At 44.3% G+C, this 116,717-nt stretch overlaps 5 protein-coding genes across 10 annotated transcripts; 3 read left to right on the top strand and 2 right to left on the bottom strand.

Annotated features, from left to right (window-relative positions):
• Positions 1-25,575: 25,575 nt before the first annotated feature.
• Positions 25,576-33,349, top strand: SMU1 (SMU1 DNA replication regulator and spliceosomal factor). Its single transcript, XM_062513398.1, has 12 exons — positions 25,576-25,647; positions 25,905-26,115; positions 26,223-26,375; positions 26,994-27,104; positions 27,455-27,583; positions 28,558-28,677; positions 29,070-29,186; positions 29,383-29,510; positions 30,303-30,429; positions 30,819-30,986; positions 31,293-31,445; positions 32,079-33,349. Exons 1-12 carry the CDS (start codon positions 25,622-25,624, stop codon positions 32,175-32,177), a joined length of 1,542 nt encoding a protein of 513 aa, XP_062369382.1. The 5' UTR covers positions 25,576-25,621; the 3' UTR covers positions 32,178-33,349.
• Positions 33,350-39,204: 5,855 nt separating this feature from the next.
• Positions 39,205-47,346, bottom strand: DNAJA1 (DnaJ heat shock protein family (Hsp40) member A1). 5 transcript variants are annotated; one of them, XM_062513170.1, is made up of 8 exons: positions 47,071-47,346; positions 46,787-46,964; positions 45,610-45,714; positions 45,284-45,511; positions 44,081-44,195; positions 42,066-42,181; positions 41,398-41,498; positions 39,205-40,629 (listed from the first exon to the last, which is right to left on the bottom strand). In XM_062513170.1, the coding sequence occupies exons 1-8, from the start codon at positions 47,200-47,202 to the stop codon at positions 40,411-40,413; spliced, it is 1,194 nt and encodes a 397-aa protein (XP_062369154.1). In that variant the 5' UTR covers positions 47,203-47,346; the 3' UTR covers positions 39,205-40,410. The 5 variants fall into 5 exon arrangements, 4 of the variants coding, with proteins under 4 accessions (XP_062369154.1, XP_062369155.1, XP_062369157.1 ...); XR_009934149.1 differs by lacking the exon at positions 39,205-40,629 and adding an exon at positions 41,742-41,861; XM_062513172.1 differs by lacking the exon at positions 41,398-41,498 and having other exon boundaries at positions 40,459-40,629.
• A 1,223-nt stretch (positions 47,347-48,569) lies between these two features.
• APTX (aprataxin) lies at positions 48,570-57,267 on the top strand. Its single transcript, XM_062513372.1, has 7 exons — positions 48,570-48,699; positions 49,420-49,466; positions 51,090-51,401; positions 52,779-52,838; positions 55,500-55,726; positions 56,554-56,657; positions 56,958-57,267. The coding sequence occupies exons 1-7, from the start codon at positions 48,570-48,572 to the stop codon at positions 57,110-57,112; spliced, it is 1,035 nt and encodes a 344-aa protein (XP_062369356.1). The 3' UTR covers positions 57,113-57,267.
• A 5,085-nt stretch (positions 57,268-62,352) lies between these two features.
• On the bottom strand, positions 62,353-91,420 carry ELP1 (elongator acetyltransferase complex subunit 1). Its single transcript, XM_062512694.1, has 35 exons — positions 91,306-91,420; positions 89,624-89,705; positions 87,655-87,735; positions 87,228-87,313; positions 86,562-86,661; positions 85,646-85,736; positions 85,041-85,164; positions 84,331-84,421; positions 83,054-83,284; positions 82,628-82,798; positions 82,035-82,134; positions 81,229-81,411; positions 80,254-80,360; positions 79,668-79,771; positions 78,795-78,848; positions 78,592-78,697; positions 77,820-77,935; positions 77,023-77,096; positions 76,341-76,419; positions 75,992-76,071; positions 74,989-75,129; positions 73,807-73,892; positions 72,579-72,727; positions 71,617-71,740; positions 71,097-71,194; positions 69,766-69,967; positions 68,786-68,847; positions 68,187-68,249; positions 68,013-68,073; positions 67,326-67,436; positions 66,560-66,671; positions 65,299-65,426; positions 64,752-64,903; positions 63,670-63,748; positions 62,353-62,676 (listed from the first exon to the last, which is right to left on the bottom strand). The coding sequence occupies exons 2-35, from the start codon at positions 89,664-89,666 to the stop codon at positions 62,609-62,611; spliced, it is 3,657 nt and encodes a 1,218-aa protein (XP_062368678.1). The 5' UTR covers positions 89,667-89,705; positions 91,306-91,420; the 3' UTR covers positions 62,353-62,608.
• A 4,214-nt stretch (positions 91,421-95,634) lies between these two features.
• TBC1D2 (TBC1 domain family member 2) lies at positions 95,635-114,027 on the top strand. 2 transcript variants are annotated; one of them, XM_062512793.1, is made up of 14 exons: positions 95,635-95,738; positions 97,442-97,932; positions 98,570-98,702; positions 99,619-99,760; positions 101,407-101,543; positions 102,111-102,295; positions 103,349-103,735; positions 104,553-104,663; positions 107,327-107,514; positions 108,487-108,957; positions 110,086-110,206; positions 112,204-112,389; positions 113,033-113,154; positions 113,813-114,027. In XM_062512793.1, exons 2-14 carry the CDS (start codon positions 97,522-97,524, stop codon positions 114,012-114,014), a joined length of 2,796 nt encoding a protein of 931 aa, XP_062368777.1. In that variant the 5' UTR covers positions 95,635-95,738; positions 97,442-97,521; the 3' UTR covers positions 114,015-114,027. The 2 variants fall into 2 exon arrangements, with proteins under 2 accessions (XP_062368777.1, XP_062368776.1); XM_062512792.1 differs by lacking the exon at positions 95,635-95,738 and having other exon boundaries at positions 97,299-97,932.
• The last annotated feature ends 2,690 nt before the right edge of the window (positions 114,028-116,717 follow it).

Genomic DNA, 116,717 nt, shown 5'->3' with positions numbered 1-116,717 from the left:
GATTTCACCCTTCTCCCCACTAGTTACCAAGGCTTCCCTGGACCAGGTCAGCATATGGCTGGTGAAGGATCCCTTGAGTCTTGCTGTGAGACCATATTTGCTCTAGCAAAGCTTTCTCTACCTCATGCTCCACCTGTCTGCCATGAGCCAGCATGAGGGAGCAGAGGTTTCTCGCATTTATCCCACACGTTTACTCTGCTACACTTTGCTGTTCTCCAGCCTACAGGGGGGAAAAAAGAGGCCAAAACACACAACAAAACAAAAGCTGTTGTTAAAGGAAAAGTTCTAAGGTGGAGTTTGCTAAACCTTTTCTCCAAAATCTTTGGAGTTTTTAAACCTTTAAACCCTCTTGGAAGGAGTTTGAAGTAGGCTTGCTTGTCCTTTGTTCTTGCTTTGTCTCGTAGCATGGCACTGCTGATTGCTGGATCTGTTCTTATTTGATTACATCCAATGTGCAAGATGTCTATATACTCGGGGACAATGCATTCATATGACACCTCTGTTTTCTGTGAACCCAAGGCAGCAACCCCACTCCTGAAGCCTGATTTCCCTATCCATCCACTGCTCTAAATATAACTACCAGCAATGCAGATGAGTTCACAAAGATCTCTGTAGAGTCAGAGATGTCTTGACTTGAGTCTGCACTAGGTCTTCTAGTGATGAGCAGAGTGGGGAAAAATAAGGGGTTTGGGTTAAATCCAAAGTCTAGACCAGTGGACTTTTTCCTGATTACCTTCCTGCCTTTCATATACATGAAAATTATTTCCAAGAATTCTTGCTCCATGATTTTTCTAAGGGTAGAGGTATTGCTCATAATAGTTTTGTAATTGCTACACAAGGATGGAAGTAGTACTGCTGTTTCACATCTCTTTCTCCTTGCCCTCCCTCAAGGTGGGCATCATATTAGGTTTTTCATTCAGCCTTTTCCCATTTGCCATGATAGTCCACCATGGCTGACAGCAGCTTCATTGACATGGACTGATAACTCATCTAGGTTAGTGTCATCTATTATATTCTCTAAGCAGTCCTTAAGCCTCACAGTTAATCTTCCCACCTACTTCCAGAGGTCTGGGAGCAGACTTTGCCTCTGAAGATGCTACAAAAAATCCATTGATCATTGTGGGTTTTTTCCATATTGTCCAGTATCACAGTGTTTCCTCTATCTGTCAGTAGATGTGCATTTCCTCCAACTTCCAGAATGCCTGTAGGGTCCTTTTATACTACTTCTAATGATCCTTTCCAGTCTGAGATGTAGGTGGAACTTGGCAATGCACAATACCACCTCTAAGTACCCAAGCAAGCAATGTTTACTACATTCTTTTGCTGTCTTATCGTATTTCCCATTTTTCATGCTTTGTTGTTGTTGTTGTGTTTTTGTTGGGTTTTGGACTTTCTTTATTATTTATTACTTTGCTACAAGAAGTGCCCTTTTTAGTCAAGCAGGACTTCTAGTGAAATTCCCTATCTTCCTGAAGAAGGGAAGGCTTGGGATCTTCAGGATGAACACCGTGAAAAATCCCTTCCCAAGGAGGGTGATGCAGTCCTGGGATTCATACCAAGGTGCTGGGGTGCTGACACCTTGGGAGGTTTCAAAGGTTGATCAGTGGCTTCTGGGCTGTGTGACTGACACAGCAATAAGCCAGTCCCTAAGGGGCTCCACGCCAGAGCCAGTGAGCAGCAGGAGTGCAATTCCTGTGTGAAGGGACACTGGTGCACTAAGGTGTACCAACAAGCCTGGAGAAGCCTGCTGGGCACTTCCAAGGAAAGACCTGGGAGTCACAAGATTGCCTGTGCTTTCCAAACCTGCTTTACACTATATCTTCCTGATCAGAATTTGGCAATGTTTACACTGTGTGACCATCTGCTGTGCTGCAGGAAAGGGAGGAGCTGTGAAGCTTTCCAAGGTTGTGTCCAACTCATCCAGAGCTGGCAAACCTGCTAAGCCCATGTCTGGGAGCATGTGGAGGTGCTGCTGACTGTTGGCACATAGGAAATCACATTAAGAGCTCACTGACTGCATTGGTTTGTTTGGTTTGTGGTTTTTTTTTTCATCCTCCAACTTTCAAGAGGGAGAGAAACAACTTAGTCAATAAAATGCAAAGCACTGGTAGATTCCTATGTGAAAAAGACTTTGAAAAGTCATCCCTTCAGCAGCACACCACCTAGCAAATGCCTGTTTTCCTTCCAAAAATACAATCTGCAACAGAAACAAAATAAAAAAATAAATAAATCATAGCCACTGTATCTCTTTCCCATGGGATTTATTGACCTCTCTAAGGAGAATGTGCTGACAAGTCTTCACAGGGAAGAGCAGCACTGATGAAGGGGGTCTGGGATCTGAGGTGACAGCACTCCAGAGCAGCATGTGTTCCAGCAATGTGAGAGAAGATGTCTCTGCAGCATAACTATTCTCCCCACTTGCAGAAATACTGTCAGAGATACAGGGGCCCAAGGAAGAGTAAGATGTGCCTGAGGAAAGACCAGGATTGGAAAAAAAACTTCTATTGAAAGGAAAAGAGATTATTCTTCTGTTCATGGTCCAGATTTGTCCTTCTGACTGTCGTAGGACCAGAGCTGATGCATTCTTAGAGAGGAGGCGGTGGTATGGTCACCCTGGCACTGGGGTCTTCATGAATTTAATACATCCACTCATCAGTCATTAATGCTTGGGGATGTGTTTGACACAAGGAAGTGCAAAGGATGTGTAAGGACACCAGTGGTACAGCTGAGGTGGGGTGTGTTAGTGAAATAAATCCACAGAGGCAGCCTTAGAATGTCACAGATGCATAGAATGGCTGGAGTTGAAAGGGACCTTTAAAGACCATCTAGTTCTGACTTCCCTGCCATGGGCAGGGATACCTTCCCCTAGACCAGATTGCTCAAAGCCTCATCCAGCCTGTCTCCAAACACTTCCAGGACTGGGGCATCCATGTATCTCCAGTTTTTAGAGGTGTCATTTGAGACAGTGTCAAGCTCTTTGCACAAGTTCAGGTAGATAACATCTGATGCTCTGCAGAATGGGCAAGTTTTGCTCATTTCAGGTAGAAAACACTTCCTGCCTGTGTCTCTAAAACTTGCTTTCTCACCCGGCTGCTAGAATTTTACCTCACATATTTACCAGGCCTAGGTGGTTTTCCAAACTTAGGTCTAAGCAGGAGTCCTACAAGGGAGCACAAAGCTAAGGGGACAGGTTGGATGTCTCTGAAGCAATAGGAGAAGGAAGACTACAGATTCCATTTCAACTGACCAATACCTGAGTGATGATAAAGTGTGAATTTACACTAGCTTGGAGTAAAAGGATTGAGCAAGAGCCCTGGAGAGATCTTTCCCTGCCATAATCATTCTAAACCACCATCATGGCCTTCAAGACCACAATTACAGAGGCAGCAATTTACTGTGTTTTGATTACCTCTAACTTACATGAGCATGGTGGTACTTCTCAGCAAGAATCCTGGAGAAACAAAGTCTCACAACTCTTGTTGATGTAACAAGGATTGCCCCGACAACACAGGGAACAGGAATGGAAACTCGAATTTCTCAGAGAGATCTGCTTAGCAGCTCTCAAAGTTGTGATCTCACTGCAATGAGAGTTTCTGGTAGAAAGATGTCATCTGATTGCTGAGATGGTGAGGGCCTTTAACATATAAAGGGCTGATGAATATCAGTCAGTGTTAGCTACTGCAGGCAGCAGGGCTGTGACTGGCTGATGTGGCTCTCTGCAAAATTAGCTGCTTTGAAAACCAGCACGTCCAAAACACTGCCACTGGCCCACCTTCAAAGCATTTTGCTAGGGAGTGCTCTGTCCCACATGTGCTAATTATAATACTGCCCAAAATAATGATTAGACACAATGACACATACACATTAAACCCATTGAGAACTGGAGCATTAGATGGGTACAAAAAGCTCCACTCAGACACACTCATGGCACCATGTACCCAGTATTGCCAGCTCAGAAAGGTTTTGCAACCAGGCATATTATGAGAATATCCATCCTCAGAGATGTTCAAATGCCATCTGGACATGTCCTGGATGATTAGCTTTGTGTGGCCTTGCTTGAGCAGGGGGCTTGGACCAGGTAATTTTCAAAGTTCTCTTCTAATCTCAGCTGCATTTAGTCCCAATGAGAGCAGAGCTGTGTGGAGCAAAGTTGCCCGCAGCCCTACAGCTGTGGCACAGAACTCCCCAGAATCACACCACATTTGGCATCCTGGTACTTCAAGGTATCTGAGCTTCTAGACAGCTCTTAGCTCTTGCCCTCCACCCCCTTTCTTGCGCAGCACTGGCAGGTGTTGCTTTCCCACACCACAGCAGGTGCCTGACCCTGTTGCTCAGATGTGTTTCTCATTGCTCAGCTGCTGCTGCTTTTCTTTGGAACAGTTAACACAGGCTTTGCCCAGCTTTTGAGGCTGCACACCTAACCCACTGCCAGTGAGTTATTTATAGTCCTGTAGCCTCTGCTTCTGGCCTGTTCCAAAACTCTCAAGGCCCCTGCTGCTATTGTGCTCACTTCACACATTAATAACAAGAGACACCTGGCACCACAGGCCAGTTCACACACCAGGCACTCATGAGGAGCTGGCAACATGTATAATAGACCACAACAAGGTCTTGGTATGCTGAGCATCCACTGCTTTAGTGTAAAAGCTGGGACTGTTACCAGCAGCAGCAGTGTCCTTCCTTGTGGAGCCCCAGGTGATGGCAACAGATAGCAAAAAAGCAAATCAGAAATCTCAAAGCAAAAGCTCATCTTGCAACAACATGGCAAAGCTCACTGTGGGACCCTATGGGAACAGGGAGTACTTATTTTGAAGCTAAGCCAGTCCCTCTTATGCATAAGGATATTCAAGCTGAGAGCATCTGAGTAGTCTGTCCAGGACAAAAGCATCAAAATGCAAGCAGTCTGTCCAAGGACACTGAATGCTGATTGTCTTGGTTTCAAACACAGGCATCTGCTAAGGAAGGCAGGAGCCTCCCTTGGAATGGAGAATGCAAACCCCCTCTCTCTGAATTATTATAGTTTTGAAATTAAGGGGCTCTTAGGAAAAGACATGGGAATAGGAATAACAGCTCTTTACTAGTATGTGTAAATATAAAAAATACCCTAAACAAAAAAAAAAAAAAAAAACACAAAAAAAAAAAACAACGAAAAAAAACCAAACAAAAAAAACCAACAACCTGCAACTTAACAGGAAAACTAAAATAAAATGTGGTACTACAAAAAAACCACTGACAGAGTCAGAATACAACCTGACACACCATCAGTTAGGGTGTTGGCAGCAGTCCAGTTAAATGGTGGCTGTATTCTTGGAGTGACAGATGTGGTTCTGTTGAAGCAGTGGTCTTGGAGCAGGGTGGAATTTTTCCTGAAGGTCCAGTGATGATGTAGAAGGGACTGGGTTTCCTCGGAGAATCTCACAGGAAAAGGCTACCGATGATGTTTCAGACCTCAGATTTTTATCTAGGTAGGAAATGCTTGGCTCCTCCCCCTGGGTGGAGCATCTCACAATGGGATGATGTAATTTTATCAGCCATGCAGTGGGACTCAATGGCCCATTAACAGAAGATGCCTCCCTGGAAGAAGGATGGGTCCTGGAAAAGATAAAGAACAATGCTCCACCTGGTTTGAACAGATGGTGATAGATTACATACTTTTGGTTACATCCTCCCTTGCAACCTAAGGCAGTGATGCAGTTAAACAGACACTGGCTACTGAAGCCTTATGATGGTTCCTGTCTTATTATCTTGGGAAATGTGTGCTGCTTTTGAGTCTTGACTGTTGGTACCTGTTAGGAGCTGATGGCGATTGTAATTGTGATTTCTTGTCTCTCCATTCTCCTCATCTCTGCTCCTCTTCTGCGAACCATTAAGAAATACTCACTGCACTTTGTCTCTTTCTCGGGATGCTTTATGTCTCATCTTCTAAACACTATTTTTAATGGCTTCAGTATATCCTGCTTTAGGCTGTCACATATTTGAGACCATCACAGGGATTGGAGTGTCCTGGAAAGCAGTTGGAACGTGTAGTGAGCTAATGCAGATGCCATCCATGACTGCCCACCCTGTAGCCCTCCAGCCACTTGTTCCTGCAGATGCTCCTTCATCCACATACTCTTTATCTAGTCAATGTTTTCCTTGCATAATAACGCAACCAGCATAGGATTTCCATGAAGATAAAAGAAGTAAGGGTAAGGGAGCAGTTGGCGCCTTATACAAATGTTGGTTTAACATTCAGGATCAACAAAGAGGCTGAAATTGCTATCACAGTCACCCAGGCACAGTACTGTATAATAAAGTAGTTTTCTTATATTTTTCTTCAAACAAACAAAACCAAGCAAAAAAAAAAAAAAGCCCACAAAAGAATAAAAAGCAAGCAGTACAGGATTACTGCTTTCATCCAATAAAGGGAATGGTTATTCTCTTATATAATCGGATTTCCTCAAAGCATTTTTTCACTTAATATCACATGATGCTTTGGTAAGACCCATGCCTTACACAAAAGAAGCAAGAATTTAAAAAAGGCCTAGTGACCTTTCAAAAAGTAGCTGTTACAAAACCTTTAAGAAATTTGCAGATGGCAACAACATGGTGGCATGGCAAATAATGTCTCTCTGTTCCAGAAGGCTCTGGATCTAACCAAATTTACAGTTTGGTGAAATAAACTAACAAATTACAGAAACATAACTATGGCAAATAATGTGAGATGTAAGATCTGCCTTGGAAAGCAGTGTTGGAGAGAGATTGAAGTATATCTGTGGGTAATGCCATGAGCTCTTTGTGCTGCAGTTAATAAGGATAATGCAACCCCCAGCTGTAAGAAAGTGGGTAACAGCATTACAAACATGCTTTTGCTTCTGTGCACAGCCCTGGTAGGCTAAGAACTCAGTTCCAGTCTGTATTGCCGAAGGAGCAAGGACACATGCATATTCAAAGAACTGCAGAAATGAGCAAGGAGTGCTACAAAAATTAACTTTGTACTGCATATTCAAGAGAGAGAGTGTCTCTGAGCCCTGTTCAGAGGTACAGCACAGCAAAAGGGAAAAGGCTGTAATATTCCCCTCTAGCCTTAGGTCAATATAGTTTCTGCTATGCTCCTCCCTCACACTGGGCATGTGTCTTCAGAGGAGACACTGACAACTCTGTGGGAAACTTCTGTGTCTCTATGCTGCAACAAGACTGTAAGCCAGGGCTCAGGGAACAGAGCTGGACACTGGCAGGAGTCAGGAAGAATGAATCCATGACAACTGCATTTTATATTTTAGATCCTCACAAGTGTTTTGTAAGAGATGAAAGTGCTGAACAAGTTTGGAAATGCAGTGAGTTAGAAAGACCAGTGTAAGCAGTATGCTCAAATGACACAGGGTGGATAAGTAAAACTGACCATACCTCCAAGATAACATGCAACTACAGATCTGAAGCCATTCCTTTGGGTGGATAATTTCACCTTAAATGGCTGAAATTATTAATTCCTAGTGTTATCTCAATACTCAGGGCATTTCCTTAGTTTCTGTGTGCACAGTATGATCCCCATCACTTGAGTGTGTTGGGGACAGCCAGGTGAATGCCTTGCATCCACCTGCCCAAGCATTGTCTGTTCACCTTTCCCTCTGTAGCTTGTCCAGCAGTGAACCTATTTTTTCATATCACTTATTTTCCAAGCTACAGATGTGCACAGTCCTGGAATATCAATCTCAGCTCTGACAAATCCCTTGCCACCTGTCAGTGAGAGAACAGCCCCTCTGCAAGTGTAAGGTGCAAAAACCCCAGTGTGGGGTAAGCAAAAGTGAATGCAGGCATATGGTTTTAGCAAAAAAATTCTTCATGAACTCCAAGCCAAGAGCAATGCAGCTCTTTCTTTGTTCCTAAGAGGAGGGGACAAACCTGGACCCCAGGCGTTTTCCAGCAGAACACTTATACAAAGCCTTCAGCAGTCTGCCAGAAGAGTACCACATGTCCAGATAGATGTTAAACAGAGCTGGACCCTGAGGGGATTGGTGGTGAGACAGGATATTTTTGCAGCTGAGAGCAACAAAGCCCAGGACTGGGAGAAAAGCAGAGAAGCCCCCAAAATCCCTGCGACAGTGCAGTACAGCTACTTGGCTTTCCACAGAAATGCTTGAAACCTGCACGTGTTCTTAATGAAAGAATCTTGTGACCAAAAACCAGAGGAAGCCCAGTGTATGGCTGCAAAGGAGAGGAGCTTGGTTGGCTCATTTGCAGAGCAGAGTGGGAACAGAAGCCCCTCTACTACCCTGACTCCTCTAGTTGTATTTATATTCCCTTGCAATTGCCTCAGAGCTGCCTCCCCAGACCCACCAGCAGAGCTGATGTTAAGGCACCATGGTGTCACCTGGGGCAAAGGTGGGCTAAAGTTTCATCCTAAACAAGCTGGGAGACAGAGGAACTTCCACAGTTGTCAAATCAACCAACTTCTCCTTATCTGTGTTGTGATGATTTCCTCCCCCTGCTGCATTCTTTGAATAGCAATACTTGTTTTGGAAATTCCTCTCCCCATCAGTTTCAGGCTGGAAATCTTTGAGAATGCAGGAGCAGTCTCAAAGTGCTGCAGGTGTCAGAAGTTGCACTTACCCTGGATGTGTGTGACAGGCTGTCTTGCCCATGTGGACCCATGGGTGTGCCCAGGGGAAGCAATGCCCCAGTCTGGAAGCTGATGAGGATGTTTTTGTTTTTGTTGCCCCACGACTTACAGGCCCTCTGTGGTTCACCACCTTGCTGTACAGCAGTAGTGGTATAGTGAAGCAGTTCAATGTTTCCAAACCTGCTGCTCCAACTCCCAGCCTCTGCCTTGGCTTCAGGACTGTGCAAACCAAAGGAGAAACTACCTCCTACGGCCAAAGTACTGCAGCTCAGCAAAGGCTTGCCCTTTGGCATGTTTTGCTCTCTCTGGTGGCCACAATACACACCATATAGTATTTAATGTTTTGCCCACTAAAATATTCATATCTGTACTAGTTGAGAGGAGACATGCAATCACAGTTGCACAGGTGTCAGCATGGTGTTTCAGAGAAGAGTCAGTGATTAGTTGGGGGCTCTCGCCTGTGTTTGAGTATGCTGGCAGGAACGGTAATCTTTGGGCTGAAAAACCACATTCTGGGAAGTCAGAAATCAAGGGAGAGAAAGAGGCTGTGGCACAGCTGTATGCTTTTCAACCCTCAAGAGCTGGTTGGTGTCCTGGTCCCCTCAAGAGACAGCTGCAAACCAAGTACACAGGCTATGTTCCCAGATGTGCTCTTAACCTAAGCCTGATGTCAGCAATAGCTCGCATGACTAGAAGGCAGATCAAGGATCAGGGGCTTGTCTGTCATGTTTCTGGGGAGCCTTCTGGAGAAGGCACAGAATGTGCTGATGCACCAGACAGCGCTACTCTGCAGCACATAGAGCACTCATTCTCACCTATGAGACCCTGGATAGGCTGAAGGAGGGACACCCAGGTCTGTCAGTATGCATGAGTGTACACCTCAAGCAAAGACCTTGCAGATATCTACAGGCCAGACCGCCTAGGCGCACTGCTGTCAGGACCCCCAAAATCTGCCTGCTACAAAGCTGTACTGCTTCCAGCAGGCTGTGGACTTCTGCTTCAGCCAGAAAGAAGCACTTCATCCACATGAAAGATCGTTAGAGAGCAAGTCCTTTGATCTGCAGACTGACCCAAATGAGTGACCAAAAAGAGATGGGAAACAGCCTGCAGGTCACCCAATAAGCCAGGTAGCACGGAGCTGGATCAGAGGCTGAAAATCTTTGGCCATACCCACATTCTCTCTCTCCTGCCCAAACACTGCATTGTGCAGTGTGTCCACACTGCAACCGTACTGAGCAACACCTCTGTGTATCTTACCCTGGGCCTCCTGTACCTGGCAAAATATCATCCTGAGGATTGTGTATGTCTCTGTTCATACATATGGTTCTGCAAGGTCCTTGTATATAAAAAGATAGTGGAGATATCTTTCATTGGAGCACAGGACAAAGAATAAGGCTGCTGGGCTACAGAAGTGCCACAGCTCCAGGCAAATCTGGTAGTTTTGGAGATCAAAACTCCATATATAGCCAGTCCTGTGAGTCAATGCATAGAAGAGAAACAACACGGTCCTGCACACTAAAATCCTATGGCAGAGAAAGCCTGAGTTGCAACATTTGTTTTGATAACCTCTATGAAAAAAATTAGCTTTACTAATGCCAATTCACTTCAAGACACACATAGAGATTTACAAACACATTGTGAGACAGCTGACAAGTCCTGGGAGCTGTGGCTGTATTGAGGAAAGGAGCTTGGGCTGTTTTGGGCCCAAGGGCAGGCTCTGTTACTGCTTCCGACAAATACTGTCGGTGGCGGAGGTGGAAAGGAGACTGCTCGCAGGTTACAGGAGTTCAAAGTCTGGACGCGCCTTTGGACAGGAAGAGGAGTAAAAGCAGGCAAGGGTCTGTTAAAAGGAGGTGCCAACTTCTTTGCAGTGGAGAGCGACAGGGAACACAAGACAGGGAGCCAAGAAGGGCAGAAGGGGGTTGGGGATGGACATGAGCCCTGAGGGATGGACCTGGGACAGGTTTTTCCACAATGTGCTTCGTTTGAGCTCGTTCCTGCTAGCAATCCTACGATGCACACAGAGGAAGCAAATGACCTTTCTCAGAGGAGTTTCATGTTTCAAGCACAGCTTGCTCTCAGCACACCAGTGTTTACACAGCGCTTACTGGTCTCAAAATAGTGCACTTAAAGACACGCTGGGGGGTTTTCCCACATCCTTACAGTACCATTTGTCGCTGGTAGTGTTGTATGGGGGGACACAGTGAGCTGGTAATTTGAATATGTTCACACATTCATCAGAAGAAAAAAATCTTTTGCTACACACATTTTGCTACATATCATAAGACTGAACTTTATCTTGAATGCCAGAAAAGTTGGCAGTGCTCAAATGACTCGTTATGTCTTTTCCCACTCCAGGGAGGGGGGGTTGTCTCTCCATTTCTATCTGGCTTGCTTTTGGCCATCCTGAGCAGAGACACCAAATCTTTTCTTACACCCAAACTCTGCACAGTGAGTGCTGAGGATATTCACTGGATGAATATCCAGTGAATATCCTCAGCACTCACTGTGCAGAGTTTAGATATTCATCCAGTGAATATCCCCCTGGCGAGGGGCCCAGCATGGGTGGGTGCATGACAGATAAAGCCTTGGCTTTCCAGACAGACTTTCTCCTGACTGTTCTCATTAAAAGCAGATGATCAGAGGCCAGGGTTCATGGTGAAGAACTGTCTGAGAATTTTATGCCCTCTGGATGCAGAAGGCAGAGTCTGCACTGCCAGTGCTAATGATAATTTGCAGGTCCCTACTCCGTACATGGCATCAGTTGCAGTGGGACACGAAGAGCTCAGAGTGCTTCTTACTAGTCCTTCACACTGGTGACTCCTGCTCTCAAATTGCAGCTGTAAAGACAAATACAGTTATCTCTGTGCCTAAGGGATAAGAGAGAACCATGAGAACCATGCTTCAGCTCTCCTGTCATCCAACAAGTTTGAGCCAGTGCATATCTGGACACAGCACTTTGCACACTTGCACAGCCCCAGCCAGCACATGGCAAGAGCAGAAGCAGATATGCTAGGAAGAAGCAGAAAGGAGGTTCACGTGAAAGAGCACTCATCCTTGAGGTGGGCATGGGCAACCCCCACTCTTCAAAAGGGATTCTCACATTTAGCTGTGAGAAAAACTGATTTGATCCTCTCTTTGATATAATTCCTGCCCTCAGGGTAGGTCAGACCTTATGCACACTACCCTTGCCTGCCCCAGTGTTGTGTTTTCTTGTGCCATGCCTGGAACAAATCTCCCAGCCAGAGCAGCAGGGAGATGCTGACTCAGGCCTTTAGGCTGCTGTGGAAACAATAGTCATCGTGCCTGAAATGCCAACATACTCCCTTCTGCAAACCAACCCCTTAAAACCCATCATTAAAGTCAGCTGTGGACCAACCCCCTGCCTGGAAGGCACAGCTCCAGCCCACCAACAGCAGCTGAAACTGCTGAGACTCACTGTGGCTGCCTGTGGGAGGCAGTGGGAAAGCCCTGTCCTTGCCACCATCTCTCCTATCAGCCCTGTGTGGGCAGACACACAGGCAAATGAGGAGGTTGGTCTCAAGTTCAGGAAGTGCTTTTTCTGTTTTAGCTCCAGCCCCACTACAGATGGTGTACTGGGTTTCCTTGCTACTTCCCCATGCAGTCTGAGTCACAGATGCCTCCCCACTCCAAGACTCTTTCCCACAGGGCACTGTGTGCCCAAGGAAGAGGATGCATGTGGGACAGCCATGTATTTATCATCATTTGGGCGAAGACTTGGCACAGAGAAACTGCTGTTTGGATGCATGAAAAAGCTGCTTCCCTGCAGAAGGGATGTGGACAAGTACCAGAGGGCTGGTAGGGTCTCAAAACAACTGGACCTGACATTTGGGTTAGCCTGGTTTGAGCAGGGGATGTGTTAAAGAGCACTCCAGACCTCCCTTCTGGTTTGTTCTTCTGATTGCCTACCAGTATGACCTGGCTGGTTGTCTAAGTTTCTGGAGGACATTTCGTGGAAGATCCCCATTCCCTAAATTCAGGGCTATAACTTGCACAAAACCCAGCATCCTTCTTCCCACTGTCATGACTGAAGCCAAGGAAAAAGACTTAGAGGTGCTGGTTGACCAGGGGCTCAACAGGACCCAGCCATGGGCACTCCCAGCCCAGAAAGCCAAACGTGTCCTGGGCTGCATCCAAAGCAGTGTGGGCAGCAGGGGAGGGAGGGGATTCTGCCCCTCTGCTCTGCTCTGGTGAGACCCCTGGAACCCTGCACCCAGCTCTGGGGTCCCAGCACAGGAAGGACATGGACCTGTTGAACTGACTGAGCAGGCCACCAACTCCAGAGCAGGACATCAAGATGATCAGAGGGATGGAACACCTCTGCTATGAGGACAGTCCAAGTGAGTTGGGATGTTCTGCCTGAAGAGGAAAAAGCTCTGAGCTGACCTTGTAGTAGCCTCCCAGTACCTAAGGGGGCTACAAAAGAGCTGGAGGAGGACTTTTTACAAGAATGATAAGAGATTTACAAGAGATTACATAGTGATAGGACAAGGGGAAATGACTTTAAACTGAAAGAAGGAAGGTTCAAACTAGGTACTAGGAAGAATTTATTTACTGTGAGGGTGGTGAGGCATTGGAACAAGTTGCTCAGAAAGGTTGTGGGTGCTCCAGCACTGGAAACGTTCAGTGTCAGGTTGCATGGAGCTCTGAGCTACAAGATCTAGGGGAAGATGTTCCTGCCTTGGGGGGGGGGGGGGGGGGGGAGAGGCTGTGGGATAGGGGGCGGGACACCAGAACTGATCTTTCAGTTTGCTTCCAACCCAGACCATTCTATGATTCTGTGATGTCCCAGCATAAATCGCTTCAACACTACTAAGATGTAGGGTTAACAGCCCTACAGAATGACTGTTCTGGTGGCTGCTGAAGGTACCAGCCGCAGCAGACCTACCAGGAGAGAGAGTCTCACGATTTAGCCTGGTGCCTTCCCCAGAGAGACAAACGAGGGACAACAGCTGATGTCAGATGACATAACCTTTCACCGTTTGGGGACATGATCAAGAAAAATAGTTCACAGTGGCTGCGAAAGTCCAGCCTGCAGGTGGATCATTAACACCTGATCGATTTAGTCTTGCCCCGACTTCTGGCAAAGGGCCAGTGAATCAACTGCAAATGTGAGAGTGCAGAGAGAGAGAAAAGGACACATAAACATCACTTTAAGGGTTGAGGCTGTGAGAAAGTAACCTGGGCACTTCTAAATACAATTAAGCTCTTGCGCAGCCTTTAGGGAAGACTGAACGGATCCCGCCCCTGCCCCCACTCTCGCTTCCCGTTGGCTTCTGGAGGGGCTGCGTCCTGCCTGAGCACACAGGAGATGCGCAGAGGCGACTCTGGGCGAAGCCCCACACTGTTTTCCTGCTCCATTTCCTGGAAAACGGTAGGAGGAGAGCGGTCTGGCCCCAGCAGGGTCTGGCCCTTCACTCTGGGGCGTCTCCCGTTGGTGTGACCCAATCTGAGCCATCCCCGGGCAGCACTCTTTACTCCTGCTCTGCAACAGAGGTCCAGCTCATGCATCAGACCCACATGGGGACAGAGACCCAGCCCAGCCCCTCCTCCTGTCCTCCAGACCTGATCAGCTACCGCGTAGTGTCTCTCTGCACCAGCATTTCTTCCTGCTACATCTCCTGAGTTCCATCCATGCCCCTGGACAAACCGCTTATCCCAGCTCACCAAAGCTTAATTCCCCTCGGGAAGCTGACCTTTCCCCGGTTTACTTCCTCTTAGGTCTCTCAGTCCTAGGAATCCTGATCCAGGGATACCCAAGCCGTTGGATGTGTTGAGTGTAATTAATTACTCATGCTAATTATGCATTCCCGGTTGACTAATACCCCCAAGCCAAACACCCTTCTGTCCTCACACTTAAACATATGTTTTTCAGACCTGGTGTTAATAAAAGTTACCGATTTACATTTGGGAGAACAAGAGAAAGACTGAAGGAAAAGGAGAGTTAGTTTTTGTATAAGCAAATCTTTCTGTCATGCCTGGTTAGCTCCTGAGTCCTCTTCTATCTGTGTGCAGAGAAGAGACAGATGTTGCTGATGCTCTGCTGTATTAGCTGTTGGTCCAAAATTTGTGGCTGGACTTGATTAAACTGAAATCTTATAGCTTCTCCAAAGTACTCCATCTATGGCAATGTGAACACACTAGACAAAAGAGTCCAAAGAAAAAAAAATCTTCACGATTCTGGCATTTTTGGGCTAAGAATAATTACCCACAGAAAAAACTTCAGACCAAGGCTCTTATTACAATACCAAAGAACCCTGTCTTCCATCCTCTCACTGGGCTTCCTTGTAAGTGAGAATAAACACAAAAACTGGGACAAAGGGATAAATTTAATTACAATGTTTGGGAAGTTTTTGTTGGAAAAGTAAGCAGTAAGGAATTCCTTTGTTAGCAAAGAAACTGCTGCTTCTTTTGTGAGTAGCTTCCATGTGGCTGTTGGTTGCACATGAGTAAGTGATTATCCTGTTTCAGTAACGTCCAGGAAACTCTGAAAAAAAACAAGACATAATGCCATTGCAATGTCTTAACAAATCAAATTTCTAACCCCTGCCGTCACAGTCACAGTATTTCTGGGACTACAACAGAAAATAAGGGCAGAGTTATAAAGATCCCCCTTCAGGAGAAATAAGCAACCTCTGCTAGTGTTTAATGCCACAGCAGCTGCTGTGGCACCAACAGCTTACGGCAGAGACTGTTCCAGCTGTTTCAGCAAACCCTGCTTCATGCAACATGAGATGCTACGATAGTAAGAAACCCACCCAGTAGGAACCACAGTGGTATTGGAAAGAGCAACACTGGAAGCGTGTTGTGGCCAAGGCCCCAGGCCTTCAGAGAAAACACCACCTAGCAGCAGCAAAACATAAGAACAAGATGAGGGACAGTAGACAGTGCCAAAAACTACCATTTTGACTGAGAAAAGAAGAGGCTTTGTTGTAAGAGTCACCCTAATTTTTACCTCACCAGCATACTGGAAGTGATGGCCATGGGAGGAAGCAAAAAGGACAAAGGATGGTGTGGCTGGTACCCTGCACGCTGGCACAGCTCGCATGGCTGCCCCATCCATGCAATGAGTTGTTTAGGCCATGCCAGCAGCCTGTGTATTGTTCCTTCCAATGCCTAACGTACAGCAAGACATCTTGCCTGCTGATTTCTGCTAGCATGCCTGCACACTTCAGTCTCCCTGCTTAAACACCTAGGTTTCCACTGGTCTGACCACATTTAACCTCAGCACTTTTGCAGAGGGCTGTGGAAGAATCTTGAACTAGGCCAGCATCTTTATCCATTTCTCCTCACTGTAATGTATCATCTTGAAAAGCTTTTTGGAGTTGCACCTATACAAGAGTCTCTAACACCCCTGCAGTGGGCTGGTTGTGGTCCTCCTTGTACAGCTTAGTAAGCAGTTTGCATCATACACAATGAGAATTACTTTTGGCCAAAGTTTAAGCTCATTTCACAATTACCTCTAAGTCTTATCCACCAGTCACTTATCAGTCTAAACCAATGCTCAGAGTCATTTCTCCCTCATCCCTGTGTACCAGATGCTGCTGACACTTCTGCTTGCTGAGCTGTGTAAAAGTCCTGGTGGTCCAGTCCTCCCATCCCTCTGGACTGAGGCTCTGCCTTTCACCATGTCAGCCTGTCCCTCATAATGATTATTTCTAGCACTGTAAAAAACATAAAAAGAACACATAGGTATATATCTGCATATATATGTGCGTGTGGTGAGAGAGAGAGACACACACACATATAACATTTCTGCTTTCTGCAGACATATGCTGTTGCACTTCTGAGTTTTATGTTCCCTGGCAAAGAAATACTTCCACTAAAAACAATAAATACAAAAATACTCAATGAACAAAACAAGTACAAAACAGGAGCCAAAGTCTTCTTGAGGTTCATACCTGTAGATGCCAGTAATCATCTGGGACCTTTACTGGATCCTCTGCCAACTCCATGGCCTCCGTGTGTTCGAGTGGTGCTGTGACTTGGCTAACAAGCACAAAAAGCCCCAGGTGATTAAAGGACTGATACTGAGTGGCAACCATCCCTTTTGGTAAAGTTCTTTTGGAGCATCAATTAAAGAAAAAGGCTCTGTACAACCTTTCCACCCCAACAGTAGTCCAGCTGTGGCAAATTTGTTCTCAGTAAGTTCATGTTTAGATGAAAATAAATAAAACTTAAGTACACCTGCCATTACAGCAGAATCCCGTGAAAATTTGGTTTGGACGGGAACCTCTGGAGGTGCCCAGTTCCAAAGCTGTGCTCACAGCAAGGACAGCTTCAAGGGGCTTGCACAGCCAAGCTGGGAAGTCTCAAAGGTCTCCAGTAGGTCTCCTTTCGTTGTAGTGTAAACATCAGACTCACAGCCAACACTCATTGCATGGCGTGCCCCCTCAGACACCCTCAGCAGAGGCAGGCATTGTGGTGTGCTTATTGCTGTAGTTGCAACACCAAAGCTGCCACAACTTGGATAGGCAAAGATACAGTGCACCAGGGAGAGAGAAGGTCTCCTCCACCCCTGGGGAGTGGTTCCTGGACATGGGTGCACAAAGCCAGAGCTGTCCTGACGTCTTTCTGGGAAGAGACAGGAGACTTTCAGAAGGTCCTGCTGTTTTATTTGCTGCTGCATCTCATGCGACCTTCCATGGCTCAACTGCAGCCCCTGGCCATTCTGGGCAGGTGAGAGCAGGAGTTGTGTGCAAATAGAGGTGCACCAGGGTCTGGCCACGGTATTCACCTCCACTACCCCAGGGACATTTCCAGCCCTTGTCAACTCTGAGCTGAGCTGTATCAGGTTACTCATCCCTGGTTTGAACGGAGGGGTGTGAACTGGAGAACCCCAGAGGCTCCACCACCACTAGCACTGCTGGGGGTCTGAAACCAGTCAGGTGAGACAAATTGGTCACAAAAGCAGTGGTGAATGTGCTTTAGGAAGTTACTCAATGAAGTGTAAAACACGGTCTGTGGTGCACAATTGAGATTAAATCACTAGGTATTGTTTACCTTCTCACCTTGCAGAGATAAAAGAAAATCCTACCTAGGTGCAAATGCCTGCAAAGTTTGTCTTTGTTCTGAGATGAGTGCAAAGTGACCTACCCTGGCAGTTGCGTGTTCTCACCTTGGCTTAGAAGAGATTTCGCAGGCAAGTTTTTTTTTGTTTTGTTTTGTTTTTTGTTTTTTTTGTTTTTTTTCTGCAGTCAAATAGATGGCTTTCCTGCCTTTTCCAGGAGGAGCTGGGCTTCCACAATTAGGCTTGGGGTTCTGACTATTAAAACAGTAAGAGGAAGGTGCCAGCAGGTATTTCCAAGACTCTCAAAGTTTTGAATTCAGTCTCTTGTGAGGTATGTGTGTATGTGCTTCCCAGGGACAGGACAAAATACTCAGGGATCTCATCTAACCATTCTGCTGCATGATGATATTACAGGTATTGATTAAAAACCAAACAAAACACTTGCAGTTGAAGGGTTATGCTAGTCAACCAATTGTGCCTTGTCCACTCTGCAGGTTTTTATGGCCAGGCTACACACAAAGCAAGAAGGACACCAGCTTCCGTGCTGCCTCCACAGCCAAGCAGCAGTATAGGCTGCTGGAGTGTCTCTGTTCTGGGGCCAGTCCCTCTCTTGCCATCTGGGAAAAAATGCCTGGTGAGTTTCCTCCCTGGCAAGGCTTCTACACAAATGGGTGAGAGGAGCAGTGTTCTTTTAATCTGGGAGGAAGCACTTTTCTTCAGCTGGACACTGCCCATCCTAAGAGACAGCAGCTGCTCTCCTGCACTGAACCCTGCAACAACCAGAGGTGGAGACATGGCCAAATGAAGGGCAAGCTGCTTGGACATTTTCAGACCGCTTTTGTTTGCAGTACCAGGGAGGAACAGCCTGAAGGCAGAGCTCTTGCAAGAACAAGAAATTCAAGCTACCTGGATGCTTTCTTGCCATGGTGCACAGAGCAGCATGGTGGTCAGTGTGTGCTATCAAACCACAGCCCTCCAAGTCTGCAGACAGTGCAGATTCAGCCTCACCATGCTGTCAGACAGTTTGGTTTTCTCCAAAGCCAGCCCTCATCGCAGGAAAAAGCATTTCATACTGGTGACAGAGCAATGAGACGACTACTCCTGGAGTGCAGACTGAGTGACTTGCTGGTGCTGATGATATCAAGGCAAGGACTGGGAGTGGGCTAACCCTGAAAAATGGCTGCTGCCTGCTAAGCCACAAACACCATTTCCTGTCCCTTCCTTGCTTCTACTGCTCATTTCATTGCCTCATGCCTCATTTGTAAAAGCATCCAAGGGCCTTGCCCAAGATTACAGCTTGGAAGTGTAACACAGCCTGCAAGTTAAATATACTCAGTCCTATCAAACATCACCAGGGAGTGTTGTTACTCATGACTAGTCTACAGTTACATAGAAATTAGTCTTTTCACAGTTCTTCCTTGTCTACAGTCCTTAAAAATGAAAGAGGAATGTCTTGAATCAGTTTTTACCTGTGAATAAAAGCGTTTCAGCCTAATTTTTAATTTCACTTCTAAACTTGAAGCAGTTTGACATGACTCACACATTAAAATCACTCAAATGGGTTGGAAAATCCAGCTTCTAACATAAGTGTGTAGCGTAGTCTCCCCCTCCAAGACAACACAGCTGAAGTACACCATGCCACATTTTGCTTTCTTGAGGCCTCCTGTGCTCTGTATCCACCCAAATCAGTGCCTGTCTGTCCTTGCATCACAAACTGGTTTAGGACTTCAAAAACATGCGGATTAGAAACATTGCAGCCACACCTATGAAAACTGCAGGGGTGCCTGTGGCTCTACTGGTTTAATGTACCCAGTGCCCCTGCACCAGTGCATAGCTGTGTGAATGGCTTCTGCAGACATTTTCTGCTAACTGCATGTGGAAACACTACCTGGAAGTTGTCCTCTCTGGGAACTCCAGGGACTGCCTATCAACTGCAAGCTGTGCTGGATCTCCCCATGCCCCTTCACTGCAAACTGCAGAAAACCAACCCACACGAATCAGAGCTTAACCAGTCTCAGGTCAGCTAGCTGCTCCCTGAAGCCTGGGGAAGCTGCCAGCGCCTCCAAGATGCTCAAGCCAAGAGTCAGCTGGGCAAATGAACTCAAATGAAGCCAGTGGGAATGTGAGAAAGGGCCCTTTACATGCTGCTGCAGACCCCCATGCAGGCACATGTGAACAGCATGAGGCAAGCTGGAGACTTCCTATCACCAGCTGTTTACCCATACCAGAGCTCAGCCCCTGCTGCGGCTGGACTTGGTCCTCTTCCCTGCAGCTGTGGGGGACGCTTGGTATGAAACAGGATATGAAAACTCCTAGCATAAGGACTACAGGTGAGTACTAAATGTGAGTGTAGGAAATCTCTGATCACACTTGGGCCATCCTTTCACCTCTCAAAAGGAGAAGTAAGAATGACTCCAGCTCTAAATACACTTTTGCAGCAAGGCCACTTTCCAGGGATGTAGTAGTTCCTACTGCTCTCTCTGGATCCCTGACCAAGAAAGATGGAAACTCAGGGCAGTTCTCAGGACCTTTGCCAATGCACTGCAGAGGCATCTGGTGGAAAGGAGATTTCAACCCATCACAAGGGGAGATAAGAAAAAGCCCATAACTAATATCAACTGTTGGTTGCTGTGTTTAAGGAGGAAGGCCTGTCACCTGATGGGATCTCAGCTGGTGGAAGAATGGGCCAGAAGCAAACTCGTCAATTTCTGCACTGGAGAGGTGTTTCTTGCTCACCACTTTGTGCTGTTGCTGACACATCTCACTACTGCATCCTGCAGTTTGGGCCTACAAGGAAAACACTGACAAACTGGAAAGAATCCAGCAATGACCACCAAAGTGGTGATGAGGCTGCAGCACAGTGTGCATTAAGAGACACTGAGGGAACTCCATGGCTTCTCCAGCCTGGAGAATAGACTACTGGGGAGTTCTTACAGGGATCATCCACTTCCTGAATGGTGGTCATGGAAAACACAGAGAGACACTCTTCCAGAGGCAGGCAAGGACAGGACATGGGGAAACAGGTAACATGCTGCAGGATGGGACATTCCAACTGGGCAGGAAAAAATTCCTCCACTGAGGATGGTACAACTCAGAGATTACGTCTCTATCCTCGGAGGTATGCAGAATTCAACATGGCTGAACACAACCTGATCGAGCTTTGGACTGGAGAGTTGAACTGCAGACCTCTAGAGATGCCTTCCTACTAAGACCTCTGGGAAATTTGGTATTAGAGGGAATACAGCTGCCTTCCCTTGGAGCTTTGGGCTCCCCCCTGCTCTGAAACATCCCAAGTGGAGTGCCTAGGACATATCTGAGACACTATGTGCCTTTCCTTCCCTATCCCTGGGCTGCTTTCCTCCTCTTGCAAAGCTAATATGGAAGTGAGTATTTTCTGTATGCTTTCTTCACAGCCTGGGAAAGGCTGAAAGTTTTGTCCCAGCAGGCTGGCCTGGAAGAAAGGTCTCAAAGCCTCCCAAGGCTGAGCTGGAGCAGGCACTGTTGTACTGCATAGTGCTGTGCACTTCCAGTTGGCCCAGGAAATAAAACAATACTGCAACTCAGAGCCCTCTAACATGCCTTTGCAGATCTTCTCTGCTACCTCTTTGAGAAGTATTTTTGTCTGTGCATCTGCAGTTTTACTGATGCAGAACAGTGACGGAGCAGCCAGGGGAATTGAGACAAGGGTGGAAAATGACTGCAGGCATGCATTAACATACTCAGCTTGTCCAGCTGAAAGAGATTTTTGCCAAGCGATTTTATAAGGAATGAGGCATTTTACAGGAAAAGCAGGGCCTCTCCTCTCATTTCCTTTCCCCTCTCCTCTATGAACTTCAAAGGAAAGAGGGGTCAAAACAGAGGCCAGGCAACTGGAATTGAATTCCTGAGCCCTAAGGCCTAATTAGTCCAAGATATATTTCACTGGGTATCTTTCAGAGACTGGCTAAATTACCAATCTTCCCTGCTGTGCTGCTGAGGGTCGGATGAAGCCAGAGTGTGGTCCACAGTTTGCAAGGCCCCAGTATTATCAGAGCTCCTAGTGGGAGGGGGAATTGTCTCAGTTCAAGCCCCACTGACACAAGGCTCTGCCAGCCTCCTCCAGGCTTTCTGTGGCCACAACTGAAGTCCCCTCTTCAGTACAGAGAATGTCTCCACGACTAAACTCCCCTCTCTTCAATGTCCCTACTCCCTGGTGCTTGCCCCAGAGCTGCTGGTGACTGCAGCTAACAGTCCAGAGCTAGGTGGCTGCTGCTCCTCCTGTGTCAGCTGAGGCTATCAAAGAGCCTTCAGCCATTTGAAATTAGCCCTATTTGAAATAGGCTGATGTTAAAGCTCCCTCCCTCCTCACCTCATCCAGGCAAGCCCAGCCCAGCTCCTGCAAGTAGACCATGTGCTCCATGCCCTTCCCTGCCTTGTAGCTGCTTGCTGGTCACCCTCCAGCTTCTCCACATCTTTCCCTACTGGATACCCATAAGAAAGAATATCCCTTCTTTCACAGAAGAAGGAATAACAATGTGTTTTTATATGTGTCTCCTCAAGTGGCCCAGCATGTGGTCAATGAAATGCAATCATCAATGACAAATAAAAATTGGTTTTGCACACAGGTTTAACAGCTCTCTGGAATGACACATCAATCTCAATTCACAGGTCTCTCTCTTCCAGAGACACTGGTGTTGGGCTGGGGTTTTTCTTTTGGGATCCGCAAAAAGTATTCTCAAGAACTGAGAAACAGAAACCAGGTAGGCTGTTTCCCCTGCACAGCCTCTCTCTCAAGAGGCTGGCCTCAGAGGGGTGCATCTTATTTTGGACTACAGTACACGCAAATACTTTGAGAGAAGGACTAATTTCCAGCCTTGTGGCCTGAAAGCCTGATGGGAAAGGACAGTATTGTCACTGTAAGCTTATGTGGCCTCTTGATGCATAGCACAGCTCTGGAGCATAGGAAACAAGCCTTGCAGCTTGTGAGGCAGCAGACAGCTGCACATGAAGTCAGATGTCTGACTGGTGGGGAATGTGAAGTCCTCATGGATGTGGGGTGGATTGTGATTCTGCACTGCATCCACTTCACAGATCCTGCTCCACAGCCAGTGCAGACTGGTGGCCTGGCTGGCATATGGCACACCGCACTCCTGGATGGGTGCTCAAGCTGCTCTCCTAGAGAAGCAAGAAAGCAACATGCATGAAGTAGGGGAAAGCAGGAAACTGACTACTTTTGAATCAGAAGAAATTTAAAAATAAAAAATCCTGACAGAAAGAAAGGTAAGCATCTTGCCTTAAAAACTTTTATTCCAAGGTGCTTGCTCACCTTCAATTTAAAGAATTGAGGACCAGTGAGGACTGGGGTCAGCTCCAGTATACTACAAATAACTATGCTGCCTAACTGCATCAAGACTGTTTTTTCCCCTTTGCATCCACTTCCCCATGGAGCCAAAATATAAAACTGAAACCTCTCTTTCCCTTATGTAATGCTTTGCCAGAGCCGGCATCCTGTGAGTATTGGCTGGAAGGATCTCTGGAGGTCTCCAGACATTGCACTTCTGCCAGCACTAGATCAGATTGGCCATACCTGTGCCTAGCCACAAAGTATAAGTCTGATTCTTGTGTGCTTGCATAGCACTTGGAGCATTGGGACCCTTTTCTCAGATGGAGTTCATGGAAGAACATGGAAAGAAGATTTATCTGGGGTGTCCACCTCCCTCTGCATCACTCAGGGAAGAAGGGCCAGAAGGGCTAGGTAAACCACCATACGTCCAGTCTGTTAGAAGGTTCCTGTGCTGAATTCACCTCTCAGAAAAATGCCATCCTGAGGACTGGGACAGTTCAGGACCAGGTAGCCTGCCTGTTGGGTTTTTCCTGCTAGAGGCCATTAACACTGGACAGAGAACAGCAAAAGAGTACCAGCTGAATTTGAGCCAGATTCCTATGTGCTGCCAGCACAAAAATAGCTGCCATCTGTAGATTTTATGGCTTTTCTTTGTTAGAGTCTGGATCAGACTTGTTTTCAAAACAACCTTCAAACAACATAAATATACCTGTCATTGAAACAAACAGGCCTGGAACACTTAAACAATACTTCCCTGAAGTAATCCCTGCGCCTGTGTAAAAGCAGTTAAATTACTCAGGATCACAGGGATGGAACAACAGAATGCAAAATGCTAGCCTTGTACCTCACTCACTGTTTTTTCAACTTCATGCTATTGGATTACTTCCTTAAGTACTCTGGGAACAGAGACAGCAAAGAACAGCTTTCCTTGGCAAAGGGAGGAAGTTTCTCACACACGGCTGTATTTTCCATGGCTCATCTAGTAAAATGCACATGTCTGAAAAAACAGCAAGAACTCCATCCAAGAGGGGACAATACCGTGGATTCCACATGCCCATGTACTGGCAGTCTACCACTGGTATCAGCTGGGTGGTATCACTGGATCACTGGGTGCAGGTGGGAAGTGCTGCATGCCAGAAAACTATGAGCAGCATGATCTTCATGCTGCCCAGGGAACAAGGAGCCTCTCTTCCTGACAAAGAAGCTTATGCACAGCTAGGAGGGTCAGAGTGAGTTTTACTCATAACACTAACCAGGGCTACAAGACTTTTGGCCTCAGTCAGAGTCCAAGCAAGATGGATGGACTGCCAAAGCCACCCTAAGTGCGTTTCAAGGAGAGTTGTCTTCTCATGCTCATGCAGGCACCACTGAAGGGCTCTGCCCAGTAGAGCATAATTTTTCCAATTTTTAATCCATCATTAGAGCAACCAAGATATGCTAATAATTTCCCTACTCATATTGCTTTGTGCACTGTAATTCTTTCATACATGACCACACTTTTGAGATGCAGACCCCACAATAGCTTTTTAAAGTTTGCAAACTGCAAGCAACACCCTGGAATTCCACCTGCAAACCTGCACATGCAGACAAGTAAGTGGACAACGAACTGTTGTGTGTCTTTGCAAGAACGCCTGACCTGTAGCCCACCACGCCTGTGTCACCACAGGAAATCTGAGATCCCTATGAATGAACAACAGTGGGTGGAATAACAGAATCAGTTAGGCTGGAAAAAAACTCTTAGATCATTAAGTCCAACCTATGACTGAACACCAGTTCGTCAACCAGACCACAGAACTAAGAGCTATGCCTAGTCTTTCCGTGAACACCTCCAGGGACAGTGACTTCACCACCTCCTTGGGCAGTCCATTCCAATGCCTTATTACCCTTCCTGCAAGTAAATTCTTCCTGATGTCTGACCTGAACATCCCCTGGTGTAGCTTGAGGCACTGCGTCCTCTTGTCCCGTCTGCAGCTCCCTGGGAGAAGAGGCCAATTCCTGCCTGGCTACAACCTCCTCTCAGGGGGTTGTAGACCACGGTAAGATCACCCCTGAGCCTCCTTTTCTCCAGCCAGACAACCCCAGCCCTCCTCACAGGGCTTCTGTTCCACACCCTTCAGCAGGTCTACTGCTCTCTGGCATCCCAATGTTCTTCCTGCACTGGGAGGCCCAGAACTGGCCACAGCACTCGAGCCGTGGCCTCAACAGTGCTGAGTACAGCGGGACAGTCAGCCCTGGTCCTGCCGGTGACACTACTGCTGATAAAGACCAGGATACCATTGGGTGCCTTGGCCCCCTGCGTACACGGCCGGCTCCCGCAGGCCGGCTGGAGCAGTGTCGCGGCCCCGCGGGAAGCCAGCTGCGGGACCACCGGCGCTCCGCGTTCCGCCGGCGCCGCGGCCGGGCCGCACCCGGGGGACCCTGCGCTGCCGCCGCTTCGCCGCTGGGGGGCGGGCGAACCCCGCCACCACTGGGCGGGGCTGTCCCTGCCAGGTGACGTCACCCGCGCCAGGCACGGGGCGGGGTCGGACTCGCGCCATATATTTCCGGGGAGGGCTGGGGAAGAAGGGAAGCGGAAGTTGCGGGAGAAGTCGCGGCGGAAGGCCTGGCGGCGCGGCGACGCCAACACCAGCACCACTAGCGGCGGATCCAGCACCAGCGGCGGCTCAAGATGTCTATCGAAATCGAATCCTCCGAGTAAGTGTAGCGGTGGCGCGGGGTGGCGGTGAAGGATCAGGTGGCCCCGGCGGCCGGGGGAGCGGGAGGGGGAGCGGTGTTGGCGGCCACGGCCCTGACCTGACCCGCGCCCCAGCAGCGCAGGGGAAGGAAGGCAAGACCCGGCGGCCCCGGGGCTTCGAGGGGACCGAGGGTTGCGGATGGTGCTAGCCGCGGCCGGGGAGGGCGGCCCGTGTGTCTGGGTCCCCGGGTGACCGTGCTCTGTGTCTCCCCCGCAGCGTGATCCGGCTCATCATGCAGTACCTGAAGGAAAACAGCCTCCACCGGGCGCTCGCCACCCTTCAGGAGGAGACCACCGTGTCCCTCAACACCGTGGACAGCATTGAGAGCTTCGTGGCAGACATCAACAGTGGCCACTGGGACACGGTGCTGCAGGCCATACAGTCTCTGAAGCTGCCTGACAAGACCCTCATTGATCTCTATGAGCAGGTGAGCAAGTGCAGGGTTCTTATGGACTCTTCTGGTCTATGTGGAAGCCTCTGTGTGGTGTTTTCCACTGCCTCTTTACTGATGCAGACATTTGTTTTTGGGTGCAGGTTGTGCTGGAGTTGATTGAGCTCCGAGAACTGGGTGCTGCCAGGTCTCTGCTGAGACAAACGGATCCTATGATTATGCTGAAACAAACTCAGCCAGAGCGCTACATCCACCTCGAAAACCTTCTGGCCCGATCTTACTTTGATCCTCGTGAGGTATGTTATGCCTTTCTTTAGAGATCTCTCCTGCATGTCCCTCAGCATCATTGCAAGCTGCCGATGGCTCATGGAGCTGGTTTTTTTTTTTTTTTTTTTTTCCATGTCTTGGGGAGTGGGAATATGCGGTTTCACAGTTTGGTGGTTTTACTTCTATGAAGTGTTTGGGAAGTAGTGCGTGACACCTTATCGTGAGGCAGAAGAGCAGTGGCTTTGAAGTGTGCTGCTGTTGGGAGTTTGGAGATTTGGCCCTGTGCCCTGCCACGGGATGACATCTACAGCTTGCTTTTTCAGTAGGCAGCAGAAGAAAACACAAGTTGAGAGAACAGAAATAGTGCTGTGTAATAACAGTAAAAACAAGGCATTATTTCTGACTGGTTACATCAGTCTGAAAGTTTTTATGAGAGCATGATAAGTTAATAGTTAACTTAGTTAAAGGACTGAGATATATTTTTCAATCCTGATGATTCTTTGCTTTTAAGTCTGTATTAAAGAGAAGAGCTCTTTTCAAGGCCTTACAGAAAATTGTTATAGGAGAGGTTTCAGTATCAGAAAAACAGTCCTTTTTGGAAAAAAGTTATTTAGAGCAATAACCTCATAAAAATAATTTTTCTCTAGGCATACCCAGATGGGAGTAGTAAAGAGAAGCGGAGAGCTGCTATTGCACAAGCTTTGGCTGGAGAGGTCAGCGTGGTGCCTCCATCTCGTCTTATGGCATTGTTGGGGCAGGTAAGTCTTGAAAAATATTTTAGTAGTTGTGTTATTAGGTGCTCCTGAATAAAAATAGTTAAGACTTAGTTGAGGAAAAGTAAGGTTTAAATGTGGTATAGTTTGGAAAAATTCCCATATCGCAAGTATTTAACAGTTTTAGAAAAAGTAATCACTCTAGCAGTAGATTTCTTCCAGTAGAATAAATGTACAGCACAGCGTGCACTTCTAGAATAACATTCTGTAACACGTGTTTTGTGGTGTGTTTTTAGCCTTTTCTGATTCTCAGAACTTCTGTGCAGACACTGTTTCACCTGTCATAGATCTGTGTTAACTGGTAGCTAATGGTGTGGCTTTCATCTCCTCTAAAGGCATTGAAGTGGCAGCAGCACCAGGGCTTGCTTCCTCCTGGTATGACAATTGACTTGTTCAGAGGCAAAGCAGCTGTGAAAGATGTAGAAGAAGAAAAGTTCCCCACTCAGCTGAGCCGGCATATCAAGGTAATTGTTTGTTGTGTGTTTCTGCTGCTTTTCCTTTGTTTTATATTGGAAGGTAAGATAGTCTTCTGAATACTTCTTTTCCTCTTGTTGTAAATTGTTTCGCTCCCTGCCCCCCACCCGTGTTTTTTCTCACATTTCCATGCTTTATCTTATCAGAGGACTTTTCTTAATGGGAGTCTGAGATTAGGTCTTTTAACAAGATTGGGTTCTTATGGTGTTTATGATTAAGACAACTGCATAGCTTCTTTGACTTCACAGTACAGAATCAGTATACAGGAATTTGCATAGTTCCCTTTTTTATTTGTGCAAGGAAGTACTTGTGTCCTAAACTGTATTTTCAGAAGCCATGAGCTGTGATTTATGAAATTAATCTGTAGTTTTCAGTAACAATTGATAAAAATGCTTTATTAGAACTTTTTTTGTCATTGCTGATCTTGTATTTTTGTTTGGGCTAGTGAAGTTTTGTTTCTGTATTTAGTTGTCATGGCCACTTTTATTTAAAAATCTAGAAATCAAAAAATTGAACAATAAAAAATCCCAAATGTTCTCTATAAAAATTACACTGGAGAAACATAAATCCAAATGAAGCAACTTCAGAAATTCATGCAGTTCAGAAGTCTGGCTGATATATGCTATGTATTAGAAAGGTGTTGTTGAGCAGAGAATTCACTGCAAAAACAAAAATACAGAGACAAGCAATTCAGCTCCTGTTGTCACCATGGAGTGTCTGTTGTAAGTTTTATGGACATTACCAGACCAAAAGAAGGGTTTCTTTTACCTTCTTAAAAAATGCTACTCGGTGTGTATTGACATGTTTTTTTTTGTGCCTCAGCACTAAATTTGTGAATATATACCCCTAGTAGATACTAGGGGATACTGTATTTTTACCATCAGAATGACACTACAGTTTTGCTTTAATGATATGAGTCTTTTAAATTGTTTATTAAGCTTTGGTTACTTTCTTTTAAAAACAGTTTGGGCAGAAATCACACGTGGAGTGTGCTCGTTTTTCTCCAGATGGACAGTATCTGGTTACTGGCTCAGTTGATGGCTTCATTGAAGTATGGAACTTCACTACTGGAAAGATTAGGAAGGTAAGTTACTCCTTATTTCACACAAAGTGCCTTTGACTTGCCAGAGCCCTTGGATTTATTATTCGAGGTGGTTTGTTTTAATTTCCTAGGGACTGTGAACCTGAGAAGACTGTCTGTTTAGGTGATTCAAGTATCAGTCTGGAATATTTATGTGGGTGTAGTTCGGTTTGTCATAATTTCTCTCTGTGGTGACTTCTTTACCTTCCTGCACTGTTGTTACCTTTAAAGTGGTGACAGTGATAGTACCCTGTATTACAAGGCTATGAAGTCTGATTTGCAATAAGTTATAAGATATTGATGGTTGTAACTTCAGTTATACTTTTGTACTTTGCCTTAAAAGAGATTTCGCTGATTTCACTGCCTTGACCAATGAATCCTTTGCTTTTGTTTAGGATCTGAAGTATCAGGCACAAGATAATTTCATGATGATGGATGATGCAGTGCTCTGCATGTGCTTCAGTAGAGATACAGAAATGCTAGCAACTGGAGCACAAGATGGAAAGATCAAGGTACAGATCTTTTTGTATGGTATATTGGGAGAGGTGGTGACCAAAAAAATTAGTTTGCAACACCAATAATATTCCCATTGTGTATAAACTCAAGGAGAGTTTAACATGGCTCAGAAGTAGGTATGTTTTGGCTCTGATGTTTGAACTCATGTGGTCTCATACCAAATTAATCACTTGTTTGCTGCTTCCTTTTCAGGTGTGGAAAATCCAGAGTGGTCAGTGTCTGAGAAGATTTGAACGAGCTCACAGTAAAGGTGTTACGTGCCTCAGTTTCTCTAAAGACAGCAGCCAAATTCTTAGTGCTTCTTTTGATCAGACAATCAGGTAAATAAACTGAGACTGTGACCTACAGGTGTGGGAGAAAACAGATTTTTCTCATTAAGATGATCAACTGTAAAATAGTGTAATCTGGAAGGTACCTGTAGAGGTCTCTAATCCACTGCGCTTCTCAGAGCACAGGCAACCTTTCAGTTAGGACAGCCTGTTCACAGCCTTGTCCAGATGAGTATTCAAAGTCTCCATGGTTCAAGATGCCACTGCTTCTCTTGAAGGAAAATCCCGTTTCAAAGATTATTTGGGTTGCTTTGATTGTTTGGGTATTTTGTTGTTTTTATTTTTTTTTAGGTGGGCGGTAGTGTCTGTTTTTTGTTTGGTTGGAGTGTTTTGGTGTCTTTTTGGTGGGGTGGGATTTTTTTTTTGTATCCCTTGCCTTCTGTACTCAAGCTGTGCATCTTTTGAGGAATCTAACTCCATTTATTCTGTAGAGACATGTTGGTCAGTGATGCTAACCCAGTAGTTAAAATTTTAGGTGTTAAGGTGTTAAAATTAATTAGGTGAATATACTGGCCTTTCTCCTTTCCTATTTTCCTTTTTTTTTTTTTTCTCTTCTCATTTTATTCTAAGCATCACTGCAGGGTAGGCTAGAAGTAAGAATAAATATACTCAGAAAAGTACTCAAACACTGTTCTGATCTTAACAGGCAAGAGGATTCTCATCAAACCCCTTTTCCTGCAGCACTTAGCATCTGGAATGTGATTGTTTTTTGTGTAATGCAATATAATTCTGATCCTGTACCTGCTTTGTTACTGAGTGGAATTTGTTTACTCGTTTCTGCAGGATTCATGGTTTAAAATCTGGGAAAACCCTAAAGGAATTCCGTGGTCATTCTTCCTTTGTCAATGAAGCTACTTTTACCCAGGATGGCCACTATATTATCAGTGCCTCCTCTGATGGCACAGTGAAGGTAAGATGGCATTTATCCTTGGTAAAGAACACCTTTAGACTTTTGCTATCTTATCGCTTCTTTGTTACAGTTGTTGCAAACTCGTTGGGGGAGGACTCCGGGTTATCTGCCGTAATGACTCTACTTTGCTGTAGGTTTGTGTGAGATTAAATTTGTTGCTGTGCTTACAGCTTGTGTTTAGTCTCTTGCAGAACCTGTCTCTGCTGCATTTATGAAATGGGGACATGAGTGCAGTGCTTATGGCCTGTTCTGCTTTATTCTAGACACAAAATGGACTGTGACACCTCTTGTCCTGCCATGAGGGGAGTCCCTCATCTGAGATAATTGTATATCAGGTCTTTCTTTTTAATTTTTATAGCTAACTGGTTTTATTTCATTTTTTATACTAGGTTTGGAATGTGAAGACAACAGAGTGCTCCAACACCTTCAAGTCTCTTGGCAGCACTGCTGGGACAGACATTACTGTGAACAGTGTCATTCTGCTACCTAAAAACCCAGAACACTTTGTTGTTTGCAACAGATCGAATACAGTTGTCATCATGAATATGCAAGGACAAGTATGTGATCTTACTGGTATCCTTTCAGGTCTCTACATCCTTTCAGGAATGCAGAAAACCCAGTTAATATCCTTGCCATAACCTAACAGGGTTAAACCTGATTTCTCTGGTTTGCTTGCATGACAAAACTGCTACAAACTCAAGTTTATAGAACACAGAAAGCTCTGTTTATAGAACACAGTGAGGCTATGGAGAGAGCTGTGTTATGAACAGGCCTGGTGATTCTTAAATATATTTGCTCTAAACGTGGTGTTGATATGCTGCTGTTCAATCCTGACAAATGTTCTTGGGCTTGTGTCTTTACAGATTGTAAGAAGTTTTAGCTCTGGTAAAAGAGAAGGTGGTGACTTCGTCTGCTGTGCACTTTCACCTCGTGGTGAATGGATCTACTGTGTTGGTGAAGATTTTGTGCTGTACTGCTTCAGCACAGTGACAGGCAAGCTGGAGAGAACTCTAACTGTAAGTTTTCATCTCAGAGCTTTTTCAGAGTTTTAAACATAGATCATGTAAATGTTTGTTATGAAGTCTGTGAGGAGGATTCTCATACCAAGGCATCTTTCATCTCTAGCAGACATTATTGGTACCAAATGAATTTCAGGACATTTGGCCCTAGAATGTGTTTGGGTTTTTTAGAACTATTTAGTTGTAGAAATTAGAGAAGTATTTACCCATCAAGCAAAGACTGAAGTGGTTCAGACTTCCCTGAATGAGAGCATGTCTTGACCTCTTCCAGCTAGTGGAGAATCTGAAAAAAACTATCAGATTTGAATCTATCTGGTTTAAATTTGCATTAGAGTATACATTCAAGCTGGTTTTCTTCTTTAATTTCAAATTCAATATGGAACACTTAGATGTTGTGTATTTCAGTGGCTGTAAGCCTTTACTGAACCTTCCCTTGCCCAGTAAAAAGTAACTGCCATGTCATAGAAATTGTGACTGGAATTGAATGTTGGGGAGTATGTACCCCTGCTTTTGCTCTATGCACAAAGCTATTTAACCCTCAGTCAGCTTTCCTCCATTTTTTTGAAGGGAATATTTGTTTTGAATCTGCTAAAGGAAAACTCTCCTAATGCATCTTTCTGCTTACTCTAGGTCCACGAAAAGGATGTCATTGGCATTGCTCATCACCCCCACCAGAACCTGATTGCCACTTACAGTGAAGATGGCCTGCTCAAGCTCTGGAAGCCATAAATTCATTTTGCAGCGAGCTCAGAAGCATGCCTGGTAGCTGCAGTGTTTGTGCTTTAACAAGGTCTAAATATGCAGTGTTATACTTGCTCAATTTTCAGTTCAAGTTTCCAGAGAGCTACATTTTTACCTACCTAGAGAGGACTGATGCATAAATACAGCATCAGTTAATTTCGTATACTTTTATTTTTACTAGAGAGTAGTTGAAGCAACTTCGGTGAGAATGCATTTTCTCCCTCTTGAAGTCTGTACTCTTCCTACAGAGTTTGTAAAAGTTCAATGAGCCAGCAACTGTTTATGCTTATGAGTGGTTGCTGACTTCATAAAATACAGTAAAAATTATTTTTTTTTTTTCCCTGAGTGAAGTGTGGAATGGAAAGCTGTCTCTTCCCACTGCTGAAATAGTTTCCTGGAATGCAGATGAGGATACAGCTTGAAGATGGGGTCACTTCTAGGCTATTGGCCTAGAATACTATTTTCATTATCATTTTTCCAATTATATTGGAAAGTAGTGTCACACAACTGCCTCAGAATGAAACTATCCTTCCCCATCTGTCAGCACTTCCTACTACAGACTGTAAGCCTGCCCAGTGTGGCAGTGAGATACAGTTGATTTTGGGGATTTTGTTTGTTTTGTTTTACTTCCAGACAAAAAGGAGCTATTACTTGGGCCCTCTTCCTGTAAGTGCAAAATGTTTTCCAGCTATAGATCAGCTATAACTGAAACAGGCTCCAGGGGATCAATATTTCAAAACATGCAAAAATTGGTTTACATAGGATGAATTCTTAGTGTTGTCATAATGCTTTAAATAATTGTTTTTAGTATTTTTCTAATTTCAGAATCCTCTGTACCTAGGCAAGGGTATACTTAGATCCCATAAGATGATTACAACTTACTTTCAGACTCTTCACTTTGAAGCACATGATTTTTTGAGAGATTCTGACTAGTGTACAGTGTTCTGAATGTACACCAGAATTATCTGAAGTCTGACCGTTTCTTTTCTAGGATGCAGAAAAATTAGGTTTTTTTTCCTGTAGTGATGAATCAAATGCATGTTGATTTGAATCTGCTACACTGTGTTCTGTCCTCATGTCTTGTAGAATGCTTTTGTACTGCAGTTATCTTCCAGAGAGTAATAATAACATCTTCAATTCAATAAATTAGTTCTACTTTAAATATTTTGTCTGTGTCTTTAGTGGTGTGGGGAAAGAAAAAGTTCAGCTGGAGTTCTCACATAGCACCTCTGCTACAAGTGCAGTGTTCAGTTCTCTGTTGACCTATGATTCTGAATTCCCCGGTTGTTTTTTACTTCCTTAGATATGCTGACAGAGGGGGTTTTTAGATAGGAAAAATAATCACTTTTTACTGCCTGAAAAAACAGAAGTATCTGACAGTGGTGCATGAGACAAGCTTCATGGGCAGTTAGTAATTCTGTTAAGGGGGAATATCTTGACACAGTATTTTTAGTACTATTTTCCTTATAGAGGAGGTGCTCCCATTCCTTCTCCATTACAACTCTGTCTCTTTTGTGTGTGAAGACCCAAGAAACAGACATAGTCTTCCATCTGTGTCCTTGCACTCGCTGAGTAAGGGGGAAGGATTGCCTCCCTCTGCTGCTGGTAACCAGGACACCATTTGCCTTCTTGCCAAAAAGCTGGCTTATGTTGAGCTTGGTGTCCACCAGGAGCCCCAGGTTTCTTCTTAACTATTTTCCAGCCCAGTGCCCCCTGGCATGTGCTGTTGTGTTGTGGCATTCCCCTAAGTGCAGGACTTTGCACTTGTATTTCATAAAGTTCTTGTCAGCTCATTTCTCCAGCCTCTGCAGGTCCCTCTGGCTGGCAACAAATCCATCTGTCTTATCAGCTACTTTTCCCTTTTCAGTCCTATCTGCAAACTTTCTGAGGCAATACTGACCCCGGGGCTCTGCCCTCCAACGGCACTTTGTTGCACTCCTCACTGCCCTCTGGGCCTGGCATTCAGCCAGTTTTCAATACACTTTTCAACTGTCACATACTTCAAAACCTTCTCTGCATGCATCTTAGGGAAGACAGTGCCTGACAGAAGTTAGGGACACAATACATACTTGTATCATGTCCTGTACCAGGTCAGTCACTGTGTTGTAAAATTTATCAGGTTGGTTAAGCATGAGTTCCCTTTAGTGAATCCCTCTGATAATTTCTGATGGTTATTTTGGGCTTGATGTGCCTGAAAATGGCTTCTATTTTTAGCTGCACCATTACTTTCCAAGAGATTGAGGTAAGGTTGATGGGCTATTTCTTTGGATCCCCCAATCTTGCCCTTATCACAGATGTTACATTTAATTTCCATCAGTTTTTGGGTGCTTTTCCCAGTCACCATGATCAATCAAAAATTGTCAAGAGGGACCTTGCAGATCTGTCAGCTCCCAGAGCACTCAATGGGGTGCATCCTACTTGGGGGCTGTGTTTCTGTTTATGTTCAGTTTGCCTAAGTCTTCCCTCACCTTATCATCCTTATACCAAGGGTACATCCTTCTTGCTCCAGACTTTCCCCTTGATCTCTGGAATTCTGAGAGTTTGTTGTCACTAAATAGGACTGAGGAAAGAAGGTACCCACCACCTCAACCTTTTTCTATCACACCTTCTTGTGTGTAACCAGATGCCCCATCTAGTTCTGTAATGGCCCCACATTTTCCCTGCCCTTTCGCACTTCTATACTTACAGAGTTGTACTTACACTTGTTATCCAGTTAAGCTTTTGTTTCCATAACTTTATCCCTGGATACCTACGTACCACATATGTGTCCCTCCCAACATATCCAGCCTTGGTTACACTCTTCAGATGATTACTTTTTGTGTTCTAATGTAGCCAGGAGCTCTTTGTGCATGGCCACAGACTCCTGGCCATTCTTGGCTGACTTGCTGTTCACTGGGATGGACTGCTTTTGAGTCTGGAGGAGGTAAGCCTTGAATATTAACTACCTTTCTCAGGCTCTTCAACCCAGAGCCTTATCACTTGGAGTGCCTCTAAGCAGATATTTAAAGAGACTAGTCTACTTTTCTGAAGTATAGAGTTGAAAACTGTTTTTTCATCCTAGTCTTTCCTCTCAGTGTCCTGAACTTCACCATCTCATGGTCACTGCAGCCAAGGCTGCCTTTGACCTTGACAGTCCCAACAAGCTCTTTGGTTTTGAGTACAAGATCCAGCAGAGCATCTCTCCTTGGTTTCCCTATCAATTGGGTCAGGAAGTTCTCATTGAGGCACTCCATGATTGGATTGGATTGGATTGGATTGGATTGGATTGGATCCTTCTGGATTGATTGTTGCAGAATTGTTAGAGTTGGAAGGAGTCACTGGAGATAATCTAATCCACCCCCTGCCAAGGCAGGGTCACTTAGAGCTGGTGGTTTTGAATACCTCCAGAGAGGGGGAGTCCATTCCACTTCCAATGCTCTTCCACCCACAAAATAAATTCTTCATGTTGAGGTGACCTCAGCCACTCCTCATACAGCTTCCCCTCAAGGCCCTTCACCATCTTTGTCGCCTACATTTGGACGCTCTGTATTGTCTTAATGTCTTTCTTACACTGTGGCACCCAAAACTGCACACAGCACTTGAGGTGAGGCTGCCCCAGAGCAGAGCAGGACAATCCCCTCCCTTGCCTGGCTGTGATGCTGTGCCTGATGACTCTCACCCATAAACTCTCAGCTTGTTCATTTGTCCCTCGGTAGAGTGTGATACATTCCAGTTCCTCTCTCATGTAAAGTGAAACTCCACCACCTTGCTCCTCTGATATTTCTCTGTCCTTTCTAGAAAGGACATACCCATCCATGACAATATTCGAGTCATGTAAGCTATCTCACCATGTCTCAGCATTGAAGTGAGATCATGGCCCTGAGAATGCACATATATTTCTAGTTTATGTTTATTCCCCATTCTGCATCTATTTGTATACAGACACTTCAGGGATAATCTAAGAATGGGGTTTCCTAGAAAGGATGTGAGAGGATTCACCATAGCTGTAAGCACCCATGATGTGTTTTGTGGTTTGATCCTCTACTCCAAGGGCAGCCAAGGAACATCTGTCTCTGCACTGGTTGCTATGACCTGCTCTCCAGGAGGAAGCAATGGCTCAGTTGTTGCCCTTTGGACCCCACTCCTTGAGTCCTTCAGTTTAAAGCCCATTGCACCAAACTTGCCAATCTGCTGCCAAAGACTCTCTGCCCTTTTTAGCCAGGGGGATCCCACTCCCCTTTAACAGGCTAAAAGTCATAAAACCACAACCCACTGTTATAAAAGTCAAAACCTTCTCGATAGCACCAGGCACAAACTCAGACATTGATTTGCATGATGTGTCTGCCTCTGGCTGTCCCAGTCCCTCTAACAGGGAGGAGAGGTGAGGAGGTGACTTGGGCATGGGAAAGACTTGGGATGGTTTTCACCTGCCTCACCAGGGCTTTACTGTCTTCCTTGATCCCATCTATATTTTGGCTTGTGGCATTATTTGTACCCATATGAAAAAGTCATGGGGGTAGTGGTCTATGCTAACACCATGGATCCCAGTTCCTGGAGGGAAGGATACCCCTTATGACTGTCTATTAGGCTGGCAAATGGACTACTCAGTGCCCACTTACAACCACTTGATATTTCTTTTTACAGAAATCATGATGCACTGCTGGTGAGGTTTTCTTTGTTGGCCTTGTTCATGGACATCTAAAGCCTTTAAACCATCAGATCTGCATTTTTGGCCTGCAAGTTGAAGGGTGGAGATTGAATTGGAGCCCTGCTTTTGTGGGTCACCAGGGTGTAGGTGCCTCAGGCTCAGTGGTATCTATTGCAGGGAGGTGATTCTGAACCCACTTACCTATCTCTGCTTCAGCCCCTCTAATACCACACAGCCAGCTGACCGTCTCTTGTCATTCAGACCCCTGTCACAGCTGGCCATCCACCTGTGCACTTCGTGCAGGTACCAGCCTTTTCTTCAGAACTATCGGGGCATCCGTAAAAACTTACCACCACAAAACTTACTGGCAGCCCCTTGCTCACCAGTTTTGTCTGCCTGCAAGCATCAGGATTCTCAGGGGCTGTCCCAGTAGACACACTGGCTTTGGCTCTGGAATGCCCACCATCATGGCAGAGACATAAAGCACTTAGCACTTATCTGTGAATCTACGTGTATAATTTATTATTACTTATATGTAGATCTAATTGTATAATTTATTATTATTGTTGATATTATTATTATTACTACTACTACGTTTTCCTGACAGCAGTTAACAAGGTAGTTGAAGTCCCATTCTTTGGGCACTGTAACAGTGCTCATTTTACTCCCAAAGAAAACAGTAAGCCTGGCATTTTTTTGTGTGTGGTTTTTGGAAAGTGTGGCTTAAATCAAGCCTCACTTTTCTTCTAATTCTCTGAGCAGAAATCAGTCACCAGAATGTCTCCCCAGGTGAAGCTGCTAATACAAGGCAAGTTGCTTGCTTGCTTGACCTCACATCACACTGCAAATTCAGAGATTTGGATGATTGAGTTTACAACCCTGGGCTAAGCCAAACTCTTCCACTGCTGCTGGTTAGCAGGTATTCAAAACTAGGGGAAAGAGAGGACCTGTAGTCTAAAGACTCTGAAAGCAGAAGCAAAAATGAGCATAGGCTCTTAAACGAGCCTGCAGTGGGTGATCTGTTTCACAACCAACCTGTGCAATAGTGGAGCTGCTAGTTTTAAGGGGAAAAAAAAGAGTTCTAAATGCCTGGTGCACAGTGAAAATAATAATTGTAGTAGACTAAAATATAAGCTTGATCATATGGATTTGGTGTTGTTAAAACACTGGAAATAATTGCAAATTCAGCTTTCAGTAGGTCAGATTACTATACTGGTAGTTACAGAAACAGCTATTTTGTGTTACTCTATCCCAAATTTCTACAGCTGTCCATTTTGTTAATTTCCCCAAATTAGAAACTGTATCTCACATAAAACAAGAAGTCAGAAAGTTCTTACTTAATTTTTCAGTGGCACCGAACATGTCTAGCTGCTGGCTCTAACTGTATGATACCCAAAATATCACGGGAGAACAAAGTCCTACTAGCTCTTGCCATCCAGTGCTTACTCTACTGCTGCCAGTATTTTGTTTGGGGCACAGATTTTGTGTCAGTAAGCAGCTCATTTTGAAACAGAATACTAACCTTGTGGTAAGTCTATCCTGCCCTGGAATCCTCTGCTAAGTCTTCCAGAGGCAGCTCCTGGTCAGCCAGCCTCCTCCTGGAACCTGGACCTGGCCCATCTGCTGTGGGTTCATCAAATATGAAGCAGAACTGTCCATGGCCTCCAGAATAAGTCAAGAATAGGACCTTAACTACACCAGTGCAGCTATGGGGGAGGTGAAAGGAAAACTAGTGCTCCCGAGAAAATGTCTATGGAATGCTTTTTTCTTTAATAAAATACACAGTCATCTGAAGCAAAATCACGTCCCACTGTCATGCTTAAAGCTGTGAATGGAATGTTGTTTGTTCCTTGCTGTTTTGATCTACTGGTTCAGGAAAAAAATAAGGGTGCTTACTGAGCTGAAAAAAAATAGCTTCTTTTACTGATGCTTAAGTGTCAAGCCAGCTGTCAGCCAGGAGTCAGCCCTAGCCCGAGGAAGATTACTTTGTTTCTCGCCTCAACTCTGAGAAACCTTGCTACTGATAGAGCACAGGCGTCTATAAGTCACTTTTTTCCGCTATCTGATTAGCTCACTGAAGTAGAATTTGGAAAAACATTTGGCCTACAGAATTTTATTTCTGTTGAGAAAGAAAACAAAAAAGCAGGTAGGTGAAACATGCAGGTGAAACATGCAGTTCTGTAGGTACCTTAAAGGGACTACATTTGAGGTACAAAATCCATGGCATAGCAGCTGTCTTTACACAATAAAACTTGCAATGCTTAGATGATCTAGAGATGTTTTTTCCAAGAGCTTCCAGATATTCAAGTTACAACATACGTACTGCCATGAGTTCTCCTCATGATGCTTTTGCTTTAAAGCAGCATGAAAAGCATAAGCTCTGTCCCAAGCCAGATGGTTGAGCAAGACTACACTACCACAGTAGAGGTTAAATCTGGACCTGTCTTCTCAGCATATTTTCTGAAAAAAGGTTTTTACAATTTTTCTGTGAATAGCTGTCTAAAAAGAAGGGGGTGGTGTTTTTAAACCAACATCTGGTCTAAGAAAAGTGGCAATGAACAATTTTGTAATTATATCGGAAACACTTCATCTACAATAATTAGAACATTCATACAGAAATTTAGGAGTCAGCTTGAAATAATGCACACAATATAATTTCAGAATATCATAGATGCACTGGTTGGTTGTATTCAGTAGCCTTTTATCCTATACAGGATCACTTACACCCACAGAAGAGGACTGGGACTGCCTTCCATGACACCCCAAGGGGTATCTGATTTCAGGAATCAAGGTGGAAATAGTTTCACCTAGCAGCAGTCTGATGTTCCAAGCCACCTATGTACTGACAAAGCCCAGAGGATTTTACTAGAGCTCAGTGGCCAAGGCAGCTCCAAGCACCCACTGGCTCCACAGGCAGTGGTGCTGGAAAGCAGCCAAACAGGAGTGACCAATGAAACAAAGCAAGTTCCACATCTAGCTCTGGGGTCAGGACCAGTGCTGGCTCAGGAAAGCACCATCTGACCACATGTGGAACAGCATGGAGAGCTTGGGGATCTCATTACTTTAATCGGCCTGTGAAGATCGACCACACCCTTTGTCAGCCTCATCTACCATGTGGGCGGCCTTAGAGCCAGTCCCTATTTAACAAACACCAGTACAAGCCCAAATATTATCCTAATTTGTACAAAGCTTAACTACATTTTACCATGGATTATAAGTACTTGTGCATACTTTATTCACAGAGTATAAGATCTAGAATTCCTAAAAACCACATCACAGAATCTTAGTTTAAGCCTGAGCAATTGCACACATACAGGAATTACAAGATTTGGAATAGAAGACAAGCAGGTAAGGGAGGTTTCTGGACCAAGAGGCAGAGGTGAAGTGCAGTCAACTTCATTTCAGCTTGCATCCTGGAGCTTTATACAAATTGCAAAGTCAGTTTATTTACTTAGTTTATTTCTTTATGCATTTTGAAATGACTATGGCTGGATAGAACAACAAATAGCAGGAGGTGAGGGCAAACTGCTTGTAGTCCTTCACTCATCCACTACTGCATACAAAACAAGCATCACAAGTTATTCACTGGCCCATTTATGATGTCTGGCACTGAACACCACCCCTAGGCTGATGCTCATCATCTTCATACACTTCTCCATTATAGTGGTGTTTTCGCTTCTGAGAGGGATCAAAGTCCACTAATTCCACCTGTTCCATTTCCTCAGTTTCTTCTATCTCCTGCCTTGTGGGTAGCAGTTTTTCGAGTGAGGACAGCTTATCCGAGGAGAGGAAGCCACTCTCTGGGAAGATAACCTGAAATCATCAAAATCTAATGTTACTCAAGTCTGTCTGAACTGGTTATTTTATTAGGTCAAACAGATCTACAGGTTAAAGATCTCTCCAAGTCAGCTTTGTCTTTGTCATAGATAAATGGAATTCAGAGCTTGAAAAAATGATCAACATCACTAAGCTGTGTTTTAATGCCTGCAGGAAGTTAGTTACTAACTCTGGCAACTCAATCAACACTTTTCTTCTGCCTCAGGCTGCCCTCTGGAATCAACCACAAAAGCAAAGCATAGATATAATATAATAACACATACAACTACATATTTAAATATGGATCAAAACAAAATGTCAGCATTAGAGATAAGCTTAAATGTAGTCTAAGCTGTAGCAGATGGGGCCTGCTGCTATAGCTCCCAGCATTAGCTTCTCCCCAGAGGAAAAACATCAGCATTTTCCAACCTACTCTTCTGCTCCAGCACAGAAGCTGAAGTTACTCATGTGTCCTTCCTATGGACAATAGAAACAAAAGAATATGCCAAGCAAATAGAAATTCACTAGGCTGCTCAAGAAACTCCTCTGGTATCTAACATACTTGGCTCACATAGTGCTCTGGAAGTTTTCTTTGTTCTGAATTGTAATTCTGACACGCTGCATATTCCCACCATTGTGAAGAACAAATACAAAAACAGCTATCTGATTGTTTGTGTAACTTCTTGACTGAGGTAGTGTTTATTGGTTAAATTTTGGATGGATGTTCAGTCCTGAAATGCCACGGAATTGAGCTGATTCACCTACCCTGAATTCTATGATGAGACGTCCTTTTTCATATGGTCTGCGATAAATTGGCATACCTTCATTCAACACACACTTAATAGCCCCATGCTCAACAACCTGGCCTAAGAAAGCAAACAGGAAAAATTACCAAAACAGGAAGGGATTCATGCAGGCAACAGAGGCAGCTTTAGCTGTAATTCCCTTCAATATTTATGTAGTTTTCTACATTGTGGTTAGGCAGCAACACCAACAGGTAGTAGTCTAACAGGAACTTACTGCCTTGTAACATCTGAGTAGGAAAGCAGATTGATAGCTACATTACATTCCTGTAACCTTGTTATGCTTCCCAAAGGAAGCATACTTACAAATTTATTAAGTGCTCCATCGCTTCCAAGGCTGAAAAAGTGGTTTTCAGAGACCCACGGCCTTCAATTCTCATGAGATATCCTCAGTATGCAAGTATGTCCATGAGGTAAGGTCTGTTACTATGTCACGCAAAGAGAAAGTTACTGCTGACTGCTATGCAAAAATCCTTTTTTATTTTAAGATTTGTTGCAAAGACTAGGGCAAAGAATTTCACACCAGTACGCACCCCTTTTACATTAATATGGGGTGCTTCTGTTCCCTTAGATTTCCAGCTTACATTCAATGTATAGTAGAAGTTCAACAGAAAGCAAACCAGCTCTTACCAGGATGGGAGGTAATAATAATAGTTCTGTTATCCAGGGTTGTGATAGGCTTTTGAAAGCCACAAAGCGCTTCAACCAGTTGAATATCCATGGACAGAAGCAGATCTTCATCTCGTCTAAGGCAGAATCAATCAACAACAGTCAGAGTGAGAAACAGTGAAAGGATCATACCCAACTTCAGTATTTAACTTCAAAATTACAGTAAGCTGTAATTATAATAGAAGTCCAATTAAACAAATTAATGTAGCTCCTCAATTACTAGAATGATACCCACTCTGAGAGCCATTACAATCATACCAAGCTATTTAAAGTGTTAGAAGTGTTTATTGGAAAGAAATAAATACAGCAAGGCCCACTTGCATCCAGTTTCACTTCACTGCTCCTATCCAATTAAAAAAAAATTCTCCCACATAAATACTGAAACTGGGACAATTAATTTCTTTATTTGTGTAGATAAATACCTTCTTAATTGCACTAGCTTGCACTGTGGCAATATGTTACATTCTGAAGATTTATTACTAGGGAAGTTTGAACAGGTGATGGCCACTGGATAATGATGCAAGTACCTTTTACAACGTACCAAGAAGTATCTAGAATAGATAGTGTTAATTCCTTTAATTGTGCTCTGACTTCAGCATGGCAATGCCAGTGATTGTCTACATGTTCAAATGCTACAAAATCCATCCTCTTATTCAAACAATGTAGAACACTCATCCTGTTTCTGAAAGGTCTCCGGCAGGAGACTTGAACAAAAAGCTAATTTTAGACTCTGACAGGAGAGGAGGAACATCCCACTTGTGTGAGAGCATGACCTCAGAATAACCCCACAGGACCAGTAATATCAAGGGTTATCAAAGGACACTAGGAACTGACAGCACTGGGCAAAAGCTTAGACAAAAATGATCAAGCTGAACTGGGACTTCAAGTCCCAGGAAACCTTAAGAACAGTGGCATATCTGAATCAGTGTCTGGTTTCACTGGAAGTCCAGAAAAATCAGCTGAGTAAGCTCATCCAAAGCAAACAGAAGTGATTCTTAACCTGTGAGCTCAGTGTTCCTTGGCAAAGAATTCTGGCACCAGCTTCAAGAGCTCAGCACCATCCATGATAGTCAGGCAGACCAGCTGCAGGTTTCCCAAGAACCTCTGGCTCACTGTTGCTATTTACAAGCACAAGGTTGGTGTTGAAACAAGTGCTTTCTCTAAACCCATGGATTCCCTTGTAACTGCTCTGAACAACAGCAGTGACGTAACAACTGCAACACATTTCTGTGAGATCATAAATGGTGCTTTTAACTGGACCGAAATATACTGGACAGACTAATTCCACAAACAGTAGCATGGAATGAGGGAGGCACATAACACCAAGCACTATTCCCTGTGAACACGAAATAGTTGAGATGTGGCCAGTGCTACTCGAGCCACTTTTGCTTTCACAATAAAAACCAGACAGGACCAATTATCCTGCTCAGAGCAGTCAGGAAGGAAATGAAGTGTGGGAAGCCATGTTTGATTACAAGGGTGCATGCTATAGTAAGTTTGTCCTAAGTAAGATCTACAAAACGTGTGCACACATTCCAAGTTTTCTGTGCCTCGAGGCCAAGACAACAACAGTTGAGTATACTAAATGGCAATTTTCTGAGTTAAGTGACTGCCAGCAAGGAAACAGCCACAAATATTCAAAACTACTAAAAATATCAGTACTTCAATGAGCTCCTAAAATTAAAGGTTTGTAAACTCTTAACTGTAACTGCTTTTTTTTTTTGCCTTCTATCCTCTTCTGCTGCCAAAGCTCACAGCAGATTATCTCATGCAATTAGAACACAAGTGGCTAGACTAGTTGCACCGGAATTCCCCCATCTCAGCGCTCCTGTGACCACCCAGGCAAACTCAAGGCTGAGTGACAGCCATGTGATCCTATCTCCTGATGCTCCAATACATACAAGATGAGTGGTAACCAAGGAAGCATGTGGAAAAACATCACAGGAGATAACACAAGAGAATTCAAATGTTTTTACCTTGTAAATACAGAGTGGTCTTTCTGATCCAAGACAATAATAATATCCCCTGGCTCCAGACCTGGCTCTTGGTCCCCTTCACCATGGAATGTTATTTTCTGACCATCCTTCATTCCTATTGCAGAAAATAAATAAACACTTTTCTTATTTTTAAGGTAAAAGTACCATCAACAAACACTTCTATAGGCATGAGCTGATATCAAGATATCTCTGGATCCTTAAGCAAGAACACCAGGATCTTCCCTTGAAGCATTTGGTTTTGATTTTTTTTTTAATCCACTCACTTGTTCAACAGACCTCAGTGACGCTTACCTGAATTCAGTGTTATGTCTCAAGACCATCAAGTTTAACTGTACTGCCAGAAGAGCCACCAATGTAAAGTCCCGAAGATCATCAAAAGTTTTCATTATATACACAAATACAAAAAAGAAACCAGAAATACTGTGTACAAGCTGCATTTCAAGAGCATTTGACCAGTCAAATTCAGGCATTGCATAAGCCCTGCTTACACATGTTAACAGTTTCAGGTCGTAATCATGACCTTTACCTGACTGTAAAAGTAATGTACTTGTCAGCTTGCTGTCTTACAAGCTGCACTACTACAGAGACTTCTCCCACCAGCTGTTGGGCAGCCCCCTCAACAGAGAGGCATTTGTCACTCAGTACCATTATGTTCACCCACCATGTTGAGGGTTTGTGTGCTGAATTGCGTTTTGCCAGGCAAGGATGTAGTACCTGGGCTGAGCAGCACTGTCAGGGCTGTGTAGCCAGCAGAGGTCTAAGCATGAGAGGCTCAGCACTGTCACTGCACCCTATCACTACAGCAGACCTGGCTCCCCTTCACACTGAAACAAAGCAGAAGTGATCAGCCTGCATGGTTTTGCTGTGGGCAGTGAAAACTGACTAGCCTACCTGATCACAATCTGGGCTTAGAGTGACCTGAAAAATAATTCACTGCTTACAATAATGCAGGTTTTAGAATTAATTCATAGTTATGTACCAGGCATTAGAAGTGAACATAGATAGTTGACCTTCCCTAGAAACAAGTCTGCTTTTCCTAAGGCAATAAGCAGTTGTACTGTGTGTATTCAGCACTCTTACTCCCCAAATCAACACCACGTATTTGCTAAAGCTTCTGCTTCAGTGCTGTGAAATCAGCCAGCACATCCAAGTGCAATACTTCACCTCAGTAAGACACCTCACCTTTGTCAATGTGAACTTCTAGGATCTTCTTCTCTCTAACAATTTTCCTGCCATTGCAGCTCTTACACCGGTCCTTGGGGCTGATACGCTCCCCATGCCCCTGACACTCCATACACACAGACTGGATCTGCTGCACCATTCCTGGCCCGATCTGGTGAATTCTGATCTGCATGCCTGTTCCCCTGCAATTAGGGCAGCATTCTACTGCACCTTTCTTACCACCACGACCTGAGAACAAAAATTGGAGATGGGTGGTTACATACTACCAGAAAAAGTCCCCAAAAGCTTTAGAAACATCTTCTCTTTAGTTTCAATTCCAACATTACCTTCACATTTGTCACAGATAACATTTTTCTGCAGTGCGAGTTTCCTCATTGCACCATTATACATGTCTTCTAAACTTACTGACAACTGGTGGACCACGTTTTTACCTGTAAAACAACACAGATTTACTTAAGTTTAGAAGCTTGGTCTGCACATCTCCCAGCCAAACCATGATAAACCAAGACTTTGAGCTTTAACATCTTGTTTCAATAGAGCTTTGTCTTGTTTTGCTCCTATTGATCAAAAGCCCCTTCCCAGCTGCTGTCATATTAGGTAACAGTTGTTATGACTTTGATTCTTTTTAAAGTCAGAGAAGACCTTCTGGCGAAGTACAAACAGTAATAACAACAGAACATACAGAACCTGAGACTTAAAGTTTTGTAATGCAGGACTCTGGTTTTAACAAAGCCACCAACCAATGAGATCTACAAACAAGTGAAAGACTATTTGGAAACTCCACTTCAGCACTTTCTTCCTATCACGTGGTGACCTTCTGGAACCAGAAACAAGCAAATACATTTTTACCCTCAGGTACTCCTTAGCACTTCTGCTGCTGTAGTCTTAGTTTTGTAAAAGATGCTGAACTCTGGGTCATAACAAGTACATTGACACTCCTGAGGTTTTGTTACAAAACGTTTTTTCTTCCCTTTTTCACCAGATCTGCACTTAAGAGGTGATAAGGTCAGCACTGATCTTAACGAGTTTAAAGTTCTTCCAGCGTGATTAAACTGGAATTTAACTTCTGGGTAGCATTTTACTGCAGCTTCAACTTAATTCCACTGCACAGTGCAGGAACACAGGAAGGTTTCATAGACTGAAATGGACCTTGATCTCTTGTTGCTTAAACAGTAATTTTTAAACGCTACACTTATAGCAGCTTAGTTAACAAACCATTTTAAGCTACTTTACCCTTCCATTTCCTATTCTATCAGGAGCTAGGTTTACATTCAGCTAAAGGCTCTCCAAACACGTCTGGTTAGCGATTAACAGGGGACGATGCACAGGAGATCAAACTACCACCGTACCAACCAAACGCCCTTCCTTGTGGTTTCGGGCATTAAAGGGGAACAGTTTCCTCAAATATTCAGATTAAGCCTGTAACTTCAGTTTAACTCTGTTTGAATTCCTATACCTACGGTATTCTCCTCAGAGAATATGATACCCTAGCCGACACATTACCTCGCCTCTCCCTCTGCATCCTCCCTCCGCCGCCGAAAAACATATCGAATATGTCCATGGGTGACCCGAAGCCGCCGCCGGAGCCGCCCTCCTTGATAGCTTGCTCGCCTCCTTTGTCATACAGCTCCCTCTTCTTCGGGTCCGACAGCACTTCATAAGCTTGAGAGATTTGCTTGAACTGCGGGAAGGACAGTCACCGGCACTCAGGCATCTGCAGCACCGCCGGCTGGACCCCAGCCCGGCCCCCTCCCGCCCGACCCACCGCCCCGGCCCGTCCCGCCGACCTTCTCGCCCTCATTGGGGTTCTTGTCCGGGTGGTACTTCAGCGCGAGCTTGCGGTAGGCCTTCTTCAGCTCCTCGGCGGACGCGTTAGGCTTCACGCCCAGCACGTCGTAGTAGGTGGTCTCCTTCACCATGGCGATGGAGCTGGTGGTGGTAGTGGCGACGGCAGTGGTGGCGACAAGAGACCCCCGAGGCGGCGGGCACAAATCCCGCTCTCCACCGCTCCGATCCCGACTCTTCTGGAAACTTCGGGTCGCTCCTGCAGCCCCGCCGCTTAACAGGCGGCCCCACCCCGGAAGTCCTGCCCCGCCACGCGCCGGGCCCGGGAGAGCGGCCCACCAATGTTTGCTCGGGAGGGCAAGGCACTTGGCCAATCAGCGCCCGCTTCCGCCGCCCGCATTGAGCGACGGCCCCGCCCCGCAGCGCGCGGGCGGTGGCTCCCGCCCTGCCTCGCGTCTGCCTCACGCCTGCGCGCCGCCCGATTCCCGCCCTCGGAGCGAGCTGCACCGGGCACGGGACGGCAGCCTGGCCGCCGCCTTCCCGGTACTGCTCCGGGCCTTTCTCCCCCTCACTCTACGCGGGTCTGCCGCTGCACAAGCCGGCCGGCGATCCAGCCCGCTCCACGCTATTGCGCCTGTGCTAGGATGGAGCGCCGCCCTCCGTGTGCGCGGGCCCACTGCACCTCCTCTGGGCCACGCGCCGCGGCGGGAGCCTCTGTCTGGTCACGTGAGAGACGCGCTGCAGCAGCTGATTGGCTGCGGCGGGGGCGGTGCGAACGTCGCGCGCGCTGTAAGGGGGTGGGGTCCATCGCCATGGCGTTGCCATGGGAACGGAGCCCACAGGGATGGGTGTGCCATAGGGATTTTGGTGCCGTAGGGATGGGTAGGCCATAGGGATGGGTGTGTGAGCACCCGTGCTACAGTGGGGACGGAAGCTTGCTTACAGCCGAGATGAGCTCACCACCACAGAACTGGGAGGAACAGCGCTGAGCACCGAGCATAGTTGAGGGTGAAGGATCATTACTGTCTAGGGTCAAATTAGTGTAAACTTGAAGGTTTCATAGCATGGTCCGTGGTTGACTGTTGCTGGATGAAGCTATCGTGACTCTCTTGTCAGCTCTTGTCTTCCGCTGCTCTCTCTTGTTCTGGTGTTTAATTTCCCAGGTCAACTCTGATTCAGTGGGAAACGAGCGTTTTTGTGACTAGGCTCTTCTGTCAGATGGAATTATCAGTCTAATTGATTTTTCCAATATACAGTTCATGAATGTGAGGATGTTGGTGGTGTAGGAAGGAACACAGGATTACCCTTTCAAGAGGAACCTGCTCTTAGATTATGGAAGTTCTTTGCCTTGAATTTCATAAACTTTAACCAAGTTAGCAGAATTGGTTCAGCTAATGGATGGGCTGGCAGTGGAATTAATGGACCCTGTTCTGCAGGAAGGTGGCCTGTTGGGAAGTGGCATGTTGGTAACACACTGTCTGTTTTGCTCTATAGCACAGTGATGCGTGTGTGCTGGCTTGTGGGGAAAGAGAAATGCAATCAGCGAGTGAAACTGCCCCACTTGGAAGCCGTGGTAATTGGGCGTGGCCCAGAGACTGGGATAATAGATAAGAAGTGTTCACGGCAGCAAGGTAAGGTGACTTTTTAGCTCAAATCTGCTTTCTATGTGCAGCAGCAGCTGAATTTGTCTGGTTCCTCTGTGTGGTCTGTAGTGTTGCCTGGTTCTTGAAGTCATCAAGCTGTTTTAATAAGCACTTAAGAAGATCTCTGAGGCCTAAAAAATCAGACACCCAATGACAGGACGTCCACCTCCATAAAGCAATACATTGAAGCTTAATGTCAGTTCCCAGGCCCAAAGTTGCATTTCACTGCCTGCATCCCTGCTTTGTGAGCAGCACTTCTTCTCCCTGGGATTCCACCAACTGATTTTTAGCATTACTTGTTATTTTATACATAAAATAATGTGATCTTGGGGAGCATATGGAAGTACCTGTCACCTATACAATACTGCACATCTTCACTGCCTTATCTTCTGTGCTTCTGGACATAGTCTTGCTCTATGCCTTATTGTCACAGAGGACTGGTAAGAACATCAAAAATATGTATAAGACATCAACAGAATCCACATTCTGGAGTAATTCCACCCTTGGCTCATTGTATGGGTTGGCTCTTGTTTTACCTGTGGTCCTGGAAAGAAGAGACAAGGCAGAAATATTCTTGGCATACATTTGTGAAGATCAGCTCCAGAAAGAAGCAGATCTTCAAAAAGAGGAATGTTTTCTGCACTGGGTGATTCAGCAGAGTTCTTTTTATTTACATTGTTTTGTGACATGTTGTTCTTTCTTTTCCAGTTCAATTAAAAGCAGACTGTAACAAGGGGTATGTCACAGTTAAACAGGTATGTTTTTATGTGTGGATTTACAGTATTTCTGATACTTACTGGGACAGTTGTACTTAATTCCACAAATACTTCAGCTGATGATTCTGATCACTGGGTCTGAGGGTCCTGAAGCTTACTTATTACCAAGGGAGGTTACAGCAAGTGGCCCTCAGAAGTGAGCTTCTTTGTTTGTGCACCTCAACGAAAGACTGCACTATTCCTTCTAGATAATGCTCCAGTCTAAGACAGGCAGACTTGCAGCATCAGGGAATGCTGCTGTGAGTCTTCAACCAGTTCTGTCAGGTGCTGCATTTGAGAGACTTGGAACTTCTACTAAACTTGCTTATCTTCCTCCTGAGCCTTAAACTTCATCAGCAGCCCTTTGTTTAAGGTTGAAATTCTTATGTTAATGGGACTACACAGGAGATTTTTGTTGGTGGGCTCATAGAGCCAGAGTTGTGGTTACTTATGGGAAGAGATGGAGTGTGAGACAGCACTGCAGGAATGCTCATGTTACCAGATGGATGGAGGCAGGCCTATTCCCTCACACTTATGACACCCAGTATCTTTGAGATAACATGAAGGGAAAGGTCTCTGGTGCTGGTGTTTGTGTGTGTGTGCACACAGCATCAGCCCGTGCAGACACCATGACGTGTTCTACCTACTGAGCGGTAACATCTTCTCTCAAAATGCCTCCGGAGCCCAGGCACAGGCACCCCAGTGGTATCTGATGAATTTGGCAGAGATACCTTGTACACTTTTTCACAGAAATCAGTCCTAGTCATGACTGGAATACTGTATTAGTAGAATCTCAAAACTGGGGGTACCTTCTGGTAGTGGGTGCTAGTGTGTTTTCTCTGTGTGTTGAAGAGTTGCTCCCCAGGTGAGAGGTGTGTGGCACAAGCTTCCAGTGAGCAGTTGTTTGATACTTCATTTGCTGATGGGAAGGATCCTTGAGCTGAGTGAAACTGCAGAGCTGTAGAATAAAGAGATCCTAGCTGAAATCAGGCATGTGCTTCATTGCAGTGAATACCAAGTGAGAGGTATAATACCATCTTGTGAAGCATACCAGTATGGCAGTGACAGAGCTAATGAAACACTCTCTGACTGAATTCATCAGTCACAGGAGAGAGATGATTCCCTAAAGCCTCTTCCATGCATAAACATTAACCAAAAACATTTTGCTGAAGACTCCTAACTTTTGTAGGGTCACCCACAGGATGAGGCAAAATTCATCTATCAAGCAAGCACTGTAGCTTTCCTGTCCCATTGTGTGACTGCACTAAAATAATTCACTAAAACTACTGTTACGCCTCAGAAATAGTTGCTGCTGTTACTAGTTGTTTAAGAGGCTGCTAGTTTGTGAGGGAAGTATGTCACAAGTGATGCTGCAGACCCAGGCTCCCTGTGACATCAGGCCCGGAGGTTGTGTGCTGACAGCTGTGACTGCAAGACTGGGACAGAAACAGATGTCCATGATGCTGCACTGCCTGGTCTGCTAAAGCAGGTTGGTGTGAGCAGTGAGTGCAAAATACATTTGCTTTCCAGGATAGTGGTATTCCAGGAGAACTGAGCAGAAGTTGGCAATTACACTTACAACGTAATTTTCTACTATTTTTTTCCCTTTTCTGTCTACCATAGATAGGGATCAACCCAACTAGTGTTGATCTTGTGAATATTGGCAAGGATGAAGTGGTGAAAATGAAGCCAGGCCAAATTCTGCATATTGTGAATAACCTTTATCCCTACACGGTGCAATTTGCCGAAGAGTCTGGGAAAACTGTTCCTAAAGCAGACAGAATGCTACGTGAGGACTCCTGTGAGAATGATGATACAGAGCCTGTGCCCAGAAAAACAATGAAGTTGGAGGTTGTGGATACACAAGCCAGTTCTACAAATCCCAAACTAAGCAATACCAGTGTATCTACACTTGAAGGAACTTCAAGCAAAAAGGCAAGTGTGTTGGTATTAATACTTCTGCTGTTTCTCCTGGGGTTGTCTCCTCCATGAGGAGGAGGTCTTTTGTGGATTCTGCTGATGGCAGGCATCTCAGGTGAGCAGAGATCTTCAAAGTATACAGGACATGAGAGGTGTTTTGTGCTCCTGACATCACCCAGACACTGGGAGAGTTACTTGGGATCCATTCTAACCTGATCTGAGGGTTAGGTGTGTGTGAGGGGGTTCCCTCTAGCAAATGAGGATTTAATCTCTGGTTTCTGCTGCAGTTTTTGCTAGAAGGACAGTCCACGTGAGCTCCGTTTAGCTGGAGTCACCCAAGGACACTGTCCTGGCTCTTGAATGGTTATCTAAAAGCAAGCACACAGAGAACAGAACAACCTGAGCCTTTTTATATTTTTAGTTATTTTGTTTGTAATTGCACTGAATTTTTTTCTCCTTCTGCTTTGTTCATTCCATATGGCAGAACCTTGTTTACATTAGTGAGTGTTATTAGCCAGAATCTTTGATGAAAGGGTGTTTCCAAAAGCCCTGTGACATGGACAAAATAAAAGACCTTTGAAACTAGTGCAGTGCTGGAGGAGAAGGCACAGAAATGAAACCCCTTAAGGACAAAATTTTAGTCTCAGGTTGGTGTGAGTTAACCACTTACTTAATCTGTGGACTTGGACTAGTTATATTAGGGCTAGATTTCTGGTGGCATGATCAGGGAGATGACAACTCATACTGTTTCCTGCCAGCTCTATAATAACATTTGAATGCCTTCCTTTATAAGAATATAATTACTGATTAGTGAAAAAACGTCTGTTTTGAAAAAGGTGCACTCAAGTCATACCTTCTACTAGGTGTTCAATAGTCAAGTTTAGAAATGGCTTGTGTTGGATTGATCTTCCTGTGCCTTTCTGGTTTTCTTTACAAGCCACTGCACAATGTAAAACAATCATTACATATAAGGCCACTCACTGCAACTACTTAGTTCTCTGCAGAGCAGTATAACTGGGATAGGGTAGTTAATGGAGATCTTTGTTCTTTTCTTTGGTTCTTGTGATCCCTGAAGCAGAGGGCCTTGTGCCATGACATGTGCAGGCAAATTATTAAATTTAAACACATTTAAACACACCATTGTTAAATTTCCAACATTTGGAAGATTGAACTTTCCATCTTCACATTATCTTGTTAAAAGTTTTGAAAAGTAGCTTTTGGGGGGCAGCTGGGGCAGGTGTGTTGGCATTTTATAGAAGGGAAATAATTGAGCTGTCCTTCAGCTGTTATTGCACTGCTGTATACTAATGAATGTTCTTAACTGAATCTTTTAAAATACATAATTGGACTCTTAATTGTCTTATGATTTATTTTGCCCATTCTTTGCTATAGGAACATTTAGGACACTGGAGTCAGGGTCTAAAGAGCTCCATGCAAGATCCAAAAATGCAGGTGAGAGCTGTATACTTGTACTCTACAGTAGAGCCTGTTTAGCAAAACTAAATGAGCTTTCCTTCTTCCTTCTACACTTTGCTTTAACAATCTGGTTAATCAGTGGAGCATAAGGGCTGAACTGTACTTGTATCTCTCTCTGTGTAACATTAACTTGGGAGTCTACTGTACTGATTTTGCAGAGTGTCATTGTCTTAATTATCTTTGAGCTGTATGTACTGTGAGATTTGGCCAATAGATTTAAAAAAAAAAGTTGATGGGAGAGTAAGTGAGCTGTTGCAATTGCTTTTTTTCCTCAGGGAAACCAACTAAAATGGGGCTGTCATTTGAAGCTGAGCAAGCCACATATCTTCCCATTCTCCAGCAGTCAGCACTGTCTTGTTTCTTAGTGCAATTTCCTGGTTTCCAGCAAATTCTTAACTTTCACACCTTTATGTCAGATGACAGGATCTGACCCCTGGCCTCACTGGGCCCCTTCAGGTGATGATCACTGTAAGGCTGAAAATAATTTAGAGTCATAGTGTGTGTTGAATTGGAAGGGACCCTTCAAGATCCTTGAATCCAACTCTTAGCTCTGCACAGAGCATCCTCTGACAGAACAGAAATCACACCATGTACCTGAGAGCACTTCTTGAGCTCTTGACAGACCTGGTGCCATGACAACTTCCCTGGGGAGCCTATTTCAGTGCCTAGCCACCCTCTGCATGAAGAACCTTGTCCTGATACCCAGCCTAAGCCTCCACTTACTCAGTTTCAGGCCATTTCCTCAAGTCCTGTCACTGATCATAAGAATGAAGAGATCAGTGCCTGCCGCTTCTCATCCTTTCACAAGAAAGTTGCAACTACAATGATGTCTCCCATCAGTCTCCTCCAGGCTGAAAAGACCAAGTGACCTCACTGTTTCAAATATGGCTTCCTTTCAATGCCCTTCAATATCTTTTTAGCCCTCATTTGGACACTTTCTAAGAGCTTTATGTCTTCTGTTGTGTCACCCAAAACTGCCCCTGGCATTTGAGGTGAGGCCACCCCAGTGCAGAGCAGGACAATCCCCTCCCTTGCCTGGCTGCACCCCAGGACACGGGTGGCCCTCCTAGTTGCCAGGGCGCTTCTGACTCATGTCCAGCTTGCCACTGATTCCGTGGAGCTGCTCTCTAGTCTCTCACTCCCCAGTCTCTCTGTATGTCCAGGGTTGCCCTGTCCCAGGTGCTCAGGTACCCAGAATGCAGTACTTTCCCTTGTTAAATTTCTGCCCATCCCTCTAATTTAATTTGTCCAGGTCTCTCTGCTCACTTAGCTAAACAGAAGGTTCCTATTTCTTGATGTTTTTTTTTTTTTTTAATTCAAGTGTGAAGTGTTGAACTGCTAGATTTGTAGGAGACCTGGATGCCCATTGTCCTAGAATTTCCAGGACTTTCAAATGAGTCTATCTATAGGGGATGATAAAGCTATGGAAATTCTTATCCTTACTTTTTCAACATGAAGCTTAATTTTTATCCATGAAGCAGGATTCTATACACTTACCAAAGCAGGGCTTTCTTGACCCAAAATGTTAAGCGGGTATTAAAACTGTTCTTTTAATGTTAGACACAAATAACTGTTTATGAGTGAAGGGTAGCTTTATTAGTTGTAGTTTCAATCTGAATGCACAAACATTAGAACTCCTATATTTTCTTTTCAATCAAATATTAAATGGCAATACTTCTTCCTTCTGTAAAGATTTGAAAGAGATCCTGTTCCTGCTGGTGGCAGGAGCAGACACTAATATGTGTGTATAAAATATCTTGTGGCTGAAAGAATCAGTCCTATGATTTGTGTACTGACAGAACTTTAATCTTCCTTCCTGTAGAGTAAGACTGATCTGTTCATAAACATACAAGAATAATTAGCAAGGGTGACAAAGATATAATCCATCTCTCATCAGCAGGTGTATTGCTAAGAGACCAGATACACAACCTGGTAGCTTTTTATTGCTGGGTTCTCCCCACTGTTGTTTACAAGCTTCCCAACCCTTTGTCTTCCTTAGCTGCATTGAATTGTTGTAGAAGGTAAAACAAAATGAAAATAGGAAGAAGGGCATGATAGACAGGAGCCTGTTCTCCTTCTTGTGAGTGATCTCACAAAGCATCACACTGGGTAGGATGACCTAAAATAGCCCAGACTTTAATATTTTTGTCTTTGTAATGCTGGTGGAGTCTGCAGCACACTGCCAGTAGCACATCTGAGATTTGTGCTTCACTCCAGAAATCTGCAGCCCAGTGCGTTCCTACATGTTCTGTATTGAGCACAGTGGTTTTGTTTGTGACTGCAGAGCTTGAATGTAGCCTGATAGAAACTGAGTTCCCTAGGCCTCACTGGTATCTTAGTCCAGGTGATTTTCAAGACTTCATATACACCTGTAGCTATGGTTAACTTACTGCAAAGTAAAATTAGAATGCTTTTTCCTTTTATAATAAAGTACATGGAAAAGGATGTTAGAACACTTCTCCATAGCTACATGGTATGTGTTATAGAAGAGGGTGCTTATCGTGGAGCAACTTAATTCCAGCAAAAGTTCTTGTTAAGTAGCATCTCCCCACTAAATACAGTGCTTATAGGAATAATGTATTTGACTTTCAGTCAGAAAGTAGTTACTTCATTACTAGTTACTTCATTTTTTGCTAGGTTTACAAAGATGAAAAGACTGTAGTCATCAAGGATAAATATCCCAAAGCTCGTTACCACTGGCTTATCTTACCATGGGACCCCATTGCAAGCCTGAAGTCAGTCACCAGGGACCACCTTGAACTCCTGGAACATATGCATGCTGTTGGGCAAAAAATGATCGAACAGTGCCCTGCCAGAGAGAGCCTGGAGTTCAGACTGGGTTACCATGCTATTCCCAGTATGAGGTAAGACCTAGAGGAGTTGTGTGGTGGACATGCTGTTTTTCCAGTTACCCAGATTTGAGGCTAAGTCCGTGAGGAGATTTGGCATTGCTGAAGAACGGGCAGTCCTCCTCAACACTGCAGACAGCTTGGTATGCAGTCCTTTACCCCACACTGCTGTGTAGATCCCAATGCACAGGGGTCTTGCCCATGGTGGTAAATGCCTTTTGGGCTTCTCTGGCTGAGGTTGGTGCCTGGGGCTGTGAGACGCTGTGGCCCAGCCCCAGTGACAGAAGCACTGCTGCCAGTGCTAGGGCATCCTCAATCCAGTGCACTGATGTGGGATTGGAGACTTGACTCCTAGACCTGTCAAGTCCTGCCTAATACCGAGCAAGGATTTGAGTCTTGTGTCTAAGTCCAGACCTTAGAGTGTCCAAGTGCCTGTTGATAGTGCAGTCAGTTGTTCTCCAGTTCTTGAATGAAGCTTTTGAGCACTGATCAAATCCCATTCAATTACTCTACGAATAACAAAACTTTGGTTTATTATTAAACCTTTAATAAACCTTTGGTTTGCTAACACTACTGTCTCTGCCTCTTTGGAAACTAGCAGGAATATAGACTACAGTGAGGGGCCAGTGAAATATGCAGACTAGTGACCCTGATTGTTTATTAGTGAAATGCTTGCAAGAGGCAGTGCTTCCAGAACAGACAGTGTTTCTTCTGTCACAGGGTCAGGACTGACCCACAAGGCTGCTCTTTGCTGAATCATGTTTGCAACTGTTACAACTGCAAAACAACTTCAAGCATTAACCTACTTCTCTCATATCTACGTTATATTTTCTTTTTTTCAGTCAGCTACATTTGCATGTAATCAGCCAGGATTTTGATTCTCCAGCCCTCAAAACCAAAAAGCACTGGAATTCTTTTAACACAGACTACTTCTTAAACTCTGAAGGTAATGATTAGAAAAAGTATTTCATAACATAATCCTCCTTGTAGGTTCTGGCTTCGGGCTTTTCTTCCAAACAAATATGCAAGTCATACATTTTATTGCAGTAAATGAAAGGTTTTATTTAATTTGAGATATTAGGAAGTAGCACTGAGTAAAAGTCAACAAATTTTGTGGCTGGTTTAAATTAGCATGCAGCAATGACAGACTGTGCGTGCAAAACAGTGCACAGAGATTTGCAATGTCATGTGTTTCATCATGCTACCTGGTCTCAATACCTTTGGTCTTTTTTATTTTTATCCTCAGATGTGATAGAGATAGTAAGAAGCAAGGGAAAAGTGATGGTGAAAGACCATACCTCTGAACTTCTTAAACTTCCCCTCAGATGCCATCGCTGTAAACAACAGCTGTCCACAATCCCACAGTTAAAGGAACATCTTAAGAAACATTGGCCAAAATGATTTTTCAAAAGGTCATCTTTCAATCTGTCTTCAGATTTCAAGCCAACACAAAGACCAGAAAATGTTTATACAAATGTATGTTTATTAACTGGAATGACAAATGTAACGTGGGGAAAAATAGCCTGGAAACAGCAGCATACTAATTTAGTAATAGCTTCAACAAAAACCCAAGCCCTTGTCTTCCCTACTAAAAATATAAATAAAGTGACTTCTGAAATTGAAGCTTTTTGGTTGCAGCTTTATTGTGGTACAGGCACACTAATCTGTAAGTGAACTGAAGTCTGGGAGAAGTGCTTTGTTTGGATGAAAGGATTTATTTTAACTCAAGAGGCTGAACTGAACCCAGGTCTAGGTTTCTGCTGGGAAAGGAAAGAAACAATGACTTAGAGGTCTTCCTCTTGTTGATTTCTGCCTACCACTGAAGTTCCCCCTACACGTTAATGTTGCAGGCACTGGTGGGGCTGACAGAATGTACTGTCAGTAGAGGGAAAGGAGCAGCAGCTGATCATCTCCACTTTGCTGTGCCACTGAAAGGCCTGACAGTTCAGTGCTGCTGAACTGCCCCTCAGCTATGGAGTGCACTTTGTCCCTCACCAGGGGGCCAGGACAGCCACTTCTCAGGTCTAAGTGGGGCAAATAATCGCTTTTGGGTACAAGGATGTATTTAAATGTTATATTAAATACATGTGTAATACACAATGACCAGCTTTACTACTTCCCAGAATAATAAAACTATCAAGGTTTGCAGTTGCTTGTCTGCATATGTTAAGGTTGGTACAGAAATTCTGTGCTTTAATCCTGCCCTGTTTCTCCAGTCAGGATTTTAGTAAGCCTTTATTTCATTTGACCATTGTCAAGATGTGAACTTCCTGAAGCAGCAGAACAGTACTAATAAAAACCTCGAGTTCAGGTTTGGTTTGTACAGTTCAACTTCATCCTAAGCCCAGCTTAAGTAAAATGCTTTCTAGGTAAAATGGCTTTCAGCAAAAGAGTGCACAGTTCTTCTATACAAGCAAAATGCTGTTCCTAACAATAACACATTCTGTGGGGAAAGAGTTCACTTCTTCCATTCCCCCATGCAGTAGCATGTTGCTGTACTCACTCAAATGAGCCAAATAGTAAGTTGATGTTGCTGGAAAAGAACAAAGAGGTTTCTATTGTAAAGTTGTCCCCAAAAATGTGTTCTTTCAACCTGGTATGCAAGAAGCCAGTCCATACAGAGGGTCATGTTTATTTAATGCTTGTGAATCCACAGAGCCAGCACACTCAGTTCTAGCCAAGCAGTGTAGCTAAGAAATTTTCAAAATATCTAAGTCTGCACTTACCTGATATCTAAATACCTGCCTACTCAATAGCTATTGGACAATCTTTTGCCCGCTTCAGTTTAAAGGTACAGTGCATTTTGAGTTTATTGTGTGTGTTCAGTAGGTAGGATTCATTTGGAAGTGGGTAATCTAAGCTTTAGCGATGTGATTTTCATATTATAATCAACTAAGTTCATCTAAAGGATGTTTTTTTAGCTGATTTATTAATTTCAGTAAAACATACGGAACATTGCCAAATGCAGTGTCCAGTATCTTATTCAAGATTTCTGTTTGTTCTCTACTTGTTCCAAAACTATTCTGCAAGACCTTGCCATTTCCCATTTCTCTGTGTGTTTGAAGCATTTATTGTTCTCCTATGACTCACTGTGCAAAATCTTCTCTTAAAACATTCATCTTTCACCAGAGTGGGGTACAGTAAGGTGAAGGGTTGGTCATGGCCTGATTTAAAACATCAGCCACAGTTTAGCTTTTGCTGACATCAGTAATAATATGCCTTAAATTACAAAATAAAGCTTAGAGAGTTAGGATCGATGACAAAAGCACAGCCAGTCTGTGAATTCATTCTTGACACAAACTTGGGATTCAGCTGGCTCCAGAGGTAAAGTGCTAATGCTTTGCAACAGGAATTAATTTTGGAGGAAGGCCAGTTGTGAATGCTGGAGAGCTGTGGTCTTACTTATGGCAGACACAGGCCAGAATGGGAAGCCACATGCTTCTTCACAGTGAAATGCACTGCTTATGGTCCATGGCCTATCACATCTGGGTGGGAGTCATGGTTTTAGCACCTCTCAGAGCAGGTCAGAGTGGAGCATAAACCACTACAATCCATCTGCATGGCAACAGTGTGCAACCAAGTCAGTTGCCACACACTCAAATGCAGAGCACAATTCAGAGGGACAAGCCTATGTATGAAAATTGGCAGTATCACCAGAACCGCTGCCCCAGGGGGAGGCACGGCATGTCCAGCACTTGCTGTGTGAGGTCACCACTGTATGGGAAAGGTCTGCAGTGGGCACAAGCTCTCTGAAGCCAACAAGTGGTATATAGGGGAAGCCTTAAGGCCACGAAGGGAACTAAGGCTGAAAACGTAGATGTTGTCAGTGTGTGGCTGTGCAGGGGACCCACAGCCTTCCTCCAATCTTTCATCTACAGCTGGTAAGTCCAAACAGGAGACTGTGAGCAACCAACACGACATCTTTGTTGGAAGAGAGCATCAGAATAGCAGCATATCCTTAACTCACCAGCCAGGGATAAGAAAGTATCTCCCTTCCACCCCCGGCTGTAATTAGATCTATTCAGGAGCTGTATTCTTTTCTGTGATATTGTTAGAGAAACGAGGCCTAAAGCCAAGGAAGGTGTGGTAAAGGACTTCCCATGAGATATGCCATGAGAAATGTGATGAAGGGATTAACATGGGCTGATGGTAGGCTGGTGGGATGACAGGCTGTCACGTGGAGGGCCAGATGACTCTAGCTGCCCCTGCAGCTATCCAGATGAGAGTGGTGCAGGAGTTCTGTTCCACTCTTATGAAAGCCCCACTGCCTTGATCCTCTCTGCAGTACTCATTTATACAGAAAGTGGTTCTCTCCCCCTCCTCTCCATTAACAACTGCAGTTACAGAATATTTGACTATAGTCTCATCTCTGCTTCTCCCCAGAGGATGAGAACATGACCACCTTGCAGACAAGTCAAGGGTCTTACTCATCTCTTCCCCAGAGCAAGAATGTCGCTTTGGAAAGATCTTTGGCTCTGACTCCCTTGGAGTATACTTGGGAACAGATGTACATAGTACTATAAACTTGCATTTTGCAGGTGCATTTATCACTGGCAATCTAACAAGAACCTGTAATCTATTGCTCCAATGAACCACAGCTTGTGGATCTGTTCATGAAAGCTCCTACTGAACCTGATGGATTTCTTTTCCTTTTGTGTTTAATGAAGGTAATCAGCAGACAGGTGAAAAATATCTAACAAGACAAACAGGCTTCCATACAGCCACATTTGCTCAGAGGCTGAGAAATTTTTAAAGCTAACTCCATATTTCTGCATTAATGACTTACTTCCATTCCTGGTAACTGTTTGTAGGAGCCTCCACAGAATTCATAAAAGCAAACTCAATGTGTCTGTAATGACAGCAACTAAAGCTGAGTATATTTCAACATTATGTGTACCACTAAGAAAGCAAAGAACATGCCAGCAGAAATCAAGGGAAAGCTGACTCCTAACTGCTGCTGAGAAGAAACTAAGGTTCAGCAACTGCAGAAGTAGTAAGCAGGACATGCCCTTTCAAGGCTCACCAGTACTTAAGTACTGCTCTTAGCTCTACTGCTCCTTACTCCAAGTTCACTCAGGAGGGAAAGGTATAGGGGAAGGCAATAAGAATTCAGTGATGAATGATTTAGAAGACTGGTCTTTCATTTGGATGGCAGATTTAAAAGGGTTTTGCCTTGGTGGGAGATCAAGAAAGCAAGCCTAATACAAAAGGGTCTTTGGTGTTCACCATCACCATGATGGAAAAGCAAAAGAAATCATACACACAGGCACAACCATGAATCCTCAGTAAGCCAGTGGCAATATTACCTTTTCTTGTGTTCTCCTTCTAGTCAATAGATTAGGTTGTGCAAGACCTCAGCATTTCCTGGTGTCAGATTTAAGAATGTCAGGAACTACTGGTGTGTCACATTTCATTTGCAGGGTCAGAATGCTCTGCAGAGGAGCAGACTCCCTCATCAACCCTTTCTCCAGATCTGATAGATGGCTTCTGTATTTCAACATGGACTGTGCTCTGCTACCATTTCGAACACCGAGATCCTGTGAAACAGTCTTGCCCTGTAATGCCCTTCATGTCTTTTGTGATCTCAAAAGGCTTTATTTACTCTTGGCCAATCTCTTTCCAGCGTAGTCACGTTTGACAACAGACTCAAGTCATCCTCACGCAACCCAGAACAGGCCGTGCAACTCAGAAAACTGGAAATGAGATGTGCTCCAATGCTTCACACTGAAAAAGACTTTTACCACGCCCCTCCAGCAAGCCCAGGACAAACACAACACGTGCGGTGCAAGACCAAATGGCCACCCGTATCTGATGGGGCTGTTGCCATACAAACACAGTAACATGCAGCACTACACATGCTCATGCTGTGCAGTCAGAACACAGCTTGTTGCTGTGCCATTAAACACCTCCAAAAGACAGTAAGCACCTTGTTTGTGCAGTGTTTTTCTGCAGCACCCAACAGAAATGGCATGAACACTGTAGCTGCCATGCCAAAATTAACCAAGAAGGGGATGCTACCACTGAAAGGTTTTGTAGCCTTGTCTCCTTCCTCAGCTCCTAGAACTACTGCTGTTACTTCTTGCCTCAGATCACAGAAGTATTCTGGGGTAAAACCTGATTCTCAGTACAAGACCAGTTTCCAGATGACACAGTTCTGCAATTGTGCACAGCATTATCAGGGTACAGCTGCTGATCTGTCAGTGCCATAAAGCAGAATTAATCTACCTGCTCTGATCTCAGATAATTAGGGTACTATTACCCAGCAGAGTGTGACACTGACACCTCCGCCCTGCTTTTATTCATGTTTTCCTCTGTCCAAGACCTCCCTGATGTGAATGGGCCCAGTTTCAAAACAGCAATGGGTCCTGGCCACTGCAGGGTTCACTCTGATGTAATAAAGCAATCATGTATCAATCATGAAAATCTGGTATCAGCAACACCCAGCTTCAGCAGAGAAAACACAAACTTTGTTTATTAACTACAGCAATTTGCTGGTACAGTCTTACAGTCGAGTTCTCTACAGCAGGCTGAAGTGCTTAAAATGTGGCCTGTAATTATGGCAGGTATCAACTCTGAGAGGGAGGGATGGCAGAGAAGATAACCCATCCAATACTGGTGGGATTGTTTCATCCAGAAGGGGGAAACAGTCAGAGCTGTATATCCTTTTGCCCCCCAGCCTCACAAGCCACCTCTGCAGTGGATGTGAGTGGCTGTGCCTGTAATGTGACACCATATGGGTCACAGTCACAGCTGCATCAAGTGGAGGGACCCTTCACTTGCACAGCCCTAAGAACATTGTATCAGAAACACCGGAACAGCAATGGCTTCTGCAAAGATATAATGAAATTATATGAAAAATTAAGAGTTCAGAGTCCACAGGGATTCCTTGGCTTCTGGCTACTGGAGAAGATGCAGTTTCCACTGTAGGTTTTTATTGAATTTTGGTGGAGTCAGTACTTCTGGATCTGAAAGGCAAATGGAACAAGTGTCAGAACAGGGGTTAACAGGAATATAGTTTTTTCCAAGAGGTGTTAACTTTGTTCACTTTCCTTACATCAAAGGATGCTGACAAATCTCTTGACACCTATAATTTCCCTGTAGTGACTGATCACTAGGAGAGTGTCCTCAGAATATTTGCTTTCACCAAGAAACCTCTAGGCACACCAAGTCCCCCTCTCAATCGTTTAGTGTTACTGTTCAGAACAGGAGGCACAGGCACAAAGCCACAACCATTAGCGGCACAAAGAACTTCATTAATTCACCTGTCACTTACCAATCATGCACCACGAAGAGCTGGCTCCTTTTGGAGTAAGAGGCACAAGGCTTTTTCTGAAGCCAGCCCTGGCAAGTGGCAATAGAGACAGGTTGCATCCATAGATTCAATAGAGGATTTGCCCAGGCAATTTCAGGATTAGCAGGGAAAGAGGATGTAGGACTAGAGAGAAGACGGAAGACTGAGGAGTTGGGACCACTGTTGGCTACGTATCTCAGCCCAAATTTTGTATTCACTGCAAGGACTTTGAGATGGCAAAGTGACATGACAGATTGTAGCCTGGTCTGGTTAAGTGCCTCACCTGACTGCCAAAGCCACAGAGAAAAATTCAGCAGGTAAGTTACAAGAATTATCTAACCCATTCCTTAAGATATCAGATTTTCAATTCCCTCAGAACAGACTGACATTACACACAAAGGAACCCAGGAGCAGTTGAGATACTTTAGCACAGGAGACAGTTTTAAACTGAAACAGTTTTAGGACATAAATTCAGAGCAAAATAAACTTTGCTAAGAAAGCTGCTCACTTGCCACAAGGCAGGATGGTACACCATAAAGAAAAGCAAAGAACCACTGCAGCTGAGTAACTGTACAACTGTTGGCAGGTAGCAATGCTTGGAGAGACTCCAAGCCCACTAACCTCCCTGACATTTCACACCCAAACTTAACTCGTAGCCTCAACTAACCTTGGACAACAGGAGGTGTCATCCTCTTTTGCTGATAAGCAGCCATAATGCTATTTGCAGTTGAATTGGGTCCCAAGACCTGTAAGAAGAAATACCCACGTTTCAACCGGAATAAATCAAGGCACAAGCAGGGATACGCTCAAAGGAAACTGCTATTACTGTCTACAACCAGGAGACCTCCCAGTACAAAGTGAACAGGATCAAAGTGTAATCAGTGTGATTGAAGCCCAGTAATGTCTCAGAAAAGTTAACAGAGGCAGAGAGAACTGCTTTCATGCAGCTTTTCAGGATGCAGAACTATTATTCCAGCACCTACTTCTTTACAGCACCATAAATATAATGATTCAGCAGGACTGGTTTCATTAGAGCACCATCAATATTAAAGGTTCATCTGGGAGTCCCTGTTCCCTATCATACAGGACATTTTTAATCTGTCTTTAAGAGTCCTGCTAATGAGCAGTTAAGGAGAACATACTGAGGAACATCTTGTGTTGACCATAAATGCACAGAAACCACTTATTACAGACTTTTTTTTACTCTGGAAGGGAACTAACTAAAGCCCTTGTGATTTCCTTATTCTGCATTAAGCTGAAGCTTAGAAGCCTGACATAACCCTTCTTTTAGTAATTTACTCGTTATGATATATGGTTCAGAATAAATTCACCAATCAGTAGCTTCTCAGTTCACAAGACCAGGCTGAGTAACAACTACTCTAGTACACTTCTACCACTAGGCCTAGAAAAGAAGGGAGTGTTCTCATATTCTACAAATTGCTTAAGATGGAACTTACAAAAACAAGTCACCACTCAGACAAGGCAACACAAGCCTCAGAAGACCTTATCACATCCAGTATGCAATTCAGTGCAGGGAACACAGTAGGCTATGCACGTTGTACCCATCTAGAGTGTACTGACTCAACAGGTCCTGCCCAGAATGTCTGCTGAACCTCTCAAGAGAAAAAAAAACCTTGTATTTTGAAAGCCATGGAAGGATTCTATGTTCTCTACTGGAGAATGCAAAATACTGCTAAACACTTGATACTGTCTAGGTGAGTGTGATAGGTAATGTGGATGAGCACAGACCAGGCTGACAGAGCTCTGCAGGTCTGGAGTCCAGATTTCTGGGACTGAGGTCTCCATCAACTGCAAAACCTCTTCCAGGACTTGTTGCAAAGCCCCAGCTTGCTCATCATAACCAAAGAGCACAAGCTGCTTCAGAAGGATGTGTATCTCTCCTGCAGGAGGGAACAGAAGCAATACATAGCAATCAACTCAGGTATACTAAATAAGCAATTGCATTTCTTTGCTATTAGCACACAGGAAGGAGAGCAACAAATCAGAACTGGTTCTGTTCCTCCTGAGACCCACCAGTGTCTGAGAATAAAAACAAGACAAATCTGTAGTGGCACTGAGGCTTCTTTTCTCTGATCCCAACTTCAAATGCAGAGAGCTCACATGCTACTCTGAGCACAGAGGCAGATTAACTAAACCAAGGTCCAACACAGATGGCTGTATGGACCAGGCAGCTTTTCTCCCCAGCATACACAGTAAGTGCAAGAGGGGACACACTACCTTAGCTGTCCTCATCCTCACAAGCTGCAGCATGGATTAAGATCACCAACTAGCCTACCTTTCACAGTCTCAACAGCACGAACATTCTCTCCCAGGACTTCCAGAAGGGCAATATCCTCAAAAGGACTCCCCTCCTTTAGGCTGTATCGCTTACGCTCTGCCTTGCGTCGATTCTTTGAGGATCGCCTGAAAAGAGCATGTTCAGTTACAGTGTGCACAACAGAACTAGCTGTTAGGAGGGTTAAATCTGAAGGAACATAAACAGTGTGCATGAAAATTGTCTCTCAAATCCTTGCTTTCTCCAGTGGCAGAGGACTGGGTGTAACCTTATCTGCTGTGACAATGTTTTCAGTGCTACTCAACCAATATCCTTAGCAGTTTGAAACACAAGACAGGAGTCAGGCTGCTTCTCTGCTCCAAAAAGGACTGCTCCATGTTCCAGCAAGGTTAGAGCACATCTACAACACAAAGCAGGAGCTTCTCCAAGCACAAAGCAATAGTTACTATCAGGCAAAGCTGAGGTCCACTTAAAACTCTAGTGGCCAGGGTCTGTACTTGGCTGTGAACATTTTAATTTCTGCCATCTCCAGAGCCTGCTCAGCTCTGATCACAGCCATGATCACAGGAAAGCAACTTCATTCATAGACCAGACCTGCTTGCATAATGTTCTCAAATGATCCACACACTCTGAGGCTGAATACTAAGGCTTCATTCTCCTCCTGTTTACATCTGGTCCACAAAAAAACAATCTGTCTAAAAAGTCCACATTTTTCCCACAACTATATTCTTCCACAGTTCAGTCAGGGAATTCAGAAGTGGTCCCACAGACTACACCAGTCTGTTATGTGCCCCACCCCACACTGCAGCTCATACTCTTGAAAGCACTCAAAAACAATGCACACAGCCACTGTGGGAAGACATTGGTATGGGGTTTAGTAGCAACTCCCACGCACCTAGTGCAAAACCTGGGCCAAAGAACACAAGACATTCACACAAGCAGTTAGTGTTTGAGAGGTTCCACCTGTATTCTGTACCTAGCTTTCTACAGCCAGCTATTCTGGCCACATGCCCAACACCCATGGAGCCAGAACCCGCCCAGAGCATGTGTTTTCAGCTCCTCTGCCAGGCACCCGGTTCCTGCTGCACTAGTAGCTTCTGGCTTTTTCTGCTCTTTCACTTCCAGTGAGAGTTATGATAACCATGAAATGCCTGTAATTAAAGCAGCTCCAAGACACACACTGCTGCAAGAAGCATGCCAAGCTGACCTCTGGCTGCTGATGCCAGAACAGTCACTACCTGATTTGAAGGCAGATACCTACGCTGATATTCTTGAATTGCTGTGTGAATATTTGCTGTTCATGTCACTGGCTGTCACAACACTACTGGTTTCAGAGAAAAGCTCCAATTCTGGGCAATTTGGCACTTCATAATCTGCAAAACATGGTATCAATTGTCACAGAATGGAAAAAGGTCAGAATTATTTCAAGCTTTCTGATTGATCTGTGTAGCTTGCTGGGCAGATTCATTCTACCTGCTGTTGTTCTGGAGTTTCATGGCTCCCAAACCCACTGAGCCAGCACACAAGAAGGAACAGTAATAGAACAACACTGCTCCTCTGCCCTGGTGGCAATCATGATATTGAACAGCACAATTAGAGGGATGACAATCTCAGTGCAGCAGATCTGGACTAGGACACAGCATTCTGCTTTCAGAGAAATTCCCTGAGACTGTGTCAGATGGCAGGTGAATATACCTATAGCTACTTGGCACAACGGATATGCTGAGCACTGTCTCACCCAGCCAAGATGGTACTGTGGAGGCAATGCTGCATCATTTTGAAGAGCTTTCAAAGGTGTGTTTTCATTGCATGAAAGCTGTGACCCAAGGAAGAGCTGAAACTACAGAGTAACCACACTCCAAGTATGGAGTGAGGAGGGGTTGAGAAGGGTGCTGCTTTAGTGCTGTAGATCCCATTGGAGCTGAAGGAGAGCACAGCTCCATCAGAGCAAACAGAAACCACAAACAAAAACATGATCACACATAGTTACTTATGCAGGAGAAAGTCATATGCACTTCAATACTAACCCTGCAGGTTCTCACAGGCCTTCTTCAGCTCTCGCACCACTTGCAGGCGACTCTTATGGTGAAGAAATGCTGTTTTCTGGGAATCTAGGAAGATCAGCTGACTTTTCTGAGCTGATCGTCAAGAAAATCAAAAACATTTGTACAAGAGAAACAGAAAAGCATTTTTTACACAAACGCAGTCCTTCAACAAGCTCAGAAAAAAATCCCTCAACTCATAGAGCATGAAAAGGAAGAACAAGGAATAGTAACGAAACATTCTTTCTGTGTGGAAGAGAGAATAAAGCTATCAAATATTCTTTTATTTACAAAAACTACTCATCAAAGCTTACAGGACAGATAACCATATTCCCGGTACATAGCTCTGGTGCCATATATACTCTGGAACAAGGACTGTCCTGCTAGCTCATGGACATACAGACACAGACCCATTTGCAGCTTTTGACTGTGAGGTCTGGAAAAGTTCCAAAAGACCCGGACTAAGCTAAAAGGATCCCATGACACTGCAGGGCTTCAGGATGCACTGAGGACAGCCAAGTGCAGCTAACTGAGCAGCACCAATTAGGTGGAAGCAAAGTATACTTCCATACACCTTCCAGTACTGGAATGCTGTGACTTCCCATAGATCCAGCAAAGATCTTCTTTAGCCTCTACAGCACAGAGAAATCTTAGATTCTTGCCCAGACTCACCTTCCAAAAGAGCAGGTTTCAAGTTGGTCTCCAAGATATCCAGTCTACCATACTTGTGAATCTGAATCAGCGAAAGAAGGCATCATTTAAGGATCTAACCCAGATCACATCCCTCTGTTTTAGCACTCTAAAGATGTATTTCCACTTCTGTTCTTGTGGTTTGAAATGTCTTACCAGTCTCAAAGCCTCTTCCCAAAGAGCACCTTCTAAGAGCAGGAGAACAGCCTCTTCATAGTCCTAGAAGGGAAGACCAACTATAGGCTGCTGCTGATATTAGTAATACATGTTTAGGTAGAAGCTATTCAGATGGATATTTCTATGCAGCAGTATCACAGTCAAGAGAGGAAAACACTACTATGCTAGCTAATTTGATGTGCTGACCTCAAAAAACCCAAACAAGCAAACAAAAATGTACAAACCGACTCAGCAAAACTACATGACTTCTTCCACACTAAGGCAAAATCCCTCTGGAACTCTGTCTTCCTTATTGCAGCCCTTATGTTTCAGCTCTCTCAGACAAAAGCTTTTCATACCAAAGCATGGGTGGCTTCAGGAGTGGAAAAACTCAGGGACACAGCATTTATCCCTACCCTGCTCATTGCATCAGCCAGGCCTGCTCTGCCTTCCCCAGGGGGCCATGGCACAGACTGTTTTAGTGTCAGCATGCATGGAGTCACACGTGGTGCAGGAGAACAGAGAAAAACACAGATGGTGTATCTGACTGACAGCTACTGGACATTACTGGGACATAGGCAGGAGGGTGATTACATTACCTGAGTGTACTGCTCCAGGAGTATGGCTGCCTCCGCATACTTTCTCTGTTCAACCAGTTTTCCTACAAGAAAAAGTGTAGTTTCAGCTTTTCAGAAACAGCTGGGTTTTGTGCCAGAAAATGAAAAAGTAGAGGAAAATCCCACTCACTGAGACACTTTCTATCTGCTCATACATGTACTCAATTGTGAAATTACAGCTGTAATTTAAAAGGGCTCCATAAAAAAGCATTAAAGGCATGAAGGATTTAAATCATATTAAGTGACAGATAGAACAAATACTGGAGTATCCAGCTCTTAAAGACTAGATTCCCTCTGTGTTAAGTGGCCCTTCATAAACTTTGCCTCTGAGTAAGGCTGAAATCAGAACAATGCTCCATTCTCTTGCTGAAATACACACCAAGTGCACAACACATCTCATATCTGACACGTGTCAGCGAGCACAAATTCTGTGACCAGCTACCTTCTTCTCCTTAGGACAACACACAGCCTTATGTACCAGCTGGTCCTAGCTGCTAGCTGGCTTCAAAGGAAAAACAAGATGCAGCTCCAAATTATCCAGCAGCCTTTGGGGCTGGTGAATAGGCAACATTTAATGTCTAGAGGCCTCAGTAACATCAGACACTTCAGCCCACATCCATTTCTTGTGGTTAACTAACGAGGCAATTTGGAAGAGCAGTCTGGCAACCAGCTGCAAGGGAACATTGCAAGAAACAGTCAGCACTGAGCAGCCAAGGCCACAGTTTGCTTGGCAGCTCCTGGGTTGCCTACCAAATTCAGCTTCAACATCTTTTGGTTCTTTTGAGAAACAAAGGTTATGTGCAAATGCACAAACCCTTGGGGAAACATGGGATCTCTGTTCTCATTAAAGAAAAGTGCTGCTGAACACCGAGATTTTCACTGAATTTTAGGAAAAATCAAAGTGAACAATAAACAACAGCAGCCACTTCTGCTCTGCACATTTCCATCTCTTCAAGGCCTACCTGCCATGCTCCGTGCCAGGCTGGATAACTTATCCTTTGTGTAACCAAGCTGTGATGCCATGCACAGGGCTTGCTGCCAGCTGCCACTGCTCTGAAAAGCATCAAGTGCTTTTGCAAAGATGCCAGCACGAGCAAGTATCAGTGCAGCCTGTTCATACAACTGCTTCTGCATCAAGTATTCTCCATATGCATCACTGATATCCTGAAAGAAAGGGACAAAAAAAAATTAGTACGGTCAGTAACAGTTCTCTATTAGTAAAAACTAAGGGCCCATCAGCAAAAGTTTTTTACCCAGCTTCTCCAAGGAGCTTCTAGGCATGAAATTTCTACCCCATTTCAAACTGTATCAAGCCAAGGGCTGATGACAGCACATGGACACACTTCATAGAGCTAAAGCAAGTGACAGAGGGAGGCACCTGACTTCCCAAATCAAATGCTGGGTAAACTAGATACTGCAGGAAACCATACCCTTCCTCCCCATCCTCATGAGCAGTTTTTGTTAGAATGTCCATCTGAACCAACCTACTTCAGGAAACAAACACTGGCACAAGGGAACATGCAAGTCCTGTAACTCTTTAGGCACAGGTTACTCAAAGCTCACTGTCTCCAAGAGAAGGGGCAAGTGGATTTGACTGGAAGGATACAGTGTGAATAATCAAACATTCCCAATGAATCGTTCAGAAACAGACCTCCCTCATGAGTAAAGACTCCTTTCTGCTTTCACTGTGCTGCAAATAAGACTGATTTTCTCTATTTCCCCTCTCACTGAACTTGTACAAAGGCTTATGTGTTGTGTATTTACAGTATCTATATTAGATTATATTAAATGCATTTACATTTTAACTCAGCCTTGGACAAGCTGAAGTTCTTCAGTTACACTGAAACCAATAAAGGACACTATGTACTAGGAAACATCACATCTAAAAGTGTCCAAGTTCTACAGCATTTTCCAAACAGTTTAAGGATAACAAATTGTCCCCACACAATCTGCAAGCCATAGAGATCAAAACAGGGAGAAGTCTTCCTGAGGTTATGGGAGTTATTCAGCAAGATAGTGAACAGAAGAAACAGGATTTCCAGGTGCTCTGAGTCACACAATCAAAGGAATAAAAACCACTGATGACCAGGTCCCACAGGGTTAGTGCTGAGAGTCTTTCCAGCTGTTATCTCAGAAGAGGGTCTCAGACAACACTGGAATAGCAATGACATGCAGAACTTGAACACAAGCAGCAGCAGTTTCGTTCCTGCCCTCATGCAAGGTGCTGAGGTGATCCAAACACATGCATAAGGGAATATAAAGCTTTGATTGACACTGTCATGAGCTTACGCACCTTGTACTCCTGAGTACTAGAGGGGTACAGCTTCAAGGCCTCAGAATACAGATTTTGATCTATCACCAAGTTCAGAAATTCAGAGAAGTGTTCAGGACCTGCAGAAATAATTTAATTTTTATAAAAATAAAAGAGAAAGTCCATGCCCTCCCATCTCCCAGAGAGTCTGGATTCACAACATGAAGTAGCAGCTAGAGGTGCCTGGGTGGAAGAGCACTTCCCATACTTCTGCAAAATCAAGGTATTTACTTCCTTGAGGTTTTGCCAGAAAAATTAAACAGGCACAATTCACCTGAACAGGAACAACACAAGACTTCATATGCTTCATGACACCAGAGGAGTCAACATTTCTTTCTTCCCGCACCAAGCTACAGTACAAAAAGCAAGCAGCACCAGTTCACCATGCCTTAGCAGATGCGAAGATGATCTTGTGCAATCCTTCTCTTTCTTTAGCTATTTCCCCCAAAGGCTCTCCAAAACAGACATGTTACACTGCAGAAATCCTCCTTAGGACACCTACCACATTTGCTGAGGTGGCCAAGAGCTTTTGTGTATCTCTTCAAGTGTCTGTCTATTGTATATCGTTGATAATTGGTTTCCATTTTCCGGAGGGTATTTAAGAAAGGCAAGTATTCTTTTGGGTCCTGCAACAAATAATAAAAACTGCAGTTGAGCTAATCTGCTAAAATCCTTATTTGTCCCAATCTTCACCCCATATTTGAAAATATACGATAGTACACTAAACATGTTGTTTTTTTGTTTTTTCAAATGTAGGCCATCTTAAAGAATCAATTAGTGCATACACTCTTGCCAGAAATTACTAAATTGAATTACCAGGCTCCCACATGGACTTCAGCAGTACCTAAAGGCTGGTAACATTTAAATTTCAAGCCTATGTGTTGTATCTAATGTTGTTTTCTATTATCTATGATTATGTATAAATTTGCAGCTATAAAACTGATCAACACCAAAGGTCATAAAACCTGTTAACAAGAATAGGGTGGTCTAAGTGATGGGCAGCAGAATTTGCTGTAACATTAGGTAACTCTGAAGATGCAGATGGGCATTACAGTTCAGACATTTCACATTAAACCCACATGAAGACACATGCTATTATCATGGGAATTACTAAATAAGCAAAAATCAAGAGTACAGAACTGAGAATGGAAGGCATGCAGTCACAAAACTCCAGACACTAATCCCTCCCTTCCCCAGACAATTTTGCCCTGCTGCTCTAGAAGAGCACTGTTTCACCTTGAACACAAAAAAATTTCCCAAGCAGTGCTCAAGAAGTGCCAAAGAATGCAGAGACAAGACACTTTCCCTGTAGTATCCCAAATACACATAAGGCTTCTGAGCAACTGGAATCCCAACTGAATAGAGAGCCATTACCAAGAATACATGTAGGCTGCTCTGCAGACCACAAAGAACCTTTGAGAAAGTAGAAAAGTAAGTTCCTTAGCTGGAACTGTAAGTCAAGACCTTTTGAGACTTTTCTGCCACCATGACGACTAAATCAAAGTCATACGTCCCCAAGGAATAATCATACAATTCATTGACATCCACAAGGAAAAGCAGGTACTTTAGTGCTTCTTCTGCACTCACAGCTTGGACATCTTGTGTAATGCTTTCTGCAATGAGATAAAGCAGCATTATGACCTGTTACACTACCAGAAGTGGAACCCTGCTGTGAGGAAAGGATGCATCATCAAGCACAACTTGACCTCAGGGAGGGACCATCAGACTAGCAGCTTGCTCTGTCTTGAGGAGGGTTACTTTGCCTTTGCTGGGCAGCTTCATGGACCATTGTAAGCAAAGCACTGAGCGTACAACTGTGATGATCTCAAAGCATCAGCCCACAATAAAGGCAAAGTTTGCTAGTTTAAGATACCAGAATCCAGAACAAGAACTTCCTATTCCATGTTGGGAGAACTAGAATTCCAACTGGAAAGTGAAAGCAGGTCCAACTGTGGGGTATCTGTGAACAAACCTAGGTAAAAGGGTGAGCTGAGGGCATGTACAGCAGCCTATCTCAGCTGATACGCTGCTGTACTTAAACACACAGCTAGTTTCAAGTACATTTCAGGTTTTTGGATTGCTCCATAAACAGACACCTTAAAATAATTTTCTGGGTGAACCATGCTAACAGTCAAAGTGTTGAGAAACACATTCAGTGCAGTATCTCAGGGTGCAGCTGCACTGAGAGCTGCAGGTTGAGCTCTGGGTGGTGAGAGCTCTGGCATGAACTGCCAACCCTTTGCATAACAAAGAGGACAGAAACCTGTGAGACACAGCAGGAGCCAAGGATGTTCAGATTTTTGCAGAGATAGACCGGGATGGTATAGAAGTTCTCACAGGCCCGGGGTTCCTTTGCTCAGGGTCCCTCCTCAGAGGCACCACTTGCTATTTTGTAACTTAAGTTATTGCATTGAGACTAAATTATATTAAAGATCAGGATGTCTGACACTCTGCCATGGGAAACCCGAGGAAGGATTCCTGGTAAAGAACCCTGGTCTGTGAGTGTGAGGAGGGTAGCTGTGGGGGGGTGGTCCCAGCTCAGGTGGTGCAAATGTGATTGCCATCGTGGCTCCAGGGTGGTCAGATGTGGCAGTTTCCTTCTTAACAGTTTTGGTTGGACAGCAAAGTTTCCTTAACACAAAGTTCCTGCAAACCATCAATTTGCAAAACTTTTGAGTTCCTGATACAAAACCTCGAAGACTGTGAACCTTCTGGAGAGCAATTTCCAGTTCTGGAGGGCTTTTCTTTACATGTGCTGTCAGTATTGATAGGCAGTATCTGAAACAAAGAGAAGCAGTGAATGAAAAAGTGAGAAGGTCTTTTTGAGCACAGTTTGTGCAAGTTCTAGTTAATGTCATAGTAAAAAAAAAAAAAGAAAAAAAAAAAAAAGAAAAATTGCTCAGGCACTTTGATCCTCCTAGAGGAAGGCAGCAAACATGGGAAAAGAACAGTATATACCGGAAAGGTTCTTCTGCCTAGCATGTCTTCCCAAACATGTCACAAAGCTGGGGGTGTGCTCTGAATAGAATGAGCTTCCTTACCATGCCAGCCAGCATGATGAAGAGGACATATCTCTCTCTGAAAGTTCAGATAGTTGGACATAGTTTTCCAAATGAAATCTGGCACAAAACAGCCTTTTTTATGAAAGGAAAGCTTTCTAGGGTGTTATTTATACTTCCATACATTTCACATTTACTATTTCAAAACAGCTTTCCCAGCCAAGCAGGTGCTTTGTTTTCTGAAACAGTTTGCTGCAAAGTGTCTACATTCTCAGGGCTCAGCAGCTACCCACCACCTGTTGTTCCTCTCTCCACCGTTTAACATCAAGCTGCCAATAGTTTAGCACCATTTCACTGGGCACTGTTATTATCCTATTTTCCCAGCTTTTACCTTTGTCTAGTGTTGATTCATCAAGAAGGATGGTTACCAAAAAGGTAATCAACCAGGAACATGGAGCTGATCATTTACAAATTCAGTGTCAAATGGAACAGCTGATAGCTTTCCAAAGGGACAGCTGCTTCAAACAGTCAGTATCTCACAAAGATGAAAATCTTGCTCATGTCTCCATTCCCACACAGACTGATCCTAAACTGGTGCATCTCCTAAACCTTTATAAGCATCCTGCATTTATTACTTTAATTCTGATAAAATGTTGGTATACTATCTGTGGAATTATTAGATGTTTCCAGGACAGCATCCTCAACAGAAGCAAGGCATGGTGTAGTTAATTTTGTGGAGCACAAGCTCACTTCAGAGAACCTAGGGCCAAACAACTTGTCAGGGACAAGATGTCGAGGACAGTTTTGCTTCCTGCCAATGACCTGCTAGAAATCTCTCTAATGGTTCCTTCACATACAATAAAGATAGTGCTCACTTTTGAGGGTCAATGTGTTCCATGGCAACTCTCATCACATCACATATGAGATTTACTTTTTTCTGATCAGGATGCTGGCATGGCTGGCTGTTACTGCTACCATTCAGAGATGGGTACATACTCTTCGTGAAATCTTCTTCTCTAGAAAAAACAGGTAATGTGAGTAAGAACACCATCCACCACACAGTCCAGAACAAAGACAGTAAGGTTAAGGAACTCAAATGCATGCAGAAAATAACTACTCATTAACTGGAATGCTAACACAAAGCTCTCCAAAAATCTGTGTCAGTCCAGACTGATTGTCAGCCAAGAGAGGCATTTAAAAAAAAAAACCCTAAAATTGGACAAACAACTACTTCAGTAGCAGAAAAAAATCAGAGGGCAAGATTTACAAGATACAGCTGTCTTCTACTAAACACACTATGGATTTATCCACTGAACAATTCAGAAAAACAAGCCATTTGCTATTATTTCTCGTCAGGTCAAAACTGAATAACAAACCAAACACCTAAGTGATAGCACCAGTTACTACATAATTACTGAATTTAGCAACCTTGAGAAGTCCTGGAACTACCATCACTGTAAAGCCCCATCACTGAACCTTTAAGAAAAAAGTCATGGGACTTGGTTTGAGGATCCAAAGCTAGCATCCTGGCCTCAGACCAGATATGCACTGCAATATTTAGTCCCGCCCCTCCCCTTTTTATGAGGGAACAAGACTTCCTCTGTTCTCACTTATGGCTCTACAGCAACCCTGCAGAGAAGTCAAAGCACTCAGGTAATGCACTGATTACTTGCTGCAAAAATCTAATGGCTGTCTGCAAACTGGAATTCCCAGCAAGACACACTGTCCCTGAAACTACTGAGCCTACTCAAGCCTTTATGACTCAACATGCCAGATTTCTGATTCCTTGCACCCACACTGAAGAGTTGCCAATATTTTGACAAAGTAATGTACCACCACTGATTACACACATTCTTCCATTTGCAGACTTATACTTACTTCAGTTCAGTGAAAAACAAGTTGATATAATTCACAGAATCTATCTGCCTGATAAAGGTTTCTGTGTTTTCCAGAAAAACCTGAAATGAATAAGAGTATTACCACTGTTATTCTGAACACTAAGAACATGCACATCAAATACAAAAATAAATTCAGAGATCTTGTCTGGAAGTACAGGATGAAGGAAATATTAAATCAGATCTGTCTGTATGATGATGTTGAAGTGCAGAACAGCCATCACTGCTGAAAGCAGGAATGACAGTACCACCTACATTTTTGAGCGCACTGTTCAGTGGATTCCAGGGCAGGTTAGTATGGCAAACAACACAAGAGAACTGGGCAGACTTGCCTTGGGATTGTGGTCGTAGAGAAGATTGAGGTTGATTCGCAGCTTCCTCATACACTGAAAAGCTTCCCTGAACATAAGCCTGGAGGAATGAGTCAAGTGGGACAGTTTACATAGTGGATAAGATGCAAATAAAGGCAACTGACTAGAGCTAAGCACAGAACCAGTGGGAAGAGAACAGCCTACACAATAAACTGTGCAGACAGCCTTATAGAAAAAAGTGCAAGGTCAATTCTGTTCATTGCTGACCCTTGCAGTGAGACACACCAGCTTGCAAGGTTGATGAAGCAATACACAACTTAAGATTGTTTTATCTCCATTAAAAGAGAGTGTTACATTTTGTATCAATTTCCCTTTCAGAAAATTTAAATGTAAATTAATTCAGTAAAAAATGGAAAACAGCCAGCTTAATCCTGAAGTGATTAAGATGTCTGGAGAATGGAGCAGATGAAGATTTCTCCCACCCACGTAATTTCAGCACACATAATAAGCCCGTCAGTGGTGAAGTGAGAAGTACCTGGCACAGCTGATTACCAGATTTCTAGGTGGTCACCCTAAAAACAGTTTTGTTCCCTCTAACAAGGTCAGTTCCTCTGAGTTTAGCCTCTCTCTCTTTTCCAGGTCAGTCAGCCTCTAATAGCTCAGTCTGTGGGAGGGAAGACAAGAATACATCAGTGCCATTTACCTGTCTAGCCACTTCCGAATCTGGGCAAGCACCAGAGCACGATGGTGAATGGTCTCTAGATTTCCTCTTGGCATCTGTAACACAAGATCCACACAATTACTTACTTGTAGTTACTCTGCCTACATTGTGGGAAAGTGAGGACTAGTCAATCTCTTAGGCCTGCCTGCTACTCAGAAGTGTATGGGCCTGTTTGCTCACTTCAGAGAACATGCAAATTCAACCACTGTGGAACAATACCTGAACATTCTCTTAGTTCAGAAACATTCCAACCTCAGAAGGTTGAACTCCACCCAACCAGGCATGACCCAGAGCAACCCAATCAAGTTTTCATGTTAGCCCTGCTATGAGGATGTTGGGTTCCACGCCTCCAAAAGTGCCTCTCAGATTATATCCTTCTCCATTCTATGAATCTCTGGCAGTTCTGAAGAGTGAGTTCACCAAAAACTAAGTGCCAAGGCTAATGGAGGGCTGCTAGTAAGTATTGGGAAGTAAGTCTTGAGATTCATTATGAGAGACCACAATATGCAGCACTACACTACCTCAGTCATGAGGAATTGAACAGTCTTTCCCTGTTTTGCACATACTCATCTGACTGTACTGAACCTAACTCCCAAAGGCATATTCAAAATCCTTCAGCATCCAGCTGGGCAGCTGGAGGTCTGTGAGGTGTTGTGCTGCAGCACTGCAGGGTACCAGCTTTGTGGCACAGACTGTTTTCAGGTTGGCCAAGTGGCCACTGTGACAGGCCCCTGCACACCCTGATAGCACATGTCAACAGACATGGGCAGAGCACTGACCTGCAGCACCACCTTTGTGTCCTGGGGAACAACAGTGACAATACGTGAGCCTCGCTCCACCTTGCGCAGGGTCTCACTGTTGGGGGCAGCAGCAGTGCTCAGGCTAGCCTGGAGAGCTGAAGACAACATTTATCAGCACACATGGCACATGCAGCACAGAGCTCCATTAAGGACCTTCTCTGCTGTAGGCAAAGTTATACTGGACCAACCATGCTACCACTACAGCAGCAATCGTCAACAATTCCTGACAGGAGGAGAAGTTGCTGAGTGCTAATGACTGCTGTACCTGTACACAAAGCAGAGGTGTATCCTCTGCACAACAAAATGACAAAGGTCAACAGACCAGACAGGAGTAGCACTGAAGGGTGTAAAAGGACCAACAGGTTGTTGTCCTGCCTTTACCAAGGTCATCATACTTCTCGCAACCAGTCAACACCAGAAACTCTTTCTACCACACACCCTCAAATAGCACACAGACTTCTTTTGGACATGGAGAATAGGGGAGGAATGCAGGGTTAGGATGCTGGAAACAGTGTAAGAGTCAACTACAGCACAAATTCTCTTCCCTGTGAAAAGCATGTGATATGTATCAGTTCCTGGAGGTCCTTGCTCTCTGGTAGATTTCTGAAAGCAGCTCTCTTTACTCTCATCTCTTAAACACTTCCTTTGAGGAACCCAAATACAACAGGTTTGGATGTGAAAAATGGGGACATCCTGTATTTCCAAGACAAATGCTGTAAGTCAGTAGCAGGCAGCCAGTGCTGATATTTACCCTTCACTGATAAGTTCTTCAAACAGAAACACTGACAGGTGTGCGAGTTGGTTGTCACCAACAAAAACTCATTGTATGTTGCGAATGATGTAATGTTAGAAGCAACCTGTAAAAAAATGAAGTTTACCACAGTTTAGACCAGAACAGGGAAGCTGCCTTTGGCAGGGGAAAAGGGTATGAAACAATGGGCAAAAGCTTTGTACCTCAATATCATTAACAAAAAACCGGCAACGATCTGTGAGGCCCAGGATCACCTCCTGTAATTAAAATAATGACAACTATGAGCTATCACCATCACAGCCTCCAGTCTCTCACAACACTGACAAGCACTGGATTGAAGTACCTTACAGTTAGGTAAGGAGTACCTCATGTGAATTACTTAGAGAAGCCAGACAGCAAGTCATCCAACCTCTCTTCCAGGAGTACTTAAACTTGAACGACCTTAAACACTACTGGTTGAAAACCCAGCTTGGCCTACCCTGTAACTGCACAGTAGCAAAATGGAAGCAGAAGCCATGCTAGGAATCTAGCTGCTTTTCTATTCAGCAGAACTTGGTCTAGGACACCAGAAGACAAGTACCACTATAGAGCAGAGCAAAGCAGCTTCCTTCAGCTGGACACACACTGAAGGAAGGAAACCCCTGAAATAACAGCAAAGCAGCTAGTCATTCTTTAAGCTGTTGTAACTATCAAGAAACCATCTACAACAGGAAAAATCAGTAGCAGGACATCTGCAGTAACTCAGTGCAGCCATATTTGCTAACAGCTTAAGTCCAAATAAAACAAAGCAAAACGGTCCTTTCAGGAAGGGTGTGGTAGTAGCTGCAAGAAATTTCTAATCTGGATTTTCTTTAATGAAATTATTCATTGTATTCATAGAATGGTTATAGGGTGTTAACTGCAATCCACCAGAAATGCTCTAGAAGGCAAGGGAAGATAAGTTCTCAGCTCTACAAAGGGCCTTATGAGGAACATCATGAACTAGTATCACTGGACCCTGGGCAGAGGACCATTGCATACTTTTGGCACAGAGAACAACTGAGTAGGGAATTTAATCTGCTCACAGTCTTACTTACTTCACCACTCATCCTCGTGATGGAAGTCTGCACACAGCGGTAGGGGAACTGAACAGCAGAACTACTGCTACTCCGCCAGGGCTCAAGGACTGGAGTAGAAGCCTCTAAGGAGCAAACAAGATCCAATTGTTTTCCAGCCAATCAAAAATGCATACATTAATACCACATGACACCAATCTTAAGAAAACCAGAACTAGAAATATGCTACACTATCTGACAGAGGGAAGTATGCTGGCACGGAAGTCCAGGACACAGAGGACAAGAAGGTGGTAACTTCCAGGGGTTCAGTAGTACCTTTATTCCACTGTGAAATGAGAGAGAAGATCTATGGATGTGGCAGTATGTCAGCACTGAACTTTGTGTGTGCGTGTATTCATGTTAACATATGCATATGTATATACATAAAGTCACCTTTAACTGAATTCTGACACAAATCACTAATTTCAGCCCATTTCTGGGAGCAGAGGAAATATAAAAGAAGCAAGAGTCACTCAAGTCCCTGAAAGTCAAATCATCTCATTAACTCTTTTAAGAAATATGTAACAACTACACCCAAGATTAGATACTTTAACAGGGCCCAGCTTACCCCACAGATATTTTAGGATTCGACTATCAGTCAGCTGCAGAGCTACAGTTTTGGTCACTGGGCTGCAGTACAGGCTGATCACTTCTCCATCTACAGGCACTGACAACCTGATGCAAGATAGAGAAAACACAGAACATCTGTTACAGCAAATACACTTAAGAGCAGATACCTTGTTCCTGCCTTTCTTGTAGTCAGATGAAAAGATGCACATCTTCAGCACAGACATACTTTATCCATGTAAGGACCTTCTGCAGTCTTCTCACACTTATGTCAGCTGACAGTGGCACTGCAGAGCACCAGCAACTCCAGCCAAGAGGCATCTGCCTAACTGCGCTGGTCACTGTCTGCACTGCAGCACTCTGCAAACACACCCCTCTTTTTCTGTTTACATGCAAATCACTCTATCTTTGGCTGGGTGAGTGCTGCAAACACACCCCTCTTTTTCTGTTTACATGCAAATCATTCTACCTTTGGCTGGGTGAGTGCTGCAAAAAGTAACTCTCCAGATCTCTTTGGGAACCATATCTCTCTACCACAGGTGGCTTTGAGTCTGGTTTTAGCTCAACTGGCCCCACAAAGACCAGTAGGGAAGAAGGAGAAGGGGAAGGGGAGCAATTTCGATGGCTACTGGTCCCCTTCTGGACCTTGATAATGGTGGGCAAAGGGTAGAATGGAGGAATTCAGTGCCATGTGCCATCCCCTCTCCCCAAGGGCCCCAAATTCGAAGGAAGAGAGCTATCCTGTTACACGCATGTTTAGCATGCGCCCTTGCCAGGCTGGTTGTAGGTATTAGGACTACAAGCAAGTGCTGACCAGTAGGCAGCTTCATGAGCTGTTTGGCTCTCCCACCAGAAGACAGCCAAATTCCTTAACCCATGGCCTCCAGGCTGCAGGTCTAATAAGAGATTTAACCCTTTCTAGGCACTGAACAGAAGCCTTCTCAGATGTCAGCCACAACTGACAGATCTCTAGTACCGTAAATTCAGGCGCTCTTCTTCAGCTCCAGCCATGTGAGACACTGCAGTCAGATGGTGAAGAACAGACTGAGCAGCATGCTGACCTTGACCAACAACCAGAAAGCTGCCATCTGGCAGCCAGGTGAGAAATCGGAGCCCCAGAGGATTCATCACTTCATTGCTGCTGCTGCTCACATCGACTCTGTCACAAAATAAGAGAGGTTGGCACACAGAACCTGATTTCAGTAGGCCACTTCACTAGAGAGGCAGAAGACTTCCTAAGCACAGCCTGGCTGTCCAAATACACAGCACGGCTGGGAGGGCTGCAGTGAAGAAACACAGATACCTTAAGTTTGAATCCTGCCACAGGCTGAGCTGAAGATAAAGGATGAGACCTAGGAAGCTCCATCTGTTTTCCTTAGGTAGTACTGCTTCCATGCCAACTACCTCTAGGAACAAACAGCAAGCATGGTGGGATTTTTAACCTCAACACTGTCTCTGCCACGCAAGCAGCTCTGTTGCTCTCTGTGTTGTGATCTTGGGGCTGGGCACTGCATGATCATTCCTTTGTGCATCAGACACCGAAAGGCACAGGAAGGGATAGCTCAGTGCTGTCACCAACAGTCACTGATTCCACTAGATTGAGACCTCAGTAAAGGGCATTTCTCAGCACTAGTTGCAGACACAAGTGTCAACAAAATGAAACCATGTTATCTGACAGCCTCTTAAAAATCTTAAGAAAAGTGATCAGAGCTGTGACATGTAAAGCATTCAGTCAGGTACAGCCCTTTTCTTCCCTCTACAGCTGTAGCGGTTCTATATTACCTGTAGGTTTTATCCAGGTGTGGTGTTTCCACAGCTGCTTTAAAGCCATTTGCTCCCACAGCAACAAACTTGACAGAAGGGTCATTCACTGTACTCTGTCCTAGCAAACACAAAGCACAACAACACAGAGTTTAGAAATCCACCCAGGAGAGCCCGTTCCATCTTCAATCTTATTAAAAAGTAGATGCTACATGAAATTATTAAATAAGTCAGAAAATGCCATCCCTACTTGTACAGCCAAAATGTAGCTCTCATTAACACACACTTTGAGGAAGACAGTCACCTTCCAACATCGCAGCACAAAACAGCTGTTTCCTCACAGCACACTGTATACAGAACTCCTTTGGGAAGTGCTGGGTGCCCAGATAGATTTCCAGTCACTTCCCAGTGACAGCATCATACCATCAGAGAAGCTTAGCAAAATACCATGTGCTGCACTCAAGCTGAAGCTAGGCAGGGGAATATTACCAGCACAATTACATAGTCAAACACCAAACACTGTCTTCTCACAGTTAATGCAACCTACTAGACTCCCAAGGTACTGTTCTCAGGAACACAGGGTTTCTTTTAACGAAGTTCCAACATGCTCTTACCATATCTGTACAGAGAGATCCTGTTATCAACATCCAGGACAGCCATGTCCCCACTATGCTCTGGATCCGTGTGAAATGCAACCTGATTAACTGCCTTTTGTAGCTGGATCTCATAGGTACACATGGGTGGAGGCACCACAGCATGCTGGAAGGCTGTGACAAGCACTTTATCTGTGGAAGAAAAGAGAAGAAAATCCAAGATGCATCCCAGCCCAAATGTTAGTGAAATGCTTTCTGGATTCTTTACTGGAAGCAGAAATAATGTTACAGGAAAATGGTTGCTGTGCTCCTAGTGGTTATCTTCATTGTGCTACCCCATCACGGACCCCTCCCTAGAAACTTTGTAGAAACAACTAAAAGAACTGAATATAAAAGGCTACCCCACCTTTTCTGACTGTAGAGCTGGAAAACTGTTCCACTGCTTACCTCCATCTATAACAGCCACATTTGCCATATGTTGACTATTCTCCCCCAGAGCATGGTCTGTGGTCCAGTGCCAGTCATAGAAGAGGTAATGCCAGCCCTGGCAGAGTATATGTAGTCTATACAGGTTCTCTCGGTCCCATAGAAGTGACACCAACTGATTTTCCTCCAAGCTACCGAAGTGCAGACTTTGCTTCAAGTACCAGTGATAGTTCCCTGTGGTCCACAGCTGAACTGTAGAAAAACAAATAGTTACCATAGACTAGTATTTGAGACTCAGCTCAAACCCTCCCTCCCAGCCACCACTGTTCTTCTAGGAGTGGGTTAAGTTCAATTAAAATAACAGTTCTAATCTTTAGTCCACAAGCTGTGTCATACAACATGCAGCACAAGAAAACACTTTTGTCAAAAGTCAATCCTAAAATTCACTGAGCTATCCTTGTGAGATGGTACCCTTGTTTAATGAAGGGCTCAGACCTTTAGTACACCATTTGTATCACTTCCAGCTATAGCAGCCTGGAAGATGCTTTGAACTCAGGCTGAACTACCAGTTCTTCCTCACCAGCTGTGCTGGCTTCAGCTGGGGTAGTTAATTTTCTTCAAAGTGTCAGGTATGGGACTGTGTCCTGGATTTGTGGTGAACACAGGGTGGATAAGTGATGTTCTAGTTATTGTTGAGAAGGGCTTACAGAGAGCCAAGGTCTTCTCTGCTTTTTGTACTGCCAAGCTGGAAAGGAAGCTGGGGATGCATAGAAGGTCAGGAGGGGACACAGCCAGGATAGGTGACTCCAGCTGACTAAAGGGATATTTCAGACCATATGACATTATGTCCATACATAAAGTGAGAGGAAGAAGGAGGAAGAGGGGGATATTTGGAATGATGGCATTTTTCTTCCCAAGTAACCACTACACATGATGGGGCCCTGCTGTCCTGAAGATGGCCGAACACCTGCCTGCCCACGGGAAGCAGTGAATAAATTCCTTGCTTTGCTTTTCATGGAATGTGTGGCTTTTGCTTTTTCATAGTAAACTGTTGTTATCTCAACCCACAACTTTTCTAGCTTTTACCCTCCTGATTCTCTCCCTGATCTTGCTAGTGGGAAGTGGGAAAGTGACTTTGTGGGGCTTGGCTGCTGTCTGCAGTTAAACCTTGACACCAGCACAGCTGTCTAAAAGCCATGGGTAAGCCTCCAGCATCTCCTACCCTGCAGGTAAATACCCACTGCTAATGACATTTGCAGGCAAGTGTTAAGAGCCAGAGCCTCGTGGAATGCTCTCACCATAAGTGTTTGGGTTGGAGTTTTCCACCTTCAGGTCTTCTAGCCATATAGCCAGGATTGTAGAATCTGCATTCCAAAGCATTTCATTAACCTGCAGAAACAAACATGGCTCTTACTAATATTCCTGCTCCCAGAAAGTTTACAAGACCAGGAGGTGTTCCAACAACAAACAGTGCATCAATTAATATACAAGCATAGTGCTCGTGTTCTCATGAGAAGATGAGAAGATCTTCTCATCCTGAGAAGACCACAGATGAAGAGGCACAAAAATTACAGCAATGTTCTCTTTGCTCTCCTTGACACTGAGGAAGCATCTGCCAAAAGACCTCTCACCATCCAAGCACAGAAGCTGAAGAAACACCCAGAAATAGCTTCTCACTTATTTGAGGTAATGTGAATATATAACCTCAGTCTTGCAATGGCTGACATGCTGAAAAGTACTTTTGAATCATTTGCTTAGTATAAAGTATACAGAGCCCAGATCTAGCCCAGGGCTACAGCCATCCTCTACTACATGTCTTTGTACTATGGGGTTCCAGAGGGCATTGCATCTTCTCCATTGGCTTTTTTATTGTTCTCTTTTCAGGCCACTTCTTCCATTAGGGATAAGGACAAAGTATTAGGTTAAAAACCTCTTCCTAGAATCTGGAAGAGATCTAGTCCTCTTCTCCATTTCACTCCTATCAAAGAAACCCAGACAAAGAACTTACTTTGACCTGCCCTTTCTGGAAAGGGAGGGTGAACTCTCCATGAAGAAGTCCATTCTTTTCCAAAAAAACCACATCATGTCTGTTGGGTTTTTCTTGCGTAGATGCTATCAGGTTGCCTGAGGGCCTTAAAAAAGAGTCAAATGAAAATTAATTGCTCACACAATGATTAACTGTCATTTTAAACCCCAGTCATCTCTCATTTTTTCTAGTAACAGGAAGAAAAAGGCAGCAGAGAATGTGTTTTCCTCAGCACTGTTCAGACAGTCATAAGTCCAGCACAGATGAGAGCTTCTGATATCCACAGGTGACCAAATTAATGCCAGCACTAGGAAAGGAACCTGTAAAATTTCTTTTTACAGTTAAGCCCAAACTCATTTGACACTGACTATATGCAGAGAATCTATCTCTTCTTCCCACTTGTGATGCAAGTATTAGGATTTTCAGGATTTAAAGGGCTCCTCATGTTGAATCAGAAGGCAATTTTCTTCAAGCTTTGGGAAAAATCAACAAAATGCTGAAGAAATTAAAATTATGCTGATCAAAGGCTGTGACCAGGGAATAACAAGGAACACTGCTGTCGGCATGCAGACTGTAGTACTACTCACTTCCAGGATAGTGCTTGTTCTAATCCTGAGATAGGCTCACTTGTTGACTGCAGCACAAGCTCTCTGCTCCATACCCGGACCTTCCGAGCACCTACAGGTTGAGAGAGCAATGAGACAAAGGTCCAAGAAAACACTGGGAAGAGACTTTCCTAATTTAATGAGGGCAGAAGAGCAAATTTTGATGCACACGTATAAAAAGATTTCTGTTGTGCACCTTAAGGACAAAGAACTTATTCTGTGTCAGGCAGTTCTCCCACAGTAACCAAGTGACTAAAGGAATTGTAATAGGAATTTCAGTCTGATGTAGTTCAGTCATAATAATTTCCCTCTCCAGCTTTCACCACAAAAATGTTAAAATTTTGCATTAAATTTATGATCTTCCTTAATCTGAAGTACTGAAGGTAAAAACCCAAACATGTGGAATAGCACTGTGGTTTGATGTAGTTCAGTATGTTGACCAGCACACTTAAACTGCTCAAAATGTAGTATTTATCATGGAAAACATCATTTACAGTCTTAGACGTAATGCATGTGCTCATCACGTCTTTGACTTCAGGGCAAAACCAAGGGAAAAGTATCACAAGTATTTAAAAAAGTGTTCAAGGCTAAAATCTAGTATGAGAGACAGTGTGTACATGAACCCAAACAGATTAATCCATTTGGCACTGAGAGCCCATCAGACGTTGCTTAAAGCTTGAGCAGGTGTAGAAAACAGTTCACATAGTATCTACAAAGTAGTACCCCCTCCTGGCATCTCACTGAACTGAAAATCAAACCACAAAGAAAGTATTCAAAATAGCCTATCTATAAAATGGCTCTGAGAAGATCAGAGCAGAGAAAAGGGCATGCCTTACCTATATTCTGCCTAAGAAGCCCTTTACACATGCTGGTATTTCAAAGAAGTTTGGTGCCATACCTGTCTCTGGACAGACAGCACTCACTGCTACAAACTGCCCATCTCCTCTCCATGTCACCCGAGGCCTGCCATCATCCCAGGCCGATGCTGGTAACACTTCCTGAAGACACACAAAAGAAAGCTGCATCAAAGTTTGGGAAGGCAACTGCTGCTTTTGTCTAAACAGACTGCTCTTTCAAGAGCCTTAGGATGAAGTTCATCCATTAAAAAGTGTCAAGACTAGTAAATTAAAAACTCACTATTCAAAACATTGTTTTAGGAAACACTAGAATTAAAACTTTATTTCAATCTGCTCCTCCAGGTGCCTATGACTGTCTTTTCACTTGAGCACACACAATCCTTCCTACCCACCAGGGTCTCTATAGACAGCAGTGCATAAGCTGGACATGGTGAATTGAGATTTGTTCAAGATTGATGCTGGAATGGCAGCAAATCTTGCTTTGAGCTCTGTTTGAAAGGTGGTAAGTACTCCTTGATGCTTTCTTGAATTCAAAGGAAGATAAAGATGCATGATTCCAGACAACACAGAAACAGATAGAAGCAGTCTATGAAGAGAACTACCAGAAAGGTGGTGGCAAATTGGCACCACAGGAATAACAGAAACTCTATATGTACATGTTTTCCCCAAGAGAGCATTAGTGTGACACAAAAAAAGCAGTATAATACCGTCTGTTTGCGATGTGCTGCCTGTTTCCCTTCTGATCCATGGAACTGTGTCTCCTTTTTACCCCAGCCAAGAGCAACAAACTTTCCTGAAGAAGAAATAATCCTTGTAGTGAAAGATTTACAGACAATACCTTATTGACTGCACACTAAGTACATAACCACAGCCTCAAGCAACCCACATCTTCTCCCCAAAAATCTGCTGGGAAGTCATGCAGTCTAGAAAGTATTTTTGTACATGGAACTTACTTGAATTTATACTGACAAGTAACAACATTGACTTTACCCTTCAGCTGTCCAGCAGCAATAGAGCCTAAATAAAACTTCTCCTGGGGCCTCAAAGTGCTCAGCTCCATTTCCTTACTTTCCACACACTTACAATGTATCAATTACATCAGCTAGGGCAACTTCATTTCAGGACACCTCTCACCTTCTCCAAACTCATCTTGGTGAATTTGCTTCTCAGTAATTGGTTCAAAATCCCTTGTCATCATGATGAGTGTCTGCTGACCTGCAAGGCAGATATTAAATACAGTATTGGTAGTGATATCTGCAGCAAATAAAACCTCACATGTTCTCCCATGTGCTCCTATTACTCTGTCATGGACCTGAATATAGAAAACATGGCACTAGAGAGAACATATACTTCAAAGCAAGAAACCTCAAACTGGAATGGAACACTTCCAAGTTTTTCGACTGAAAAATATGCTTCCTGGCCTAACCTTAATAAGTTTTTTTCACCTTCCAAACAAGTACCTGGCTCCTTTTCTCTTGAGATACGAAGGACAAGCAGGTGACTGGGAACATTCACCATGGATTTATGAAGAGGAAATCATACCATGCTGATAGCCTCCTACAACAAATGGCCCACTTGTGGATATAGAGAGAACAATCAATTTCATTCATCTTCACTCTAATAAGGCTTTTGATGCTGTGTGCCACAACATCATCACACACAAATCCATGAAGTATGGGACAGATAAATGGACAGTGAAAAAAACAGCTGAACTGCCTCAAAAACTTGCTAACACTGTAAATAAGTGCAGCTTCAGGTCAGTCACTGCCATGCCTCTGGACACTAGGGGCAATGATTAACATCTTCCTTAATGACCTGGAGCATGGGACTGTCAGCAAATTTGTAGATGATGCAGAACTGGGAGAAGCAGCAGGTACAGCAGAAGGTTTTACTGCTGTCCACAGGGACCTTGTTATGTACACAAGATGGGCTGTCCAGAACTTCATAAAGCTCAACAAGAAAAAAAGCCATGTTCTGCATATGGAAAATAATCTCGGGCACTAAAAGAGACTGGGAACCAAGCGGCTGGAGAGCAGCTTGGCAAAAAACCATAAACTATGTTTCCTGAAGCACCTGAATTAGCTAGTAGTATGCCCTGCTGCACAGGTGGACAATAGCATTCTGGCTGCATTAGGAGTGCTGCCAGCAGGTTGTGGGAGGTGATCTTACTCCTCTCTACTCAGTGCTGGTTAGAGACATGGAATGCTGACTCAAGTTTTGGGCTTCCTAGTGCAAGACAGACCTGTTCCTTGCAAAGAGTCAAAATGATTAAGGGCTGGAAAAATCTGTCACATGAGTGGAGGCTGAGACAAGCCAGACTGCTGTGCAGAGGGGGCTCCAGAGGAATCTCATCAGCATGTGTAAATATATTATGTGAGAGGTGGGCTATAGTAAAGAAGACACAGCCACGTTGTTTCTAGTGCTGAGGGACAGCGTAAGACGCAATAGGCACAAACTAAAATACAGAAAATTCCCTTAAAACCTAAGAAAAGTTTTGTTTTTTTTTACTCTGAGGGCAGTTACAAATAGAAACAGGATGCCCACAGGGGTTGTGGGGTCTCAAACCTAATTGGGCACAATCCCCCAACAATTTGCTCTAGGTAACACATTTTGAGCAAGGTGGTTGGAATAGGCAGTCTCCAGAGTTTCCTTTCAGTCTCAAGCCCTCTATGATTCTGTTTTGTCTGAGGCTAATTTTGTTTTCTAGGCAAGTCAGACCTGTGGTTAATTAGGGCCTTTAGCACATATATTTCCTACCAAAGGTCAAGAAACAGTTTTTGTTACTAAGAAGTCAAATGGTGATATGAAGTCATGTTTATGTTTTTGAGACAAGATCAAATTCACTTTCTGGGAAGATTTTAAGGACTAAAAACTCTTCCACAAAGAAGCTCTTTGGGCCTAACCAATTTCTGCTTGGAACTATGAAGTACTTTATGAATCATGACATTAAATCTAATGTATAGGATCTGGTACAGTTTTTTCCACTTTAAATCCTAGGCCTAATTTAATAACATTTTGTTCCTCTCTCTCAATCTTAGTTATGTTTTGTGCTTTGGCACACTACACTCCTACAGGCAGAAAGCTTACAGGGTGTTGTTGATACCTGTTGCAAGCAAAACAAGCTCTTGGTCAGGACTCCAACTCATGACACTCAGACCGCTGTCCACACTTCCAACACATTCCACCTGCAAGATGAAAATAAGATCACAGGAACATGAGTGTAGCACTATCTAAGCACAAAAGCAAACAGTAACCAAGGCAAAAGAAAACTGCCTCATACTTAAAAAAGTCAGAAGTCTAACTTCACACTTTGTGTTGAACAAAACTAAAGAAACATTTCTAACTATAAATGGTTCCAGAATGTTTATGGATGAGAGCCCAGGTAAGGTAGAGTCCAGGACATCCTACCACAAACTGTTTTAGAAATAGCTTTATTCTGCAACACTCAGTCTTATGTCAGCACTAGTGTCAATACTAATACGGCCTGTGATTACATCGGTAAATATTCTCTAGTAAAAAAGCACAGACATAATGATTTCTACCTAGAAAATTCCAACACACGGGTAAACTCTGACCAGCCTGTGTATGCTGAACTTGACAATTGTAAATACCTGCACCAATGTCAAAGTTTATGGAAAACTGGGCTGGTTTTACTGGGCCGTCATGAGCAGTACGCAGAGAACTTTTGTTAGGCCTGGTTACCTGGATTTGCAAAAGGCGTGGAACAGAAGAACAAATACACCACTCATTATGTTAAGCAGCAAGATGATGCCATTCAAGGAGTTACGCTTGGGTGTCATAATCTTTTCAGGTAAGAAAAGTGAGACTGGGCACCAGTTAACAGAGCAACTACCACTCTCACAGAGCGAGTTTCAGAATAAGCAGAGAAATCTTCCAGACCTCTTTCTTGGTGCCTAGGCTGCACCAAAACAAGACTGGAAACTAAAGCAAAAAACTGGAAAAGCAAGCCAAAACCCCACAAAATAAAGAATCTGAAGTTAGACCTCTTTGCTGACACATCTATCACTGCAAAAAAAGTCTCCTGTATCACAAGTTCTGTTAATTTCTGTTCCCTTATGACATGTTGTAAGTTGCAACACAGGACACGTTTTTCAGATACAGCTAACTACATAATTAAGTAGTATCTGCAAATCAATTGCAAACATGAACCAAAACAGACAACCTGGAAATAACCACAATTTTACAGCTAACCCAGACAGACCACTACCACCTCATGCCCACTTAAACCTGCACTGTTGGACTGGTACTGGGGAAGCTGATTAAGATTTCAGAGGGTGCTGTTGCAGTGTTTAAGTGCATTGCTGAAGATGATATAAATCTGACACTGAGGATTGAACAGGAAGCAAGTATCTCAGTTTCTGCCATATCTGAAGTCATGTCAGCATGCATCAAATGATAACAAAACAGTAGCTACACTAAGAATGATGAATGGATTTCTTTATTCTTTACCTAGTCTCAGCTATATCCTTTTTCTGTAAGGCTCTCCAGCAGATCCTTTGCTGCTAGGAGCCCATTGAGCAAACTTAAAGGACCCAGGCTATGGACAGGCAAGCCATCATTTCAATTTTGGTTCTTTTACAGAGCATATATTCTGTCTTTAGTCATTCTCAAGGCTACCACATCAATCAACTTGTCTGCCCAGAGAATGGAGACTAGCCACAGTTCAGTATGCAATGAGCGTACAACTGGCACCTAAAGAAATTACAAATGTTACTCTTTGCTCTGAATTTCCTCAGTACTGTTGAGTCTTTCCTGCCATGTTACCTGTTTCGTGTTCAGATTGCACAGTAGGATGTCTCCAGCTGCTGTAGCAACACACACACTTTCCTGCTCTGGAAGATCTTCGACACCCACGATGCAGCCACTTCCATCCTCAGGCAAGAACCCATCCACAGTCAGGGAAACTTCTCCTGACACCTTGATACAGAAAAGCCAATGGCTTACTAATTACACATCACTTCACTGGGAATTTTGAAGAAATTACAGAGTAAAAGCCACAGATGTATTTCATCCTACTGCAATTACACAAAGCATTACACAGTAGAAAACAGTGTGTGAGTGCCACCAGAAAAAAAGCCAACTTGCAAGTACTTATCTTCATTTATCCATAGGAAACTGTGAAGATCCTCTTATGGTAAAAGTGATAGAAGAAAATAAGAAAACTGTATACGGAAGCAAACAATACACAACTTCCAATGTGCCCTGCTAATCATCTTTAAACACCCTTTTCATACTTCATGATGGTATCAGCACTAAGAGGTGCACGGGTGGCTGCTTGAAGTGCACTGCTCTTAAAAGGGCATGCAGACTTCTAGACATAGTATAAAAAAACAATTTCTAAGGAAAATCATTGGGATGGTTAAGGCACAGCAAAAGTCTTTGAAAAGTAAATCCCTGGAAAGCTTCAAAGGTCTTTTGTCAATTAATTTCAGAACTGAATGTACTGAAGGATTAGACGCCTCAGAGATGCACAGTGAGAAGAAAGCAACCCAGCTCTAACAGGAATTCATGACTCAATGGCATTTTATTCCTTCAGCAGTAGGTCGGAGTTTTTTTCCCCCCTACAGCAAAGTCTCAAAAGCTTCCCCTTGTACTCTTCACTACCACTTTGCCTGCTTGGCTCTGTTTTGCGAACCTGTTCGGATGCCAACTGTTCGCCATTGTGGTACTTAAGACTAAACCACGCGAATGACACGCGTCTAACACAGCCACGCTCTTAAAAAAGGCAGATTTAGTATCTTAGAAGCACAAAACGCCTCTTCAGCCCCAAGACCACAGTGCAGTGGCGCCCACGGCACCGTGAGCCAGCAGCAAGCAGCGGCGGGGAGCAGCGGGAGGGCCCAAGAGCCCGCGGACCCGGCCGCCAAGGGGGAGCCGCCTCAGGACACAGGCAAGTACTGGGCGAGCTCCCCCTGGCCGAGGCGCAAACGTTTCATTCCGGCTTTGCAACCAAAGCCGACCCCAACACGCCGGCAAGCACCAGAACCCTGCCCTGCAGCCGCGGCTCTCACCGAGTCGCCGGCGGGATGCACCTCCACGAGCCCGTACTGGGAGCCCACGAGAACCGCGCCGGGCTCGGCGCCGAGGCAGAAGCACTGCGGGGTGCCCCTGGCGGAGGGGCGGCACCCGCCGGCCCGCAGCAGCTGCAGGTTCCTCATGGCGGAGGGAGCGGGCGATGGAGGCCGAGCAGCCAGGCAAACCGGGCAGCGGCACCACCTCAGGGCGCCGCCATGTCGTGCAGCGCGGGCAGGCGGGCGCAGGCGCCGTGCGCGGGTGTCACTGTGGCGGGGCGGAGCGCGGCCGCTCCTTCCCTCACGGCCCGTGCGGCGGCGCCGGGCCTGCGGCTGGCAGCGGCCGCGGTGGAGGCGGCAAATCTCGCGCTGTGTGCTACCAGTGACCCCGCACAAATAACAAAATCACTCAGTCTGGGGGAGAGCTTCAAGGTCAGACAGTCCAATCATCCACCCAGCACTGCCACTGTAACCCTTAAACCACACCTACAGATACTTAAGTACAAGTGATGAGGTACTCTACCCCCTCCCAGGGAAACCTATTCCAGTGCCTAACCACCCTGACAATGATAGTTTTTTTTCCTAATATCTAATCTGAATCTCCCGTGTCCCAGATAAGGGCAATTGCCTCTTGTCCTCTCACTGCAGGCACGGCAAGAAAGACTGGCCCCCACCTCACTGCAGAGATGGGGTAACCCCGAGCAGCCTCTTCTGGAGACTAAACAACCCCAGCTGCCTCAGCCTGTTCCTATAAAACATGCTTCCTGCTCCTTTAATGAGATTTGTTCTGTTCTCCGAACATGCTCCAGTGCATCACTGTCCTTTTTAAAGTGAGCAGTCCAGAACTGGACACAGCACTCGATGTGCGGCCTTGCCAGTGCCCGTGTATAAAATGACAGTGTGAGAAGGATGATTATTTTGGAGCCATTTGGGCACTAACCAGATGAAGAACTCCAGCTGAGACTTCTAAGGCACTTACAGGCCAGCCTTCACATAGGTTAGGGCTGCCCTGATGCCACTGCTTCTGTCACACTCTGCTACCTCCCTCCAGGTGTGGGTGAGGGGGAGAAGGTAGTTCAGCCTTCAGGGAAAGAAGGACTTCATTCAATCACAGTTATACCCTTCACGCTTCCCCTTTTCCTAGTGGAGCTAGACTCCCAACATTCAGTGCTGATGATGTTTAAGAAAGACGAGCTATTGGAGAAGGTCTGGTGGAGGTGCCAAAGATGACTGGGGCCTGGAGCTCCTCTCTTACGAGGAGAGACTGTGGGAGCTGGACCTGTTTAGTTCAGTGAAGATTGAGAGGGGACCTCATCAATCTTCAATATACAAATATTTCAAAGGCAGGTGCTAAGAGGATGGTGCCAGGATTCTTTTCAGTGGTGCCCAGTGAGAGGATGAAGCACAATGGCCATAAACTAAAACACAAGAACCTTCATCTCAGTATGAGGAAGAACTTCTTTATGTTGACGTTGGCAGAGTACTAGAACAGGCTGCCCAGGGAGATTGTGGAGTCTCCCTCTCCAGAGACATTAAAATCCTACCTCAGTGCATTCTGCTCTAGGTGATCCTGCCTTGGCAGGGAGGGTTGGACTAGGTGGTCTCTACAGATCGCTTCCAGTCCTAACAGTTCTGTGATTCTGTGTGATTCTGTGATCCAGCCTAATGGTTGAATACCAAGAAAAGACAAATTTGAGACAAATTGTTTTTGTCTATGGCAATCTGTAAATTTTGCATGCTGTAATCAGCTTAATGTGCTCTACAGTTTGGCAGTTTAGGCCAGTGGAAAAATGGGCCATTTTTCCTGGACAGATTTGTTTTTTGCTGTTCTGGTACTAAACTTGGCTAAAGTCAGTGATAAAACTCTGTAAAACTTGCTAAACTCAGAGAGGGCTTTTTTGAGACCAGTGGAAAAGGCACAGTTATCACTGCACACAAGGAAAATCAAAGCCATCCAGACTCCTTATTCTTTCGATAAAGGCACAAGAAGTGCCTTCTCAGGCCAGTACAGCACCTGCCAAGGCCAGCAGTGCCTGGCTGCACTGGTAGGAGGAAAGGCAGCTGTCAGAGAGCACGTGAACCTGGTTGTGCTGTGCACTTCACGCCCTGCGTCCCCAGGACTTGCACATTAGAGTGCTCTGACACCCCTATTCTTTGCAGTCAGTATCTTTTCTAGAGGCATTTTCCTATGGTGCAGCTTGATCCTATCAGCCTCCAGTGTCCCGAGTCACCAATTTGCAACTGTTCTCATCCTGTGAAATGAGCTTGGCTGAGCCGAGTTGCCCCAGCTGACTGCACAGCCGTGGCTCTCGCGGCACGTCTGCATCCACCACCCGTTGTTTTGCAGCCTGCAGAGAAGCCCCCTCGTGGCAGATGGCACTTGCTGGTCCCGTCCAGCCCACGAGCTGTCCCCCTAGGCTTGCTTGCCTTCCGTGGGTCGAATCACCCTGATCAGTCACCTTCTCCCCGAAACCCGCCTGAAATCCCATGCAGTATTGCCGTTGTTGTTTTTCCCGCGGCTGCAGCTGACGTCCCCCGCCCCGCTGCCCTCCCGCTCTGCCGCCCTGTCCCCGCCGCGGTCCCGCTGCCGCCCGGGCCCCGCCCCGCGGCACCGCCGCAGACCGGCCGGGCAGGAAGCTCGGGGCGGCGGCCGCCGCAGGTATTCCCGGACAGGGCTGCGGGTTCCCGCGCCGCCACTCCGCTCCCCTCCCAAAATCCCCGAACGGCGGCGGCTCGGATGCCCCCCCTGCCCCAGCCGGGCGCTGGTACAAGCGGTGCCAGGCTCAGGCCAGCCCCGTGCCAGGCTCTGGCCGCCGTCGCTGGTGGCCAGCGCCGTGCAGCTGGGCTGGGAGGCGCTTCCGCGGCGCTGCGGGAGGCACGGGGAGGGGCGGTGGGGGCTTCCTTGTCCTGATCGCACCAGCAGCTACGGAAAGGTTCGTGCAGGGTCCACCCTGATCCCTTTTCATTGGTGAGTCAGTGTCAGGACAGCTTTCGGCTAAATATATCTTTCAGACAGCGCCCCGGTAGCTACTGAACCGAAGAAAACTGAACTGAGTCGGACGCTGTTTTTCTGTTGCTGTTGGATTTGTTGGAGGCTGTGGGTGACTGCTTGGTGGTGCTTGCAGTAAAAGCTCTGTGCCAGGAGACGGTGACTTCCAGGAGCTCCTCTCTACTTCCATTAAGGAGGTGAGGTCTTATCTAGAGGTCTTTGAATGCAGCTCTGACATGATTCCTTATAACTTGGTTATTGAACCTAATGCTTACTAAATAACCTAAATTAAATTGCCTGAAATGCTTGCTTGGTTCTGTTCATGGTGTGGACCCATGAACCATCACTCTGACAAGAAGCAGAAGTGTGATGGAATCTTCAGAGGGTACAGAAGACACATATATGGTAGTGACATAAAAGCACCACCAGCTATTTGGAAAAGTTGAAAGTGTTTGTTTCTCCTGATGATACTTCCTTTGTGACAAGCAAAATTAGCTTGGAAATGAAGTTTTTTTTGCGTGTTTCAGAACCTTAGTTGAGGCAACACCTTCTCAAGGAGAGCTTGTTGCTGGCATTTGTGAATGTGTTCGGCACCATGATCCACAGTATCACGGGAGCGAACTGAAAGAATTTAAGTAGTTTTCACAAAGTGAACATTATTGATAGTTATCTGTAAAGCTAATGTGGGAACAGGAGGGGGCAGCAATAAACATGATGGGACTTAGCCAGCGCTAGGATGGATAAACCTTCTTTCAGTCATGAGGACAAGTTGTTCATAGGAGCAGAGGAAAAAGATCAGCTTGGGAAGCATCTCAGTGTGCTCCATTGTATGATCTCATTGACATGGTGTCATACAGCTGGATGTTGTGTTGAATAGTTTTGTGTCTGCAGTTGGATTCACACTAAACACTGCAGCAATTTATTTGCTTACATATTTGCTTCAGCTGTGTTAATGTTTTGAAGTTTCAAAAAATGCAAGAAGTTATTTATAAATACTCTTCTGGAGTGTTGTTAGCTTCCTTTATACAGGAGCTGTGGGTATCTGCAGCTCTGAGCAGAAAGTCACAGTTGTCATATGGTGAAGCACTTGAAAAAGTGCTCAGAAACGTGGCAAAATTGTCATCCTTGCATAAGAAAAGATTTACCTGAATGTGAGCCTGTGTAGCTGGCTACAGCTTTTATTTCTGAGAGAGAAGTTGAACCCAAGATTTACAAAGATCCCTTCCAGCCTGAGTTTTATCTTCTCCTTTTGCACTTATGGGACCCAGGTGGTTACTTTGGTTACTAATGCAACCAAGTCTCTTTTGCAATGACCACAGAATTACTTTCTCTGGTGTGTAATCTATCATATGAATTCATACTACTGCTTGAAGAACTAACACATAATATGCAGGCATTCTAACAACTAAAGTCAGCCGACACAAATTATTCATAAGGATGCTGCATAATGCAGGATTTTTCTCCAGATGCCAAGGTTTAAAATATTAGTTGAACATTGACTGCAAATACCAGGACACACTTACCTGCAATCCATTGACCTGACTATATGCCTACTCCCAGAGCTTGTTATCTTGCCAAGTTTTCTGCAGCTGTTCCTTAACATTAAGTACCAAATGCCCTGGTTACTGCTATTGATTTGGTATGCCCACAGGCTATACTTATTTTTCACATAAGAGATTGTGGTACTGTTTCTTGGCTGCTAGTCCAGCATAATTTAGGTACAAAAAAGGGAAAAAACAGGTATTAGATGTCATCTGAGCAGAGGAGGGCAGGGAGCAATGACCAAAAGTAGAGTTGGAGACCTTTGCTGGATAGTTTGAAAGCCAGGGAGTTTTTTTTTTTTATTTTTGTCATACAGCAGACCTGGGCTTATTACTTCCTTTTTTTTTGTTGTCTGCAGGTTCTGTAACAGTGATGATATAATTGGGATCAGCTTATTTACCTAGAGAATTTCCTGTTTCAATCTATTTCCTTAAAGAGATGAAGAAAGGACCAGAAAGTAGAGTATGTACCCTTGCTCCTCCAGGCAATTTAGTGGAGTCAGATCCAGACACTAACAGCAGCAATGAAACCTCAGCAAGAGAGAAAGACATGCTTCCTTCTCCTGGGGAACTGGAAAATGTATTACCACTGAAAACCAGCACAGAAACATCCAGGAAAAAACTCTGTGGCTATTTAAATAAACTGGGCATCAAGGGGCCAATCAAGACCTGGAAGTCTCGCTGGTTCTTTTACGATGAAAACAAATGTCGCTTACTATACTACAGAACTGCCCAGGACATTAATCCTTTGGGGTCTGTTGATCTCTCCAGTGCCAGTTTTGACTGCAAAATGGAAAATGGGGAAGGAGTTTTTGAGATCAGAACACCAAGCAGAGCTTTTACTTTGAAGGTAATGAAAAATTCCCAGTCAAGACAGACATATCTGTACTAAGGTATCTCTTAGTTTGAGTTTCATTTAAGTCCTCCTAGCTTGGATTGCTACCACTTGGACTAAAGTACTTGCATTATTTTGGCAAGTCTGGGACTCCTTACCTGTGATACGGCTGTTGCTCAACAGAGTAAGAATAAAAGCTGAACTGTGTGTGAAATTAAAATATTTGAGGAGTCCTGCAGTCCACATGTAATTTACTGAACAGAAATGAACTCCCTTGTCTAAAAATGGCTGGTCCAGGAGGATTCTTTGCTAGACTTTTATTCTGTCTAAGTCATTGTTAAAGAGCTCTGGGAATGCTTCCTGTCTAAAACAATTGTGACATTTCTGCTTAGTCATGTACCATAATAAACCAAAACACATTTAAAATTAGGTCAGTGGTCCACTGCAATTCTATCCCTTAAGACCATACCAAAGATTTCCTCTATCCTCCCAATCAGTGTTAGGACCAGAGGATACAGATACAGGATAGGCTTGATACAGCTGACCTTTTTTTTTCTGCTGACTTGTGCAGAAGAGTGGTGGTCATCTCCTCAGGATGTGTCTTATGTTGATGAGATGATTCCCCTCCCTTTCCTGTTTTGTATTATGTTAGGCAATCAGCAGACAGGCGATGATGTACTGGCTGCAGCAGCTGCAAATGAGACGTTGGGAATTTTGCAACACCCAGAGCAAATTTCCTGTGGGCAGCTCCCAGCTTGTGAATGAACCTGTGGCTGGAAGAACAAGTAGGTGTTGCACATATCAACCTTTCTTTTGCTTTCAGCCCCCTGCTGATGAATGGTGGTCCTCATCTGGAAGTGGGTGGAAGCTTTGGCCAGGCTTTTAAATACAGGTGCCATCTATCACTGCTTGGCCAATGTTTGACAATTCTGCCTTATTATGTATGAAAGTGAGTAAGCTGGATCCTAATCCACAGCATATGTTTGGAGATTTTCAGGTGTCTTATGATCATCCTGATTTTCCTCATACACGTGAAATGTGCATATTTGATATATCACTCTTGTAAAGCTTCTGAAATTTAGGGCAAGTAAGATTTTTCTCAGCAGTGGGCTGAAGACGTCCATTCCTAAAAGTGGAAGTAGACAGGTCAGTGGATCAGGGGAGGGCACAACCAGGGTATCCACCTGTTTAGTAATGACTAGATGCACATTTTGTTTGAAACAAATAATCCCCTCCCTAGTAAGTGTCTGCTCTAAAGGGTTCTGGCATCTTGCTACAGCAGGCAAGAATTTGGTAACAAACTGTGCTTGCAAAGTGTTATCCACACATGAAAACTATCAAATGTGGTTTGGAATGTGGGAAGAGAACAGCAAAATTCTCCTTCCTTATATCTTTATGAAGTTAAAGTTTGATTGTTTAAAGTTTGTCATGCTCATATATATGGTTGAAATTACTTGATTGTCCTTGAGTAGATCATTCTGTTTTTACATGGAAACTTCTGTGATTTCCAAATTTCTAATTTCTTCTTCTAAAATTAAGGAAGCCTACTCTACTGCCCTTGTTCCACCTGACCACTTGAACATGTAATGTATACCTGCAGTAAGCTACTGTGGCTGTCAGGTTACATGAAGGACACAAAATCCAATTGAATTCTGTCTTGCTCATTTGCTTTTGTGTCCTATTTTGTTTTTACATTTGTAGATGTAGTTGACAATGAAGACTTTCTGCCTCTTGTGAAAACACCAACAGAAGCAGTGGGTTTAAAGGCAGCACATTTGCCTGCACCCCAAATATCTACTGCTTTGCAGAACATCTCCCTTAAGCACCCTTGGACAGAGATACAGTAAGTGCATGAGGAGAACTGCAGTGTAGTTGACATGCTGGCCTGCCACTGTGTGCCTTCCTGGTCTGTCATGTGTTGTGAATGGGACTCTTACCTAGGTGGGAGAAATGTGAAGCACCTTTTTGGAGGCCAGCCCAAAGTAAAATTCCTGCAGGTGGGTCTTTCAAATCCCCCTGTTCTGATGCATTTCACATAATCTTAGCAAAGATACTGGTAGCAGACCGAGGACTTGGTTGAGCTCTCTTCAGTGTAGTCAGTGCTTTGCATGCCTAGTGTGATGCATCTGCACAGCAGTCTTGGAAGAGCACGTGGTGAGGTTCAGCTGTACTCAGTAGGCAGTCATAGAAGCCCATTAGCACTTCCCAGTGGTTTCAAAGGACCTTAAGTGTAGGAACTCTTAAGGTTCACTCTAAGAGCAGGAACTCTAAGGAATAAGAGCTTGAGCCTGTAAAGTGGTCTGACTGCACAGCTCAGTCCTGTTTGCTGAGTTTCAAGGATGTTAGTATTTTTCCTGCCTGCTTCTATCTACTGTTGCAAGGGGTAGCCATCAGGTTAAAAGTTACAAGTATCCTGCAATTAGTTTCACAAAGATAACCTCATCTGTGTCTCCTTAAGTGTTTCCTAGTCACTTTTTTACACATTATCAAAAAATGAATGAGTGGCCATAGGTGTGGTAGACTGCCAAGCACCTGCCAAATATTGTTGGTGTGGAAGTTGCCTGTAGTTATTTTACCACCACTGCTGCAGCTACAGTCTGATGCTTATATGAAGAAAGATCCCCCATGAAACCAGAGTTTCTGTTAGCAGCTTCATTTACAGTTAGGAAAGCAGTGAACATTGAGTCTTTTATAGATCTCAAAACAAGGGACTTGTTTTGTTTTAGCTGACGGACAGCACAGGATGAGAAGTAAAAGACCTGTATGCATACTTTCTGGTACAGGTTTAACACAAATTAGTTGTACATTTATAGTTCCCCATGAGTCTATAAAGTAATCTCTTAGTGCTTCTGGCAATATCTGATAGCAGCAGTTATAACAAACTCTTCCTGGGTGTGAATGCAGTTTTGCTCCTGAAACTCTTTACTACATTTTAGTTGTGACTTTGTAAATAACCTTTGACAAAGTTATTTATTAAATGTTTCAGAGCACAGGATCTGTGACTGTTTCAAATGTGATAATTCGTCCCAGTTTTGGCTGTGTTTAGGTAACTGAGCTTCTCTTGGTGGCTTTTCTTGGCACCTGGGGATTTCTGCAGTGAACTAAGGGTAGGGATGGAGGAAGGAAGCAAAGGAGAGAGGAGAGGGAAGGATGTGGTTGATCTACTGTTACCTTTTACTGTTACCTCTCTTTGATTTGATGTGTTTATGTATAGGGCTCAAGCATATGAAGAAAGATCACCTGATTTTACATTGTTGTGCTGATTTTGTGGCATTTTCCTGGTCTGCACCAGTTACAATCTTACTCTCCTCATATCCACCTATTCTATAAAGAGTTTATTTTCTCAGCACATGAAGGAGATAAGTTTCGGGAGGAGGGGTGGGAGGTAAGGGGAGGTAAGGCATTGAATAATTTGAATTGTAGTCAGCACTGGCTGGCTGCAGTCATGATTTATGTTCACTAGGCTGTCTTGATCCGCTCTTGTTTCAGAAACACTGTCTACAGTATTTGTGGCTCCAAACAGCTCTGGGGGAACAACGGGAATGTCTTTAGCTTTGATGAATTCCAAGAGCATCCTGAGAATGTGGATAAGGAGCAAGAGGAAGAAGTGGAGGCAGGATGTGCAGGTGATTGTTACTGACCTGTGTGAGCTGAGTGGGATGCCTTCTAGCAGGGATGGAAAGGAGGTGCTGGCAAGTTTTATAAGGATATGAAAACTCTTACATTGTCTAAGTATCTTCCTGTGTTGTTGCCACAAGTCTGACTCTTTGGCTCTGCTTCAGGCTCCACCTGCCTTTATCTTCTACCTCTGGAAACTTCTGCAGAGGTAAAAAAAAAAAATCCACCAGATTTCATTCTTAGAGGTAAAAGTGTAATTGCTGCACAGTTGGAAGCTAAGTGTGGCAGCTTCACTGCATGCATACCTTTCTCTGGTGGTAACTTCCATTTGCTGTGGGCCAGGCTGATGAGCAGGGTGCAAGGTGGGTTAACAGCATAAACCATGACAACTTTGTTTATTGTGGGCATATCAGTGTCTGTTCCCTACTGTTTTGGCTCCAATCCTGTGGGTCAATTTTCCACATTCTGCATGTCAGCCTTCTCTGTGGAACTGTTGTGAGTCCCTGTAGCAAGACTTGGGAGTCCATAGTAGCAAAACAACTAATTATTTGTAAATTAAATCTATCTCCCTTCAGTTAAGGAGGAGACCTTGGAAGATGGGAAGATGGGGCCCAGGCTGAACTGGATTAGGAAAGCCAGGAGGATGAACAGTGGCTTCCCAGGCTCTGAAGAATTGTTGAGGGAGAAGAATTCAGTGGATAAAGTTAGTGTCCTTCAGCAACAGATTCTGACGCTCACAGAAGAAGTCAAGTCACAGAAGGTGAGTGTGGTGAAGCTATTTCTGAGGGTCAGGACCCTGAGGCTGGTCACAGGGATTCCTCTGCACATTGCTATGGTAGAAGCACTGAGAAGGTGCTCAGCAGGCAGTAACTGGAGACCATTTGAAGCTCCTGGTATTACCACCTTGTATGTGCCTGAGTGTGCACAGCACAAAAGACCTTCAGCCATTTCTAGGAAGTGCAGCTAGGTGTGAGAGGGAGGTAAAACAAATCCAAGTGTACTCTGCTATTGTCTTGCTTGTGCATCTCTATTGCTCACTACAAACAGTGAGTCCTGAATAGGTAGTGTGACACTGGCCAGAACTGCCAGGCGGAGTCATACTGTAACAGCAGGTCATTCTTTTTAACAGTGACCCACCTTTAAGTTGTGATTTGACTGTAGAAGTCAGGGCAAGGTCACTGCAAGGGCTGTCTCTCATGAATGATACTGTTCTTCAAAGCACGGAGCAGTGCCAGGTTCTCTGCTAATGATGCTGGTAGCTCTTCCAGCAGAAGAGGCAGGAGAACCATGTCCCGTGTTAGGCAGTCAGTTGTGTCCTTGATTTGCTTTCTTAAGTGTGAGATGGCAGAGTGTGAAACAGCAATGTGTTGTGAGGCAAGGTTCCATGCCTTCACACAGGACAGAGTGCCGGAGGACCCTGACAGAAGAAAGGTTAAAAAGGATACTGCACTTTCCTTCTGGTAGCACAGATAGTTGCAGACTGCATTATTTCCCTCCCATTTTACCACACTGCTGACCAGGTCTCCATGTTCTCTGCTGGGCTTCCCAAGAATGATTGTGGGAATGCCAGAGTTCAGACAGTGTGGAGAGCAGTTTTTCTGCTAGCAATTGTAATAAAATCATCTGTGAACTGCCACAGAGACTTTTCAGGCCCAGCTCTGAGAGCAAAATTTCTCACTCTGTTGTCACTGTGGTTTCGAGATTTCTGCATTGTTTTCCTTCTGAAAGCATTCAGTTTCAAGATATTTCACAGTCCATACTGCCATTGCCCTGGACAGCACAGTGATGTGATGGTTTTGCATTCCCTTTCCAGGAACTGGTCAAACTTCTCCACAAAGCTCTGGAGGCAGCCCAGCAGGAGAAGCGAGTATCTAGCATGTATCTCACTGCAGCAGAAGATAAGGACAGGCTGGAGCTGGTGCGCCACAAAGTGAGACAAATTACAGATCTGACAAGTCGACTGGAAGCTCTTGAACAAGAAAAGAAGGAACTGGAGCAGATACTGACTTTGAGAGACAGCCATATCCAGGAGCTCAAGGAACATGTGCAGCTTCTGATGGAGAAGAACCATGCCAAACAGGAAGTCATCATGACATTGACAGAGCAGATGGCCCGAGAGCTCTCTGACCCCCTGCAAGAAGCCAACACAATCACTGTAGAGACATTGTATAAGCAGCAGGAGGAGATTGAGCATCTGAAGGTGTGTGAGATGTCTCAGGTCTTTTGGGCCCATTTTTATGCCCTCAGGTTCAGTGGGAGTGTGTTCTTTGCTGTAAGCACAGAATATACTTCTGCTGATTGCTCCATCCATCTCCAAACAAGAGGAAGGCTGGAAGGGGCTCACCTGATGCCAGTAGGGTACTGAAAAGTATCTGGGTCAGTTTCAGCTTCAGCTTAGAGCCCGTTTTGTTTGACTTCCTGTCATCATTCAGTGCCTGCCACTTTCTTTTCTTTCTTTTGTTTCACAGAGGCAGTCTGCCTTCACTTACTTTGTTGCTTTAAGTCAGTCTTGCAAACTGTTTTCTGATACATCCTGGTTCTTTTGGACGCAGGCTGTTGTATGTGCACAGCTGTAATTATGGATTAGTGTGGAGAATTGCCAAAAGAGCCACTTTCTGCAGAGTGTTCACTTTACCCGCCAGCTATGGGGCTGAGATTTGTTTCATGAAATAAAAAAAGAAAGCAACAAAAATTAAACCAATCAACCAAACAAAACCCAAAGCACATATATTTTTACTCTTATTTAAGTACATCCTGGGCTTTATGTGATCTGGATCTCTCTGTGTTTTTAAGTATATATACATTTAGCATTTTCAAGTATCTTGTTGATGCAGGGCAATATTGTCCCTTGATTTCCTTTGTAGGCAATATTTGTACTGGGGACTCCTGTCTGCTCCTCAGAACACAGACTTTTTCAGATATTTTATTGTCCTTGACATAATCTGATATCTCTGAAATGGGAGGGATTTCAAGACCCTCAAGAACTCTCCTTGTGTGACTGTTTTGCTTCATGGCAGGATGATATTGATGCATACAAAACCCAGAACCAGTTTCTCAATTCAGAGATCCACCAGGTTACTCGACTCTGGACAAGTGTTGCTGAGAATGAAAAAGCCCTTCTGATGAAGGTAAGGCCAAATGACCCTTTTTCCTTTGTGTGAACAGTTACTAATTTATTTTCAAAGTTTGCATCGTAATAGATTTTGTTGCATGAGGAATAAACTTTCTTGGATTTTTTTGTTTGTTTTTTTGTTTGTTTGGGTTTTTTTTCTGTGTGACCTCTTTACTTTGTTCCCAAATTAGACATGATAATTTTAATTCTTCAATAGAAGTAAAATACTGATGAAGATCAGTCTTAAACGTACTGAAGTTTAACCCAAGATTTCTGCATTTTAGCTATGCAAGTAAAAAAGCAACACTGTGAAGGCAATCAGAAAAGTTTCTTGAGAGCTGACAAGTCCTGGCTCCATCTAGTCATGGTTTCTCTGCTAGACTTGGCATTGCCAGGTGGCAGCATACTTGAAGTCCTGGAGTTAGATCAGAGTTCTTACGTTTTCCTAAGTTGCATTTTTATTTCTAGCTATGTAAGTGTGAAAAAAACTGATTACTCTCAGACTGGTCTAATCCTATTTTCTGGTTCTGAACCACTTTCAAAGCTGGAGGTGTATGCTGGTATTTTTTCTGTGGGTTTTGCCTAGGATTTACTTCCCTGGGTTTTAAGATATTGTTGTGAATCAGTGTCTTAAGTTGCTTGAAGTGAAAACATGGCAAAACTCATTGCCAAGGTTCACTCTCCTATTTACTAGGTGGTTAAAGCACACAAAGATAAAATAGTACTAAAACCTGTAATCAGTTAATCTAAAACTAAAATAAATTAAAAATCTCAGTGGAAGCAGGGGATGGAAAAGGGTAAGGATGGGAAAGCTTCAGCATAAAAGGAATAAGGGAGGACCTCCCATTTAGCCACAAGATTCAGTGTGGACTTCTGTGCAAAACTTTGCTCTGGACTTGACCAATAGTTTGAGCCTAAAGATTTTAACAGCCCTTAAAGTTAACAGCACTTAAACAATGGCTGAATTTAAACAATTTACAAAAGATTCTATGGAATTTACTGCAATCACAACAGTAAGTCACTTATTGGCCTAACTTTCTAACCAAGTTAAATACTTAAGAATCTAAGATTCTAGGTACCTTTTCTGTAGCATATTCACACAGGCCTAGAGTACATGCAAGGTATCTGTGAAAATTCTCCCTCAAGCTCAGTGAAGTGCTCATGTCAGATGTCTGCATCTTCTCAACAGGGAAAGGATTGAGCCTCAAGGATTGGGCCAGGCTTTGTCATCATTGTTTGGCAATGGTGCTCCAAGTACAGCAAATCTGAGAGTTCTTTGGCTCAGAGGCCCCAGTCAAAGGAAGGTTGCTGGTCACAGCTCACTGTGGTCCAGGAGAGCTCAAAGGGTCTCACTTAGAACCACTGTTTACAGATTCAAAAGAGAATTGTCTTTAGTTATAGTAATTTGCCATCCTGGCTGCAACTGGTAACTTTTGAAAATTTGATGACAAAAATGTTGTTTCTTGAGCTTGCAAGAAAAATAAGTTTCCAATGGCATTGTTAAGAACAGAAGCTCATTAGACAGCACCAGTTCCTGGGAGCAGACAAAATTTCTGATAAGCAGAAGAGCTTAGTCCAGGTACTGCTCATCAAGACTGAGGCCTAACAAGCATTTCTGAGATCATTGCCCTTAGATGGAGGAGTGCACTACCACAGGTATGTCTTCATAGTCATGGATTCTGGGACAGGGCAAAAAAGCTGCTTCTGGAGTGTTATTGCCATTCTTACATCTGTTTGGTTTCTTGTTCTTTGAAAGCCTGCCTTCCTCTTAACTTACCTCCCTCTCATCCTGAGATTTCCATAACCTTCAAAAAGGAAGTAATCACACAGGCCTAGCATGCTCAGTGTGAGGCAAAATGCTGATTAAATTGGTAGTATGAAATAAATCATGCTCCTCTCTGTCCTCTCTGTAAGCAATCTAATTCTCTCTGTGGTTTCTATTTTGTTGTTGTTTCCAACTTCTCCTTCCCACTGAACAGGAGTCTTCACTGAGCTTCCTGTGAGACACTGGGTGAGTCTTGTCACCTGTGTGTCTCAGTTTTGCACTTCTTGTGGAGTGCACTAATAATCCTTATTGTTTTTTTCTGCTTTCTGTGCCCAGGACTAAGGTGGTGGCATGTGCTGTCCTGCTGTTTGATCTCAGCTGGACTTGATGTGTATCAGTGCCATGGGACTGGGGATGCTGTGGGGCATGTGGTCACCTAGTCTGTGGTGCTACCACTTATCTTGAAAACAGTATAGTTACAGTTCAGTGTCCTGAGTGGTGTGCTTTATGAGGATACAGCCCAATGTGGAGTAGAGAACTTATTTGAGGATAAGGGAAAAAGATTGTAGAGACCTTGGATGCTGTGCTGGCTCTTTGACTGTGTCCTCAGTTGAGCTGGTGGGGTGTGGCCATCTACTGATGCAATGCAGCAGTTAAAGTAGGTGACAATGTAGTAGGTCTCCCACTCAATAAGCAACTTCTGTTGCATGCTAGCTACTGCAGCTTGTGCTTATCCATAGACTGTGGTGATTAATTCATGGCTGCAATTCCACTGATTGTGGAAAACTACTAAATGTGTTTCCTGGGGCTTTGCTCTCCAGAAGTCTCTATGTGCAGACCAGGCCAATAGAGAGCAGTGACAATGCAGGAAGGACTACCACTATGCAAGCTCTTTCCTTCTTTTTCCCCATCAGTGTGCCTGCCTGCAAGCAAGAAACTGCCAGATGGAGAGCAAATACCTGACAGTCTTGAGAAAGCTGCAGGAGGCTGTGCCTGGCCTGCCCAACTCACATGCAGATTTGGTGAAGAACCTCATTCAGGAAGCTCTCCAGTGGGATGTGAAGGACGAAGCGGAAGAAGGTTTTAACTTGAACCCTGTAAGGTAAGAGTTGAGACCATGGGGATATTCACAGCTTTATAGTAGCCTGCCTGCAAATGGAAGTGTGCAGGCAAGATACATCTGAGAACATTTTATAGCAGGGGGCTGCATATGTGTCTGTGCATTCCTGCACAGTCAGGGCCCCTGTTCTGTAGCAGTTCCCATTTTATCTGTTCAGTCAGTCTTGCAGGTTCCCCAGGTAGCTTTTGAGATGAGACCCCCTAGGCCAGGATTGGTCTCTCTGTCAAGAATATGATATCATCTTACAAGTTTCTCACCCTTTGGGCAGATGGTGCACAAACCCTTGACAAGCTGTACTATCTGTACTCTTGGTGTGTTCTGATCAGTAAGAGATTTGCATTGTGTACAAGGAGACATCAGCAGGGACTGTGGATCTCTGTTATTTGATCTGATGCCCCAAAGCCTTTCCACTTCACTCCCACAGAACTGTCTCTGCACTGGGACAGGGTAGGGAGAAGGTACACAGGGTGAGCTCGTATTTCTTTGGGGGCTGATGAGGGGTCTGATGAGGTTGGACCACAGCTCAGAGCAAAGTTACACTTGAGTTGGTGTGTGTATGCCAGTGCTGCAAGCTCTCATTGTCTTCAAGACTCTGAGGTAGGCTGTCACATGCAGCTGTCAGAGAAGTGAAGGAGTACTGTTACAAACAAGTGTCTGAGATTGTTTTAAAAATATCACTAGCAAGGGTATCAGCAAAACCCAGATTTAATATTAAGCAACAGCACGACAAAGTGAAGTTGAGGCCTAACAAGCATTTCTCAGATCTCAGTGCAGCCTGGAAGGGGAGGGCAGGTGGGGAAGTGCCTGCCCACAAGTACTTGTGCTCTGGTATGGCTGGTGAACCTGGCAGCAACTATGTTCATGCCAGTAGCTGACATGACCCCAAGCAGTAATTGTCCTTGAGACAGGTTACCACCTGTCATTTGAATTAAACACTGCCTTGTGTCCCTCCAGTGAGTATGATGAGTATGGCTTCATGACTGTACCTGACTATGAAATTGAGGACTGGAAACTCCTGGCCAAAATCCAAGCCCTTGAGATAAAGTCCAACAAACTGCGGAGCCAGGAAATAGTGGAGAAGCCCCTCCGTGACAGATGGAACAGCATTGGAGAGCTGAACCTCTCTGGAGAGCTGAAGAGTCTGATCCGAAGTGGCATTCCAGTGGAGCATCGGCAGCGGGTGTGGAGGTGGATGGTCAGCCGGCACTGCAGCCCTGTTCCAGGCCACTACCAGCGACTGCTGGAGCAGAGCAGGAGCACTGAGCACCCTGCCTGCAGGCAGATTGAGCTTGACCTGCCCCGCACACTGACCAACAACAAGCATTTCTCCTCTCCCACCTCCCAGCTCATCCCCAAGCTCCGGAGGGTGTTATTGGCATTCTCCTGGCACAATCCTGCCATTGGATACTGCCAGGGATTGAACAGGTGAGGTGCCAGGTATGCTGCTTCTTCGTGAGATGGCACTGAAAAGGTGTAGACACATATTCTAGGCTCAAGCAGCCCCAGGCTCTTGCCTCTCTACAGTTCTGTCCTACCTCTAAGTATTTACTTGCAGAATTCTGATTTGGTGAATTTTCATCCAGTGTTGTTACTGGCATCCAGCAAGCAGCAGGATGCACTTGTGTGGCATCTCTATAGTTACAGAATAGGAAAGAACAGCTATAGAAGGATGAGTGAAGCAGTCCCAGAATAACACCACGAGGCTGAGGCTGAATTTTTAAGTAGTAATGTAATGTAGTAAAGCAGAAGAACACCTTGGTAATTCCCTTTTTTGCTGAGAACACTTGGAGGAAATGTTGGGAAGTATTAACATGCAAGGGAGTTGTGGCAAATGACACAAAGAGAGACTGAGGAAACCATGGTTGTTCTGTCTGGAAAAGAGAAGATTCAGAGAACAGAAAAGCTTCTTTCACTTCCCAAGGAAGGCTATAGGAAAGATTAAGCTAAATTTCTTAGAATTGTGCTGCCAAGTAGAAAAGGCACAAGGCATTAGCTGTAAGAAGGGAATTTCTAGTTGGACCTTTTCACATGAGGAAAGTCTGTGTAAGCTATTTATTCCTAATGATCTTTGGATGGTCTTCAGATAGATGATAGAAACTTGCCTCCAGAGAGTCCTTAATATAAGGTATCATCTTTCTAGTCTGTCTAAAAGGCGTTAAGTCAGAGCTGAAGGAGGTCTGGGCTGTAAAAGAATGTATGGAGAGATTAAGTATATCACATTATATGGAATACCAGTATGTGACCTCCTTGCTGTATTGAAATAGCCCAAATCAGCACACTACTACTTCAACAGATCTACAGAACATTCCTTTAGCTGGGAAACTAGACCAGTTCTACATGTTCTGACACAGGCACATCGGGAAGAAAATCACATCCCTGTGGTTCCTTCAGAAACAGAACACTTGTCTCTGTCTGGTTGTCCTGCCACATTTGATATTTTGGATGCCAATGGAGCTGGAGACATGCAAAAAGAAGTCTTGTATTCTTCAGTTCCTGTGTTGATGACTCCTCCTGCAGTCATGAATTCCCTCACCATTGTCTTGTTCATCATAGATTGGCAGCTGTTGCTCTCCTGGTCCTAGAAGATGAGGAAAGTGCTTTCTGGTGTCTAGTCTATATTGTGGAGAACCTAATGCCGGCAGACTACTACAGTGACACACTAATAACATCACAGGTGAGCTGAACACCCTCACATCTGCTTGGACTCTAATACAGTGATTTAGAGTCAAGATATAAAAGTGAGTAGTCAAGCTGCTCTGTGTTTGATTTCTCATAGGATAGTGCTACCACCTTGTAATTCCTTTCATTGCAGAGGTATTGGAGACTTGAGAGTACAAAATTATTATACTTACAGAAGCAGCACACACAGAGCAGCAAAATTAGTCACCAGCTTTAGGAAATGGGGTACCACTCCTGAGTAATAATATGAAAGTCACATTAGTCAGAAGGAGAGAGTCCATTAATTGCAGAGTTACTTATTTTAAAGAAGTCTTAATAGAGGCAAAGCAGCAAATTCTTGTATGTTTAGACTGAGTAAGAGGAAGGCACCATTTTGCAGCCCTTCAGATGATGTTTTTGAAGCTGTACTCTATCTTTGGAGTGCCATGTACATGTGGATGAAAATGCTGAGATTTTTATATTCACTTTATTCATGGTCAAGCACCGTGTTAGTTCTCACTATGGGGCTCTCTGCACATCGGAAATAATTCTGGCCTTTTCATGTCAAATGTGCTGTGAATAACTTACCCACCTGATTCAAAATCACTGGATTTCAAGGTTTCCAGTGTGTCTTTTGTCAGATATAATATGTCCTCCCAGGCAGACAAAGAGATAACTCCCATATAGTTCAATGGAATTGTTAATTGTGTGCCCATACCACCTACACCCATCAGTGCTTTGTCTGGTAAACCTGGCTGTGACCTTGGTGTCCCTGTTGTATGTGGTCCTTTCAGAGAAAAGAAGGTTGGTTTAATCTCTGGGCCCACAACAGAGGAGGCTTTAAGGGTCAGTAGGTGACAATGATTGATGGTGCCACTGAATTTGTTGACTAACATTTACTGGGGCAGTGGTGTGGTAGTGGAGAAGCCAGCTCATACACTGGGGAAACAGTGAAATGACTTTGAAGACAGCAAAATGTCTATCCAAAGGAGGTTGTGTTAGCTGTGGGATTTAATAGACAGCACTCAATACTCAACAAGTAGAGACTGACAGGGAAAATAGGACAGATTGAAGAGGCTTGCCTACATTTGGTGAGAAAACATTGTCAGCTGAAAGTCATCTTTAAAAAGAATTTCTGACCTCATGGTTGGTATCTGAAGGTCTAGCCAAGACCTATGTAAAGAGGAAAATCTAAGGTGATGCGCTATGGGTTGGCATGATAAAGTGAGCTGGCTGGAATACTTAAAATTGCAAATTTCAATGACAAAGCATATTACCTGTATTGTTTGTACCCCTGTGCCATAGATGAGTGGGCTGACACAGCTGGGTTACTAATATGATATGGCAGAGGGAAGCCCTAAACATGATCCTGATCTTTAGCACTTACCCTCCAGAAAGCACAGCTCTGCTGAGGTGAAACCTTTATAAACCTGGATCAAGGATCTCACTGGCTGCAGTTTTTTATTTTGGCTCATGCAACCAGAAGCAAAGCACAGACAGTACTCAGACCACAAAGAGAAGCTTAAGTGAGAAGATCAGGTTCTGCTTGCAAAGTCAGAGGTATTAAAGGTGTTCAGTTTGCTGGGCCATATAGAGTCATTCAGACCTGGGCAGGTTTTAATGCCTGTCATTCAATTGGATGTGCATAGTATTACAGAAAATCCTGGTAAGACCAATGCAGGAAGATGTTTCAGATTTTCCCTCTTGACTTTGAGATTGGGAAGGAATATGATTCTTTGAGTGAAATGAATGTATGTTTCTCTGCTTGTATTCTGGCCTTGTTTCAGCTCCATGCTTTGTACTGGATGCCACGTACAAGTACACTGCTCAGTGAATTTGAAGGATTGGAAGACAAAAGATGCTCTGTTCTTCCTAGGGTGTGGTTCACTAGAAGGCAGGACCAGTGATGACGCTGACATGCCAGGGTCATTGTCCTGTTGCACCACTCCTCTCCTCCAACAGCAGGACTGCTCTTGACTAGGACTTCATAATTTACTTTTTTGTCAATTTTAGGTAGATCAGAGAGTCTTCAAAGACTTCCTGTCCGAGAAGCTGCCTCGCCTCATGACTCATTTTGAACAGTATCGGATTGATGTCTCACTCATCACCTTCAACTGGTTTTTGGTGGCCTTTGTGGACAGCCTCGTCAGTGACATCCTCCTGCGAGTGTGGGATGCCTTCTTGTATGAGGGAACTAAGGTACAACTCTCAGTCTAGGCTTTCCTCACATCTCTACCAGCTCTGTGACATAGTGACAGGGTGATGGGCATACACATTTCTCAAAGTTATATGAGGTTGAACTGCTTGTCCTATCCTGCCTCTTTGGTGACATGCTTTGATGACATGCCTCCAAGCCCCTGTTTTCTATGTACTTGCTGCTAGTAGGCAGACCTAGTCCCAGATTCTGTGTACTTGGTACATTTTAGCAGGTAGTTGTACTATAAAACATCTCTCTGATAGGCTGTGGTGTCTCCTGCTCTGTGACACAACTGAGAGTATCACGGATAAAGGGAGTATAAGATAGGCAGTATCTGAAAATGTGAGTCCTGCATTGTCCCTGTGCATAGGGAGAACCGGAGAGCCCTTGTGAAATCCCGGTGTGGTCCTTTTGTAGAGCCTGGTATTCTCTGGGATTGCAAATTAGCGAAAAGATGGTCATTCTCTTGAGATTAGCTCTATATTCCTTTAGGCCTACCCTAGCACAGATTACCAAGAGCAGGAGTAACCCTGGATCTAGTCTGTACTGCAGTGCTGTGTCCCTAACACCATCTTTTATGCCAGGATGGCCTGGACCTTCAGTTCCTTAAAACTTTATCCACTCAAACACCTTTCAACTCTCCAGGTAATTTTCCGCTATGCTCTTGCAATTTTTAAATACAACGAGGAGGAAATTCTAAGAATTCATGACAGTGTGGAGATCTACCAGTACCTACGCTTTTTCACGAGGATGATCACAGATGGCAGGTAGGACTCTGAGTTGTAGACAAGCTTCCATTGTGTATTTGTACTTGCTTGCCTGTTAGGTCAGCTTAACAAGAGTTGTGACTAGTTTATTAAGAGAGATGCAAATGCATTGCTAAGTCTGTTTGGATCTGTTTGTCTCTTTTTGACTTTCCCTCCATGGCGTTCTTAAAATATTTTTGGCTCAGGCAAAGTCATCCTACAGCAAAGCAAGCTACAGCCTTCTTGTAGCAGCTGGTACTTGTGCTACTGATTGCTGGGTTTCTCTCAGCTGTTGCTGGGGTATTTGGGATCATGGCACAAGCCATGGCCTTGAATGGCAACATGTGTCTGAGATGAAGATTTCTGTGATCAGAAGAGTTCAATGTCAGGAATATTCCTCCCTGACAGGCTATCAGATTTGGCATCTGATCCATTGTCTCCTAAATGATGGCTGCACACTGGTACCTTAAAAGGGGGGGATGGTATAAGCATATGTGAAGTGCTTGTGTTTGTGTTGGAAAGAATTTCATTTAAGACTCTGCTGTTTGGTGACTTCTAAGCTCAGAGAGCTAAAGTCTGAGGCCTTGCTCTTGAATACCCTAGAATGCTCTTGGTGTATCTGTTACCATGTGTTATCAGCCAGTAAATAAGTTGACCAGGGCTGTCCTTTCTATTGTAGGAAGCTGATGAACATTGCCTTCAATGACTTAAACCCCTTCCCCATGAAACTGCTGAGGAACCGTCGGTCAATGCACAGGGAAGAGCTGGAGGCAGAGCTGTGTGAACTTGAACAGATCAAGGCAGCCTATGTGAAAGAGAGAGCAGAGCAGGGACCTCAGGACCTGAAGGAGGTTGCTAGTGAAGATGAAGAAGAGAGCTAACAAAAACAGAGTTCATAATCATTTCCCTCCCATCTTGCAGGAAGTCATCAGTAGCAACTATCAGTAAGAAATGGTCCAGAGGGGGAAGCGTGGTCACAAGAGCTCATCTGCCCCAGTAAGCAAAGCTGTAGTTATGGGACCGTTTGGAGACTAAGACTTTATAATGGATTAGAAGGTGTCATAGGAGTTTTATCCTCTTCTGTACTTCTCCCCATTTAGCCCATCCTGTCCTGTGCAGCTCAGGATTACAGCTGAGGGTGCAGAGGAAATAACAGTTGTGGTGTCATGACAGGAACTGACATGGCAAAAGACCCAACCAAGCAGGGCTTTTACACATTTTCTGATGGAGACTTGAATGAGATCTTTATCAGCAAGTAAAATCTCCAGAAATAATGAACTGAGAACACTCCCTCATTGTTACCTAAAGCTTGTCAATTGGTCAGGAAAAAAACCTTCTCTTAGAGGGTATGGTGCCTTCAGTGTCTAGCCTTCCAGGAGAGTGTGTGCTTTAACATCGTTACTGATCAAGACACTGTCTCCAGATGAGTGTGAGATCTCTGGAGGTTCTGGAAACTGGAGGACATCATCACATGGGACTCAGGCTGCAACAAGGAATTAGATTGTGGGAGAGTAGAGTTACTTCTCCAGTTTTGTTCCTGTAGGAAGTTCATGGGAGCACAGCGTGTGTCTCCTGCTTGGCTGGGAAATGTTGGAAGCTTTTTCTCCTCATTATTTAGCTTGGAGGCCCTGGCATCTCTCTGTGCTGGTGACTCTGCTCCATAGAGGAACTCTCATCTCTTTATGTAACCAACCACAGCCTGCAGGGAGGGCCTAGTATTATGTGGACTTTTACTGGGGATGACTGGATTTTCTGATAGCTTCACTCCTGGCCGTCTCTCTGCCCCACAATTAGAGTCTTCCAGTGCTGGGCTTTTACACTGATAGCTCTGTCTCTGACTCCCATTCATTATGGGAGGGACAAGGGCTTTTCTGTCGGAGTTTATTATATCGAAGGTGTTTTATCCATGGCATATAGCTGGTAGTGAACCTGAAAACCCTGGGTACAAGGTCACAAAAGATGATTTGATATTATTTAGAAAAAAACCCTATTAGTGTCCCCTGAACCAAGGAGCTGGCCTCCATGCTCTAGCACACAGAGATGCCCTATCTGCCTCTGGGAATTGGGTCTGATAGCCTTCTGCCCTGCCTCCCAGGCTTTCCCATCCCCTGGGCTAGATACCCTGCCTGTGCAGCTCAGCCCTGCACAGACCCAGGATGAGTCTAGTATTTAGATAAATACAACTTATTTTCCTTAACATGATGCCAGGTCCTGCTGCCCCACTTTCCTGCTGAGAAATGCATTACTTTTAGGTGTGCCTGCAGTGCATTGACAGCTTGCAGCAGACCCTGCTATAAGAGGGGCTCTACTCTATGTTTTCAAACTGACCTTGAACCCAAGTGGATTGTGCCTTCTTTAAACATCTTGTGGTTGATAGTCCAACCCTTAAAGTTGTCAGTGCTTGTAGAGGAAGGAAAGGGAGACATTCACAGCCCACAGTGTTCTCAGCTCTGTAGCCAAGATTACAGACTCTGGGGGAAACAGTGCCTGTTCACCTGAGACACATGGTGTGCCTCACTGGACAAGTCAGCCAGTTTCAATGAATTATGGAAGAGTGAGACCTTGTAAGCCAACCACACAGCAGAGAAGTAATGAAAGTGGAAGTGAAATTTTGGGAAGAGTGTATAGATCCCCTGAATGTCACTGAGAACTGCACACAGTGAAAGTGTGGGATGAGAAGAACATGTTACTGAAGGCCTACTACAGTATCTCAAAAAATTTAACTAATTTTAAAATTATGCCACCTAGATAGGGAAGTCTAAAAGGCAGAAGGTTTTTCTTCACAGATGATATTGCTAATCTCATTTATTTATACTCTGATGTTCATGGGTTTTGGTATTGTTAAAGACATTATCTTATAAATCAAGACCATGAAAATTAGAAGTTTACTTACAATTTTATTTCCTGGAGCTTTCTGCAGCAGCTTAAAAATCTCTCCTCCTGACTTGCCCTTATGTTTATTAATAAAGGCACTTGAAAAGTGTTATTAGACAAAACCACAGCCTGACATATGTCTACAGTATATAATAAACGTTGGTCTATGTGATACATAAACTTTTCTAAAATAGACCTAAGGATCAAGGTACTGACCCTGATGGGGAATTCTGAAAATAACTTTTAATTGAAATCAGAAGGGAAGGACATGTGAGGGTTGTTATGTTTCTTTTCTTTTGTGTCTTCCTCAGCTCTTGGTTTTGATCCACATGTATTAGCTGAGGACCATTTTTTCTGGTCATTGATTACCAATCACTTGTGGTGCTTCTTTACTAAACTGTGGTGGGTGCACGAATATCTGCAAGGCCTATACAGACCTGTACCTTGAAGCCAAGTTCACATGTCCTCACGGGTCCTCATCTACTTTCCTTCTGCTCCACAAACTTCAGTGGTACTGAAAAGCACTGACCTCAGGTCTCAAAATTGCAGTTGGGCCAGACACAAATCCCTCAGGCCCCTGCAAGACCTGCAGGGACGATCAGTCAGTGCCACGGGTCTTTTGAACCTCTTGGTTACCTCTGCATGAAGTGCTTAAGAACGATTTGTGCTGCCACTGCCAACTGTTGTGGCTGGGAAACAGTTTGACCTGA

The sequence above is a fragment of the Cinclus cinclus genome, chromosome Z (assembly GCF_963662255.1).
Source record: "Cinclus cinclus chromosome Z, bCinCin1.1, whole genome shotgun sequence".
NCBI lineage: Eukaryota > Metazoa > Chordata > Aves > Passeriformes > Cinclidae > Cinclus > Cinclus cinclus.
Note: the sequence above shows the minus strand (reverse complement) of the source record. Positions and strands in the feature narration are given on the sequence as shown.

Bases quoted from the DNA above. Each gene is read 5' to 3' on its own strand.
- SMU1 (XM_062513398.1), top strand. From the start codon at position 25,622: ATGTCTATCGAAATCGAATCCTCCGA. The intron at 27,105-27,454 runs GTAAGTCTTGAA...TCTCCTCTAAAG, and splicing joins TTATGGCATTGTTGGGGCAG to GCATTGAAGTGGCAGCAGCA. The intron at 31,446-32,078 runs GTAAGTTTTCAT...TGCTTACTCTAG, and splicing joins AGCTGGAGAGAACTCTAACT to GTCCACGAAAAGGATGTCAT.
- DNAJA1 (XM_062513170.1), bottom strand. From the start codon at position 47,202: ATGGTGAAGGAGACCACCTACTACGACGTGCTGGGCGTGAAGCCTAAC. The intron at 42,182-44,080 runs GTAAAAACATTT...ATTCTGCCTTAG, and splicing joins GACCACTCTGTATTTACAAG to ACGAGATGAAGATCTGCTTC. The intron at 40,630-41,397 runs GTAGGTGAATCA...TGATGATTTCAG, and splicing joins GTCTCATCATAGAATTCAGG to GTTATCTTCCCAGAGAGTGG.
- APTX (XM_062513372.1), top strand. From the start codon at position 48,570: ATGCGTGTGTGCTGGCTTGTGGGGAAAGAGAAATGCAATCAGCGAGTG. The intron at 48,700-49,419 runs GTAAGGTGACTT...TTTCTTTTCCAG, and splicing joins GAAGTGTTCACGGCAGCAAG to TTCAATTAAAAGCAGACTGT. The intron at 51,402-52,778 runs GCAAGTGTGTTG...TCTTTGCTATAG, and splicing joins AAGGAACTTCAAGCAAAAAG to GAACATTTAGGACACTGGAG.
- ELP1 (XM_062512694.1), bottom strand. From the start codon at position 89,666: ATGAGTTGGAGTCCTGACCAAGAGCTTGTTTTGCTTGCAACAG. The intron at 80,361-81,228 runs GTACTAGAGATC...ATCTTGCATCAG, and splicing joins GAAGAGCGCCTGAATTTACG to GTTGTCAGTGCCTGTAGATG. The intron at 71,195-71,616 runs GTAGGTGTCCTA...TTATTTCTGCAG, and splicing joins TGGCCACCTCAGCAAATGTG to GTCCTGAACACTTCTCTGAA.
- TBC1D2 (XM_062512793.1), top strand. From the start codon at position 97,522: ATGAAGAAAGGACCAGAAAGTAGAGTATGTACCCTTGCTCCTCCAGGC. The intron at 107,515-108,486 runs GTAAGAGTTGAG...GTGTCCCTCCAG, and splicing joins TTTAACTTGAACCCTGTAAG to TGAGTATGATGAGTATGGCT. The intron at 113,155-113,812 runs GTAGGACTCTGA...TTTCTATTGTAG, and splicing joins AGGATGATCACAGATGGCAG to GAAGCTGATGAACATTGCCT.